We start from the raw sequence: 141,250 nt of genomic DNA, 5'->3' as shown, positions 1-141,250 counted from the left end.
TCAAGTCTCACCAGAGCACCAAAATTGTTGTGATGCATTAATGTTAAGGATTACGATGATGTGTAACAATTATCCAAAGTGGATAAATTACAATGACACCTTTTTTTAACACCCTTACATCGGACCACATGGTAAGTAATTAATATGAATCTTTCCTATTTCTGTTACCCTGGCCTTTTTCTAGGATCAGCTCTCTATGTGCGTGTTTGAATTGTAGTTTTGTAGGAAATTTTCTGTTGGAACTATTAGTTTTTTCAAGGATTGATTTTAGCTCGTGTGGAAATGATCAACCTATGCAAAGAGTTCGGAGTAATTCCCACGAATTTAGGAAATTTTTGTAGGTGGTGCTTGACTCTTTGTAACCAGTTCACTTACTTCACTATATATAAGTGGTCCTTACACTGGATTACTGGAAAGAAACGGCCATATCCAGATACAAACTTGTAAGTATGAAATTGACACAGTAATTATTGTGAATGAACATAGTTTCTGTTTCTCCATCAAAATAAAACAATCTATTCACCCAAAAGAAAACGACTAATAATGTAAAACATTAAATTTTCAAAATGTCAATTAGGAGGATGGGATGAAAATGACTTAGTTGTAACTTGTAACTATAATGTTAAGACCTCAGCCTCCCTATTATCGATCAGAAAACAAAAGTAATTTAACTTAATCTTAAACTCCCTATGTGGCGATGCTGGACTTGCAATCTTAACATATCTTAATTCAAACTAAACTTGAGATACGAAGCACGCACAATAATCGACTCAAGGATTTAAATTTCATCATGCGAATTTAGTCAGGCACAATGAACAGTTGAAGTTTACAAGGAACTTCATATAAAAGGGAAGTTTACTAGGAACAAAACAAAACTACAATGCTGTCAAGGAAAATCCCGTTTTTTATGAAAATTTGGCATTTTCCTTTGGATGAGAACCTAATAACAGAAGTAATTTTGTGAGGGCTTCTATTTTTTTGGATCCTTCGCTTCATCATCATCTGAGTCATAATGAGTATTATGAACCATGTAGCGCTTCCAGTACCAATGTTTCTTCCAGACTCTTTCAACCATTGCGTCGATTGGTACACCTTTTGTCTCGGGTATTAAGAAGAAAGCAAATAATCCCATGACCAAGATCCATGCAGCGAAGAAGAAAAATATACCAGCGCGCAATTTACACAACATGGACAAGAAGATTTGTGCAATGAGGAAGGTGCAAAACATGTTCATACTGACTGCCAAAGAAAAACCAGCTGCTCTGGTCTCTATTGGAAAGGTTTCGCTTGGAATCAACCAACCAAGTGGTCCCCATGACCAAGCAAATCCCATTATGAACACACACACAAGTACCACAACTATGATCGCTAGACTAGGTGGTAGAGTGCTCGTCGGTGTCAATTTTGCCATCAGAATAGCACCAATAATGCCCTGCATCATATTAAAGTTAGTACTTAACCAATGCCAATGGCACAAAACTCATGCGTCGAAATGAAGAACTACGATTAGAACAATTGCTATACTAGCTAGTATTTGATCATGTTCACTCCATGTGCCTGGACTTGGATCCCACACATCACAGGACTGCCTATCCTGCCTGAGGTGCACCTAGCCATTCAATTTCCTTTTCTCACATGAAGTAAACATGAAGTTAGTGTAAGCTCACCTGGGTGATGAACATTTGGAAGCACGCTTCAAGAAGCAAAACCCTCCTTCCAGCTCTATCAACTACATAAACTGAAACTAGTGTGCTCAAAACATTGACAAGCCCAACAATAACTGCTGACAGTAGTGAAGAGTCATTTTTGAAACCGGCTGTCTGAAAGAGGACTGGGGAATAGAAAATTATAGCATTGATTCCTGTAAATTGCTGAAACACTTGCAGTAGGACGCCAATAACTAGTGGAGGCCGGCTTACTGGCTTCATGAGCTTTCTAAATGGATGCTTGACTTGTTGCGCAATTTTGCTTGCATGGACAATCGAATCAAACTCGGCATCCACATTGTCAGTACCTCTGATCTTTTTTAGTGTTTGTTTTCCTAGTTCGAGCTTCTCTCGCTCGATGAGACTTGCAGGGGTCTCAACGATGAACAAGGAGCCAAAGAATAGAATAACGGCTGGTATACCCGCTATGCCTAAGGCTACTCTCCAACCGTATGGATGTATCTTTGAGCAGAAGTAATTGACTAAGCTTGCAGCAAGAATACCAATCGTTACAAAGAGTTGGAACATAATATTGAGTGATCCTCTGATTTTTGAATGAGCTATTTCAGAGAGGAATAGAGGTACTGCCTGCAAATTGTTTCACCTATAGATCAGAATATGTTGTATTGTTTCAAATGCAAACCACTGATAGATAGACTGCCAATACAGTAATACCTCTTGGGCTCTTGCACATTTTCATGTTAAAATTAATTTGTCAATTAAGTATGTCAAAATTTAATTCCATAAGAGGTCGAAGGTGTCATAAATTAAACCATTTACCTGATTAGCAAATCCGACCCCAAAGCCAAGAAGAATCCTCCCACAGATTAAAAGGGGCATGTTGACTGCACCAGCAGTCAAGCCGACTCCTATCAGGGCCATAATAGATGCTATTTGCATGGTTGGCTTCCGACCAAATTTAGAGCACACTTTTGATGCTACAAGGCTTGCTACAAGTGCAGCAAGGTACAGTGAAGACGTAAACAGTTGAAGATTTCGGTCATCATACTTGCAATAGTTGTCTTCATGAGCGCGTTTCTTCCTTTCATATACAATAGGGAAAAATTTCATTAAAAAATCGTCCATCGCCGTTACACCACCTGATATTCATCCAAAGTCACGCAAACAAAAACGAAATTCATATTAAGACACTAATGAACATCCAGTGCACTTCTTTTAAAAACATGAAGTAACAGTAATGATTACGATCAGATTTTGAATATAGACCTGAAATTCCATTGTCAAAACCAAAAATGAAACCTCCAAAGGCAGCAATAATTCCACACAATATAACATAAACTGTTGTCCTTCCTTCAAATTCTGGCGCATTGGATGCAACTACCACAGCAGGCATGTTTTTTTTTCCTAAACAAAAAAAGAGAAAAACTAAAACAAAAAGAGTTCGAACAATTCTACTAAGAAAATCCGAGTTTATTAAAATAACAGAAAAGAAGATGAAAAAACTATATCCCAAGTATGCCAGACTACAATGGGGTTTTAAGAGATGCAATAAAACTCATTGCTGATCCGTAGGAAACTCTTTGTCCAAGATTGTACAATATAAGCGTTTGACTAGGACAATTTCATTTTCATTTTTTTTAAGTGGACAAGCAATTATCAATTCTAATGGATATTATCTGCATCACTAAATCACTTATTGGATTGACTAAATAAAGAGTGGATGTGGTTTTTCTGTTTTGATATGCATTTGAGCTTTAGGTTTGTCACTTTGTCATTGGCATATATTAGATTTGTTGTGTACATAGAATCTAATAAAAGCATTTGATTCTTAGATTGAATTCTGATCGAAGGATGGTGGTTCGTAAATAGTCAGATTACGTTGCCATCTACATTTATCTAATTCTGTGTTAATATGATTCATAAAAAATAACATATAACATTAAACATATCGTGTTAATTCTGTGTTATATAAAACTCATTCGGTTGAAAAAACTTGGATATATCACATCATAACAAATCTAACGAAAGCCTTTTAACAGCAACTAAAACACGAGTTGTCATAATAATTTGATCTCGTCCACAAACCCACACTCGTGCGTTATAAGTTACTAGTACGTGGCACGTGCTCTCTACATCTCAGAGCATTTTTAGGAGTGATACCAACCTAGCATCAAACACCAAATTTCCAACAATTTGGTATTTTTTCAGTTTTAGGAGAGTCACATATTGATGAAAACACCAAACCAAACACTAAATCGGCCAATATTTGGTTCTAGCTTTAGTGCTATATCAAATCACTCACGCGGTTTTGCCAACACCACTGTTGGGGATTACACCAATACCAATCGGTTCCCCCACTACACAGATAACTTGTATGAACACACTTCAACTCCGGACAAAATCTAAATATCAACTACAACCTATACTAACATGCCCAACTCACTAAACAACTATTAACAACATATAATAATGTAAAGCAGTTAAACAACAAACCACAACACAATGATTTACCGTGGTTCGGCCAATGATGCCTACTTCCACAAGAGCCAGTTCTTAATAAAATGGGAAGGAAGATTACAATCTCTCCTTTCAGTCTCTCACCTTACTAGATCACTCTTATCTCTTTCTGAGGGTTGTATCTCGTAAAGGTTCTCTTTGTTTTTGTGCGGATTCCAATCCTTCTCGACTTGTTTGGTTACTTAGGTTAGGTTTTCCAAAACCTTGATTTTGGTTTTATCTCCAAAACCAAATTCGCGGTATCTTGAAGCAAAGCCCACGAAAATAGACTGGCGCTCTTCTGGCCGCGAGTCGCTACAAGACTGAACCGAAGCGGCGGCTGGCCACTTCGCTGGTGGTTAAATACTCTATGTTATGGAGCTCACGGCGCGAGTCGCTATCGGCAGCGCCGGCTTCGACTTCGGATGTCGAGTTTGCCCGTTTACGTCGACTCGGTTTCTCTCCTCATGTGAGGGATAACTCGACAATCTCCCCTCGAGCGGTGGGGGGCTACCTCCATGCAATTGCCAAATCAATCGGGAGGAGTGTGTCGCCATTCCCGTGATAGCACAACAAACATCAAACTTACCTTTCGGTAAGACTTTGGTCATCATATCCGACCCGTTCTTGTCGGTTGTGGATCTTCTCGATACCACAAATGCTTGTCTTCGAGTACTTCTCTAATCGATGATAACGCAGCGTGTATGTGCTTGGATCTAGAATGAAAACTTCGGTTCTTGCTCAAGTGGATGGCGCCGGTATCACATAGAACTACAAACTGTTTTGCGCTTTTTAGCCCTAGTTAGGTCGAAGAACCTCTTCATCCATAGCAACTCTTTGCAACACTTTCGATGGGCTGCAATATACTTTCGAACTAAGTGGAGAGGGCAACACACTTTTGCAACTTAGATTGCCAAGAAACCGCTCCCCGCAAAAGTAACGGATATACCGGAGGTGGACTTCATCGAGTCAACATCACCCGCCTGCGCATCGATGTAGCGCTTCAAGTAAGGGCTTACTTCCACCAAAGCACAAACATGATTTGGAAGTGCCTTTGAGATATCTCAATATCCACTTAACACCTTCCCAATGTTCTTTACCCGGTTTGGCGAATCGCTTACCACCCCAACGGCGAAAGCAATATCCGGTCTAGTACACACCATGGCATACATCAAACCGCCCATCATGGATGCATAAGGAATCTTTTCCATCCGACTCTGCTCATGCTCACCCTTAGGACACATCTCTTTGGTCATGCGGGCCGCCACCAAGCGACAACCGGCGGCCCGGCGATCCATGTTGAATCTCTTCAACACCTTCTCGATGTAGCTTTCTTGAAAGCCACAACTTTCCACTCTTTACATCACGGTGATCCGCATCCCAAGTATCTGTTTTGCTTGACCCAAATCTTTCATCTCAAAGGACTTACTCAAGTCTTTCTTCGACTTGGATATCTTGTTGATGTTTGGGCCAACTATCAACATATCATCCACATCTGGCAATAACCTGATGAAATCTCCATCCGAAATCTCTGAACAAACGCCTGATGATGGGATCTAAGCGGACTTCTTGTATCCTTGCTTCACCATAAAGGAGTCAAACTTTATGTACCAGCATCTCGGTGCTTGCTTCAACCCATACAAAGCTCTTTATCGGCTTGCATACTAGGTGCTCCTTGCCTTTGACCTCAAACCCTCGGTCGGTCCATGTAGACATCTTCTTCAAGGTCTCCATGAAGAAAAGTCGTCTTAACATCTAGGCTGCTCAACCTCTAGGTTCATACTTTGCGGCCATACCCAATACCACCCGGATAGAAGTCATCTTCACTTCTGGAGAAAAATCTCATCAAAGTCAATCCCTTTTCTTTGACCGAATCCGCTTCCTGACAAAGGCGAGCTTTGTGCCTTGGGTGAGGATTGTTCTCCTCATGCTTGACTTTGTATATCCACTTATTCTTGAGAACTTTTCTCCTGTGGGTTTCTCAACTAACTTCATAAGTGTGATTCTTATGCAAAGAATCCATCTCGTCATCATGGCCTTGAACCACTTTTCTTTGTGCGTACGCTTCAAGTGCCTCTTGATAGTACATAGGTTCTCCACCATCCGATAGTAGACGCGACGCATGTGTGGTGGATACCGGTTGAAGCTATTCTCCTCTCGGACCTCCTTGCCCCATCTGGCCGGTGCCTCGGGAGGATACACTTCTCGCTTGCTCGGTGGTGGTTCATGCATCTCATCCGCATCTTCTATACCAATAGGTTCTATCCCATCATGAGCAATAGGATTCTCATCATGAGCTTCAAACTCATGGTTCTCTGCATTCTCAATGCCTTACGCGCGTTCCACGGTAGGAACTTCGGTTCAAATCAACAAGATCATTGGTGAAAGCTTGTAGCTTCTCACCTCCTCAAAGTCTGCTATGGTTTGGTCTTCTAAGAACCACAACATCTCGACCGGATTACCTTCTTGTTAATCGGATCATAGAGTTTGTAACCAAACTTTTCATCTCCATAACCCGGAAAATGCACCGCTTGGCTTTGTCATCAAGCTTGAATCTCTCATCCTTCGGAATATGCACAAATGCCCCGCACCCAAATACCTCCAGTATCCATAATCAACATCTCTCGCGACCATACTCTCTGCGGATAATCACTATTCGGAGGCTTTGTTCTTTGACGGGTTGATCACATGCACTACCATGCGCGTTGCTTCTACCCAAGTAGCTTCTAGATAGCTTAGAGTGAGATAGCATGCATCTTATCCTCTCTACAATGGTGCGGTTCATTCTCTCTCTGCTATTCCATTACGTTTGCGGTGTCTTGGGACGGTGCTGCTCATGGCCGAATCCCATGACTCGGCAATACTCTTCAAATGGCCCAATGTACTCACCCCATTATCCGGCGAATACACTTCAACAACTTCCCGGTCTCTCTTTCCACCATCTTTGTGGAATTTCTCAAACACGCCAAGTACTTCATCCTTGGTCTTCGGACTATAGGCCCATATCTTTCTTGGCGATCATCAATGAATGTCAAAAAGTCGAAACTCCCCTCGGTGGGACTTCACTCTCATAGGACCACATAAGTCCAGTATTGCACTAGTTCAGGGCGATGTCCTTTCGTGAGAGCGGGGATCTTTGGAAAGACACCACGTGTTGCTTTCTACCAAACAATGAGTACATGTACTTAAATGTGTACCTTTAATGTTTGGCATGGCCTTTTGCTTAGCAAGAACTTCCATCCCTTTTATGCCCATGTGACCACGGTCTCTTGTGCCCACGATTCGGATGAAGCTTCTTCTTCTTACGCGCGTTAAACTACGCTTTACACAAACTAGCGTGTTTTTTGTAAAGAGCAAGTTTTTCTTTCCTCACGCTGCTACAATGGAACCTCTCCTTTCGGTTTCCATACCCGTTACCAAACGAGTTTACAAAGCCATCATCATCTAATTTCGGCCCGAAATTAGGCTTAACCGTATGTCGGGGACATGTCTTACATCCTTGAGTGTCAAGGTGTGTAGACGATGGTTGTTTTGTACATGAACATCTCCAATGCCTATAATCTTGAGGGCGCCATCGTTACCCATCCTCACTTCACCATATTCACCACAACTGTAGGTAGTGAAGAATCCCCTGTGCGGTGTGACGTGATAGGATGCTCCTGTATCTATCACCCACTCTGTATCCTGACATGAGGTACTTTCGGGCGACACACCACACCGACACCTGAATTCCCACTGGGTCATCGACTAGTGCGGTAGTATCTCTGCCTGTGTTTCCGTTCCTCTGCACCATGTCTTCATGTACACAGTTATTCTTCTCATCCCTCTTCAGTGTTCTGCACTCATATCTGAAGTGGCCTTTGGTGGCACAATAGTAACATTGCCTCTCTGCCTTAGGAGTTCTAGCTTCACCCCTAGATTTATACGTCATCACCTCTAGAACGAGATGGTTTTACGCCCGACCTCTCCCCGTTTCTGTGAAAAGGACCTCTGCGAGTTAGAAGAGCCGCTTCTTGCACTCCTTCTAGTCTCCTCATTCAACAAAGACGTGGTAGCCATCTCCATGGTAACAATTCCATCCTTGGGCGCTCCATGTAGAGAAACTAATGTCTCCCAACTTTCGGTAGAGCCCTAATAGAAACAAAGCCTCAACTTCGTCTCCCAAATTGATCTTCATCAAATGCATCGATTGATGATATTACGTACTTCATTAAGATGCTCGGACATTGAAGAACCTTCTTGGTACCGTGTGCGCAAACTTCTTAACGACTAGCACTTTGTTTCCACCCGACTTCCTCTCATAAAGGTCTTGAGTTTCTTCCATAGGCCGAAGTCAGTAGTCTCTTGGGCCACATGGTGAAAGACAACATGCGTCAATCCACTGTCGAATGTATCCATCGGCTTTTACGTCAAGCTTTTTCCACTCGGCCTCATCATCGGTCTTTTTTACGGTTTTACTCCTCATTCTCAATGGGAAGTGCCAAGTCCTTGCGGTATAGCAAGTCTTCCATCTTGGCTTTCCGGATGGTGTAGTTCTTCCTATTCGGACTCATCATACGAGTGTTCGCGGAATGGTCCATCTCTACAAGTTATTTAACCTCAAATCTTCTCTCGAGAATTTACAAACACCTTCCGACAAAGATTCGGATAACACCACAGGCTATTCTAACCAAGGCTCGATACCACTTGTTGGGGATTACACCAATACCAATCGGTTCCCCACTACCTGGATAACTTGTATGAACACACTTCAACTCCCGGACAAAATCTAAATATCAACTACAACCTATACTAACATGCCCAACTCACTAAACAACTATCAACAACATATAATAATGTAAAGCGGTTAAACAACAAACCCGCAACACAATGATTTACCGTGGTTGCCAATGATGATGCCTACTTCCACAAGAGCCGGTTCTTAATAAAATGGGAAGGAAGATTACAATCTCTCCTTTCGGTCTCTCTCCTTACTAGATCACTCTTATCTCTTTCTGGGGTTGTATCTCGTAAAGGTTCTCTCTTTGTTTTAGTCCGGATTCCAATCCTTCCGACTTGTTTGGTTCTCATTTAGGTTAGGTTTTCCAAAACCTTGATTTTGGTTTTATCTCCAAAACCAAATTCGCGGATCGAAGAAAGCCCACGAAAAATAGACTGGCCGGCTGCTTCACTCTGGCGAAGTCGCTACAAGACTGACACCGAAGCGGCGCTTCGCTTTACTTTGAATCGCCTCTATGTTCTTGAGACTCGAAGTCGAAGTCGCCTTCTATCTCCGAGCCAAGGCGCTCGACTCTGGATGTCGAGTTTGCCCGTTTACGTCGACTCCGGTTTCTCTCCTCATGTGAGGGATAACTCCAACAAACCAAAAGCGCGAGCGCTCACTCTGGCGCCGAAGTCAGGCTACTGAAGACTGACACTGGCTGGCGCTGGCACTACTTTGAAGGTGGCCTATTCCCCCTATTCTATCGAGCTCACGGCGAAGTCGCGCCTATCTGGCCTTGGTGGCGCTTCGACTTCGGATGTCGAGTTTGCCCGCGTCGGCTCGGTTTCTCTCCTCATGTGAGGGATAACTAAAACACGAGTTGTCATAATAATTTGATCTCGTCCACAAACCCACACTCGTGCGTTATAAGTTACTAGTATGTGGCACGTGCTCTCTACATCTCAGAACATTTTTAGGAGTGATACCAACCTAGCATCAAACACCAAATTTCCAACAATTTGGTATTTTTTCAATTTTAGGAGAGTCACATATTGATGAAAACACCAAACCAAACACTAAATCGGCCAATATTTGGTTCTAGCTTTAGTGCTATATCAAATCACTCACGCGGTTTTGCCAACACCACGTGGGCTTGGGCTAGATTGTGGGCTTCAATCACGTGGTTTTGCCAAAACCGCGCGAGAGATTGAGAAAGAAAAAAAATAAAAAAATTGATCGCGCGGTTTTTGAAAAACCGCGTAGGCTTGGGCTTTTAAGATGGGCTTCACTGGCGCGGTGTTGGAAAAACCACGTGGGCTATATGATGCGGTTTATCCAAAACCGTGTTATTTGATGTCGAAAATTTGATGTTGCTCCTAAAGATGGTTAATGTTTTTTTGGTTTGGTTTAAAATTTTAGTGTTTTTTTGGTTGCTCTCCTAAAAATACTCTAACGACTTCTAGAAAGAAAAGAAATGGTGGGGCAGTGAAACCGTCCATTATTTTTAGTTTTAATATAGAATATTTTATAATTACAGTTTTATTCTCAAAAATTTAGATATTTACTCATCCATGAACTAATGTACTGGTTGGAATTTAATTTTTTTAATAAGGGTAAAATAATCTTGAGAAAAAAGTGACCAAAAGATTTAGAAATATATAAAAAAATAATTTTTTATTATTATGAGACTGTAAATGAGGGTCACGATTATTAAAATAGTAGAGATACTGACTTATGAATTGAATTTGGTACTTAAAGTCTCAAGCACTAGTCTAATTGAAAACGCTTGTGACTGGTCAGTTCCAAAGAAAATTTTGTCCAAAACCAAGTTGCGCAAAAGATCGAAATAAGAAAGGAAAAGTCTCTCGGCAGAAAGTGAGTTTTGCGTCTCTTACACTCTTTTTCTTAGCACTTCTACATCCGATGCCTCCACAGACTAACAGTTCACACCCATGTTACTGTTAGAACAAGTCAAATGGGAGGTTATATGGACTCTTAAAGGCAAATATAAGCACTCCGACCACAAAAATATCATTTCAATGGGGGCTGCTAAAATGGTCTTAAATTTGGAAGAAGTAAAAAATCCAGCCAAAATTAAAATCTTCGCTAACAGCTGCTATAATAAGTTTGGGAGACGGACGGCAGAAACTAGGGGTGGGCAATGGGCGAATTCAACCAAACATTTAAAATGTCCCATTTCAAAGTCTAAATTTCAAACCCTGACTTTATCCTAAGCCCTCTTTAACAGTTTAGGCCTATATATTTTCTTTTTTTTATTAAATCGGGTCATTTATATTACAAAAAAAATTTAAAGATTTGCAAACTCAAAGTCAAAAAATTTGAATAACAATAAATCAAATAATTAACGATAAGTCCAACAAATCCACCTAATAAACTAAAATACATAACAGACTCATATTTATATTTCAAAATTACAGTTAAAATGCACAAGACACATTTTGAAATAAGCTTTTGACATAAATCCGTTATTTCTTGTCTTTCGAAAAATCTCACCAAAATTACATTTAACATTGAAGACACAAAGACAAATAAGAGTATGGAATGAGTTTTTCTTGAACCTATTTTTCATTAAATTTTAGTGCCCGGTGCTTTCATTATTGTTCTTGGCACTAGGTTAGATGGGGAGTTATGAGGTAAAAATTTATAAAACAATTAGGTTTACAAGTTTTTATGATATAAGACAAATTATTAGAAATACTCCATTATAAATTCTGAAAGACAATGTTATTTTAATTGAAAATATGTAACGAATAATGGATAGTTTTAGTTGTGTATTTTATAGTGAAATTATAACTTGGTTAATACGGACCTATGTTTCAAAACCTTAGTTGCTTATATTAATTTGGCCGCAAACTTAAGGGCTTTAGTTGTGAGGGCTTTATAGGACTTAGGGTCCTGGTCGGTCGAAAAGAAAGATAGGGCCAAATTCCCACCCCTAATTTTTGTCGTTTTTCAACTTAAATTACAAAATAATAGACAAATGGCAGAAACTATGCCGTCTATATCATTTAACACTTCAAAACAGAAAACGCGATTGGATTGGTTTTTGATTTTGAGGTGCCATATTTGGCTGGGCAAACTAAAAAGCCTATGTGGCACCTTTTAGCAGCTCTCCATTAGACTTGCTCTTATCCTAACCGGCTAACCCCGGTATCAACCACCTTTTGCCCAATACACAAACTTGATCCCCTTTCCACATGATCTCAAACCTTACCTAAATCGTTTGTCACCATAGATCTCAAGTCCAATGTCCCCGAAAAAAAACATAAAAAATTATAAACTTGTTTTGCAAACTTTGGTGCTCGTAAGTAGTCATTTGAAGGCATAAACTTTGTTGAAAATAAACTAGCAAACTACAAGTTTAAGCATGATTTGTCCACTACTGTTGCAACAGTAAAACTCCCGTTGTACAATAGAATTCTAGATGTTACTAAATATCCACGGTGCCTCAGTTTTGAACCATTATCATCATATATATTCATGTTAAGACTAGCTAGCCTTTGAGGCCTGTGCAGTAGGAGCAAAATATGTTCAACTTCAAAACTTTTCCTTGAGAAAATGAGAACTCTTAGGTCTGTTGTCTGTACATCTCCGCAGTACAAATATAACTTTTCGTTGAAACTCTCAATTAAAATTAGAAGATAACTCCAGAAAGCTCGTCATACTCCTAATGCACGATATTCGATTTTAATGAAAAGTTCCCAACAGGAAGCACAAAAAACCCGGAGGTAAAAATAAAACATTAAAGGGTTAACTAGTATTATCCCCCTACTAGATGAGCCAATTAGGATTGCCCCAAACTAGACGGGGAAATTAGGGTGACCCCCCTGAGTACACACAAAAAAAAACACGGTCAACCCAAATTGACTTTTTTTTTTGTGTGTACTCAGGGGGGAGACCCTAATTGGCTCATCTAGTAGGGGGGTAATACTAATTAACCCAAAATTAAATACAAAAATGACATGATACATTTTAAAGAATATGTGTATGTATTTGTATTACTTGGGAACGGGCATTGTATGTATCTACATCAAAAAAGAGAATAATCAACCAAAACAAGAAAATCCGTTCTACTTGCCTCAATTGTAGTACGCAACCCTACCTAAAGAAAGTAACTTCATTTCAAATTGACCCCTTCTATATTACCCAAGTCCCTAACCCTAAAGCCTTTTTTACTTCTGTATCCATTCTATTTCTAAAGAATGATGTTGCAAGAATTAGCTGAACGTACAAACTGACTACATATAATGAGGAGCAACTTATGAGATACAAGAACTGCCGAACCTCGTTAGCTATAGAACAGATAGGCATTGTCGGAGCAGCAAAATGCATCAGATATCGGCATATACCAAAATTCAACAAAATATTTGTTTAATCTTGCACCAAAAGCCCATTTAGAAGTGGCTGCTCCACATCCGGATTCCTTATGGCTTCTCTTCTATCAGACTGGTGAACCCTGCCCAACAGAATAAAGAGAATCAGCAAAAGAAGTGAAAAAAGGAAAATAAATATACCAGATTATCTGTTAGCTTTCCTCCATTATATTTTCTTTTTACAAAGACCAATAACAAAGAGTGTCCAGAAGACAAATAAATAAATAAATATGATACCCATCCACGAGGCAATTCTGGTAGCATAAAATGAAAAATAACCAAAGTTCATAAGAAGCTTTCCTTACAATAACCATGCAGAGATGAACCGTTAATCGTACTATAAAGCATCAGTTGGAAGAATTGAATTTATTCCCAAAGTGTATCTTTGTTGAGATATAAATTATTTTATACGTTCTTTGACATTTTAGAAGTATTACCATCTCTTTGATGCTATTGATGACTATAGCAACTCAGGTCTTGAGCATATAGATGAATGTATGGTATCTCTATTTTAATGACAACACAAACATACAAAAATTATATAAAAAGGGTACGGCTGCACCAAGACCTTACACTAGTTGATTGTAGCTCCACTGTAGCTGAATCCTCATTTTCCTACAAATGGCAATTGATTGCGTTTAAAACAATTTTTCCAATAACCAACTGAAGTAGAACATAAAATACCTTAATCAGCTTAGTACCTCAAGCAACAAATCCTTCCTTGTGATCAAACCAATGACACGAGGAGCACGGGGTACAACAAATACATGCCTTAGTCCTAGCTGACGAAAAAGGTTGTAAACCTGTACATACAAGTAAAGAATTACCCGATTACAGAAAGAAATGAATGACACGAAAGTATACTTCCAGATAAAAAAAATATAAATACATATATAAATACATACTTCTGTAGTGATAAATGAAATTTTTACCTTTGTCAAAGACATATCCTCTGGAACAATGTAAGGAGAGGGGTTCAGAAAAGGGGCTAGATCTATGTACATATCCAAGTCATCTCGACTTAAGTAAATGTCGTCTATGGACAACCCCTTACTAGAGGCCGGTTTGACAAACTCGCCAAAGTTGTGCCTGGATTTGAGACGATCCATCAGTATTTCCCAACGAATGAAAAGCAATAAGTAAAGAGAAAAGAGAGTCCAAACTATCAATTACCTTATTGGTACTGATCCTGCTCCAAGATCACAGGCCGAAGGACTATGCTGAAAGTCTATCTTAGATTGAAGAAGTACCAACAAGTGACTGCATTATGAACCAGTTATTTGAATAATTTTTAAAATGTAAGTAATCAAACAATATATTATACTTCATGCATTTTTTTGGTTAAAAAGCAAATTGAATGTGGAACAAGGAAACGTAATTAAAGATGTTCTACCTCCGAAGAATGAGTCCAATTACGAGTGCCTCTCCGTTTCGTCCATGATCTACCACCTGGAAGCAAGCAAACATGAAACATGCGTTACAGAAAAGCACGAAGGAAGTCTTTTTGTGATGTGAAACAAGGGAGGATGCGAAACTCACCGGGAAACCATTGTGCTTGTTGCCCCGCAAAATAGAAACTAAATCCGCAACTTTAACAACACGAGGAAAAGAGACTACCTTTTCAACATGGAAAATATATCCAAAGTAAGATATATAAGTACATTCAACAAAGTAAGAAAGACATAATAGATGCAGTCTGAAATGAGAGTGGATCAACCTTTTGTCTCTTGCATGCTTCCCTGGCTGTCATTTTTCGCATGTGGTATTTAGGTCGAGACTCGAGCAATGGTATGCCCCTCAAGTGGGCCTGTTCTTCATATAAACCTTCGTTAAAAGCATCACCAACGGCCTGTTGCAGTAAAAGATATAGGCACATTTTATATGGCATTTGCTAGTAATGACTAATAAGTAACAATGGAAGATTATGTACATTAGACAGTATGTACCTTCGATATAAGAAGAACAAGCATGATAAGCGGAAGCAGTTTCAAGTTATTTGTGATTTCAACCATAATGACACAAAGTGACACTGTCATCCTCATTGAACCCCCAAGAAAAGAAGCAGCACCAAGTAAAGCATACCTGTGTTTGAACAGTTTTAGCCATATGTAAAAATACTTCGGATGAAAGAAAACCGATATATAATATCTGCACTTAACTTTAACATTTCGAAATGATATAAGGGATTATCACCCAGTGAAGTTAAAAATAAAGGAAATAAAAAGTAACTTACTAGCTACCACATTATAACCTAAAGATTAGAGAATCAGACATAGGCAACAAAACTTGCAAGATGACAAAGTAGAAGCAAAGACTGACATAAACACCAATGTTTAGCAGAAAAAAGAAAGCAAACGAATCAGCCATAGGCAACAAAACTTGCAAGATGACAAAGTAGAAGCAAAGATTGACATAAAACACCAATGTTTAGCAGAAAAAAGAAAGCAAGATGCTGACATTTTAACTACAATGTAAGAAAGATGCATTCACGGAGGAAGCAAGTCAGAAACCATTACCGGCAAAGTTGAAAGCCTAAACCTAACCAAGAAAGCTCCAAGGATCTGACAGTTTCTGTGTGTAAGTTGGATGTCTGACTTTCAGTTATTGTTGATGAAGGGATACAAACCTAGGTAAAGTGTGGCTCAACTAAACCCCAATCAACAGATGGACAAACCAGATACCAGACTAAACCAGCAGACCAAACCAGATTATACCCTGCGGGGGAAATAGATCCACCCATATTTTGGTTGCAGATTGATCATAGCATACAATGTAAATGTTGAGACACAAGCACAACGATAACGTCATGCTGGCCTGAATGGGACAAAGATCTAAGTTCCATAAAAGAAATTGAACATGTTAATGAGTGCATATCTCAATTGAGTGCACAATGATATTTATAGGTCCCTTTCACCTTTAATTCTATAGCCCTCTCTATCCTATCGTAAAAATAACCAACAAATTGAGTTTTGAATTAATGATTCCATAACTCTATTGCTATTCACACTAACATACTTCCAGAGTGTAAGAAACTAATATATCAATCCCATTCTAACAATTCTAAAGAATGACAACTCACGTTCCCTCTTCAATGTTGAGCTTCTTGTAAAAGTTAACCACGAACATGCCAACAAGGCGTCCATACGTTGACCCTATCATTATTCCGGGAACAAACTGACCAGCTGGAACAGCTGTACCAAATGTTACTACTGCCAAAGTATAAAACATAACCTGGAAACAAGCCATCAGTCAACAAAATCAATCAACTCATGCACAGGAAATATGCCTCATATCAAGTAATTAGACTGACAGAAGGGTAAACAGATGCATACCAAAAATGTTAGTAGGCTTTGGGCACTGTACTCGTGAAATGTTTTTGCACTAAATAGATTACGTATCGCATCATCCTGCAACAATGGCATATATTCCCTCAGAAATATAGTATGAGAGAGGCAAACAGCCAAAGGCCATTAATGAAAAACTGGCAAGCAAAACGTAGTCTATAACTCTATATAAAGAATATGTGAATGAAGGTTGTTAGAAACTTATGAAGACCTGAGTATTGAAAAAGATAGTTGCCAGATCATTGTACTCCCCATCCTTAGAACAGTAAAACTGCATATAGCATAACAAAATCAAAATCAAAATCAAAATCAAAATCAAATTCTCATACATTTTACAAAAAATTGAAGATTATCAATTTATCATAATGGACATGATGTACATCTTCTATTTGCTGAAATGTGATCTGAGTATCTGACTTTTTGTGATTTCAGAAGTTTCAAGTTTCAAATATGCATACACAGAGATCTAAGCATATATCGACCAAATCCCACAAGATTTTTTCTTTTTTTTTTTCTTTTCTTTGTTCTTAGAAAAAAAAACCGGAAAATTACCTATGGATGGAACTTTCAAATTTCTATGACCAAAAACTAGGTGGTTTAACTTTTAGGGCCAGTCAAATGGTAATCTATTATTTTTGTTACCAAAAACCAAACTAACTAGGGGAAGCCGGGTAAGACTAACTCAAGGAGCGTAAATTAATTCTTTTTTCCAGAAATATCCTTCTCCAAATCTTTTTTTCAATCTTCTTTTATTTATTTTTCGGTAACAACTAACAACCTTACCCTTTTTCAAATCTAAAAATCCGGAAAGTGATTCACTCAAATATTCTCACTTCTACGTCCATTCTCTTCTCTCTCTTAGTCAATCCTCTTCTTCACTTCACCATTCTCCTTTTCTCATCTTCATCTTATCAAACCAATAAACACTCTAATTAAAGGTATTTCCTCCAATTAAAATGTTACTTTAAAATTTATACACAAACTCCAAATTTTCTTTTTTGATTTTGAAGTTGTTGAACATGTTGTTTACTTATATCAATTATTGATGTAAAAATAAAGAGGAAGTGAATGGGGTATTCTAACTTCTTATTGAAAAATGAAGAGGCTTAATGGCAGCAAAGACAAAAAAGAGAAGAGAGAGAATCATGCACCATTTTAAATTTTAGAAAAAATTGTATTTTTGAGAAAAAAAATGTAATAAAACACTGCATTGCGTTAATATAACTGGACCCCTTAATAATTGGTTAGCCTGGTTTTCGGTAACAAAAATTGTTGATTACCATTTGACTGGTCCTAAAAGTTAGACCTTGTTTTTTCGTCATTAAAATTCGAAAGTTCAGCTCATAGGAATGGAATAATTTAATGGGGACAGAAGTCGAGGATCAAATGGATAAAGGAGGGAGATCAAGATGTTGAGTTGCTGACCATTTTCATCAAGATTTCAAATGCTAGGACTAGTTCTTTGCAAAAGAACGTATCAACAATAAGATTATCAGTCTGATCTTGGATGGGTTGCTGGGTTGGATTGGCTAGGACCTACAATCACGTCCACTTGAGCTTATTTTAAAAAAGGTTTCTTGGGGCGATGGAAATCAATTTAATTAATATCAAGGCTGCCACCATGGCACCACCAAACAAAGCACACAAATAATTAACAGGAGACTAAGCGTATCAATTGAATAGTTAGAAATGTTTGCAATGACATTACCAGATACAACGAAAGATTAAAAAAAAACTTGGACACGGAATTTTGAACAAAAGACCGAATCTTACATTGACATAATTCCCATACATTCCTGGAGGACGCGGGCACCCTATATCAGAATTAGCGTCTGCTTCCGGGCAAGGACTGCATTTCCTTAGAAGTGGCAACCCAAAGGAAATAACCGAGGTAATCACGGAAATAAGGCATATCTCAATTATCTGACAGTAAAGAGATTAACCAGATAAGACAAACACATATACGCAACCATAAATATAAGGAAGTTTGGCATAAGGCCGATTAGAAAATTTCTAAAAGTATAAGTTCGTTACTAACCTTAACTCTATTTCCTCTTTTATGTAAATATTTTCGACGCCAATAAGTTATATATCGGGTAAGCTGGTTAAATAGTGCACCTAAAAAGAATCACCCAAGAATCAATTAAGAAATAAAAAGGACAATCAACAAAGGTCATGTGTGTAATATAGAAGTCATAGTACAATACTCCGCAAAACTCTTACCAAGAAGTCCTCCAATTATTCCAATGATTGCCATTGGAAATAACTCCTCAAAAGAATAATCCTCTTGACCACTAAGACAACAAAGGTAGAAATTAGAATGAATGCAATACATAGCAAACAGGACACCCACTACGAACTTTACGAGCTCAATTTCTAACCCTGAAATATCCCATATTATGAATCCTCCAGAGCCAAAATGTCCACATTTTCCACTCTTGCACCAACCCATTGCAGTACGCACCACGACAGCCACAATAGCAGATGTAAAAAAAACACGCCACATAAGTTGGCTCCTCCACCTTCATATAAAACAAACGCCAGATATAAAAATTGACATACAAAATTTCCAACAAGCATCATATTTCAAAAAAAGAAAAAAAAAAAAAAAAAAAGGTGATCCTGAATAAACTGAAAACTCAAATGGTCTCCTTACCAAGATGTGACCTCTTCAAGAGCAAATAACACACCACCAACTGGAGCTCTAAAAGCTGCAGCAACTCCAGCTGCACATCCACAGGTCACCTTTCTCAAAAAATTAAGTACCAAACAAAATGAGCCTAACTAGATCCAGTAAATATGACGCTTCAACATATTAAAAAATGAGAAGCAATACTTGACGCACTTAAATTTGATCCCTTTTAATATTGAAACAGATCAATCAATCAGTTTTGTATCCATATTGGAAGATTAAACATGTACAATAGTAATAAAGTATGTCTGAGAGGGATAGGGAAAAAAGGGCTAGCCCTCCGTGCACGAGGTCCCCGTCGGTGCTGTTTTTTTTTTAGGTGGGGGTTAGGAAGCTTTCCCCCACATGTGGAAATGTATGTCCCAGAGAAGCAGATTTGAATACAAAGGTAGAATTGGGCAAAGATGTAAATCATCCTCCCCGGAGACATTCATGAGTTCTCCAGCAACATATTTTTATCTTTATCAGATGGCTATTGAACGAGCTATCGACTTCTAGATCAGCAACAAACAAAAATGATATGTGAAACAGACCAGTCAAGATGGAATTCTGAACATGTGAACAAACCAAAGGCCAGTAATTGCAGATATCTGATATCTCGCATAAAAACAACAAGCTTGAGCAAAATAATTTACTCACAAGGTCACGGCGATCTCGATCACTCTTGAATACTTGTAGCCACCTTAAGCTTAGATGATATTTTGTCGATCCTCCCTATGTATACACCATCAATAGATGTAAGTGTTGGATGACCCGACACCAGATAGAGAAAATTAACAGAATTGGGTCCACAGCAACAAGGCAAGTCAGGATATCAGATACTACAATAATGTCATATAGACTATAAATCTGTAGTACAAGTACCAAGCTTGCTTTCAAAGAAGATAGCGTATATGACGGATTGTACTGTAGTTAGAGTTATACATGGATCTTTCTTTAAATGATAATTGATCATCCTATATTAGACTTGCACATGTAACTGCTGAGGAGAAATAACACTACTAAAAAGAACAACCATACATATGCAAACTTTTATATGTACTCTAATCACTTTAGCAAGAATTAAAAAGGGTGTGTATCAGTTATTACAGATCGACAGTTATCCTTTAACCCGTTAAGTGGTTGCTATTTGTTGTTGTCAGAAGAATTCTTGAATTAGGATGTCACCGCGATACACACACACACATCGATGGGCACATGCAGAGGCCCATATCTATATAATAAGATACGCTTTTTTCTGGCACTAAAAACAAAAGTTTAGGCAAAGACAGAACGGTCCAGATTGAGTTATACCACATCAAACGGCTGCCGTGCGTTTAATTTTCTTGAGATGTGTGTTTCAAGTTGTTATTTCAATATTGCCCATTAAATTCCATGAAATGAGACAAACTTAACCGGTAGCAGTGTCTGTTCCGTCAATTTGGTTAACAATTTGAATCCTAGCATGGACAGTCTTTACTTGTTTTTTTAAATCTTTTTACTTGCAACAGTTGGGAATTGCAGCTAAAAACAGAGAAAAGCGAAAAATTGACTTCAAGTGGGCTGGAACGCAGGACCAAGGTTTCAAAGACCGCATAGGCTTACCAGTGTGTCAAATATATTCCAACGTTATTAGTCATACATTTGAATAAGTTTATTGGTTGAGTGGAGTTAGGTTACTTCAGTCTTTATGAAAGCAAGAGTGGGCATTTCTATAGGGATGGCCAGAGCATGTTGAAGGCGCACCGATGAGTGCCTTTAAGGCACGGGGCATGGGCATTTTCTAGTAGGACAATAATACATTACATCTACATCTACGTATTGGAGTACCACTGTTTTAAAGCATGCAGCTGAGGAGTACTGTATTACTATCTTTGCAAAAAAATGATGTTTAATGGAATAATGGTAGAGGTGACAAATAATTTGTGCTGGTGTGTCAAAGAACACAAGCAATTCTTGAATGCAAACTGCTTACCTGACCAAGCAGAGAAGCAATACAAGCCCCAGTGTGGACAAGAGGGCCTTCCTTTCCTAGGGCAAGGCCACCTCCTACAGAACCTATACTCCCAAAAATCTGTCATGCAAAAAGAGAAAAGAAAAGGTGATCAGAGATGGCAATGAAAAATAATAATGAAGCACGCTGAGTTGCAAAAAGCAACCGCACCTTTCCAATCAATGTTCTGAAGAGAAGGATTCCGTGCGTATCAACTCCTGCAAATATATGTGATTATCAGAAATCACCTAAAGTAAATGAAAATCTATTAAAAGTGATCATTAAAGCTTACCGTTCAAATAACCCTTAATTTCAGGTATTCCAGAACCTGCCGCTGCTGGTGCAAATTGTGTTACAATAAATACAGATGAAAAGACCAAAGCCAAGTTTATCAATATATACACAATGAAACCCGCCAAGTAAGACTTTTGTATTATTGAAAATGTTGCTGCAAACTTCCAACCAGCGAAATTCTCAACGGCAATATTTATGAAAACAGCTGCTAACCCAGTACCTGCATAATTAAAAGTACAAAGGAACTCAACTTCAAACTAAAAAATAATAAGTGAAGCAAAAAACAGTAAACAAAAATGAGAATCAATAAAATAAAGTGCAAGTGTGTCACCATACAGGTAACAACGGATACCTTTGATATGCTAATAGAAAAAACACGAACATTTGGGATGAAAAGAGACTCAATCAAAGGTACAAATACTTAAGAGGAACGACGCGGAAGAGTTTTGCAAGCTTGCAGAGAAACAATTGACTACTGTTTCAACTGGCAAACAACCCAACAGCTACAATAATAAATGTGTATCTATACATAACTAGCAAACATTCCAAGATGAATACTTACCAATACCAATGAGTAGAGCAAAGAACCATTTCACTCCAACATAATATCCAACATATAACTTCCCTCTTTGTGCCTATCAATTTCATATTATTAAAAAATAGCCAAAACTAATAAAACAAATATAAAAAAAATAATAATAATTGAATAATAATAAACCTGTTCTTCTCTATAAGCATAATTCTCAATAACTTCATAATCAAGACTCTCTACACTAGTCCCATCACTTCTTTTAGATGAATTAACTTCTTCTGATTCAGTTTCTTCTGATGTTGGTAATCTTGCCCATACTAACTTGGCTGTTTCAATCCCGTTATTTAAATGATTCGATAACATCCTTTCCTTCAATTCTCACAAGAAACAAACATTACTGGAATTTGGTTCCGTGAATATCGGTAGATAAATTTTTCTTTGGTTTTTTTTTAAGTGTTTGAAGAAATGTTTGTGAGAGAGAGCTGAAAATGCGAGATCGAGGAGGGAGAAACAAATTTGCTTTTGTTTTTTTCTTTAATACGCCAAAGTTGACCTGTTTTATTTGCTCACGACTTTATATAACGAAATTTAGTGCGGGAACACGTGTGCTGCACTCGTTCGAGTGGAAACATCGGGCCCATGGGCCAATATATTAAAATATATATACATGGAATTTACAGAAAGGATTTGTTATGTCAATATATAGTGAGATGTCACATTCGAAAAAGGTTGAAGAGGTCCAAAGCAAGGTAAATGTTCGAAATGACGAAATTGTAGATCCCAGATCATCTTCTTTCCTGCAAAATGTATTATATGAAATTGGTAAGACGGTGTAGTAGTACGGAATTCTAATTACATGTCATACATGCACCCAAAAAAATAAACACGTCATGACATCTGCATTCTTCACTATATAAAGGGTCAGTATCAACTATCAACCACGTTTTTAAGTCTTTCTCCTAAGAAAACATTAAAATTTTAAAGGACTCTTCCCCAGGGAAGTTACAAGATCAAGACCATAATTGATAATTCCCGTGTTCCCAAGAGCCAATATCCACTATATTCTGGCAAGACGAGTTTTTTAGCACATCTCCAATCATGTGTGGGTAACCTCACGCCCTAGGACACCTATGACAAAAAAATGATAGCAACTAACAAACGAACTACAGTTATTAGTTCTTATACGAGGACTTTGCTACTCCCGGGACCAATCATAAGAGAATGACACCTCAACTAAAGAACTGTTCTACAGCAATCATAACTGGGCAAGTGATTAGTCAACAATCTGTTCTACAGCATGCGTATGCTATATGTCAGAACTGGAATCTTGCTTTCTCTATTACTGGAACTTAAGTCTCTGAAATTGATGCAGAGGAAAACTATTCCCAACCTACAGAACAAAGTTGGATGGAGCCACCACCTGGGCTGGTGCAAAGTTAACTTTGATGCAAGTTATTACAGTGATTGCTCTCATGCAAATGTAGCTGTTGTTGGCAGGAACAGTGATGGTGAGTATCTTGGTGGGAAGGTTGGCAGGGTCAGAGCTTCTACCCCTGGTTAAGCGGAAGCCTTAGCAGCAGAACTAGCAGTAGATTTTGCTGCTCAGAAGCAATGGAAGGAGGTCATTTTGGAAGGAGATGCAAAAATGGTGATACAAGCATGTCGCAACTTGGATGCAGCATCCTCTTGGACATGGCGACCAGCTTTACAGCATATTATTAGTCTTTCTAGTAGTTTTAATTCACTGTTATTTAGATTTGCCTCGAGAGTCTGTAATGGGTCAGCTCATATTTTTGGCAAAATGGGCTGGAAGTAAGACACAGCTAGCTGAACAGGAAGTATGTAATTGGTTTTTAAACCAACTTTTAAATAATGAATGAATTAAGTACCCATGAATTACTCACGGCCGGGTTCCCACTATCAAAAAAAAAAAAAACTACTATTGTTGTTTCTTATATTATTTTCAAAAGGTTAATCTCCCATAGAATCTCTCATATGAAATATTATCATTCATGGGTTGGTTTCCCATAGCACTGCTTGTGCAAATATAAAGAACGGAAATTCTACCAAAGTAGATGCATGTTTCTGTTAACCACCTAACGAACTCAAACAGAAAAACAAGAATATGACAGGCAAGTATATGGGCCAAGATACATTTTGAACGTAAACCATATTTTCAATCTCTTTTTAAAACTAATGAAACCCATCATACCAATAGTTGTTGGGAGAAAAAAAAAGTTCCTGAAAATCTGCAGGCTGACGTGATTAACCAACCTTTTCTCATTCCCAAGTTAGTCTAATTATGAACTGAGACAAGTCAGCTGAAATAAATTTATAAATTTTCCAACCTATTTAAATCTATTCCTTATCCGAATCAAACTTTATTATCTCTATCAAAAGAATACACACACGTACAGCATGCATAACTAACATCAAAAATTAGAAACTACTAGCTTTAGTTAGAAGTTAGAACAATAATTTATAGACATGTAAGACTTCAACATGCATATTAAGAGGAAATTGAGAGATGGTGGATTTTAACAAACAAGGTCTAGCAGATTTGGGGATTCATGGTCACACACTCTTACTCTTATTCTCTTAAGTAGTGGTTGCTTCAAGTTTCCTCAGAACCCATTGAAAGAAAACAGTATAAAAGAAACGCAGTTACTACTGCCAAAAGAATATGAAATATTACACAAATTAAGTACGGAGACACTTCATAAGGTTTTACCTGGATGGATGGGGTGGTATCATGACCATGATGTGATGCTGCTTGGTCAGCAACCTTGGCTAACCCCTGTGATAACAATTGAAACTCTGTTAAGCAATCTAGCACGAAGGTCATGACAAACATGTCGAGCTTGGACTATATCAACGAAAAATTAAAAATAACAACTTAATAAGTAATAGAAAACACAAACCTCATTGTAAACATTTGGGTAAAGAGGAGGAACTAATGGCCCATTGACAAGTCCAGTTGGTTGGAGAGGCGTCCCCTGAAAGGTAGAAGCCCCTGAAACCCCAACAACATTCATGGGAACAAACTTGCCATGCCAAGATGGTGCCCTCCATCCACCACATATCAATCCATGAGCCATACTAGTGCCAGAGTTTGAGAAAATCGCCTGCTTACTTGGCCGTTTGATCCGAAAAATGATTATTCGGCTTGATTCAGCAACTCCAAAGTCAAGATACAATAATAAAGAAGAAATCATTATGATGTTTGTGGTGCGTATTGAGATAACCTACCTGAGCATAGTGGGGGAAGAGTCCAGGTCTGACTGGATAAACAGGATGATTTGGCATGACAAGGGGTGATGCCAAGGATGAACTAGAAACAGTCCCAACCACTCCAACTGATACCTGACTACCTGAAAGATCAATTCACACCATAAACTTCATAATTGTGCACAATGTAATAGAATCATTGATCTGTTTACATACCTGTTAGCCTTGGTTGAATCTTTTCTGTACTACCATTTTGTTTACCCATGCCAACATTAGCACCCAAATGGTCTGCAACACAGTCATTCCCCAAGTTGACGTGGTTAGCACTTCTATCATTTTCAAGAGACACGCCCTGATCCAAGCCAAACTTTAGGAGATCATCTATCTCCCGTAGAACCCGAGTTAGTACTTCTTTCGCCAACACACTACATTTTTCGGAGGTAGACGCTTTTGCAGCTACAGTAAGGGCCATATGGACCAACTCACTATGTCGCATTGCCAAGGATGAGGGACCATTCACATGCATCGGTTGTCCACGGTTATCAACTACAACACCTACTGTTGCATCTTGGGTCCACCTATTCAAGTAATACGGTGATGGAATGTCATGCGATCGTCTATTATGCAATACTTTTAGCGCATGTGCACATAGAACACCCATGAATTCAAATCTTTTGCAGCTGCACTCTATTGTATTCTTTGAAGTGTCAAATGTAACAGTGAAAGGTCTGACACTTTGAAATGATGATACCTTATATGTGAACAACGAGCCATCCTCAGAAGCAATGTCTGCTAACAGATCCAACGTACCAACATATTCATCTTGGAACAACTTAAATATTTTTCTGGTGTAGCGCTCTGCTGCTTGGGCTTCGGCTGGCCACCTGGTACGCAAGTCAGGTTTTGTTTTCTTGGAAATAAGATCTTGATGTTTTTCCTTCTCACGCAGAGTGCTCAGTGCCTTCTCATATTGAATCACAAACTGTCGTAATGGCATGAACCTCTTTACATATTTTTTCAGAAACTTGCTCATACCTTCACTTCTTTCAAGAGTTGTCACACCTGCAGAGAAATATTCCCGACCATATGCTGGCACCCATTTTTTGCGCATTTGATACAAAGCAAGCAACCATTCATTCTCCAACAAATTGTATTTGTTTAATAAAGCATCCCAGCTAGATTGAAACCCTTCCTCTGTTTCACCATTATAAATGCAACCCTTGAACTCTTCCGTAAAAGACTTAGACTTTTCGGATACATGAGAGAGATGCTTCAATGAATCTTGATAAATGTGCCATAAGGATAAACGGTGGTGTGTACTTGAAAATACTCGCTCAATTGCATCCACAACATTCACTGCTTGCTCCGTAAACATAGTAGTTGGTTGTTTTCCACCCATTGCATCCAAAAATGTACGAAATAACCATGTAATAGAGTCTAGAGACTCATCTAACAACAGAGCACAACCAAAGAGGACGAACTGCCCATGATTGTTTAATCCAACAAATGGTGCATAAGGCTTTTCATAATCGTTTGTCTTATATGTTGTGTCAAAGCACACTACATCACCAAAAAAGCTATAGTCTATCCTCGACTTGGCATCACACCAAAAGCAACAGCCTAGTTGGTTATCATCACTCATTCGTATAAAATAAAGAAAATATGGGTTCTCCTTTTGCATGCGTTGCAAATAATCTAATAGAAACTGTGCATCTCCCTTCTCCAAAACCTCATTACCTCTCCTCTGCATTTGCTGACTGCCATCTAGTTGTGTAGAGTTGAGGGCGGGGAACACTCCAACTTCTTCACCCATAGGCAAGTAGCTAGTAGTTGATCTTGTCTCCGCATCGTGCATCTCCTCCACTACTTCAGCATGGGAAATTTCAGCCTTCCTCTTCAACTTCAAACTATGCTCTTTGGAAGAAGCTCCAAGCTCATGGTTATGTTCCTTTATGAACTCTACAACAGAATATTTACCATCACCTAGTAATTTTATTTGAAGCCGTGCTTTACAACCAACTCGTGTTGGTGCTCTTGCTTTCAACGAAGGTCCCCTTGTGTGTGTCCGACGGAAACCTTCTTTAGAACAACAAAAGAGCCTTCTTGAAATTGTTTTATCCATCCTATGAGTTGTTGAATTTTTCCTTACTCTAAACCCCACATTTTTGGCATAACGATCGTAATACTTGTAAGCTTTACTATCTGATTCAAAGATCATACCCAGCTTCGGTTTCGGCACGTCAACCATAATATAATCTTCTTTTTCCTGCATGCCCTCGTCAGATACTTGATCGTCATCACTATGTGAGACTAACTGCTCACAGTTTTCATTTAGTTCAAGTGGAAAATCTCTGCCTCGGCCATCCATCCTGTGAAAAAAAAAACTTGCCGTGTCATTCACAGTTTTCATTTAGTTGAATATTAGTATAGTGTATAGAGACGTATGAATGAGGGCATCAACACAATCGGCAGAATACTAGACACTCCTAGTTAAAAGAAAATCAATTTGTTCCAATATTCCTAACATTATTAAAAGAGAAACTCAAATTAAAAACTGTGATCGTTCCAGCAGTTCATTTGTTATATAAACTATGGTGGTGGTTGAAGTTTTCATAAATGGGCATGTATAAATTCCCAATTACATTAAAATGGTTCTAAAATTAAAAATTATAGTATGCAGAATGCAAAGAGGGAGCTTACAGAATGTATGTAGAATCGGTCTGGAGCTGCTCTACTCAGTTGAAGGGGAACGGCACTCTCTGATATTAATATTTCAACATTTTCGTCATATTTTCAACTATATTCATTTTGGTATTTATTTTTTTATTTTTACACTTCGTTTTTCTTATTGCTAGTTGTAAATTTAATATATTTAAAAAAATTATTAAAATAAAATTTTAATAGGGAGGATTTTAATATCTAGTGATGTTTAATATCCACCAAAATCGGAAATATGATTCTAATATCTCCAATAAATAGATTTATGGGGTTTTGGTTTTTTGTTTTTGGTTTTCCCAAGTGCTTATTCGAACTGTAAGTATTTTTATTTATTTTTTTTTTTTAAGCTACTATTAGAACCTCTAGTAAGTTTGTGTTTTCCTGTTTTAATTGGCTACACCGTAGTCTTAATGGGAAGGCTCATGACATTGCAAAATGGGCAGCAAGTAAAGCTGACATGTGTTCTCTGCCACAGTGTTGTTTAGAGGTTAACTGTATATAAATTTTATTATGATATATATAAAATATGGCTTAGCAAAAAATAAAAATAAAAATACCTTTTTTATGGTATATTTTTGTTACTTATAAGTGCCAAAAATGTAAGTAGCAAATCTTGACTTACATAAACTTAATTTTACAATGTTGTTAATTTCATAATATTCATTACTTTTCTCTGTGTATTTTAAATTTATTTTGTTAATTTGTTTCGAGAGATTCAATTTCTTCGTGTTGATGAATTATTTGGCCTATAGAAGCTTTTCACTCGTGTATATAGTTAAAACCTTATTGAGTTATGAGCTCATGATGATGATAGCATTTTGCGTTGTTAATTTAGCAGTTAAGCGAGCCAGCAAGGGGTGATGGGAGTATGGTACTTGATTGGTCCATTAAAACTAAATAATAAAAATAATAATAAACAAAAAATATATATAGTTGTTATGGATTTATGATGGTCTCAAAAAAATAACAAGTGTGCATTTATTTTTATTTTTTTGTCAAGATAAAATGATTGTAGACGAGATTTCATTGGAATTAACAAATTGTGAGATTGTTATTAGCAATAAATAGATTAGCAACATGAAAGTGTCCAAAGAAGCCTTATATGCTTATTAGCCAAAAAAATAGATTTGGCAAGGATCGTCTTGACACCATGGAGAGCATCACACACCGCATTAAAAACACACAACAACAATAACAAAAAACTAGTTTTGAAATTTTCCAACATCCCCAAAATAGATTGATGAATATGTATTTCTTATAAATTTGAATCAAAAAATTGTTTGACAACTGTTTTTGTGGCCGATTTGTAATATAACGATTAGAGAAGCAACTACAACTTAAACATTATGTTGTATGTTGAATTGTTTTTTAGGCCTTGCTTTGTGGTCATTCTCTTTTATTGTTTGTGACAAATTGAGAAACACACGCATGACATTACCATATTACAACAATTTAAATACTTATACCAAAGTCAAATGCAAATCAACACGATGGAAGTAAGAGTGTAGGACCAGCCAATCACTTAATTGTGAATTAAAATCTAATTAGGAACAAAAAATGATTAATGGTAATGCCCTAATAATTAACAATTCCCATTGTGGCATATTAAACCTCTTGATATTCTCATTTAAAAATGATCTTTAAAGACAATTAGTGGGTCCAATATATCTCCTAATAAAACCTAGTTTCTTTGCGTGTTTTGTGTTTTTTGTTTTTTGTTTTTTTAGAGAATCTTTTACTCGTGTATTTAGCAAAACTTATCAAGCTATAAGCTCATGGTGATAGCCTTTTGAGGTTGCTAAGTTGGTCGTTGAGCGAGCCAACATGCTCATGTGCAATTTGTAGGAGACGAGTCTTTAGAGTTTAGAGTGCTTAATTGTTTGTTTAATTAAGCTCAAAATAACAGTAAAACAAGGAATTGTTATGAACTTTGCATTGGGGGTGGTCTTTAAAAGAATATTTGTGTGTTATTTATATTTATATTTATCTTTTTCAGCAAAAAAGAAAAGCTCTTGTCATACTTTAACCATCTAAAAATGTGAAAGATCATAAAATAAAGAAATAATATGACACATCCAACTATGATAGGAAATCTTTGCTTTTCTACTTTCAATTGTAAATAAGTTACTATTTTGTTTGCATCAATAAGAGCATACGAACCTGCAAATCAAAGCATTTGCTATCAACACCTTTTGATATTTCAGATTCAGCCATGGAAATGGTCGGAGTGCTTCAAAGATGACAAAATAACAATTTAGTAACGAGTTTGACAAAAACAAGTAAAAAAATTTATTAAACGGTAAATGTAAAACATACCTTTTGTCTTTTAGTATTAGAATGAAATTTTCAATACCAATACCAAGAACGTAATAGTCCACATGGATTTTGCCAATACCCTGAACCCCCCATTCATCCCCATACGAATTTATGATTAGCCAATAGGGTGGTGCATCAACAGAGAGATTATACCCAACTATATTCACGTGGTGATTAAGATAATCCTCCTGTTGCATTTCCTTTTGGCCAAAGCGAAGATCAGTGAAAAGAGTTTCATTTTTAAGATCACAAAACTTCTCTGAAGCATGGAGGGATGTGATCACCGGCTGTGCTTGCAAAGCTGTTAGCAAAGAAAACTCCGTATATACCATGTCAAAGCTGTCAATTTTGATTCTCACTCTTGCTGATTCCTATAAATTATAAGACAAATGTTAAACAAAATAATAATAATAATAATAAAAAAAACAATCATTGCCCGCCCATTTTTAACAAGCATGAAAATGGTTAGAGTGCTTCAAAGATGACAAAATAACAAATTAGTAACTAGTTTGACAAAAAACAAAAAACAAAAAACAAAATATTAAACGATAAACCTCTTGATAATTATAAATAAATTGGTAAGGAGTGAGTCCAACAAGTTCGAACTAGAAAGAATAAAGTTCATTATAAATCCGTTGACCCATTGCGGCATATCAAACCTCTTGATATTTTCATTTAAAAATGTTTTTTAAAGACAATTAGTGGGGTCTAATAGATGTCATAATAAAACCTAAAACCTAGGAGTACTTCAAAGTTGACAAAATAACAAATTAGTAACTAGTTTGACAAAAACAAGTAAAAAATTTATTAAACGATAAACTTAAAACATATGAATGTAATTATCAAAACCTACACGAAGAACAACCTACACCAAGAACGTAATTGTCCATGTGGATTTTGGTCCCCATACGAATTTTTGAGCAACCAGTATGGTGGTGCATTAGGCGAGAGATTATACCCAACTGTATTCACATGGTGATCAATATATTCCTCCAATAGCATGCATTTCCTTATGAACGAAGCGGTTATCAGTGAAAAGAACTTCATCTTTGAGATCCTAAAACTTTTTTGAAGCATGGATGCCTGTGATACCAGGTTGTGCTTGCAAAGCACTTAGCAAATTAAACTCCAAAAGGGCAGTGTTAAATCTTTCATCAAATATAAATCCTCAAAAATTGAGCTATTCCAACCAACTTAGCAAGTTAAAAGCTCTTACATTTTAGCAAGTTAAAAACTGAGTTGTTTTTGTGTACATCATCTAATATAATAAGTTTTGTTTACATATTTATATATATGCAATTTAAACACGTTTAAAATGGATCATATCAAATTAATTTTGGAATGCATGCTTTTTGGGTGTATAGTGTCATAAGCTTCTTTTGCCTCCGCACGTGCACTTATGCTAGTGATGCATTAATGAACCTGGTCCTTTTGCTCTTCTGTGGGATTACAGTTGAAAACGAATTCGTCTTCTTTTTGAAGGAGAAGGAAGAGATTCATATGGTGTACATTATGTATTCAAAGGATTGCTTTTTTATGCATAAAAGTTGGAAGACTTAGACGCCATCACTTGAGGGATTTCTCACTTCATTTCTGCATGTCCTCTCATCCTCGTCTAGTGATCTTTCAATTACCTTAATAAAGTTGTTTTATCTCAAAGAAAAATGTATGTAGTTCAGGAAAAGAACAGTCAGTTTGTTGTTGGAGTTTGAATTTAAATTTTAGTGTTGACTCATTATGTCTACTCAATAGCAGAATCACAATTACTGTGGGTAATGCTTAATCTGCTAATAAAAGTAATTTGTGAAAACTAACATGATAGAATTAAGTCACATTAACAAAAGTACGCCGTGTTGGTGTTTGACATGGCGACCTATATCAAGTAGGACACAATGACACAGCTAATTTAAAAGAAAACTATTACTATTATTTAGTTACACAACCAATTCTTGGGCTCAAGACCTTAGAAAGCTCCTCCCTATATACAAATAATTATGACGTGTGACACATCATGGAGTTGTAACTATGTTAATAGATTATGTTCTTAGCCGTTTTAGGGTATAGAAGAAACCCTAGTTTGATATTGCATGAACAATGTATCCGTGTGTCCAACACGGATGTTTCTAAATGCAAGTAACTTTTGTGATGTTTCTAAATGCAAGTAACTTTTGTGAGATATTCATGTTTAGACATGTCAATACTTGCACATTTGGATTTGATGTATGAAGCAATAGGTTCTGTCTGCAGACACCAAAAACTTAAAAGCATATACATCATATTGTTCGCATCTCTCTTGCTTTCTATACAATAATACAAACCATGGCCAAACTGTCTATCAATGACTAGTCTTGAAATCGTGGAAAATGGAAAGGCTCACCGAGCATATTTGGAGTAAAAACAAAGCTAGAATGAGTGTTTAATATTTGGAGGGTAAAACAAAACCATTTAGAATGAGTAATCTATCAAATCATGTTACTGTCTCCAATGGGGTCCACATTTACAACTGATAAGAATAACGAAAGAACCATTTTAGGGCACTCGATAAGATTACCTCCACCTAAAGAATATTAGATTTTACAATTGTATACTATTATATAGCAAAATATCCACACTCTATACACATCAGAAAAAAAAAAGATTTTAAACTGGTACCTCTTTTTAATTTAAACTGGGACGTCACTTAACCCTCTCTATTAGCTAATACACTATTACCTACGGTATAACACCCCCATTGGAGAGATTTTTTTTATATTTTGGGTGTAAAATTTCCACTCTATACGGTTTACACCCCCCATTGGAGATGCCCTTACAAACAGCTACTTACAGAGAAAATAGTGCTGGTACTATTTTTACAATTGCACTGAAGTAACAAAACCTAAGTACTGTTGTATGCTTGCAAGGAGGTAACAAAATCGAGTACTGGTTTACCGTGTTAGGGTTCTTAAAAGAAACGAGGGATCAACAATTTACCATTGTCATTAATCATATATAATAGTTTGGGTAGTCAAAAGTTGAAGTACGAGGCATTGAAATTCAACCCTAAATCAGCATAATGAAATATTACTCCATAGTACAAACATATTGATATATGCACACACCTAACTAATAAGAACCTGTACATTTCATTGTTGGCATCTCTCTTGCTTTCAGAGATTCAGTACGCCTAAGGCCATGTTGTCTTCAATGACTAAGGGAACCTACCCTGTCCCCACCGAATGCGGATAAATTCAAGAACCCTGAAGCAACAACATATCTCTGGTGGCCTCTCACACAGCATAAATCCTTAGCACCTGCTTTACCTTGGCCCTACAGACTGGGCAAACCCCACTTTTTAGCTCTGATCTCATTCAAACAAGACATACACCTAGCCATATGACCACAAGGGACGCAAGCACCTTCTAAAGGAGCATCCAGACATTACACATGAGGAAGGTCCGCTCTGAGTAGCACTGTCACTGGGCCCAGCTTCACACACATCCCCTCCATTGTATGTGTCTTGAGCAGGTTGGTACGACAATCTACTGCTAGTACCAATTAAAGGAGCTGCAGCTCGTCTTAGCGGACCAGAATCACTCTGACTAGAGTTGGTGTCCAAAGAGTTGATGCAATCATTTGTGTGACTGATTACAGAGCTCATGTGTGCATTTGGATGTGGTGTTCTCTCCTCCATGGCGGAATGAATTGAGGCATTAATAGCCATGGCTAACTCTAAATCTTCAATGTTAGTTGTTGATGCAGTCTCTGGAATAAGTGAAGCATTGGTATTAAGTGGTAAGGTTCAATCCATCACCTGCAGTGGTGGAACAAGTCAAAATTTGAGTACACCAACATTTTCTTGCCAACAGAAAAACATTTATACAAGTTATTTCTAGCAGACTTATCACCAACTTCAACCCCCAAAAGCTTGTCACTGCCAATTGCATGTAGAGTAATGACACAAGAATCATGTGTGGCCATCTTAATTTTCCAAGATGATAGTAGTAAAATTCATCAAAACCCAATACAACTGAAACAATTTGCCTACTTAACTACCTTAACATTCTCGAAGATGGGTGCTGATGCACTGGCTAGGACAGTTTGGCTGTGATGATAACTAAGAAAGGGCCAAGATTAAAGTTCCTTCATAATAGTATAGGACTGGTCTTGATGATGTTACAGTCAAGTCTTATTGGTCATTACAACAGTTTCATGGTTTTATTTTTCTTTTTTTTTTTTCTTTTCCTCAATGCAATTTGTTTCATCATCTCTTTTTTGGGGTTTAACTTCTTGTTAATTTGTTTTAATGTTCAGAAATTCTAACCTGAAATTTTAGCAGCAGCATGTGCCCATGTATGCGAAACAAGAGGTAGATGCCTCGCGGGACCGACATGGATTCGGATGGGTTTCAGAGGCAGAAGCAAGTCCAAAAACGTCACCAAATATAAATAATCCCTAATTTAAGGGCAACGGGATAGACCCTAAAACAACACATCTTCATCCAAAACAAATAAATTTTTCTAAAAACAACAATTTGATTTGGCCACAGGCCTTATTTATACAAGAGATTCTTTGGAGAACATGAATTTCCAATTTGGAAACCAAAATAAATAACTACTAAACTTAGCATCAACAGAAAATAAGCTAGGACTCGAATTATGCATATTGTTTGAAAATATGGAGGGTCATTGTTACAAAAAATGAAACTCTTTCGGGATATATTCTGTGCATTTTTACCCATCCAACATTTGGCAAAAGTCCGCAATAATGGGAGAAAAGCAAGTCTTTACATAATTGATAAAATAAATTATTATAAATTCAAAACTACACAAATCAGACAAAATCCGTGTGGAAGTGTGGAACTAAGGACTAATACAGATTTTAATTAGAAAATAAAAAATAAAAAGGTAAAAGTGAATTTGGGACACACATATATGAAGTACACATGTAGACATACTGATGCATGAGCATGGAACAATATTAGATAGTTCTAATTATATTATTAGTAGTCTTATTAAGTTAGAAGAGTTTCCTATTTGTTTTAGATCTAGGTTATTTAGTAAGGTTTCTATTTTGGTTTCTAAATAGACTTAGGAACAAAGTTTATTATATAAAGGCATCTAGGCCTTCATTGTTGTTAGATGGTTGTTATTGAATATTTATTCTAAAAGAATTGTTCTTCATGATTGAAGGTTTAAACCCTAGATTTAGGTGTTTGATTTATTAAATCTTATTGATGTTTATCCATTGTTGAAGCTTCCGCCAACAAGATACATCACATACATATCAAATTACTGTTCAAACAAATTATTATGAACCTGATTGGATACAGAAGCCCATGATTGAGTACTATCACAGTGCTCCAACCCAAGATACTGCTCCCATGCTCCACACATCTCTCTTCTCTGTAGGCAACACCATAGGAAACAAGGCATTTATCAAGCAGAACTCACAGAAAATAAAAGAAATACATAAGCCAAGAAACAGGGGATGCATAATATAAAGTTCAGATAGACAGACCTGAAAATGAATAGACACAATATCTGTGTCCTCGAAGTACTCAGGGAGACCCAATGACAAAAAAGCGAACTTCCACTGGCCAAAATAATGAGTTCTAAATTTAGATTTTCATCGCATCAAACATTAGAAAAGTCAAATTTCACAGTAATTAAGCGAAGTTACCAAATAATGTGATATAGATGTATCTTTACTTCGTATTGAGCGACTCAAACTAAGATGAAATAAGATGGTCTCTAATCAACTGTGTGCAGGAGAAAAGTACCTGAGAGAACTCCTCATCTGGGACAAGCAATTTCTTATTTATGTGCACCTTAACTTCAGCTAAAGTCTCACCCTCATAAATGACAAGAAAGAATGGTTTGCCGAAATTCTGAACCAGCTGATTGAAATATGAAAAGATTCCAAACATTCAAGAGGTTGAACATTGCCATTCATCACTGCACAAGTACCAATTGGACTTGAGCTGTGCTTAATATCTAAACTTACCATCTGATTCTGAGAGATGTCTTTGCTGAAATGATAAATATGAATTAGGCGATCATGAGCACCAAGGTTCTTCTCTTCCTCTGGAATATTCCCCTTAACTTCAGCTAAAGTCTCACCCTCATAAATGACAAGAAAAAATGGTTTGCCGAAATTCTGAACCAGCTGATTGAAATATGAAAAGATTCCAAACATTCAAGAGGTTGAACATTGCCATTCATCACTGCACAAGTACCAATTGGACTTGAGCTGTGCTTAATATCTAAACTTACCATCTGATTCTGAGAGATGTCTTTGCTGAAATGATAAATATGAATTAGGCGATCATGAGCACCAAGGTTCTTCTCTTCCTCTGGAATCTGTGATAGAACATATAAGAAGGATCAAACAATCTAACTAGCAGAGAAATCTGTAACCCCACCTTCAATGTACTCAACTATCTCCAAAAATAAAGATTAGAGGACTCAAATTGCTTCACCAACAAATAATAGGGTCCAAGGGAAAAATGCACATAAAACTTCCCAATATATGGATTTGAGATCTCAAATCGCATAAGCAAATATTAGTGTCCAACGAAAAAAATGCAACTTGCCTCCTCTGCACGTAACGTCCAGTACTGGTCATTTATATTCTCAATCTTTTCAGTAGCAGGATAAATCTGCAAGAATTTAATTTCTCAATCTTTTGACATGGACGCCAAAACACTGACATTGTAACCAAAATAAAGGTTTCCCACCTTATAGATCTTATGATAGAAAATTTCAAGCAATCTAAGCTCCGCATTAGGAGGAGACAGCTCAACCTGTTACAGAATAAGAACCATCTTAACAGAATTATAATCTAAGCATCCCTGCTACCAACTAGCATAAGATGTGCATATCGTAGCAATAATCATTCTTGTCTTCAGTTCAATTGCCTCGCCCCAACTACCTACTAGGATGATAACATTGCATAAAATGTGCACATTGTAGCAATAAGTACCTTCCTTTTCAGGTCATTTAACAAGTCCCCCACAGTGCTTTCCTTTGGCAGTTTAATCCTGAGAATAACCTGAAAATGAGTCAGGTTTACGTATACTAGATAAACAACAAAGGTATAAAAGCTGAAGTGTATGTATTAGGCATACTTCATGTTTGTCGGATGATGAAAGGCAACCTTCAGCGTTTTAAACACTTGCAGTTCCGGTAAAGGAATGCCCAATACTTCATAATACAAGATATCAGAAGTCTGTATGGAAGAATTCCCCTCAAAATATTCAACCATTTGCTCAGCAAAAACAAAAATACAAAAAGCCTCAGTGATTCAGAATCAGAGATGGAACCACCTTCCTGTAATGGACCAGCATATCTGACAAATGATGCACAACCTGGTACCTAATAGGAGTTGGTTTAGGTTGTTGAGAGTAACAATTGTGAGCCGTAAGCCTGACTTTTGATGGATCATCAACTCCAAGTTCGCCCGCAACTCTTTACACAACCTCATCATAATTGAAAAGGTTCGATCTAATAATTTACGAGGAAAATGTGTTTGGACACCCAAATAAGATATCCAATTAGATCTTATAGAATTCAAATTATGATAATGACAACAACATAAATGTAAGTGCTTACAGCTCTAAACAAAAATCGTTTAGAACTTACTTACTCTTACTCTCGCTTGTTGGAACCCCATACCAAAAAAAACAAAGGTCGGAAACTCTTAACCCTATGAATTGTTGAACTAAATTATTGTAACTATAAAATTCCGCGTCTTAGAAACTTTGAGGGATAGCAAATGAATCCCTCAGCTCCATAGAACTTTTAAATTGTTAAAGTGCAATAGCGCGCGCATACGCATAGGAAAAGGTATGACATAAGTAATTTACAGATTGTATCTCCTCCTGGGCTGTTAATGAACAATAAGTATGATTTTGGTGCTTTGCCCACAGCCATAACCGCTGAAACTGAACTGGTATACCAAACTTCTTTTCAACTTCTTCCTGCAAACAATTTCAGAATTAAAAATTCGATCTATAATCATTTCCCATCAGTTCATTCTATAACCATAATAACTAACAAGGTTATATCTGATATTGAAAAATAAAATCAACAACAAACTGTATCTGATTTTTGTAGAAAAAGTGAAAAACATTAACAAATTTTACACCCAAACAATGGACTAATGGAGTAGCACGTGCCCAATCAAATAGATTTTCTTGGAGTTCCCCTACCAACTTACGCATAAATTGATAAAAAAAAGTAGTAACTTAGGGGCCATAAACCATTCTAAGTAGAACTAATTATGTTTATAAAATCAATTTTAGCGTAATTAATTTTGATATTAACCTTTATGGAAGAGATGATACCAAACACTACTTGAGTTAATTACTGACTGAGATAAAATTGTAAAGAGAAAACTTCACAAAATTAAAAAATGAATAAAATAAGGTAACTCATGTCAAGCGAAAGCTCCAGAATTTTTGTTTCTCATTCTTTAATGTATTGTTTTTTTACCAAACAAGTATTTTTGTGTGCAAAATCAATTATGCAATAATGGTTTCTAAGTTTTTTTTTTACCAAACAAGCATATACAATGGATTCTTAATAGTTGCCAAACCTTTAAAATATATATAATGATGCAATGATATCGACATACTAACTTCATTTCATCAAGTTATTAGAAAATAAATAAAGCTATCAAGAGTTTAAATCACTCCTAAAATTCACTTACTGTATTAAATATCTGGAAATCAAGACATTCTAAGCTTCAAACAACAAAACACTAGAATTGTTAAGCACTAAAATGAGGAAATGCCAAACTCTTAAAATAAATGGAATACCTTGAAAACAATGAAAGAGATGTGCTTCTGTACACAAAAAGAATGGACTTTGTCATGATCCACGAGATCAAAATAAAAATCTCTTCCAATCTGTTTGACAAGGTCCTCATTCCGTGCAACCTAAAATAAAAGATAAGCTTAGCAGTTTCCAAACTACTAAAAGAAGTAATTGGATAACTCATTGAATAAACACCAATTTTATCTAATTTTCAAAATACTACAGTCACTAGTAAAACAAGAGAAAGTATAAACCTTTATAATGGTACAAAGTTGAGCCTCCATTTTCTTGTGTTTCTTCTCTTCTTGTTTTTTCTTCAACCTCACCTACAAGATGGCAATGCACGTGCTCAGCTAAAGCAATTTACCAAATGAACATTCAAAAATGCCATTAACTGGTATGTACAATATGATCCTTACCCATAGGTGTTCTGTTTCTTCTTCTTCTTCTTCTTCCCTGACCCTCTTGAAAGGTCTTGACAGGTTCATATCATCCTGGCTTAATAGTGCAGCAGGAAAAGGCAAGCCTGGTCCTTTAGGAGTGAGTGATTGTCCAATGACATCTCCCGTGCAGTGTCCAAAACTTCATTAGAGTAAAAAGCTGGTGTATTAGGGGACTCAAACAAGTAGAAATTTTATTGTTTTGATAGGGACTGGGTAGTCAATTGGGAGCTTGTTTTTGGGTTGCTAGGGGGGTGTTTTTGTTTCAAAGGTGGTAATCTCTCGTTTTTAAGGATGACAAATATAAAAGTCTGTGGTGAGGTGTTCCTTCAAATATGAAAATAGAGGCCCATATGCCCTGAAGCTGTCCTTAGCTTTTAGAGTGCTACCAGCACCAAAGTTATTGATAAGGAACCTAGAACTGCTATTATATCTAGGACGAGATACGAAAGTTAGAAATGTTCATCCAATTAGGTAAATTGAAAATAATCACCATTGTAATGGAAAGGTGAACAAAAGTCCCTAAGAAAGCCATTCCTGTCCAGATTCCACACTAACAGAGTTCCAGTTTTAAATAGTTCATATTCGGAATGATTTCTGACAAGTAAAACCACAAAGATGTTAGATTTGAGACTCTGTACCGGCACTAGACAACTTGGTCAGTAAAGTTTCTATGTTGGGCGGGAAACTTCTCTCCTAAGCCTTGTGAGAAATCGCCATCCTATACACCTATCCAGCACACGAACTCTCTTAGAAATTTGAGAAATTTGGATAGTTTACTATTTATGTGGTACAAAAAATGATTTCAGAAACAGCGCTAAGTTCTATGTCTTGCTAGGTGAACAACAATTTTATTAATGAGATGAGTGACTGAGATGGTGTTTTCACTGTAGAAGACCCAAGTCTGTAAACTTGGAACTGAAAATATTTAAAGTAGGGGAAGAAATAGAAATAGAAATATGCCAACTTGGCCATGCTTTTGGATACGGTGGAGATAACTGACCAGGAAGACAGGTGTTTGTGGTGCTCAACGAAGGATGGTATCTTCTCGGTGAGCACTTTCTATGGTATTCTAACTGCTGAAGCCTGAAGGTAGAGACCAAGAGAGTACCAACCCCTCTCTTTTCCCACTAAACTGGTGTGGCAGGTTCCCATCTCTTTGAAGGTGAAAATTTTATTTTGGTAGGCCATTTCGGGTTGCATTAACACTGCTGATGTACTCAAACACAGGGGAACTATGGTGTCTCAAGTATGTACAATGTGTGACACATTTGATAAGAATATTTGTCATCTTTCCTTACACTGTTCTTTTTCTTTAGAGGTGTGGGCAGAGCTGACACAACCAAGGGTAATAGCTTTTCCACTACTTGCTCAAGCTGAATCTTTACAAAATTTTCTATCACTATGACAAAGGAGAAGATACAAACAAGATATGCCGTCTATTACCGTATGCAACTATTTGGATGCCGTGGAAAACAAGAAACAACCATATCTTCAGGGGCAAAGGGTTATCAATTCAGAAGGACTATTGTAGCATTGGATGTCCACTACATATCAAAGAAGGAATTATAGATTCAAAGACCTTGTTTTCGATTGGTCGAATGTCTTAGCAGGAGAGTGATGCCGGTGGTCTTTGTTGGGTAGTTTGTTTGTCTATTTTAGTTTTTTCTATGTAAACAAGTGAGGTCCTCACTCACTGTTTTACGCTTTAGTTTTTTTTACTGTAATTTTGTGATGTGCGCTACCCTCTTAATAAAAATCACTTATAAAAAAAATATGCATTTAAAAAGGTAAAACAACTGGAGCAGAAACACAGATAATAAGAAGGAACCAAATTTCACTTTTAGAAACGTAATATACAAATACAAACATATAGAAACTTCAAGTTCAATTATCTAAGAGAACTCGAAACTTGACTCGGGTTTTGATACCATGCCATCTTTCATAGCCTATTCCTATCTTACTATGCATTAATTTGATGGCCAAGTTAATATTACCTGATTTTCTCAAGGCATTGATGAAAACAGTACGAACTCTTCCAGGTATCTCACGCCCCCTATCGACAATTCCATCAGCCAACTTGCAAGCCTGCTCTATGCGACCTGCTTTGCACAAGACATGGATCATATCTTCATATGCCGCCTCCAGATGAACCCCCATGGGTGCTAACTCATCTAATATCTTACAAGCCCTTGCAACTTTGCCTGAAAGGCAAAGCCCAGTGGAAAGAGCTCTGAAAGAAGCAGGTGTAGGTGTGATACCTTTATCAATCATCATCTCCCAAAACTTCAATGCTTCTTCATTTCTGTGTTCTTTGAACAATCCACTAATGAGTATGGTGTACGTGTAAACAGTCTGATCACAACCCTCCTCCTCCATTCTCTTAAACAGCATTAATGCTTCATCCATCTTTCCACACTTAGCAAAAGTGTCGATAAGTGCATTGTAGCAATGAGAATCTCGTGTGCATCCTTTGTCAACCATCTCATCAAAAAGCTTCTCCGCTTCATCCACTCTCCCAGCTTTACCAAGACCATCAATTAAACTAGAATAAAACATGGTATTAATTGGCACACTGCTCTCTTTACAGAAATTGAAATACTCCACCGCATTGTCTAACTTCCCAGTCTTGCATAAACTGTTAACAATAACCCCATAAGTAACCTCGTCGGGTTCGAACCCTTCATCCTTCATTTTCTGGAAAAGCCTCATAGTTTCATCCCCATTACCATTCTTAGCATACGAATCCATCAAAGCGGTATAAATCGCTACATTTGGTTTCACTCCCTTCCTGACCATACCTTCAAAAACAGAAAACCCTTCAACTGATTTACCGGCTTTACACAATCCACTAATCACTAAACTATAAGCATGAGATGGAATCTCCAACTCTTTCTCTTCCATCTCATTAAAAAGACGCAAACAAGAATCCAAATTCTCCTCCGAATAACACGACTGAATCAAAGTCATATAAGTAATCTTATCCGGGAAAACCCTTTTCACTTCCATCTCCTTTAACTTCTCCAACCCTTTACGTGTTTTCCAACCTTACAATACCCTTTAATCAAAATATTATAACTCACAACATCAGGCAAAATTTTCCCACTTTCCATAGCATCAAAAACCTTCTCGGCACTCTCAACAAACATCGAATTCACAAACCCATCCATCAAAAAATTATACATAAACAAACTAGGCTCAATCCCACTTTCCTTCATTCGACGCCAAATCCATAACAATTCCTGAACCATACCCAAGACCCCAAAGCTTTTAATCAAAGCATTCGTCGAAATAACATTCATTAACAATCCCTTCCTCTTAATCTCCTCAACTAGTCCTCTAATCCTCTCTACATCCTTTTCCAACACTAATATCTCAATTAAAACAACATAAGTATCAAGTCTATGTAAATAATCTCTCTGTCTACCACACCAAGTAAAAAATGTATAAGCTAGTTCAGGCTTCTGCTTAATACTATCTAACTTGAGTACATAAGTAACAAAAGTAGGAGATAACTTAATAAAAAACTTACTACAATATTCATCGAGATTTGATTCAATGGTATTCGTTGTAGAGTTGAGTAGTATAGTGACTATACGTGTTACCCAAGGTGAAGGTTTAAGGTTTTTAGTGTTTATTATAAGGTCTGATATATCTGTTAGTGGTTCTATCCATTCTGGTGGTGGAAGTGGGGATGTAGAGATGGGTTTTGAGAAAAGGGGTGAAATGTGAAGAGAGAGGGTTTTGAGGATGCCCATTGGTGGAGAGTGAGTAGCGAAGGTTTTTCAGGAGGTATTTTGGTGCAGTTTTTCTCATTTTTTGTTGAGAGAGTGTTTTTGAGGTTTGGGCTATTTTTTTAAAATGAATGATGGTTACCGGTGGCGGCAAATAAGGAGGAGCTAAAACTCTATATCGATGGGTGTTCCAACGGAGAAGTCATGTCTTTATAAACATCCATGGAAATGAAGACATATATCAGGATGGATAAATTTGAGCCCATTTAGGGCCGCTTTGGAAACAGTTTTTCACTAAGTTCCGTTAAATTTGGAGATAGAGGCCCGTATCCAGGCCCATTGGTGATACCCTAAGCCCTTTTTGACTAATTGGCAGTAATAACTAAGCACTTTAGAGCATTTGCAATGCAGGTGATAGAGAGGGGGTAGTGATAATTATCACCTACTTGGGTCCAAAACTGCTGTGCAATGCAGGGTGATAATGAAGGTGATAATTATCCCCAGTTCAAAACGAGGTGAAACCAACCACCGAAGTTTTCATCGACTTGTTAACTCTATATCGGATGTTGGATTCCGTCTGGATTACAAAACTCACCAGACGGAATCCAACATCCCGTCCGGAGTCCTAACGGCTACCAACGGTCAAAAAGTCAGAACGGTCAAAAAACGGTCAAAATAAAAAACTTTGGTATATATACAACATTTGTTTCATTTCAACTCACACTTCCAACAATCATATATCATATTTCTTCTTCTTTAAAATCAGTTCTTAAAAAAACCAAATATCAAATGGCATCAACTCAAGCATCTCAAGCAAGTGGTAGCACTCAAGCAAAAGCGAGCTCACTTTAGCATGTCCGATGATCAAGCTCTATGTCTTGCTTGGATAAAAAATTAGTGTAAGACTTATTGTTGGTGCTTTCCAAAATGCAAAAGGATTTTGGAATCGTGTAACAAACGAGTTCAATCAAGCACGGGTCGGATAGGTCTCCGATTCAATTAGCGGAAGGTGGAAATATATTTCAAAAATGATGAACAAATTTGTTGCAATTGTGAATGCGTGGAGGCTCGACATGCAAGTGGTACAACAATACAAAGCCGGTAATTACAACGTTGTCAATTTGGAATTTATTGATTATCTTAGTCTTAGTCTAATTATTTCCGTCTTCGTCCTAATTATCTTAGTGTATTTATTATTTCCATTTTAGTCTTAGTCTAATTATTATCTTAGTCTAATTATTATTGCAGTTTAATTATCTTAGTCCTAGTGATTATTTTAGTCTAATTACCACCATTTTTTTTTAGTTGTCCGAGGCAAGGATGACGCATCAACCAACAAGAAAAAAAATCGGCTTTTTTTGATTGATCATTGTTACGTTATACTCAAGGATAATCCAAAGTGGAGTAAGCGTTTTTGAGGCAAGGTCAAGCCGCCCCAAAAGGAAAAAGGTCGCAAAATGATGGTGAAGATTCAACTTCTAATTCACCAAGTGTTGGTGGAGTTGAATTGGAGGGTTCTCAAGAAATAGAGCGCCCAAAAGAAATGGGAGCGCCCTCTTGGATCAAGAAAGCCAAGTCCAAAAGGAACCAAGAAAAAATCATTTGGTATGTTGGAGGGTTACTTTACACGTTTAGAGGATACATTTGCACAGATGCAAATGAAACACAAAAATGCTTAGAACTTAGGGAAAGGGAACTTGCATATGGTCAAAGAACTGTGATGGCAAGAGAAGAAAAAAATCGGATTCAAGCAGAAAAAAAATCAGGTTCAATTGGAAAAAATCGGGTTTCAAAAGATGCAATATGAAGCTAAGATTTTAGCGACCGATACAAGTGTCCTCCATCCCGATACCGCTTTTATAATCGAAAGCAACAACAAGCTGAAATACGTCTAGAGGTGGTTCTAGGCTCTAACTAAGCTTATGTATTTTAATTATCTAGTATTTTATTTTAATTAAAGCACTATGTATTTTAATTAATGCACTATGTATTTTAATTTCATCGTCTTTTAATTAATGCACTATGTATTTTAATTTCATTGTATTTTTAATTAATGAACTATGTATTTTTATCTAACTGTTTTTTTAATTAATGCACTATGTATGTTCTCGTCCAATATAATTATTTTCATAGAAATACAATTACCAATCAAATTAAAATACATTGTAATATAGTTCATTAAAATACAACCGATTAAATCGTTGGAACTACATAGGAAATACATTAGGAAATACATAGGAAATACGCTTGGAACTTAATAGTTCACGTTAGGAAATACATAGGAAATACATAGGAAATACGTTGGAACTTAATAGTTCACGTTAGGAAATACATAGGAAATACATTTTCATTTCCATTTTAATTTTAAGCCTCCTTCTCCCTCATCCGGATCCGACCAATTTGGATCATAAATTGGTACCGGATCTGCTTTGCTTTCTTCAATGCCAGTCCAATTAAAAACATGTTCAACTAAGTCCTTTTGAAGATTAGTATGTGTAACTTCATTTTACGATCTTATTTCTTGCTTCAATCATCCGATAGACAAAATGAAAACCATCATCTTCACGAAAGAGCTTGTATTGTTTCTTTCCTCGACCTTTCCAATTCCAAACTCCACTTTCACGCTCATTCTCAACAATCATATTATGCATTATAATGCATGCCTTCATTATATCTCCAAGAACAACAACACTATGACAACGCGGCGGAAGCCTTAACAATATGCCATCGTGTCGCAAAAACTCCAAACGCCCTTTCAACATCCTTTCTTGCGGCTTCTTGACGCGTTGAGTAAAGATCTTTTCATGCTTATTTCTTGGATAACGAATGGCTTGAACAAATGTGCCCCATTTTGGGTAAATACCATCAAAGAAGATAATATCCCATATCATAGTCATTACCATTCACATTAAATGCAATAGCAGGAGCCTCACCTTGCTCTAATGATTCAAAAACATGAGAACGATGAAGCACGTTAATGTCATTATCGCGAACTGGTAGGTCAAGAAGCAATGCCGGATCCAACAATGTTTGTCTATAACTTCAAGTATCAAAGTTGGTTCCTTCTTGTACCCTACATGTGTTCCAGCCCATCCACTTGGGCAATTCTTCCACACCCCGGATTGCATACAATCGATTGATCCAAGCATTCTGGAAAACCCCTTGCTGCATTTTCAGCTAATATCCTAGCGATTAATCCGCCTCACTTGGTCGTCTCAAGTACTCTTCCTCAAACGCCGTGATAATTGCCTTGCACCAACGCTTCATAGATACATTTGCTGTGGAATCTCCAATTTGTAAATACTCATCCGTTGAATCGGAAGAACAACCCGGTTGCTAATTGTGCAAATCGCAAACTAGTCCACTTTTGTAACCCAGAAATTGCTTGCCGCACCCAATCCATCCACCTTGTCTTTAAAGTAATCGTCGAATGATGCAACAAAGATGCAACATATACATAAAAAGCTCTCTTGTCATCCCGTACCTTCGCCTAAACTTATGAGGGAGGCCACCTACAAGGTGTTGTGAAGTAATCCCTCATTATCTTTTGTTTTTCCAAATCACCACCATCTCTAAACGTGTACTCTCGCCTCCGCATTGTATCCACATCTTCAATTTCAATGGCTGCTTGAGTCATTAATGCCCCAAAGAAAATAATAAACTGCAACCTCCTCCTCCTCCTTCCCTCATCATATCATTATGCTCATCTCTTACTCTTTTCCATGTAGTCATCTTCCATACGTAAGGCGACCCTAGTGAAACCTATATTACTACTAGATCCTCCCCATAACCTTTGGTTATATGTAATTCTTTCTTCTCTAGACATTTTTTCTATTTTTAGCTTGGTTGTGGGGAAGAAGATGGCTATGTTGTTTGTTTGATATAAAAGATAGAAGAGTAAAACGAAATATGAAAGGTAAGGTCACATATGATAAGGTCACATGTGATACTTTGATTTTGGTCCACTTACCAATTGACAACACATTTTATTAGATTTTTGTTCACTCTCCAAGTGACAACACATTGTATCCAAATGTCTATCCATGTACCCTCAATAATTCCAAATGGGCCACCATCCATAATTGCATTGTTTGGAATAGTAAAATGTGCGAGGAGGAGGGCTTAAAAACCGCCGGGATGTTACATTCCGCTCGGTCTAAAACCCGGGACGGGATGTTACATTCCGTCCTCGTATCCCCATACACTATTCTGTCGAACCCCGCCGAACCAAACCACCTGCAAAATGAGTGATATTCCAAACTAAAAATTTGTTGTTTCAACAATGACAGAAATGAGTGAAACAAATGTGAAACGAAGCGAAAACGAATGTTCCATTTTTTGGAAACATACTGAACTTATAAGTTTTAATTTTTTTTTTTTTTGCCATAACCTCATTTGTTTTATTGACATATTCATATAAAAACCTCGCTAATATACTTTGAAAATAATAAAGAAGACAAACAACAATCATGAACAACACCCAAGTCTAACACGTAAACTTCGGTAAAAAACTAACTTATAATTTCTTAAAAAATTGGACATAACCTCCTTTGTTTAATGACATATTCATATCCAAAACTCATCAAAGAAAAACACGCTAATCAAAAATTCATTACAAACAACAATCCCAAACGCCATAAGACAAGTAATGGCTACGGTTATTACAAACTACAAAAATATCTCTCGAGACCTCCTCCCCTACGAAAGGCCGGTCAAGAGCTCTCCCCCCTACGTCGTTGTCGCCTCTCTGGTTGAGCTTGAGCTTGAGGTACTCCACTTCCAGCATTCTCCAACTCTTGCACACGTCTCTGAAGCTCCAAAGTTCGATTACGTTCTTCTTGTAAGTACTCAAAACTGCGACGAGAGGACTCCATGAAGGACTCACGCATGGCATAAGTGAGAGAGCTGTAGTTAAGGAGCTCTGACCTTACTTCATCCTGTTTAACAAAACAAATGCAAGTTAGGGGTTATAGTGAATACTAATAATAACAAATCATAAATAAATTCAAATCATACTAACCTCGGCTAACTGCTCGAACTGTACTGACAAATCTGCTACCACTGCGGCATCTACTGGTGGAATAGGTATTCTCATATCTTGCCCCTGAGAAGTAATCATGCTCCAATGCCAAAGGTCATCATCATCAAATATCTGTGGAGTTCTTTGCGAAGATCCGAATATCATGAAACACCACGGTCGCGGATCGGTATGGCAACTCCACTCCTCCCGGGAAATGAATGTCGGCCTCATGCTCCGGAAGTAACCCTTCAAAATTGGTGCCCCGTATAACGGGGCAAGAGACCTCGACCAACCCTCTTCCAATATAAGTCATAATTAGTGTAAAACTAAAAAGTGAAGGCGTCGTCGGCCACTCATTTGGGTTTGCTCTATAGTGTGAAAGAACGGCGGGGAAGAATATCGAGGGTCATATCATATCCATAGGTGGTGGGTAAGGTATAACAATCTCTCGGATACTTGCGGCCAACATCATCCCCAGGGTACCATCGCGGTGACCACCCTATAAGTATCATTCGCGGTGAAAGAAACCTTGCTCTATGACACATATATGATAGTCTACGGTACTCATTCTCTGGAACATCCGGAATATCCGCATAAAGGGTCCGAAAGATGAAGGACTCGCCCGGGGTTGCCACTCATTCGACTAGCTCCTAAAAGCTCAATCTGGCGGCGAGTGTTATGAATATTATGTGATAGGTCCCCATACCCCTCTCCATTCGATGAAGCCCCCATGCTTGAATACGTGGAATCGGTCATGAGTCTCATCCTCTTCCAACCTCTTCAACACGGGATGCATCACACGAAAATGCTCGTACCACCAATATCAATCATCAATAGATAAAATACAATATCAATATATATATAAACATGTCAACATTAATAATTAGATAAATAAATGAAATGAAACAATAACTTAATAAATAAGACTTACGGTATAATCCAAACAAAGCCGCACAAATTGCCTTTAGCGGCTTTTTCGTCTCAACTATGGGTCTAGCCAACGTAGTAAAGGTATGCTAAGATGGATTGACCCCAATCATAATCCCACATCCTCTCTACGTCTGAGGCAAGCGCCATCCACCCGATCGTAAATAACTATCGGCATATCCAAATAATACCGCACCAACAAAGTAGAAGAGGAAGGCACGTACATACTTCGTGGATCGACTCCTCACCAATATGATAGTCTTTCGGCTTCTCCTTGAGTCTATTCAAATATCTCAAAAACCAACTCATATTTATAGCTCCTCCCTTAAACCTGCTTTCGGCCGATAATCTCAAAACTTCGTCTTGCTCATCATCTTCAACCAAATCAAAACATTCAAAGAAACTCATCGCCCGTAGTAAAACCTCTAAAGTTTCATCAAAAGGAACGGCATCTCCATAACCAATTGGGATACCCGCGTGAGCATTGTGAAATCAAGAGGGGTAATCCCAAGCTCACCCCATGGGAAATGAAATGTGTGGGTAGTTGGCCACCACCGCTCAACTATCCCAAACAACAACGCCTGATCATTTTGTCCCAAATTACAATTAAAAAAACTCCCAAATGGTGTGGCGGATATAATATCGGTAACTGTGACAAAATTAGGATCCGTTTTTGATTTCATACAACGCCACCACGACACAACATTTGAAAGTGCACAACGCACTTTCCATAAGTGTACTTCCTACATTCAACAAACACGCACAATACGATAAAATTCAAACTAAAATAAACTAATATAAACTAATACAAATTCAAACTAAAATAATAATACAAATTCAAACTAAAATAAACTAATATAAACTAATACAAATTCAAACTAAAATAATAATGACAAATTCAAACTAAAATAAACTAATATAAACTAATACAAATTCAAACTAAAATAATACGACAAATTCAAACTAAAATAAACTAATATAAACTAATACAAATTCAAACTAAAATAATACGACAAATTCAAACTAAAATAAACTAATATAAACTAATACAAATTCAAACTAAAATAATACGACAAATTCAAACTAAAATAAACTAATATAAACTAATACAAATTCAAACTAAAATAATACGACAAATTCAAACAACAACAAAAACTTGATATAAACTAACATAAATAATAATAATTAACTTAAAAAAAAAATCAAAAACTTACTTGAGATTCCGCCACTCGATTTGCTACGTGTCGGACCGATGTTGACGCTAATGGTGGGTGGTCCTCGATTTCACAACGCTGGAAAATTAAACCCAAGTTCAATTTAGTCCTCCTACGCCCACATTACTGGCGTTCTCGACGAACGATCCTTTTTGCCCCTTTTTTTGGAAATTTTGACATTTCCAAACCATCGGAATGCTCTTGATGTGGTGAGGTTGGTGGGGATGGGTTGGGGGATGGAGAAGTCATTATGAATGGAAATTTGTGTTCAAAGGTTGTGAATGGAGGCTACAAAATCGAATTTTGGTGGAAATGAAGTGAAAATGGAGCTGTTAAGTCTGTTGGTATTGAGCCATCGAGGCGGGATGTTACATCCCGCCTCTCGTTATAAAATATCGGGCGGGATGTTACATTCCGTCTCGTATAAAAACTCCAGACGGAATCTAACATCCCGTCCGAGATGTTTTTTATCACCTTTGCATTGCACAGCTTCACCTTGTTTATCACCGGGTTGGTGATAGAGGGGGTGAAAAGTGAGGAGGTGGCGGTGATAGAGGGGGTGAAAGTTATGACTTGCATTGCAAATGCTCTTATACGGGATTAATTGTGAAATGGTGATGACCTGATAAAGAAGCTAATTGAAAATCTACTGAATTTGTCTTCAACTATGAGAGCATGGAAAATTGATAACTAAATTTTCATTGCTATCAACCAAAAGTCTGTCTAGAGTTGCAGAAAACAAAACAAAACCCAAGTACAATTTTTAAAGTTTTGGAAGAGAACAAGTGAAATGAAAATGAGCATCACTTTATGAAGGACATATTTCTTTAGTTGCATAATCAAGTATTAACTAATTCAATCAGTATTTTTCATATATATGCTGAGAACTAAGAGCCTATACATCATATTGTTACATCTCTCATGCTTTCTATGATTCTATCTATCTATATATATATATATACAAGTATGCGTACCGTGTTACGCATAAACCTGTCGCTCTTAACATCTTTAAAAAATAATATAAAAACATTAGAAGGTGTTGATTATAATTTCAGTGATGTGAAGGAGGTTTTCTAAATTATTTTAAATAATATGAAAACTAATTCTAATTTTTTTAGTGAGGTGAGAGAGTTTTTTTTATAAATTACTTAAAACGGAGGGATCTTACTATAATAATTGAGGAATGTGTTTCTAAATTGTAAAACATGAGAGATTAGAAATAGCATATTCGGTTGAGAAATGTGGTTCCAACCGGCTATCATATATAATATATAGGGTAGAGATACACCGGTGTCTGTGATTGACTAAGGTGCGTCTACAATACTCAAGAACCTGCTTCAGCATATGGCATAGCTTAAAGGACCGCTTAAACAGTGTAGATCCTCACAACCTTCTGTATCTTGGCACGACAAATTGGGCAACCCCAGGAGTTAACTTAAATATTGCTCAAACAAGACATGCATCCAGGCATATGACCACAAGGGATGCAAGCCCCCTCTATTGGAGCATCCAAACATATCGCACATGATGAAAGTCTGCCCTGCTGAGTTGCACTGTTACTCGGCCCAGCTTCAGGTACACCCTCTTTATTCTGCTGAATGACCACAGTGCCTGCTTGAGCTTATCAACAATCAAAAAAATGACAGCAAATCAAAACCTTAAAGTAAAACTCGACCGATTCACAAATTCAACTCTTCGATGAGAATATATTCATCGTTTTTGGCTATAGGCAGACTGCCACAAGTATTAGTTAACAAAACAAATGTGCACTGTCTCTATCATATCATTATACACCATAGAGTGTATCTTGGGGTGTGGGGGGGGGGGTTATGAACCAGCTTCTCTTCAGTAGAGTTGTAAATTAAAGGGATGCAAAGTAGTCCGCAGCTTCATTTGTTATGACTCCAGAAACACTATATTTATTATTCCTTAATCACGTTTCAGATTAAAAGTTTGTATATGACTCAGAGAAATACTTACCTTCCACAACCTCACTAACGTCTACCTCCGCCCCAAAAATCAAAGTATCATCCACAAGAAACCCTCTACTAGGGTCACACAGATTATTGAGAGGCATGAATGATGTGAATCCCCAATCACTCTCTCGTAGATTAAATGTGTGTTGTGTGTCTGGATGAAGATTAAGGACTCAATTTGTTAAGGACAAGGTAATGTTACTGCAGATGAAAATAAGTTGTGTATTACGTGATTTCACAAAAAAAAAATGGAAATGTACCAAGGTTGGGAAACAATATGCATTAATTGCAGACTACAACTACTTCGCAGTCTATAATAGCTATTGAAAAAAACGGCGGCAGTACTAAATTAACAATTTATTCTAACAAATATTCATTCACCAATTACATAATTATAGAAGGGTACATATACCCGTACAGAGTTTTTCGGAAGAAAGAGATGCAGAGCAGGGGGGAAATTTCAAACCGTTTTGCACAGTGTATTTACTGTATACTTGATTAACCACTGACAAATTGAACTGGGCACTTCTACTCCAACCACAAGGCGAATCAGGTGCATGTGCTACTTCTAAGTACATTGACAAATAATCTACATTGTTCCCCTTAGGATAAATCAACAGTCGCCTATCAAAAACACACAATGGTCAGAGACTAAAAAGAGCTGATTATATCAAATAGCTCTAGGATTGCAAAAGAAATCAAACAAAGGAGAGCAGTTAGTATACCATTTATAACTGCCGACTTGAAAAGACTCAGAATAATGCTTCTTCATGTTCAACCTAGAGAAGTTTCTAATAGTCCAAGTGAATTTTGATGATGGAAGATCAACAGCAGGATGATTCTGCATAGTACCGGAGCACTCTTGACCTATCACAACAATCAACAATCAACAGGAAATCAAAACATTGAAAATGCATCTACCTTCATACAAACTGAACACAGTAGAACCTCCGAAAAAGAATAAGGATCAACAAACAAATCTTCATCAACTCACAAACCTACGTTCTTGAAACTGTTGGGAAAAGGGGAAGTAGTAGGAACTCAAGATTTGTAGACTACAAGGAGTTATTGATCAAGCAACTGACCAACACATCCCTGACAAAAAATCTTCTAGTAGCAAACTCTTCGGATGAAGTCAAGTTGAAACAATTTAAGACCCACTTGTCAATGTTCGTCTTGTTCGACTGACAAAGAGAAACCTTTGCTGGGTATTTTCTATACCCTTTTTAGCAATATGGGATTTGGCAAAATTCCACGACGGGAAAAAAAACTCTCGTCATATTTGGCAATTAAAAAAAATAAATCGTTTATATGATAAAAGGCACTAAATGGCAAATATCCGCATAATGGATCAAATTGGGTCTTAATCGTCACACAAGAATAATGCGCTATGTACAAAGTCACAAAGCAAGCTTCTCTGCTAAAACCTAATAGTTTAAAGTTTGAACCTGATTAGCTGCATGAAGCCCGTTTGGAGCAATATCAGAGTGCTCCAACCCAAGATACTGCTCCCATGGAGCAAAAAGTTCTCTTCTCTGTGGGTGAAACAATGCAAACAGAAGCATTTGTCATTACATACCAAAAAATGTCAATTTATATGGAAAGAAAAGTATATAAGTAAAAATATTAAGTTCAGGTAGAGAGACCTGAAAACGGGTAGACACAATGTCTGTGTCCTGGAGGTACTCGGCCCGACCCAATGAGATATATACAAACTTCCACTGACCAAAAGAATTTGCTTTAAATTCAGAATAAATTGCATATACTCGTACACTGTAGAAGTCCATACCAATACCAATGCCAATATAAAAAAAGGCCAATAGAAAGCTGTGAATGTGCACGCATGTATGTTTAGTTTGTATTCATCAGAGTAGAACTTAGACTGAATTAAGGTCTCTAACTGTTTATAAATAGTATGCAGGAGAAAAATACCTTGCACAAGTCTGGAACTGGGACTCGCAATTTCTTTTGAATACGCACTTTAACATCAGCTAAAGTCTCGCCATCATGAATGACCAACAAAAATGGTTTGCAAAAATTCTGAACCAGCTGGTTGACACATTACAAGATTTCAAAACAAGAGCATCCAAAAAGTAGAAATTTTAAGTGTACAAGTACCTATCCGAACTCAAGTTGTGCTTGATATTTAAACTTACCATCTGATTCTGAGAGGTGTCTTTGGTGAAATGGTAAACATGAATTATGTGATCATGAGTACCACAGTTTTTCTCTTCCTCTGGAATCTGTGGCATGACATAAACGGACAATCAAACAATTTCACTGGCAGAGCAATTTGTAAGCCCACTCCTTGTGGCATTAATCGTATATCTCAATATGGGTTTGAAGACTCATATTGACTGCTAACAAATTTTGGTGTTCGACGGAGAAAATATAACTTGCCTCCTCTGCACGTAATGTCCAGTTCTGGTCATTTATATTCTCAATCGTTTCACTAGTTTGAAAAATCTGCAAGATTTCATTCGCAAAATTGTGCTCTCAGATGACATGGGCAGTGTGCACATTACCAACAATAATTGAAATAAAAAGTTTCCAAACCTTATAGATTTTATGATAGAAAACTTCGAGCAATCGAAGCTCCACATTAGGATGAGACAACTCAACCTGTTACAAAATACCAACCAGGATACCTGACTTGCAATTCAATCAAGATGTTTCTAGGTAGCTCAGGAAATAAGGAGGGGAAATGATGAATAAACAGAAATTAAGCATAGTGTAAGCGAACCATAGAACTTTCAAGTAAGAATCTAGTAGGATGAGAAGATAGCATAAAACATGCATTCAGGAAATCTATCTCATCCCTACCACCTACAAGGACGAGAACATAGCATATATGATCCGACGTAGGGAATTTTAAGCTTCGCAGGAGAATACATATGAATATATGCTCCTCAGGCAGCTCCACTCATTGCCAATTGTTTTTGGGTTGGATGATCGAAAGTTAACAGTAGCAATAATTACCTTTCTTTTTAGGTCACTTATCAGGTCTGCCACAGTGCTATGTTCTGGAAGTGTAATACAGTGTTTCACAACCTGAAAATGTGCCAGGATCAGGCATACTAAATGAACAATAAACATAAACAAGCCAGGTTCTGCCAATTGTGCGTATACTTACTTCTTTTTTTGTCGCATGGTGAAAGGACACCTCCAGCGTTTTTAAGCATTCCAGTTCTGGTAGAGGAATGTCCAATACTTCGTAGTACAATAAATGAGCAGTCTGTGTGGATGGAGTGCATCAAGATTTGTTCAGTCGTGCACAACATAAGTTTTCAAACAAAACAGTTATCCAGACAGCCTCAGAAATCCAGACTAATAGATGTATCACCTGGTTGTTCTGGACCAGCATATCAGACAAATGATCCGCACCCCTGTACCTAATAGGAATTGGTTCAGGTTGCTGAGAGTAACAATTGTGAGGTGTAAGCCTGATTTTTGATGAAACATCAACAAGAAGTTGGCGAGCAACACTTTCCACCACCTCATCATAATTGAAAATATTTGATCTGGAAAAGGACAATGGGTTTGAACACATTGAATAAAATATGTAACCAAAAACATTACATTTTCAGACCATAATAATGACAACAGTAGGAATGTAAGTTGCTTACAGCTGTAAACAAAAAGCATCCTCCTTTGGTTTCGCAAGTGATTGGAAATGGACAACCTAGGAAAGAAACATCAAGTGTATTATGCTTAAAATATGTATGGACAGCCTAAGAACACTTCTTTGAAAATAAATGAATACAGAATCCATTCAATGTGTTATGCTTATAAGTGACATTAAGTGCTTAACCAACATTGTGGAAGCTCAGAATCAACTCGTCATTGTGCCACTAATTATCATTTATGTAGTACAAAACAATATCTCATCAACGCACTAATCCTCTGCTTAATCAAACTTTAGGTCAACAGAACAAATCCTGCACTCTGAATCCCCAGTTACCAATTTCTTCAAAATCTCCTCAACAAAGACTAGTAATCGACTACAGAGTTACTTAATGTAACTTCAATAATGAAACGTCAAGAGAATACTGAATGAAACTTCAATAACAAAATCACAGTTCAGAACTACTGAGGGAAATTCAGCAAGCCGTTTCTTTTTCAATGACGTGCCACTGTTGCCCATGCCTATATTTCACAACCCATATATGATATATTCTACGAAAAATGTGAATATCATGTTTTTAGTAGTTATGTAAATAACCAGAATCGAGCACTACATAAAACAAAATTCACGCGGGAAGCCATGCAAATTTAATAGCTAACACCTATACCTTATCAACTTAAAAACAAAGTGATGCACTTATGTGCAATAAAGATATGAACGTGATGCTGAAGAATCACGAACTAATTACTTGTGCGCCACTACGGTTGTTGTGCAGCGACAACCAGACTTGAAACCCACAAAATTGAGAAGGGAATCACAAAAGAAGCCCTGCAATTTATTAAACGAATACACACACACGAAGAGAGAAAACCTTTCTCACACAAACACAAAGTTTATTATCAATCAACCAAGTATGGCCAAAGGCATACAACTCAATATATATAGCTAAGGAACCAATGAATTTAGAAGCTAGGCTTCTAATTCAATTTTAGAAACTAAATATGTAATTTTCGGAACTAAAAATAAACCTAAAAATAACCTATGCTAAAAACATAAAAATAGAAATCAAGAAATATTTAGGAAATCTCTAGTAATACATAAACCAATTAGGACTCAAAAGAAGGGTTTGTAACAGTATTCACTAAAAACCATCACACAGTAAATTGCCTTAATGAGAGAAGAGCATGATGCACCATATTTATATACTAATCTTAAAAATGAAATCTCAAAACAAACTCAACCATACCAGGCGATTATGCACATATTCAAAAAATGAAGGGACATCTGGATAGCGGCACTGTTGCAGACACTGAACTGGAGGGGATTTCTGAAAACAGAAAATGTCCCCATCTCCAAGCTGTAAAAAACAACCAGAAAGTAAAGGATAGCAAAAAAATTAACAATGACGGCAGATACCACCTGACTTTTTATGCAGCTCATACTTTTCCAACAAAATGCACATGCATACTACATACCTGGTTAGCTCGAAAAGTTAGCTTATTGTGGATAGGTTCACACATGACACTTGGCTCAAACTTTAATTCCTAAAAAACATATAAAGAAAGTTGGTTCAGAGAATTTCACATCTACTAAAAAAAAGAAAACTTTTACAATAGCAATAAAATGCACATTAACGGATTAACCCAAGTACCAAGATAAAGTTCTATTTGTGGAAATAATGAAGAAACAAATTCTCACCTTATATGGGAATGCTCCTTCTCATTACAGATATGGAGCTGGCTCAGACAAAAGTTTAAGATGAGAGGAAATTTCAACAAGTTAAATGATGCCATCAAACTCTCTCAGTTCAGAAGTCCACTAATCAAACAACTATGGACCTTGGCAGTGGTGGGCACTATGACCATCATTTGGAAACATAGGAACATGGTTGTGTTTGAAGACAAGAAGCCAGACATCTTAAAATGCCTTAGACAAGTCAGAAGACAAATTCATTGTTCTTCTCACTTATCCAAGGCTGTCATGTACTCAGAAGACACTCAAATTCTCAGCGATTGGGGCATTCAAGGGAAACTAAGAACTGCTCCCCGAATAGAGAGTGTTAACTGGGTTGCACCAAATGCTCCAACCATCAAAGTCAACACTGATGGGGCATCTAGGGGTAATCCAGGACTTGCCGGGATTGGATCTACTTTCAGAGATCAGAACGGAGATTTTCTCTTAACTTACTGCAGGGCAGTGGGAGTGACTACGAGTTACTGGGCTGAGTGTTTGGCAATCATTGAAGCCCTTGAACTGGCAGCCACTAAGGGATGGTCTGACATTTGGGTTGAAACAGACTCTGAAGCAACAGTCCAGGCTTTTGGATCGTCACAGCTGCCATGGGCCTTGATGCACAGATGGAAACATGTCCAAAATATGCTACAAAAGTTTGTCATCACTTCAATTTGGAGAGAAGCAAACTTCTCTGCTGATGCTGCTGCCAGAAAGGGAGTCACACTTACAGACAACATGGGAAGAACATATCTTGGTAGACCTTCATGGATTACAAGATGGGAGCATCCTGCGAGTACCTACTATAGATTTAGATAGTGTTTTGCACTTTTTTGAATCTTTGTAAAGACCTAGTGCTGATTCTGAGTGAGATGTGAACTTGTCACAATCCACTCACACCATTCTTTTGTTCTTTTTTCATTTTAATACAATCTAACGAACCCAGCTATTTGTTGAGTAGACCCAGCCATTTTAAATTGTCAAATTTCAAACTACCAAACCTTCAAAAAAAGACAAATGGAAATCAATAGCCTTTTCTCTTTTTTTCTCCATCCAATCAGTAGACGAAAAAAGTCTAATCCGGACTACCACTAACATTTTGGGAGAAGGGGGCTTATGGGACAAAACCAACTTGGTTGGTTTAAATGAAATCCTCATCTTTTCCACTCCTCCTTCTCCATCTTCCTCTCCCATCCTCCATCTTCCTTCTGTCCTCATCTTTTCCATCCTTCTCCATCTTCCTCTCCCATAGGAAAACTGCTAGTCTAATAATATAACGTTGATACCGGGTGACAATGTGGAAAAGGGGTAAGTAAAAATAACTTACATCAGTTCTTCTTTTATAGGGTCATAAAGTTTAAAAAATATTAGAATATCTTCTTTGGTCGTTTCAGGGAGCTGAATAGGATGCAAATCCTGCAAGGTAATGAAGAAAATCAGTAAGGCAGGCAACACAGACGAGTTCCAGGGCATGTAAAACAAGTTTAAGATCCACATAGTCCTAGAAAATGCATGAAGGCGCAGACAATTAAATCCTTGATTACAACTTATAAACCCTGGGGCCACTCCACTCATAACCAACTGGCTTTGAGTTGGATACTCAAAAATTAAGAATCGACTCCGTAACTGGTAATAACCATTACCGGCCCAACTTCTACTTCTAGGAACAGCTTTAAGTCCCCATTGTGAGCCTTATTTGATACTTCCTTCAATTGTCCAACCTGCAATGCAAGAAAATAAAATTACAATACTTGAGCTATAAATGTCTTACCATATCTGAATCCAAGCATTAAAATGAAGGGAAGTTACAGATTGTGTCTCTTCCTCAGGCGTCAACTGCCGATGTGGACGATATGTAAGATTTTGGCGTTTTGTCCACAGCCAAAACCTCTTGAAACTTTACTGGTATACCAAATTCCTTCGCCACGTTTCCCTACAAACCACTAGAAAATTAGTTACTCAGTCTAATATTATTGTTCTTTTTCTTTCGTTTCAATATGTTGTTATTACAAGTAAATCTCTAATTAAAACCTAAAAGAAATAGATCCACAAAAGAAAAATCAGTGATTATATGGAGTGAACGGAACATCATCCTATGTGTATCGGTTCCCCCTCTCTAACTTGTGCTGTTCCAAAAAAAAAAAAAAGGAGCTTCCCAGTGTACCTAGTCTGGTGGATGCTTCGTGAATACCCACCAAACTACTCTATGTTACAAAAACTCTACTGTTCTTCATGTGTACTATTGCTGGACACAGTGATTCCCCTGCACTCCACATATCTCTTAAGTTGATTTAGTCCCAGTTTAATTACCCTAGTGGGGACATGCATATGCATATCAGGTTCTTAAGAAGGTTATGGACTCAAAGTTGCATGCTGTGAGAGTGGTTGAATGTGGCAATTGGCCATTGAAAAACTAAACTGGTAGAAAATGTGCGTTTTAACTAGGGAAATGTATGGTTTTATCAACACTGCACTATAATTGTTGTGAGCAACTATGAGACTTGATACTCACAATCTTGAAGAAGGGGATGACAAGGTCTTCTATGTAACTGGTAATCACACGGATAATAATCTACGCTCGGTTAATAATCTACGCTCACAATAGGAGAAACTCTTCCTTCTCACAAACACACAGTTTAATAAACCAACCAACAATTTGGCGAATGCCTACAAGTTTATTTATAGTCTTTAGTGGCCTGAAAAGCAAGGAAAACTTCAACTTCTTTTTAGAATCAAAACTTCTACTTGCAGTAAAGTCCTCCCTAGATTGCATCTCTGAAAAATAAAAATAAAAACAAAATAAAAAAAACTTACTACAAACTGTGAAATAGTGAAGCACTATAGATTAAAAAATGTCAAACTCTCGAAAACAGACGCAGTACTTTGAAATTACTGAAAGGTGTCTGGTTCGGCATATGGAAACAATGGACTTTATCATGATCCACGAGATCAAAATAAATATCTCTTCCGACCTGTTCGACAAAGTCCTCATTCCGTGCAACCTGCAATAAAGTATCACGCCTAGTAATTGTCAAAATATTAACAAGTAATTCATTTAATATACACAATTCTTTTTCTACAAACTACAATTACTCCTGAAACCAAGGCAAGTCTAAACCTTTATAATAGTATGCATCTGAGCCTCCTTTTTCTTGTATTCATTCTCTTCGTGTTCTTTCTTCAACCTTAACTGTAAGATGGCAATGCATGTGCTCAGTTCAGCCTTCTAAAAGAAAATATAAATTTGAGATTTCAGTCAATGGTATGCAATATGAATCTTACCCGCACGGGTTTAACAATGCCTTGTACATCTGCATTACAGATTACTTTTTCTACGTCACTTTTGCGTATATAGACAAGCATGTAAGCATTCGAGTATTTTGTAAGTTTAAATGGAGTGCTGTTGAACCCATTCGTCTGAGGTAGCTGTTGGACATAAAAAGAACATATTTAGCTAGGGAAGAATACAAAAAGTAATCGATGACCACAAGCATTAACAGTAGAAACCGATTAAAAAATATCAAATTTAATAGAAATACCTCCTCCTCCCCACCATATTGTTCCTCTAATGCTCTTATCATATCTTCTTTTGTTACCAATTCATCATCAACCTATTGTGAAAATACAAAAAAGAAACTGTACACATGCACTGGTATGTGATTGCATAAAAAGACAAGAAATCTATAAGATAAAAATAAAATGCAACAACATTTAAAAGTGAAGGAAAATTTTATTTAAACATGAACATAAATACACAACACAGAGAAGCAAAATGAGAATAATATTACTTATTATACCAAAAACATGAGCATTCTAAGCCGCTGCCTGTTTCATATAAGTAGTTGTACATCACCTCAAAGCTGGAAAGAATCTGCAAAGATGATTGAATAAAGTATCAAAAATATGCTACATACCACTGGTGAGAGAGATTTGGCCTGATAAAAGCACAATAGCGTCCACCATGCTCCCCGCCGTTGTGAACCAAAACACTGCGCCAACAAGAAGAAGAAAGTGCATAAAGAAAAATTGTGCACTCTACACAGAAGCGATATTAAGATATAGTTCGAGTCCCAACAGGAGAATCACCGCATATCTGTATCATTTAATATTACGAAAGCCATCTTAAAGGAATAACTACATTCTAAGGGTGTGTTTGTTATGATGGAAAGGAAAGGAAATACTATGGAAAGTGGTGTGGGTTTCTATGAGGAGTCAAACCGCTAGGTTGGATTGGGTGGCCGATTGGAATCTGGTGGTGGCCGGATTTGGGCTGCTGTTGGAGAAGAGAAGATGATGAACAGTAACTGAATTTCGGTTTGGGCCTTGGGCCGAAACCTTAAGTTTTGTTTTGGGCCGGTTTTGTTTTAGTTGGGCCGACCTTGTTTTGTTTTAGTGGCTAGGCCGAAATTTCAGGGGTGGTTGGCCGAAATTTCAGAATTTGTTTTATGTGGGCCGAAATCTAACTTAAGTGGTTGGGCCCTTTTCTATTTGTTTTGTAATCTTTGGACCAGTGTAATTAAGTTTAGTTTGGGCCCAGTTTAAGTAAGTTTTGGGACCAGTTCTAATATTAGTCTATGGGCCCGTTTAATATTCTTTGGGCGGTCCATATAATTTAATATAGATCCATCCTCGGGTCGAATAGAATAAATAAGTGGACTTTTTTAGACTTTCGGTTTAAGGTTTGGGAACCAGAATAGGTCCCAACCAATACCTTAGTCACGAGCAGACGAAACCATGCGCTTTGACCTTAGCCAACCGTAGGCATGATTTACTGAACCAATCCAAACACGGAAAACGCCAGTTTGACTTTGACTTTAGAACAGGTTTGACTTTGACCGCCACCGCCGACTTTGACCATGGGCGGTTGACTTTCACCTTTGACTTTGACTTGGGCCAGTTTGACTTTGACTAGGACAGGTTTGACTTTGACCATGACATGTTGAGTTTGACCTTGACCATGACATGTGAGTTTGACCTTGACCATGATGTGTTGACCTTTGACCGTTGACTGTTGACTTTGACTGTTGACCGTTGACTTTGACCGTTGACTTTTCCAGTTTTTCATATGTTTGTTTATATGGATATATATATAGTAATAAAATCTTCGGATATTGTATAACTTGGTTGGTAAATTATCTAATTTAGATTTTGGCGTGAGTAGTGTAAAAGCATATTGGGCTTTGATTGTGGACCGTGGATTGTTTAATTGTATGATTCGTTTTATGTGTATATTATATGGACACATATAGTAATAAAATGTTGTGGAAGCTTGTATAACTTTGGTTGTCATTTATCTAAGAAAAGATTTGACCTTGATGATTGGGTATTTTTGTTAAACAAGAGAAAGTAAGTTCTCGTCGTCGACTTTGCAACACAAAAAAAGCTTCGATCGTTTGGATACCGTGGAAAGAGTTGTTCCATTCGAAGATATCCCGTCGAAATCCAATTTGCTTTGAAATTAGGATTTTGACCGTTTTCAACCTAAATTTTCTTTTAGATGGGCTAAGGTTGGGACTTCGAAGTTCTACATGAAAAGTATATCTAAATACCTTAGTTTCTAAATAATTAAGTTACATGTCATTTGGATGAATGTAGGAAAAACCTTAGCATTTATTTTGTGGGTGATAAAACTACGAAGCTTGATTCCAATCTTGAAAGATTTGGATACGTGAAAGCACTTTGAAAGCAAAAGTCACCCACTACTTCACCATATCTATAATATATATATTAGTTGTGTGATAACTATGTGATTATGTTAGAAATTATCATTGTTTTGAGACTACATAAATATATATGTGGGAGATAGAAGTTGTATATGAATATAGACTTTAGTATATGTGGATATGTTTTAGACATTAGTGTGTGTGGACTTGAATTTGGGCTAATGAACTATTTGTTTACGATATTGTATATATGAGTATGGTTATATAAATTGTATTTGTTTGATTATAAGTCTGTTTACATTTAATGATATTTAAGTGCTTGATTTGCCTTGACGCGCGAAAGTGACTCTTTGCATGTGTGGTCTATTTTGACATGAGTAATGCTAGTATAATTATAAGTGATAATAATGTTTTAAAGTGTCGCCCACATCTTTAGAACTCTCCATGCCTCAGGATTTGGTAATGAGATATTATGACTTGTGATGTCATGTGATAGATGGGTATTCATTGAATGTGCCATGAATGACCCAATAGTTTGGACCCCTAGAGAGGAACTAAGGTATTCGCCTTTGGGGTTGGTCGTATTCCTTGAATGTACCTGGAATGTAGGTTTGGGTATTCCTTGAATGTGGCGGGAATGACTCGGGGCATTTATTGAATGTCTGTGAATGGCCCGTTAGTGTTATGATGGGTATTCCTTGAATGTGGCGGGAATGACCCAAGGTATTCATGGAATGTGCCATGAATGACCTAATATTTTGTTATGCTTAAAGAGGCTTTGTGATTATGTGTATGGAAAGCCCATATGATGGTCCGACTCAAATTTACGAGTTTACAAGATGAAAGTATGTTTCACGAGGCGATATCCCCGCTTGGGGCGTATGTCTTGTAGTGGTACTTTCGGTGTGAGTGAGGCGACGGATATGTGTGATTTGGCAAATGTGTGTGTAGTCTGCAAATCGTGGAGTAGGAACTAAAGGTTGAAAACCGCGGTCTTTGAATAAATGAGTCAACGAGATAAGTAATAAGCAAAAGTAAAATATTGATTTTTCGTGTGATGGAGTTATTGCATATGATGTATATAATTTCTTATGATAAATGTTTACGTGGTTTGTATGAGTTGATACTCACAAGGGATGAATGTACTCCTTTGGTTGTGACTTTTCCCTCGCTCATAAGTAGGCGAGTGATACTAAAGTAAAAGTATATGAATTGTGTGATGTTATGGATGTGGACGTGTGACTGTGAATAGTATTAGTAAATGGTTGTGATTTCTATGTGACTATGAATTGACTATAACTTGATATGTTATTACGAAAATATTAATGACTTGTGATAGTCCGAGATCTATGGTTATGTCTGTGAAAACTTTATGACGTAATGATGTCATATGAATGACTACCCTTGATGAAGGTATTATGATAAGTGGTATTCCCCAAATATCTTGGGACGAACCAAAATTATATCAATTAGACTTAAATGTCTTAAAGGAGGTGTGGTCATGAATGAAATTTTGACCGGTACCGAGATAAATCAATTTATTGTGATGTCTAACTCGCTTTTTCGGAGGAGGGTAGGATCTATTAATCTTTTCTGCGGGGGCGTAAATATCCTACCCTAAGACGACGTGTTGGCTTAAAGGTAAGGTATACCAAACTCATATTTAATTAGGTTATCATATGTGCAGTTAATAAATGAAATGTAAGTGGTATTGTATTGTGAGTTATTTTGGAAAGTGGGAATGACGAGTACTATTATATGAGATTCTTGGAATTTGTATGTTGGGGGTGAAATCTTACTTGGGAAGAAACTACACGCCGTTTTTGGAAAACGGAACTATATTGTCTTCCAAGTTGGAATTTGTGTTTGGTCGGTCCTTACAACATTCTAACAATTTAAACATTTTTAGACATTCTAACAATTTAAACATTTTAACAATTTAAACATTTTTAGGCATTCTAATAATTTTTAGACCTTTGGTTTGTGTTTGGTATGTCATTACAACATTTTAACAATTTAAACATTTTTAGACTCTTGGTTTGTGTTTGGTCGGTCTTTACAACATTCTAACAATTTAAACATTTTTAGACCTTTGGTTTGTGTTTGGTCTGTCCTTACAACATTTTAACAACATTTTAACAATGTAAACATTTTTTGACCCTTGGTTTGTGTTTGGTCTGTCTTTACAACATTCTAACAATTTATACACTTATACCAAAGTCAAGTGTAATGGTTAGGAACCAATTTCTCACGTGATAAAATTGGTTGTCATAATAGGTATGAGTGAGTCCAAGTAAGTTGGAACTACATGTGGGGTTCATTAGATCTCCTACTCCTATTTTGTAATAAAACTCCTAGGAAACCTGGGTTTTTGCCTCCGCCCTTACACACCTTGCCACTACTGTAATAATACTCATTCGAAAAAAAAAAAAAACCAAAAAATATATGAAGATTAAGCATGACCCTAGTGACGGCATCACGGCACAATCTCAACAAAAACTCCTCATTAGCTCAAGGCGATGTAAATCGTCTCCACTAACCCCAGTACCCCATCACTGACTTGTGAGTTTTCTTCATGTTTTTTTCGTTTGGAGTTTTCTACATGCATTCTGTTTGTAATAATGAAGTATAAATGGAGTTTTCATGCACCATTACACTAATAATTTTGTGGACTACTCAATCTATACTTTAAAGTTCGTTTAAGGTGATATTTTTATTAGAACCAGTTATCGTGGCAACGACAACAACCTGACAGGTTGCCTGTCAGCAACTTATGCTTGCTCATGTTTCTCATTACGTGGAATGCTGGATTTGTTTTATAATATAAGATTTAATTTCAGTTTTGGTTATAAGATTGCTTTGCAGATCTTTCATAATTTTGTAGTTTGTATTTTGTACTAATCAATTTGTGGTTATTGGTGTCTTATCACTCAAAAGGTTGCTTCTAAATGGATTGGTAGTTTAGGTACAAATGACTTTTTTGAAATCTTTATGTTTTTTGTTCTCAGGAAAGGGTTAGCTCATTTTAACACAAGCAAGGGTATGATTTTCTCTGTAATACGTATTCTAATTCAGTTACTTTGTCTTTCATTGTGCATAAGCACTTATCAAATGGAAAATCTCCTTTCAAATAGCCATCAACTTCAATTTCTTTTAAATTTGCTTACCCATTTTAATTACATACTCAATTCAAAAATTTGTTCGAACAACTTATTTTACTTGGTTCAGCAAATCTTAATTTTATTTTTCCTTTCATAATTTGAAAAGCCATATTATACTTTAATTGAATTTTTTTATTGCGATAGTCAGATGTAATTTCTCATAGGGTCAATCCCTTATTTAAACGGTCAATTGGTATTGTTTGTTTAATCTATCATTGCTAACGTTTGTAAGGTATCCTCAGTCCTTTAAACTAATGGCGAACAACCAATTGAGACTATTTTTTTCAAGCATCTAAGATATTGTTGTTATCTTACAGTCCATTATGAGAAAATACCCCAAACATTTTTATGTCTCGAAAGTAAGAAAATGAAGCAAAGTCCTTGGCTGATTGATATTAACTTAATTATTTATTTTTGGGTTTACTTTTTGCGTTCAAAAAGGGAGTTAAATCAGCGTGGTCAAGCTCTTGAAACACAAAGGGACATAGAGGGTTTGAATGGTGGATCATGGGAATGTACAAATGGTAGTACTTTGTTTTCCTTATTAGTGGTACTAAGCATAGACAAGTATTCGAAAAATTTACGCAACTTTAGATGTAAATTCTTTGATAGGTCGTTTAAAGGTATAATTTAACAAATGAACATGTGAACAATACACGGCGGTTTTCTAGCCACGTTTTCCAGAGAAGCTAACAAGGTGGTTGATACCTTAGCGCTTAGCATCTACTTGCTGGAGTTGGGACAAACCGATGGTGTTTGCATATCCTTTTCTCAAATAAAATTGCAACTCAATTTAGAAATGATACTCAAGACATGATATTTGATAAAACAAACTTATTTATTGTGTTTTCTTAGGGCATCTCCAATGGGGGGTGTAAAATTACACCTCCACCTAGGCTCCACGTAGGTGCCATTAGGATTTTATACCTCTAATTGTATACTATTGTATAGCTTATAAATATCCAAACTCTATACTCTCCAATGGAGAAGTGTAAAAAAATAGATTTTAAACTTCGGACGTCACTTTTAAGTGGCGTCCAGGTTTTAATGACGTCCCGAAAGTAAAAAATTACTTTAGAATTAGAAAGGGACGTTACTCCAAGTGACGTCCGAAAATTATTTCACTCAGACGTCAATAGCGAGAGGGGAAATTCCCCACCCTCTCTATTAGCTAATACACTATTACCTACGGTATAGCACCCCCATTGGAGAGAGTTTTTTTTATATTTGGGGTGTAAAATTTCCACTTTATACGGTTTACACCCCCCATTGGAGATGCCCTTATAGTAGGGATTTTCATTTCACCACAGCTTGAGTTTTGCCAAAAAGTAAAAGAAAAAAGAAAAAAGAAAAAGTATTGATTGTATGGCAAACATCAAGTGTTAAAGGTCTTTCTTCATTCCTTTTCCAGTGGTGTAAATTGATTGAATGGAATAAAATATATTTTCTTTAGCAGAAGAATATGTAAACCAAAGTTCTCAATTTGAAACTCTACCAGTGTTGAAGAATAGGTGGTATGAAAAAGTGTGTTCAAACTTAGTCACTGCCTATATATAGCTTCATGGGTGTTACAATTGAGGGGGAGGGAGATAGAAAGACATTGCAAGTAGGAATATTACACTTTTACATAGATACCATGAAGCATCTTTTGTTGTCTGCTTTTCGGAATGACAACTTATTGTTACAACCTTATGCTAAATTTGTATAAAAGTTATATACTCATAATGACTATGTACTCGCCTAATTGTTTTAAGGGAGTGGAATCTTGGATGTAGCCTCATTCTTACATCTTTGGAATAGATTTGTTACATTGATCAAGAATAACATGTTCTTTCTACTGATTTTAGTTTAATATAATTGATAATAACACTTTCTAATTGTGCGTGTAAATGTGTACAAATGCTTGGAATTGGTGGTATTAATATTATATTTCACAGTTTTTATTATAGAAACAAATTTGTCTACACCGGTTATTCTTTTTTAAGACTTTAGCCCCCAAACAAATTATAAAACAATATCTAAAAAGTATAGAAAGTATTTCAGCTGGGAGGTGATTCTAATATACGAATGAGGTATATATAGTGTAGAGAAAGTTGGTAATATCATCCGTGTCTTCGACACGGGCAATACCTAGTATATAAAATAAGAGCATGGCAATAAAGATTACAATGCTTTCACTCTCCCCACACTCTTTACAAAATTACCCCTCATCTCAATTGTTTATAATTATATTGACAACAAAACAAAGTAAAAACAAGGCCTTGTTTCAATTAAGATTAAAACATGCTATATTGACCACCACAACAAAGCCCAAAAAACTTAAATCCTCATCATCATCAGTAACTACGCCGTGCTTAATAAGATACGAATATATAGTATAACTGCCCCTCCAGTCCTTAGTCTTGGGGTACAAGTCATCTAGATAAAAATAAATTTGTCGGTTAACTAGTATTACCCCCTAATGATCCAATTAGGTTCACTTATAGGTGAGTTTGTGTGTTGACTAAAATTGAGAGAGATGGTGGAAGTAATAGGGAAGAGAAAGCTAGATTCAGGTTGGATAGCAGCGAGATCCACGGAAATTCACCTTACTGGAATCCAACTCACCACTACTCACCCTCCTCCTGGTCCCACATCCCCACCTTACTGGATTCAAGCCGTAGTTCCCGGAACGTTCGTAACTCACTCTTTAACTCACTTAAATCATTTCACTATTATTACACATAAATTAACTGTGTCGTGGATTTCAGTGTTTTAGGAACCTTGTTAAAGAACAACCTCGTACCTGATCCTTTTTATGGGTTGGAAAACGAGGCTATTATAGACATTGCTGATTCTGGGAGGGAGTACTACACATTCTGGTTTTTTACAACATTTCAATCTGCCCCGGTAAACATTTTTACTTTTTTTTTTTTTTTTTTTTGTGGTGACTAGTATATAATAATTGGTTATTGCAGTTAGCACATCAACACGTGGATATTAATTTCCGTGGAATTAACTACTCTGGGGAAGTGTATGTGAATGGGTACAAAAAGGATCTTCCTAAGGGAATGTTCCGAAGGCATTCCGTTGATGTTACAGATATTCTTCATCCTGATTCCAAAAATTTACTAGCTGTTCTTATTCATCCACCTGACAATCCTGGAAAAATTCCCAAGCAAGGCGGCCAGGGTGGTGATCATCAGGTATTCGATTTTCTTGCATCAGTTTATGGCTTCAATTGTACTGACATTTTCTTTTTATCTCCCTATGTTAGATTGGAAAAGATGTTGCTGCACAGTATGTTCAAGGTTGGGATTGGATGACCCCAATAAGGTAAGTGTTGTATCAGTTTTTTCTCTGAAATTTAACAAACCTATTGAGGGTGGGACTGGAAACACTATCAAGGGAACCATTATATCATAATTAGAGACTCCCAAGTCCCAAGTATGTTTGTTTTGTAGTTTGGTTCAGTTTGTGTCTAAAGTTTAGATCGGTTAGAATATGTGACAAAACCATTCACAATGATATGCCTATTATCATCTGAGCTCCATATTACCAATTACTGAAAATAATTTGTGTTTAGAAAGCATCACAGAGTACGATCCTTTTATCAGTGGGAACTACCGGTTAGAGGCATGGAAGTATTCGAGTGTCTTGTACATTCTAGATTATCTATTCTGATATTTCTAGATAGTGTGTGTTCCCTGTTCTCTATAAACTACGACTCTTCCTTTCCATCAAATAAGAGGAATAAAAGGTTTTAATTTTCGTACCATCACAGGGATAGGAACACTGGTATTTGGGATGAGGTATCAATTTCTGTTACTGGGGTAAGCTCTCTCTCTCTCTCTTTCCCTTGATTTCTTTTCATTTCTTCTTTTTTATTTTTTTGATTGGTCAACATAGCTATATATATTCTATATAGTCAAAGAGAGAAACAAAGAGAGCTGTGTAGGATCCTACACTACTAGTACAAGGAAGACAACAAATATACACAAATACTGGAGAGAAAAAAGGAAACAGCACAACTCCCTAGAGCTCATTAAGTCATGCACATCAAGAATCCCATCGAAGTGCAAAGCTCCACATTGGAGTATCTCTCCAGTCTCCACTCATTCAAAGTTTTCAGCCAGTGATATCAATATACTAGTCCTTTAATTAAAAGAAGATCTTTTCTTTTTTTGTTCTTATTAAGTTGTGGACTTGTGGCTATAGACAATTTTTTTTGTATCACAGGATTCATAAATTAATCTCAAATTACTGATGAAAAAGATATAAATATATAATGAAAAGGACAATTGACTAAATTTGTTCATATCCAAACTCATAATATATACTGATTTCCAGAATCTTTGATGTTGTCCTCTTTACAACAAATGTCTTCTAGGCTATCACTGTAACCCCTTTCTCTTATGTCTGTGCGGACCACTGCTAGACAATTAATTCACTTCGTAATTTTCTTTAGTACTCTGGTTTGGATTTGTTTTGAACGTAAAGAAACAGATCTTCTATGCACTATATGGCAGTTCGGTTTTTATTTATTAATTTATTTTATCTATTTTTAAAGTATTGTAGTACTTGTCATACCAAAGTTTATTTTATGAGATAATTTTATTGATGGATTCAATTTACACTTGCACGTGGATATAGGAGAATGACATTCCTTGCATTGGTGCATAACTGCATTTCGTAATTAATGCAGCCAGTGAAAATAGTGGACCCTCACCTGGTTTCAACGTTCTTTGATGATTATGAGAGGGCATATCTCCACACTACTACTGAGTTGGAAAATAGAAGTGCCTGGGTTGCTGAATGTTCATTGAATGTCCAAGTGACAGCTGAACTGGAGGGAAATATTTGTTTGGTTGAACATCTTCAGACTCAGCAATTGTCAATTTCTCCGGGTTCATGCATACAATAAACATTTCCACCGGTCAGTACTACAATCTCTATAGTGGTTCAACTGGAATACGTAGTTTAAATATGCATGTATAGTTATTCTTATTAACTGGAATAACTTTGGTCCATGTGCATGTATTTTACTCAAATAATTCACAAAAAACTACGACCATAGCAGCATCTTCAATATTTTTTTTGTTTTTCTTTTCTTAATTCGTTTACCATTGTTGGAGACTATGTACCCATAAGAGCGCGTCTAAATTACTAATATCAATACTTTTAGTGAAGTGATGGAATAATTTCATGTATGCTTTGCTGGTTGCCAGAGTTGCAACCGGAGGTAAACATCTGCCTTGTCATTGAACCAACAATTGTTTAATATTGTTGAGATGTTAGTATAGTCCCACATGGTATAATTGAAGCCTTGCACTCCTGTCCCTGGGGCTTCACTCATCTTAGTTTTGAGTTGGATGCTTCGAAAGTTTAAGATGGTAACAGAGCACGCTATGGTGTTTGGCCAAAGGGCCCGTTTACTCCATGCCATCCCAGTATGGTGTCCACGTATTAGGCTCAAGTAACGCCACACGTGAGGGTGTGTGTTGAGATGTTTGTATAGTCCCACATGGTAAAATTAAAGCTTAAAGTATATGTTCCTGGGGGCACACCACTTGCCACGAATTGGTTATGAGTTGGATGCTCTTAAAGTTTAAAATATATGTTTAGTTTTTTTTTCATACAACGATGTTGTTCTGGTGCTGATTGAAATGAGTTCATAGCTTTTTTTGTACAGGCCCAATTTGTGGTGGCCAAACGGCATGGGCAAACAGTTCCTGTATAATGTTGTGGTCTCCGTTGATGTTGAAGATTATGGAGAATCTGATTCTTGGAGCCATTTGTTTGGATTTCGGAAAATTGAGAGCGCCATAGATGATGCTACTGGTGGAAGGTACACTCTGAGAAAAGAAAAGAAAAGAGTATATTGCTTACATTAGTTAGCCTTCCTCAGTTAGGTATTTATCAATGTATCCTGATCTGCACGCTCACTTTTAAAGGCTGTTCAAGGTCAATGGACAACCTGTTTTCATCCGTGGTGGGAACTGGATGCCGTCAGATGGACTGTTACGTCTTTCAGAGAAAAGATACAGTACTGACATAAAGTTTCATGCGGATATGAACTTTAACATGATTCGCTGTTGGGGTGGTGGGCTGGCTGAGAGGCCAGAGTTCTATCACTACTGTGATATATATGGTTTGCTGGTAAGCTTGACGCACTGGTTCTGTATATTCGGAGCTCCATAAATTTAGTTCAATAGTCTGTTCTAGTTGTACATTGCAATTAATCTGATTTTCACAGGTGTGGGAAGAGTTCTGGATAACAGGTGATGTTGATGGACGGGGTGACCCTATTTCAAACCCAAATGGCCCTTTGGACCATGATCTGTTCTTGTTATGTGCCGCAGACACCATCAAGCTCCTAAGAAATCATCCCAGTCTCGCTCTTTGGGTTGGGGGAAATGAACAAACTCCACCAGACGATATAAACACAGCTCTGAAAAATAATTTGGAGCTCCACCCATATTTCAAAGGCTTGGATATAATATGCAGTTCATTTGAAGAGTTATATCTTGCATCAGATGATCCTAGTCAATACCTTGATGGTACTCGTGTTTACATCCAAGGATCAATGTGGGATGGCTTTGCAAATGGAAAAGGAGACTTCACTGATGGCCCTTATGGTATCCAGAATCCGGAAGATTTTTTCAAGGATAGTTTTTACCAATATGGGTTTAACCCAGAGGTGGGCTCTGTGGGAATGCCTGTTGCGGCTACCATTAGAGCAACAATGCCTCCAGAAGGTTGGAAAATACCAGTAACCAGTATGCAGCATGACGGTTACAAGAAAGAAATTGCAAACCCAATATGGGAATACCACAAGTACATTGAATATTCACAAGAAGGATTGGTTCCTTATCAAGTTGAGCTCTATGGGGAACCAAAGGACCTTGATGATTTCTGCGAGAAGGTAACCAAATATAACTTTGCCACTTTCTTCTGCTGTATTTAAGTCCTTGTTTCTTTCTGACTAGTGCCAAACTACCAATGCAGGCACAACTTGTTAACTACATTCAGTACAGAGCTCTGCTGGAAGGATGGACTTCTCGTATGTGGACCAAATACACTGGTGTTTTGATTTGGAAGACCCAGAATCCTTGGACAGGCCTTCGGGGTCAGTTCTATGATCATCTCCTTGACCAAACAGCGGGTTTTTATGGCTGCCGTTGTGCAGCAGAACCAATTCATGTCCAGCTCAATCTAGCAACATATTTTATAGAGGTAAACAGTGTCTTGATTATCTCTTGTTTACAAGCTAACTTACTTTAGGTTCCAAACACCCATTGAAGGAGGCTTTTCGTGCTTAAACAGGTAGTGAACACGACATCGGATGGCTTATCTAACATAGCATTAGAAGCGTCAGTCTGGGATTTGGATGGAACGCTCACATATTACAAAGTAACTGAAAGTCTCACTGTACCAGCCAAACGAACACAAATAATTGTGGAGATGACGTATCCGAAGTCAAAAAATCCACAGCCAGTCTACTTTCTTCTCCTCAAGCTACTTAATACATCAGACAACTCCATTATTTCCAGGAACTTCTATTGGTTGCATCTATCTGGTGGAGATTACAAACAATTGGAGAGTTACAGAACAAAAACAATACCACTCAAGATAACATCTAAAGCTTCCATCACAGGGTTCACTTACAAAGTTCAAATATCTGTAGAGAATACTTCCAAAAGCCCAAATTTGAAAAGACTGGACTCCAAGAATCATGTTACTAGACAACATGAAAATGATCACAATCCGGAATCTATGTTTGCTGTACAAGGTGAAGAGAAACATGAAGTTGGTATATTGCGATGTGTTTACAGACGTTTCTTAAGCAGTGATGATAGCCTGAAAGTTGTGGAAGTGGATAGCTCTGACTCTGGAGTCGCGTTCTTTCTTCATTTTTCTGTCCATGCTGCAAAAAAAGTCTTACAAGGAGAAGACACGAGAGTTCTCCCAGTGCATTATTCAGACAACTATTTCTCACTTGTACCAGGTGAAACAATGGTCATTGATATTGCTTTTGAGGTTCCTTCAGGTGTCAGTCCAGAGATTTGGCTTCATGGATGGAATCACCGTGATGGAATTTCTGTCTACTGAGGCAGGTAACCATGTTTCTATTAGTCAATGTATGTATGCATCTAATCTTAAAGAGATTTTGTTGTATCATATTGTTTCATAGGAGGTAAATCCTAGTTTTAGCTTCCGCTAATATTGTTTGGAATATGCAAAAGCTTATTTTGCCCAAGGGTTTTGTGTTAGATTTCTTTTTTGGCATTTGTCCAGAAAATGTGGAGGAATATGGGATCCAAACACCACCTTAGTTTATCATGGTAGATCAACTAATAGATCACCTACAGCATATATCGGTTTGGGAAGCCGACCAATAGGTGTACAATTTTTGTCTGATATATGCCAATGAGGAAGTCAGGATTCAGGAACCTGGCTGGATAGAGAAAAACAAAAAGATTAGGCCGGTATCCCTTGTGCTGCACGCCATCAGTTCTCAGTCTAATCACGCCTTTTGGCATATATCCGAGTGGATGTGTACCTCTCTTGGATGGCCCATGCATGAAGAAAATAGAGCTATATAATATAATAATATTGATATGCAGCAATTACTGGTAGCTGGGATATGTAGCAATTAGACTGTGTCCTGGGGAAAAAATCCTGAAATTTGTTGTTTTATTGCATATTTCAAGATATAAGCTTCTTGCAGTTCTGAAAATCAGGTTCATGTAATCCGCCCCTCTTTAATAATTGCTAGAAGACCCTCTAAACCATGATGTTAGTCACTTTTAGATTTCAAGATGAGCTTTTTTCGATGTACTTAAGGTTAATTACTTAATTATTAAACCGTCTTTTGGAAATGCCATAAACCTTTTGCCAGCTTCTTTCTTTTCTTCACGTGCTCACTGTCGGGATCCATTAAACGTTGCACCCCAAAAACCATTACATTATCTCCAATGCATCATTGGAATTTGTTGCGGAAACTCAAAACTAAATCTGTGAAGTGTGGTCCCTCCCTCAGCCATATCGCTACAGTCCAGCCTCAGTTTTCTTGGTCAGCACAATAAGCAAATTGAAAAGCTCTGATTAGCTGGTAGAGTGGTGGGTGGAAATTTACTTTCTTTTAAGTTTAAGAATGGAGATAGAACAGTTATCACTTCTTGTGACTCCAATCATCTTCATTTTGTTTGATTAATGACAGGACCAATGTGTCGGTCTAGCAACATGTGTTGTCTCCATGCATTGTTCAAATCATTGTTACAGGCACAGCGTTTATCCAAGAAAAAAAAAATTGTTACATACTTACATGTAGATTATAGTTTCTCCACATTACAAACAGGACCATACAGTTTTAGAAGAGAGTTATGCTTGAACCTTTATAGCTTGATAGTTGATACCATGCACTGTGTTGTGACTTCCAATAATGGAGGTTTTGGCATTAAGGGGTGTCTTCTTTTTCTGTTTTTCATTTCGTTTTTGAATATTGACATGGAAGTATGGAAGTTGAAGATCATGGAATTCCACTAGATTCTAACGAACATTTATATAAGATAATGCAATCACTTTTGCTCAACCACTGAACGGTGGAAGTATTGACAATTTGACATGAAGGGGTTTGATTGATTGCTAATTTGTTTGCTTCTTTTTTATAATATACATACATATGATTATAAGTTTGAATCTCAACCAAAAATTTGAAAATGTTACCCGAGTGGAAATTCTTGTTCTTTTCAGAAAAAAAAAACGAAATATGCTTCTCTAAGGGCTACGCACACCTACAGAAGAATAAAACAAAAATGAAGAAAGATAAACGACTAATCAAGCATAAATCGTTTTATCAAAATTCTATAATATCTTATGAATATGGTACAAAATTACAGATGTATAATATGACCTTGAGTCCTCCAAAGTCTAAGTTGTTTATCAACTAGATCTAATGATAATTGAAAATCAGAACTGGTTAATTTAGATTATATCAAATCAATTAAATAACCTGATGTCTCTATCTCCTGAACTCCTGACTTGACCTTATATTATCAAATTCCAAATCCAATCTTAATTTTAATCCATCATTAAAATACTCTATATCTAATCACCCTCTCCTCACTCGTCTCATTCACATGCATGACACGTGATTCCCTAACTAAATAAACACAACACATGACGCTAAATTATCACAGACCATTAACCAGTTACTTAAAAATAAAGTACATCAAAACCTTCTGATGTGATCACTCAAATCTCAATCAAAAACTCACAACCCAATGTCCCAGTGTCTCAAATCTCAAAACTCTCGTAACATATCCCACTGTTTCAAATACTAACATCAAAATATCGAGTGTAGACATTTTCCGAGATTTAAAAAATTGGCTACACAATTTAACCTGTCCTCATTCTTCTATTTACTCTTGATTCTCTACTCTTCTTTCAAACCCAACCTCAAAATGGGTAGAAGTAGAAGAGCAAGAGAAAGAGATGTAAACAAAGCTCAAACACTACCACCTTCACCATCACACTCATTCTCATCATCTTCATCATCAGATTTTGAGTTTACCATTACATCATCAGCTCAAAAAACATCAATACCAGCTGATGAACTTTTCTACAAAGGCCAACTTCTTCCACTTCATCTCTCCCCACGTTTATCACTGGTTAGAACACTTTTACTTTCTTCACCAAGTACTTCTTCATCTTCAGATACTACAACAACTGCTTCACGTGACTCAACTGGTAGTAATAGTTCTAACGACTCAAACTCATCATTTGCAAGTGACTTAGTGTTACTTAACAATGAGTTTGATAACAATGAAGACTCAGCTCGGCCTAGTTCAGTTACTGATCATGAAGATGAAGTGTTTAAACAAGTACAGGTTAAAAAACCATCTTCTTCAAAGTACTTATCTCTTTCTAGATTCTCTTCTGTGTTTAAAGGAAAGAATAAAGAACATGCAGAGAAGAATATTGCAGTGAAGAAAGTGAGTACAACAAAGGAAGTGATAAGAAAGTATTTGAAAAAGGTGAAGCCTTTATATGATAAGTTTTCACAGAAACAAAAACCAGAAGTTGGTTTTAAAGCAATGACCGAAAACTCTGTTACAATTACAAAGAAATCAAGTAATGGTGCTTTCTCTAATTCATTTTCTGGTAATTTGAAATACCCAAGAAGGAGAAGATGTGTTTCTAGTTGCCCATCTTCAATGCGTTCATCACCAAATCATTCTTATAATGCTCTTCCTTCAAATAGTCTTGTTAGTGCAAAAAATCTTGGGAGTACTACACAGTGTTCGGATTTTTCATCAATGGAAGAGTTGCAAAGTGCTATTCAAGGTGCTATTGCTCATTGCAAGAACTCTATGGTAAGTTAAGAGATCTAAGATTATCATAAATTTTACTAGATTTTTTAGTGCTAATATGGTTTTTTTTGGGGATTAAATTTGAAGAGAAATCGTTAATATTTGATGCCGTTTTTCTTGATTCTAACAAGATAGTTTGGAAATCTAAATTTATGTAACATTGGACTATGTGAAATTTTTGGATTTATTGAGAATTGAGAAAAGCTGTACGTTTCTGTTGGAGTATGTTATTAAATTTGGGCACTTTTCAATTTTCTTTAATGTGCTTCAGCATCTTTCCCGTTTTTTATTCCAAGATGGATCAGATCACTTTCATCTTTTCATTTTAATTGCGGTCAACTAGAAGTCAGAAGAAGCCTATTGGGTTGCATTGGATTCAGGAAGCATTATTGGCTTAAACCTTTGAGGCATTGGCATAAGACTTTAGTGCAACCATATGTTTAGTGAATTGAGAAAATTGAGATTAAGAAAGTTTGATCTAAAGATGCATGGAGAGGGAGTGCAGCAATATAATTTGTTGTCCCACACTCCCCACTCATAGTTGAAAATTGTGAAATCCTTGGAATTTCAAAGGGGGTAAAAGTTTAGAAATTAGGAAGTTAGTGAAATTCTTGAAGCAATGGCAAAGTTACATATTTACAGCTATCACTTGTTTTGTGATGATTTTGTTCTGGAATTTGAGGATTAGACAAAATTTTCTCATGTGCTCGATCTAGTACCAATTTTACACAACATGCCAATCTTACTAGAGAAAGGCCTCTAGCACATAACGTATTTGGCAGTGTATGTATAAAGCGGTTACATCATGGAAGCTAACATGACGAGTCCAACAACCTAGCTAGCATGAAGCTTTTGGTTAGCAAGTCGTTGCTCTATGGATTCCGGGGCTTTAAGGTGTAAGCTACTCCCGTCAGTCCCGTGTCATCTTGGTCGTTGGCAGTTGGCACGCAAGCATCCCCAAACTATAAACATAATTTTTGTTGGAAAGATGAAAACAATTGGTATCAAAATTTATGAAAATGTTGGCAAAAACTCCAAAACTGTTGAATGTGGGTGAAAGTGGCTTTCAATGTCAGAAATCTGTGAATTGTGGAATTCTTGCCTTGTACAACAGCCAGTCATGACTCATGATCCGTCATTGGCTATTAGCAAAAAGATATAACGAAAGACAGTTAATCCACAATGGGGTAATTAAGGCAAGGAATTACACAAGTAAAAGTGTAACATTCTCTTGCCAAATACATAGTACTGAATGTCTGAATACAGTTCCATATAGGCCACATAGGGAAGTAAGGGTGGAATTTGAGCCGAGCGGTTTGGGTTTGGCTCGTTTAGTTCGGTTTGAACTCGGTTTGAATTTGTTCATTTAATAAATGAGCCAAATTTAAGCCTATAGTATAGCTGATCTAACAAACGAGTTTGATGAAGTTCGGCTCGATAAGTTTAAATAGCATCATCATAGTATAAAATAACCAAATTATTTAGGTTCGGCTCGCTTAAATCTCAGCTCGGACTCATTCATATATTATATAAACTAAATTTGGGTATTTTTTCAAAGCTCTTTTATCGGCTTGAGCATAGTGAAATTCGGCTTGATTAGCTCAAATTCCACCTTAGATACTGTTACCGTTGTATGCTGCAGGTTATAACCTTTGTCTGAATTAATTTTGTTGGCCAGCTATGTGTCTGTCGTGTACTCAGATATTAGTTTGCAGGCTTGGCAGAACGTTCGACTTGCAAGTCATGGACAGAAATGATTTAGTTTTGAAAAGTTGAGGATCCTAGCGCACGCAGGTGTGACCGAATGTGGACCAGGACCATTAACTGAATCTAACGCACTTGATCAAATAAAAAATACTTGTAGATTTACAGCTTTTCTTTATCAATACAAAAGGATAAGAATTAAGAAGAAATATTAACTTTGAAACTCCAGCTAACTGAATGTTCAACCTAATTTAAAGATTAATATCACTCATCTTCAAGTATAAAGACCTTTCACTGTGTACACTATTTTTTCATATCAAGTTTTATTATTATATATAACAGTTTTTTTATGTTCTCAATGAAAATGAGAGAGAGCTTGATTTGCTTTCTTTGAGAATATATGTTGAATTTGCCAGAATAATCTATTGTTTGTCGGTTGATTGTGGTTGACTGTAGTTCATTTTGGTTTCTTCATTTCAAAAATTTATTATTATATATAAAAGTTTTTTTTGTTCTATTACAAAATCTATAAAACTGTTTAGAGATGCATGTTTCCATATTGTTGGAAAATTTGTTAGTATATAATCCATTGTTTGTTGGTTGATTGTAGAGTTTAAAATTCATCTCCAAAAAACTTTTTCAACAAAATTTCATTGTAATACGTGTGAAAAATTTCGTAATATGAGACTATCTATAAAACTGCTTAGATGCATGTTACATTGTGGAAAATTTGTTAGTATATGAAACCATCTAAGAAGTGTTGGTAGCATTAGAGTTTAAAATTTAGTAAAAAAAAACGACAACAACAAACTCTTTATATTATGTAACCCTTTATATTCACTGTCTAAAGTGTAAATTGACACTAAAAATGTGATTGTTAGCAACTTAGCTGGCAGCCTTCTCGTCAAACTCTTCTCAGCTGCCGAATCATTTTGAAAAACTATCAATTTCATTTCATAAAAAATATTCTTAAACAGTTGGGTTATGGCTATTGGCTATGGGTATATGATATCCATACTAGTTAAATACTCGAAACTTAATCAAGTTTTGCAGTCTATACATACGTTCATCAATATACTCGAATCAAAATTCTAAGAAAATTGCCAATATATAAATGTATGCATCTCAAATGACATTCTTACGATATTAAACCGTTAACCCTTATTCTCCAACGGTATTAACTGCTTTTTTCATGGATGAAAGCAAGATGGGCAATAAAAACCCACCATCCTTCATCTCAAATTTCATCATTCCTAACAAAAAAATTTCAGCATTCCCCAAACCCACATATTTCCGATATTACCCTCAGCCATGTAGGCTTGAGTACCCTTCTTTCCATCTGTGGAAGAGAAGGGCATTTTCGTCTCGGCCTTTCACTCCATGCTTCCATTATTAAGAACTATGAGTATTTCCACCCAATGCTTCAATCCAATACTCGAAATGTCGTTGCTGTTTGGAACTCTCTGGTATCTATGTACTCAAAGTTTGGACTGTTGGTCAGTGCGGCTAAAGTGTTTGATGAAATGCCAATGAAAGATACTGTTTCATGGAATTCTATGATATCTGGTTTTTTGAGACTTGGGGAGTTTAGAAGGGGGTTTCTGCTTTTTAAACAAATGCGAAGGTTGGGTGTTTTTCGAGTTGATCAGGCGAGTTTGACTTGTGTTTTATCTGCTTGTGATAACCCGGATATGCTTTATGTGTGTATGATGATGCATTGTTTAGTTTTAAGAAATGGGTACGAGCAGGAAGTTTCGGTAGGGAATGCATTGATAACTAACTATTCTAAGTGTGGGTGTTGCGAATCGGGTAGGAGGGTGTTTTGTGAGATGTTTGTGACTAATGTAATAACGTGGACGGCGGTTATATCTGGTCTTGCCCAAAGCGAATTTTGTGAGGAGAGTCTGAGGTTGTTTTGGGAGATGCGTCGTGAATTTGTTGAACCTAATTCTTTGACGTACTCGAGCTCACTCCTTGCTTGTTCTGGTCTTCGGGCGTTAAGTGAAGGGCGTCAAATTCATGGTCTTGTCTTGAAATCGGGATATCAGTCGGACTTGTGCCTTGAGAGTGCTTTAATGGACATGTATTCTAAATGCAGTTGCGTGGAAGATGCCTGTCGTATATTTGATTCTGCTGAGGAAGTTGACGAGATATCCATGACTGTGATTCTTGTAGGTTTTGCTCAAAATGGATTCGAACAAGAAGCTATCAATATTTTTGTGAAGATGTTGAAGGCGGGGATCAGGATAGATTCAAATCTTGTTTCGGCAGTCCTTGGTGCTGACGTGCATTTGTCTTTAGGCAAGCAAATTCACTCGCTGGCTGTGAAGAAAAGCTTTCTTTCTAATCCTTACGTGAGCAATGGCCTTATCAACATGTACTCCAAATGTGGTGACTTGGGAGAGTCTAGTAAGGTGTTCAGTCGGATGGTTCAAAAGAATTCAGTTTCCTGGAACTCTATGATCGCTGCTTTTGCACGCCATGGCCGGGGATTTGAAGCACTTCAATTGTATGAAGATATGAAATTAGAAAGCGTTGAACCAACTGATGTTACTTTTTTATCGTTGATTCATGCTTGTAGTCATATTGGAACAGTTGAAAAGGGCATGGAGTTCTTGGAGTCCATGTCTAAGGTTCATGGGATTAGTCCAAGAATGGAGCATTATGCTTGTGTGGTCGACATGTTAGGACGAGCAGGACATTTGAATGAAGCGAAGATTTTCATTGAGAGCTTGCCAGTACAGCCTGGAGTTGTAGTCTGGCAAGCTTTGCTAGGTGCTTGTAGTATTCATGGGGATTCTTTAATGGGAAGATACGCTGCGGATAACTTTCATTTTTTGCAACCAGAAAGCCCTATACCATATATTTTAATGGCCAATATATATTCTTCTGAGGGACGATGGGCAGAGAGAGCTAGGATTATAAAGAAAATGAAGGAGAAGGGTGTGAAGAAGGAGGCAGGGATGAGTTGGATTGATATTGAGAAGGAGGTACACACCTTCGTTGTCGATGACAGAGCTCATCCACAAGCTGAGATGCTTTATGAGGTTTTGGAGGACCTGATTATACCGATGACGGACGAAGGATATGTACCAAAACAAAGCCTTTTGTACTCTATGGCGTAGATCTGATAGCAAGGAGGTTTTTTATGTAAAGCATGAGAAATTACTTGTGTCACCAACTAGAAAAATCAGAAAAAGTTTACGAAATTTTATATGTTATCTTAGGATATTGACAAGAAGTGTATTCTGGTATGAAATACCATACAATAACGAATGAGTCATGTAAGTAGGTACTCATCATTAACAATACAATGTTGAAGACATGGATTGTTTGGTTTTGGACAGTAAGGCTTCACTTTACAGAAAAACCAAATTGTTTCTTGGACATTCAAAACAAGGTAGTTTCAAAGCAATCTTACTTGAGAAGTTGAGATATGTTTTCGAGTGACAACAGCTCTTGAATGATAATTTTAGAGAGAAGTTATATGTAACTGTAATTATTGAAATTTCACCTCATATTATTGAGATTTCAGATCATATTGTAGACAAGAGGCTTCATAAGCCCTCACAAACTAATTCTAGCTTACAGGGATTCAGGAAATGCGATAATCTAATCTATACATCTGATATATATATTATTGTACACATTTAACTGGTACCTTGCATCTAATGTCTGCTAATAACATGCTAGAGCGTAGTCCATGCCCTCTCTTCGTTCCCCTTCCATGTTTTAGTAATGCGAGATAAGAACAAGAAGTTGCTTCCAAAAAGAAGTAGCAGAATCTGTAACATCTATGTGGATTTAGTCAGTTTGGATGACTTGCTTGCATTAGTTTCGCCTTCGTACTTTGCCTAATATGAACAACTAAGCTCGAATGTCTCATTCCCAGCCATTGCAACCTCCCAGGGATATCATTATTCTTGTATATCCTCAAGAGAAGTGCTAAAGGGACAGCTATTGTCATGTAGAAACATTACAGCCCACTCCCCAAAATAAACCTGTCCCTCTAATGCTCCAAAATCTCAATAGTGTCTGACAATCCGTCAAAACGGTGATAGTTTAGAACTCCAGTCCATTCTGTATCTTGTTGGATCGAGCTAAAATCACCGATCAAAGCAAAAACAGAGCCACAATCAGCAAATGGTCTGCACAAATTCTGACCATGGATCAACTTACATGCTGGTCCCACCATGGATCAAATTCTGACCAGCAATATAGTGATCATCAATAGTAGTAGCAGGACATCATGGCTCCACTCCACAGTCCACCACACAACAACGTGTCGACCAGGGATCCAATGGATCCAAGTACACAGTTGCAAGTTGAGCTAATGATTAGCAGAAACAACTGTTTCATTCACTACCAGACAAAATAGTTCAACAAAAGAACAAAAGTTCCACTTGAAGTCAAATTTTGACCCCAGCTAATCAGCATATATAAAATCAATGGTTCACGTTACCAGCTAGATGTTGCACAAAACCTGGCTTTGTTTCACATGATTGAGCACGTGATTTACAGGCCATTTCCTTAAACAAGAATAATGGTCCCCTTGAATCTTACTGCGTTTTAAGCTTATGCCTTTGCTTTGGTATGTTTTTCCGGGTCACTGGGCTGGGCCAATTAAAGTGAGCACAGTGCATAGTACGTACTTGTGAGTTGTGATTGGGAAACTTCGTGGTCCCAAACTACTAATTTTCAATCTTTTGATGTCAATTGAGTCAAAACGAACCATAACTTTTACAAAATTAAGTGTTGGGACTGAAAGGATTTGAGGATCTATAGAAAGAAAAACAGAGAAGAAAAGAACAATTTCAAAGATCTTGGCCATCATCTCATCATCTACTATACTTCTTATAGGATCAGACTTTGCCTTAACTCATTGAGAAAATCGTGGTGCAATTGTGGAGACTGCAAATGGCTTCTTCAATGATCTCAAGTACCATGGTGGAAAAACATACTAAGTAAAAGAAAATCAAGATCTAACCTGTGTTCGATCAATCAGCTAATAAAGACACAATCATGTTAAACACACAATCAAGATATTGACGACTTACATCCCCAAAAATAAGATACATACATATGGCGCTAATATAACAGTGGAACATCTGCCTGAACAGGAAAGAAATCTATGGAGAACAACAACACAACATTACTTATCTCTACACTATATAAATACACTATATAATAGCCAGGTTTTCAGGAACCCTCTATCCGTGTAGGCATTTTGTAATCTTACTATTTGCTCAATTTAGAAACAAGAAACACTTCCTTCACAAAAATTAGAACAAATCCCTCCCTATTAATAATTTAGAAGAACCTCTCTAATGTCACTTAAAAAGTTAAAATATATAATTATTCTCAATTTCTCTCACTGAAATTAAAATAAGTCCTCTTTTATTGATAATTTAAAAAATCCTCTCAAATATCACTTAAATTCCAGTGAGATTTAAGTCGTTCTGTCGTGTTGAAAGGTTTTTATTCTCAATGTCAACACGAAAGAAAAGCTATTATCATCGTGTTGAAAGCTATTCTCAATATATTTCAGATATCACTTAAATTCTAGTAGCTTATTATTCTCAATGTCAACACGACATAAACCCAACAAAACACTCCCATACCTTATAACTAACATAAATATTTGTCATACCCCAATAACTGCCTAAATCCAATAATATCTCCCATATATTTTTGGGGTATTTTCCATAAGGGCAAAGAGATTAAAAAAAAGAAAAACAAAATTACTCCACATGTTTTAAAACATTGTAACCCTCCACCAACAACATGTTTTATAATAGAAGGTAAACAAGGATTCACAGTTGCTGTCTCAGTTTTTTTTTGGGTCAAATAGCTGCCCATCTCCTCTCCTACTTCAAAAGGAGGGCAAACTCCGGAAGAGAACAAAATGAAAGATAAATAAAGCAATTGAGAAACCAGTCATCTTGAATTAAAAGCCTCTGGTTTGACGAATATTATAGGAATTGCAACTCATGCATTTCTGAGCCACCACATGAAACTGAACTTCTGAGGATGCTCCACAGTCGTTGCACAAAATCCAAACCTTTTTATCGTGATATGATTCAGGCATTGGTGTCATGGCAATTTCCATGCCAAGCTTCTCCCACACCTTGGACATATCACAGATAGATTTGGAGCAAAGGGGGCAGGCATACTGCAAGTGTTGCCGCATCTCCTTCAAGCAGTTCATGTGAATGGTATGTCCACAAGGCATGACAGTTATATCATTTCTCGACTCGAATAGATACTCAAAGCAAACTGGGGCAATCATGATGCATTGCCCCTTCCACACAATGATAGCTATTCTTTAGATGCACCGAGTAACAACAACCACACTTGTAACAATGGAAAAAATTCTCACGCCCTCCAATTCTGCAAATCCCACAGCCGTTACAGTGGTACTTGTTGGAATATCTAAAGAGTATTTCAAAATACTTGTGTGTTGTTTAGTCCCACATTGGTGAACCACCACTAGCAAGTGAGGTATATGAGGTGATCCTCTAGCATAAGGGCGTGCCCTTAGGGTACAAAGGCTTTTGTGTTAGGAGGGAGGACTCACCCATAGCCACACACCTACAAGCCACGCCACCCGAACGAACCGAAGTCAGTGGGCTCGGTCAGTGGGTAGTTTGTCTAGTGGGTAGTGGATTACCAATTGCCTATCGGCGACTTGGAGAGGTGTCCTTCTCCATCTATGATAACCAATCATACTCTATGTAAACACTGCTGTGTTCATAGAGAGAGATCATCACAGAACAGAGAGAGAGAACTCGTGTATATACCAGAAGTCGTCTTTGCTGCGCCTCTATATCGAGAGAGGTCGAAGTCGTCTTATCGCCTCTATACACCAAATCCAATTCAAGAGAAAACCATAAATCGTGAATACTCTATCGGTCTTCATCCCACTTTTCGAAAACGAGATTCACACCTATTCTTCTTCTTCTTCTTCAGCCCGCCAGAGAGAGTTATATTCTTTGTTCTAGAGGGTAGTCCGTTTCTAGTGCAAAGTCAGGCTGCTGTTAACCATTGAATCCTGTGAGAAAGATGCCACTGTTGCCTTTCTGCACCATTAGAAAGGGCAAAATCTTTCCTTAAGGACAGCCTAATCCGCGCCTTGGTTATTACCTGTTATTATGTCCTTGTCTTCTATTGTTTTCTTTTATCTGCATACAACAGTACTGACTTCTTGATGTATCGTCATCATAGAATTTGCAAGTTTTGCAAAAGTATTTACCCATACAAACACCGCAGTTGACGCAAACTTGTTCAGTGCCACAAAGTGAACAAATGACCTGTTGAACTTCATGGCGTGGAAGGTCATGTCTAAGCTTTCCTTCAACATTTATATTGTTCTTTGCCTCATTATGACAATGACGACAGTCAAAAATCTCATTGCAGCACAGTGCTCTAATTTGGCACCTTCATCGGTAATGTGAACATCCATACTGCATGAATCCTTGATTTAGCCTTTCTATCGTGTTAACATTATCATCCCTAGTTTCTACTAATAAGCTACTTATATTGGACTGCTAGGAACATGATGATGCGATTGCACTTTCTTTATGATTTCCCTTTATCTCTTCAGGTTCATCAGCCCCAAGAGACATGAAATTATTGACCAAACTTTCTCCCATCAAAAACATGATGAACTTTGGTGCCTATCGGAATGCTAGCACAAAACTTAAACACCTGGAAAAGTTGCATGTTAGCACAACTAGTCTAAAACTCATAAGAGCACACTCAGTTGCCTATCAAAGCAGGCAAACATTGCATCACATTGTTGCTTTTTCTTCTCTGATCTTTGAAGACGAATTGAAATCAGCAAGAACATAATCCTAGAGATGTTGAACAGCTCCAATTAGCATAACTCTAATAGAAGATTCATCAGAACAAGCAGAGCTATAAGAACTCCATTATAAAAATATAATGCAGCAATTGAAGACTCTGATTCTCCATCTGGGAATAGTAAGCAATAGTTGTGCATGATCACTTGAATTCTTGAAGAAGTCGCGTAACTGGATGGTACTAAAGTGTACTTCATTCATATACTTCACTTAATATTTTACTGAAAAACAGAGAGTATGTCTAGAAACGCAAGTCGAAGTGGCATACTCATTATTCGAAATTCATATGCTCCGTTAAATCTTAACGTTAAATTAGCTTCAAAGGTTTCATTATTTTCAGGTGTGGCGTGGCAAATGTTTGGCTCATTGGCAGGAGTGTATAAAAAACCTTTGACCCATCACTCGGTCTTCACCCGCAATCCAAATAGTCTTCTTCGTTTTCCCATTCGTCAAAATTTGATTTTGAATTTTTTTTCTTCATCCTCATTTGATTGGTATTCATCTTTATTACTTTGGTATGATTGATCCAAATCAAAAGTGGGTGTTTTTATGTTTATTGATAAGACAAAAGAATAAGAGGTTATTGGAAAAAAAAAAAAAAAAAAAAAAAAAACGTCTTTTTCTTCTAAATCACATAGAGTAAATGACTTGTTTTAGTCAATAAATATCTTGGATACGTTTAATAGAAAAGAAGTGTAATTTAGAAAGCTAAATATGTCTAAAATCATTTTATTTATTTATTTTAAAGTTGGGGGACGGAAGTGTTTTGTTGGGTATGTCAAAAATCACCCCTTAAATAACATAATTATCTTTTATTTTATTTAAAAAAAAAGATAATCCTCTCCTATATAATTACAATAATTAGAATCCGAAAAAACCATAACGGGTTTTAAGAAAAAAAAATAAACGATGTATAGCCGTTCGCATACTTGTATGAGATGATAGATGGCTGCAATAACCGAAAACTACGTATACATGAACAAATTTGCATGGCAATCTTTTTCTTCAGGAGAGGCTTTATATTTTAAGAGCTCGCTATGGCCCACAAAAAAAACAGTCTACCCTGCTCCAATCCAGTTGAGCTGCATGCCTGCATCTGGTAAGATATGGATCTATTCTGACATGTACAGCTAATGGTTTAGAGATATATTTACATACTAATTTGCATCTTTTTGTACACATTTTTTAATTCATGATTAAGCCACTTTAGGACAAAATGCTATCCGTGGTGAGAATTGGAAGGGTAAGATCTTCGATGCATCTTGGTCTCTTCATGGTTTGGGTCCATCAATATTGCATGTGTGCTTAACTGCTTACACACGATTAAGTTGGAATTAATTCGAGCTAAACGACTATGTTCAAGCTCGGCTCGTTTATTACACGAGTTTTAAATTGATATGGAGCTCGGCTCATATACTTAAAACGAGCGAACTGGAATAACTCGGTTATTTTACACTACAAAAATGTTATTTGAGCTAAACAAGCAAACTAGAGTAGCTCGGCTATTTTACACTACAAAAATATTATTTGAGCTAAACGAGTGAGTTGGAATACCTAATCGGTTATCTACTATCTATATACTAAAGCAGAGACCTCTAATTGAGTATTTTCTCTTTCCTATGTGGCACTCTAATATGAGAGAGTTAGTTTTTCTCTCTCATGTGGCACTCTAATATGAAAAGATAGTCTTTTTCAATAGCCTACAATCTCACATACATAGAACCTCTTAGGAGAGTTTGAGTGTATTTCTAATTATTATATTTGGAGAGTTTGAGTGTATTTCCAATTCTACATATTTGATCAAATAAAAAAAAATTGCTAAAAAATAAATAGGTGATTTGTAAAAGTAATTTCTATTATGAATCAAACACTTTTAGTGTTCCAATTCTTATATATTTGATCAAATAAAAAAAAAATATGTAATTTGTAGAATTCCTTATTACAAATCATACAATTTTAGTGTCTATGATAAAACACCGACTTATTTCTATATTCTTAACACCTCAAAACATAGTTAAAAACAATTATACAAAAAATAACATCACAAAATATATAATAGAAAATGAAAAAAAAAAAAATAACGGCAAAACAATAATGACAAATATTTTTAAAATTGCTAAAATATAGGTGATTTGTATAAAGTAATTTTCTATTATTCTGAATCAAACACTTTTAGTGTTCCAATTCTTATATATTTGATCAAATAAAAAAATTGCTAAAAAATATGTAATTTGTATAAACTAATTCCTTACTACAAATCATACAATTTTAGTGTCTATGATAAAACACCGACTTATTTCAATATATCCTTAACATGGCCTCAAAACATAGTTAAAACAATTATACAAAAATAACATCACAAAATATATAATAGAAAATTAAAAAAAAAAAAAAAAAAAAGCAATAATGACAAATATTTTAAAATATATATAATATTGAATGAAACTAACGTAAAAAACAATTAATGGGGAACCAAAACTGGATGCAAATGTATCGAACTAACCTCAAATAATATTTAACGGAAAATCGAACCTGGATGCAAATGCAAACATTAAACTAATCTTAAAAAGTAATTAATAGAAAATTAGAATATATATGGATACAATCCTATTAAACTAACCTCAAAGAATAATTAACGGAAAATCAAAACTTGGATGCAAATACATCAAACTAACATAAAAAAATAATTGTCGCATCGAAATCGGATGCAAATGCATTGAGCTAACCCTCAAAGATTAAATTAATAGAAAATCGAAACTGGATGCAATTGCATTGAATTAACGTCAAAGAAAAATTAATTATTAATTGGAAACATGATGCAAATCGTGGAACTAATATTAAAAAATAATTAATGGGAAATCGGAAACCGGATGGAACTACCCAACTAATCTCAAAAATAAACCGGATGCAAATGCATTGAACTAACCTCAAAATAATTAATGGTAAATAGGAAACTGTATGCAAATTCATTGAACTAATCTCAAACAATAATTAATGAGAAATCGGAAACTAGATGCAAATGTAACTTTATCAAATAATAAACGATAAATCAGAAACTGGATGCAAATGCATTAAACTAATCTCACGAATAATTAATGGGAAATCGAACCTGGATGCAAATGTATTGAATCCGACCTCAAAGAATAATTAATGCTCAAATTAGATGCAAATGTATTGAACTAATTAAAAAGAATAATTAACGAGAAATCAGAAACTGGATGCAACTGCATTGAATTGATCTCAAAAAATAAATAACAGGAATTGAAAATTGGATGCAACTGTATTGAACTAACCTCAAAATATAAATAACGGAAAATCATAAACCGGATGCAAATACATTAAACTAACCTCAAAACATAGTTGGGTTATATGTTGTGGGAATGTCTCGGTAAGTATAGTTTTGCATTTAAAATGATGTTTATCTTATCTCTTTCCGTATGATTGGGAACTCTTTGCTATTCAAGTAGCTACAATATATATGAACTTCACCTTATTAGGCAATCTCACAAAACTTCAATCAAACTTCTATTATTAAACAACAAAATGAAGTTGAAGGATTTTATTAAAGGTACATGAGTTATTTTTTTTTAATGGAGAATAAGGTTTTCACGTTATAAGAAATTTGGTTGAGTGATTAATATAATATTAATATATAAAAGTTTTGCATATTTACAAATATTTTTCAAAATAATTAATATAACAACACCCGTTCGTAGATAATCTTTGAAGATTCTACATAGTAAGTCATGCATAATTTAAAATAATAATTAATGGGAAATCGAACTGATAATCTTCAATGATCCCACATAATAAATCAAACATAATTTACTTTTTATGTCATGTTTGCAAGAACACTACAGATGGATCAGTAGAAGTTGGTATTATACACCACATTGGATAATTAAAAGGAAATTAGAAATTGGATTCAAATGCATAACTGAGCTCAAAGAATAATTAAAAAATTGGAAACTTTATGCAAATGCAATAAACTAAACTAAAAAAGTAATTAACTAGAAATTGAAAACTGAGTGCAATTGCATTAAACTAATGTCGATAATAACTAAAGGGAAATTAGAAATTGTATACAAATCCTTGAAAAATATTTAATGGGAAATCGAAACGGTATGCAAATACATCAAACAAACCTCGATAATAATTAATAGGCCGAGAAATCGAAACCTTGCAAATACATTGAACTAAACTCAAAAAATAATTAACATAAAATAAAAAACCGAATACAACCGCATTAAACTAACCTCATAGAATAATTGGTGGGAAATCGAAACTAAATGCAAATGCATTGAAATAATCTCAAAAATAATAATTAACGGAAATCAGAAACCAGATATAATTGCATCGAACTAACCTTAAAGCATAAATAATCAGAGACTAGATGCAGATGTATTGAACTAACCTTAAAGAGTTATTAACGGGAAATTGAAAACTAGATCCAAATGCAATGAACTAATCTCAAAGACTAATTAATGAAACATTGAAAAATGGATGAAACTACACTGAACTAACCTAAATGAATAATTATCGGGAAATTATAAATGTGATGTAACTGCATTGAACTAACCTCAAAAAATAATTAACGGGAAATCGAAAACTTGAGGCAAATACATTGAACTAACCTCAAAGAACAATTAACATAAATTCGAAATTGGATGCAAACTGCATTGAACTAACCTCAAAAAATAATTAACAAAAATCCAAAAACTAGATGCAACCGCATTAAACTAAAATAAGATATTAACTAACAGAAATCAGAAATTGGATGCAAATGCATTGAAATATCCTCAAAAATAGTTAACTCGAAAATCGAAAGTCGAATGTAAGCGCATCGCATCGACCTCAAAGCATAAATGTCGGTTTTTAGCCTTCTCACATGAGTAATTCTGAGTAATTAGGAACCCAAAATGAAAGTGAGTTTAAAAACAGACTCTTACATATATGCAAACTGTATAGAAATTGTAAACTATCGAACTAACCTAGAAAAACAATTAACAGAAATCGAAATTGGATGCATGTATTGAACTAACCTCAAAGAGTAATTAACGAGAGATTAGAACACGGATGCAAATTCAATAAACTAATCTCAAATAATAATTAACGAAACATAAAAAACTGGATGCAACATCTTGAATTAACCTTAATGAATAAGTAGCGGGATATCATAAAATGGATGCAATTGAACTAACCTTAAATAATAATTGATGGGAAATCGGAAACTTGATGCAACTATTGAACTAATCTCAAAGAATAATTAATGAGAATTTGGAAACCGGATGCAACGTGCTACATTAAACTAACCTCAAAAGAATAATTAATGAAAAATTATAAACTTGATGCAAATGTATTCAACTAATAACCCTAAAATATATTTGTATTATATGTAGGGGAATAAATGTCTCGACAAATATAGTTTTGCATTTTAAGTAATGTTTATCATACTTCTTTTTATTGTGATTGGGAATGCCTTGCTATTCAAGTAGCTTCAATATTATCTTCACCAAATTGGACATTCTCAAAAAACTTCAATCAAACTTCTATTGTTAAAACTAACAATGAAAAGAAGTCGATGAGTTTTATCAAAGTTTGATGCTTCCTTTTTATAGAGAGTGGTGCAAGAAATTTAATTGAGTAATTAATATAATTTTCATATCTCATAGCTATGCATAGTTGCTAATATTTTTTAGAATAATTTAATATAACGGTACCCGTTCGTAGGACACGTTCATGTGATAAATCTTTTCAAGTGGGAGTAGTATATTCTTTGAGGATATGGAAACAATCAATCTATTTTAGTGATTTGTACACATTAGTACGTAAGCTGAGCGGTGATGATTTACCGTTAAATCACCATAAATCTAATAAAACTATTATATATACAAGCTAGATCGAGTTTAAGATAATTCTATTTGAAAATTACGGATTAATATCCTAAACCACAAAGTGAAGAGGCTATCTCAATTTGATCCCTTAGTTTCCAAGTACTTATACACCATAATCGTTGCTCGGCTATCTCAATTTGATCCCTTAGTTTCCAAGTACTTATGCACCATAATCATCATTAACATATTTCGGTTTATTTTCAATAAAAATATTTTTTTGATTCGAAAATTTGTCGCTAAATCACCATAAATCTAAAAACTATTATACAAGCTAGATCGTTTAAGATAATTTTATTTGAAAATTATGGATTAATATCCTAAACCATAAAGTGAAGATACTATCTCAATTTGATCTCTTAATTTCTAAGTACTTATGCACCATAATCGATTAACATATTTGATTTATTTTCAATAAAAATATATTCGATTCGAAAATTTGTGTGAGACATTTTATAAAGCCTTTTCAGCACACAAAATATTTAATAGATCCCGGGCGTATGCCCGGGTCCAAAATCTAGTTTTATACTACAAAGATGTTATTTGAGATAAACAAGCCGAGCTTCATCAAATTCATTTGTTACACGAGTTTTAATTATATTTAAACTCGAGCTCGGCTAATATAATTAAATGAGCGAACTTGAACCGAGCCCAAGCCAGATGCTCAAATTCCACCCTTACACACGATCGCTCCTCGCCTCAACTCTTGTACTACCATTTTGTTTATTAGCTGCCTGCAGGCTATATGAGATTAGGGTAACATGGTATCTTTAACTGAAACATTTAAAAAAGACGAACATTATGTATATGTGAAAGACTTGAATTGAATACCCTTGACCAATTCAATGATGAGAAAGTTGAAAGTTTACCATCAAAGAATGGTTCAAACGGGTTATTTAGTTAATTAAGTAGGTATCTTAGATATGGTTTATGACCTAGTTAAGACTTAAGAGTAGAAGTAACATGAAGAGAAAGCTTCTCTCATGTTACCACATGCTAGGGACCATTGCAAAGTTTTATCCTGTAAGCAATGAGTCAAGCTCTCAATGCTTATCTCTTTTGACCAACTACTTTAAATACTCTTTTTGGCCCTTTCCAAGAAAAATTATTGTACCATTAAGCCATTAACTATATATCTCTTTTTCACCTGGACCTGGTTTAAAAATTAAATCAGCTTTTCTGTTCTTTGTTTGCTGGTGTTCTAACTAAGGAAGTGTTTGTATCATCAGTTCATCACTTAAATAAAATTAGATAGCTCTTATTTGGCTAGCATGTTCTGTTCAGGGACTAAAAGAACACAAAAGTTAGTTGAAGGTAAAAATGTTACCAGATTTTGTGTTTTGAAGTAATTAAACCAGCTACAGAAACTAAAAAACTGTTTGATCTATTGCCATGTGTGCAAGATTCCTTTACTGCACGTACCTGTCTTTTGAGTTTTGAATGTTGCTACTGCAACATTATGTTGGAGTAACCGAACAGAAGCTTACTGTTAAGAACCCAAAAAAAAAGCGAAAAAAATGTGACAAACATGCAAAATCCAAGCCAAACTATGTATATAGTCTGTCTTTTACTTCCAATGGGCTCCATTTGCTGTCACCCTACATCTAAACACAATCTTAACTCACTTGTTTCAGCTTCACCAGACCATTTAGTTAAATAATCTCACCGTCCAAACATTTACTGACCAAAAGAAAAACAAAAAAGGAGCAAAAGAAGCACCAAGCTCCATTTATAAAACAGAACCTCGTGCATGCCTTAAGACACACCCAAGTAACCAACTTCATACATGACTCACCCTCCTCTCTTCTCCTCTCCCAAAGCAGACACAACCACCATGGTTTCCCTAGAAAGTATTCAGGCAACTTCTAGATCCATTGACACAACTTGTAGCCCAAGAATCTCATTCTCAGTCGACTTTCTCGACGACGACAACTTCCTTTCCTTAACTCCAAACTCTGAGACCAAAAAAGCCGATGCAGAGAAAGACAAAGCGCGTAATATGGACTTTGAGTTTCTCTCTGGTAATTCTGCTACTACAAATACCATGATAACAGCCGACGAGCTTTTCTTTGAGGGAAGGTTACTCCCCTTTTGGCAAATGCAACAATCGAATAAGCTCAACAAAATCACTCTCAAGGCAAAAGAGGAAGTAGAGAAGGAAGCAGGTAAGGAAGAGAATAGAGTAAGTTGGTTCTTAGACGAAGATCCATCTCCTCGTCCACCTAAGTGCACTTTATTATGGAAAGAACTCTTAAGGTTGAAGAAACAGCGTGCCTCAACATTGTCACCATCATCATCTACATCTTCTTCTTCATCGTCCATGGATTCCAGTGTCCATACAGGTTCAGTAGATGCTGGAAAAACAGGCAAGGAAAGTTTATGGAATAGGGAGAAGCATGTGAAGAGAATAAAACAAGGATTAGAGAGAACAAGATCAGCTAGCATTAGAATAAGACCTGTGATTAATGTACCCTCATCCATCCAAGGGAAGACTAGTGTAATGCCTCCTCTGTTTCACTTAAGGAAGGGAATGTAGAAAGGTTAGGTTGGTGAATAGAGTAGGCTCTCTTTCTAGGATTTCACCATCATCTAGCTCCTCTTTCTTTCTTTTTTCTTCCCATTTTATTTTCAGAGTTCTTTTTGTTGCTGTGGATCTGTTTCATTAATGTAAAGGTAACCTTCTCTGTTCTCATGTAGGTGACATCTAAATGTTACATGTATCTTGCTATTTCACATTATTTTTCTTTCTATTTTTTCATTGGTAGAACTTTCTATTTTTCTTTCATTGGTAGAACTTTACATAATTTTAAGCCCTAAACCCTTAAACCACTCCCCAGGGGCTTATGGGAATTGATCCAAGCTCAACCTTTTACTGTTTCAAGATGCTTGAATCTACTGTTGCTGAACACATATTACACATGCAGTCACAACGAACTCGGAAGTTTGAATAATTTCGAAGTAGCTGCGTTTCATGAACAACATAGATTCATAGGTATTGAATTGATGAGTACAAGCAGACCATAATTGGATTGTCTAGACCATTCCTGCTTTTTAATTTGTCCTTATTCACTATTATTTTACTTACAATCCCCCATTATATAATTCTTAGTTCATTACTTAAAATATTAGGAATAGCAGGTTAGCAACAAGTCATGTTCCCTGGAGTTCAACTAATGTATTAATATCATTTTTATTAACCCCCATGGTATTTCCGACAAAAAATTGGCTTTTAAAGATGTCAAACACTTCAGAGATAGTACTACTGCATTCAAGAATTTCCTAAGCTGGAGCCATGAACACTCTTATTGAGACTAGCTAGTTTAAGACCCTCATCAAATAATCCTCAAGATCCCAACTTCAGCTGTTGTGCAGCAAGTGGATTTGACCTCAACTGTATGGCTGGGAATAAGATGGGGTCTCAAGGAAATGGCTCCATTTCATGGATGGATTGTTGGGAATGGTGCATCTATAAATCTATGGAGGGACAATTGGTTATGTCAGAAACCTATTTGTGACTACTTTCAGGAGGAAAGAAAACACATAATGAAGCTTCGGGCAACACTCACAAACTGCATTCATGGAGATGAATGGGACTTCTCTAATAGTATGATTCAAGTGATGAATCATATTGGTACTGATATCAATTCACTGCAGCAACCTCACAGCTCCAGAGAGGACGAAAGGATCTGGTTATCCACTAAGAATGGTCAATTTACGGTTTCTGCTGCACATGACGACATTAGAACCAAAGCCAACAAACCGAGAAGGAGTAAGTTCATATGGAGTGCTAAAGTCTTACCAAGGACACAAGGAATAGCATGGAAATTGGCACATGGAGCCACTAGAACTGACGATCAGATGAAAAGGAGGAAATCCCAACTGGCTTCGAGGTGTTGCATATGCAAGACACATGAAGAAACTCTCGATCACCTGTTATATGAATGTGAACTGGCAAAAAAAATCTGGAAATATGTTAGTGAAGTATTTGACATGCGGCTGCAGATTGAATCCTTCAATGACATTCTACAACAAGGAAAACACTATAGCTCCCTCATTCTGGACATGTGGAAGGCTTGTTCGATAACAAGCCTAGTGAGCCTATGGAAAAACAGGAACATAGTGCTCTATGACAATAAAGCATCCAGTTTCAGCAAGATTTGTTTCTTGATTCGACGAGCAACAATCAGAGCATATCATAAGTCCTCGGGTCATATGAACAATTCAGTGCAAGACTTGAAGATTCTACACTTCTTCAACCTACAACATAAACTTCGAAAGTCTCCAAAGATATTTGAACGTTATTAGAACCTTCCTCCTTTGGGTATACTTAAGATGAATGTTGATGGTAGTTCAAGGGGGAATCCAGGCAACTCTGGTTGGGGAGTAGTTTACAGAAATCATAAAGGTGACTTTCTTGGAGCAGCAGCTGGTGGACTAGGAAATACAACTAACTACATGGCTGAAACATATGCCATTGTCGAGGGAGTCAAGAAAGCACTAGAGCTCGGGTGGAAACACATTTGGATAGAATCAGATTCTTCCTCGGTGGTTAAAGCATTCCAGACGGGTAAAATGCATTGGAGAGTCAAGGCAACTTGGCAAGTATTACAGGAACAAGCTACATGGCTAAACGTCACTGCTACTTGGCGGGAAACTAACTCTGGAGCTGATAGTTGTGCCAGACATGGAGCAGCACTACTCATGGGACAAAAGGTATGGTGGGATGTTCGACCTCCATTCATGAGAAATCTGGAGAATCATTCTACTACCTACTTTAGGTTCATCAACTAAGATTTAATGTATTGAGCAGGGTACACAGATAAGGATACCCTACTTGAATTCTTCATATCTTTCTTATTTTTTCATCTTGTAATCTTTATTCTTTTAATTAATCAATCACCCTTCTAGCAAAAAAAAGCAAGTGGATTTGTATAAGGTGGGAACGAATTATCTACCTTAAGGCATTTTAATCGAAAGTCGAAACACTCAGCATGGTTTCTGAGGCTCATGCCCTGAAGCTTTCTGTGACAACAGTCTTTGGTAAACAAATCACTAAAACGACATGGTTTAGAAACATTTTCATAGTGATAAAGCACGTGGGAGAAAACAGAAGCTTGACAATGAAAGGAAAAAAAATGAAAAGAATAGTTTTCCCATGCGGTACTTGATCCAAAGTCCAAACTACTTCCTACTGAGGTAGTGGGATTGCATTGATGCTTACATATCGAGGCATTTCCGGAGAAGCATATACCCTTTTTAGTACATAGAAAAGACTAATGTCTGTGAAGGGTCATTGTATGGGTGTACTGTCATCACAAAAATTTCTGAGCTTCAAGGACTAACCATTTTCTCTAATAAATATTGAGATGTTTCCTCAAATTGCTTGATAAGCCCAGCGATGAACTATGTTCCTGTTAAAATACCTCAGCATCCAGCTCTGCGGTGCAAAACTTCTACTGCTTCTTAAAGGGATGAAATCAACAGCAATTTCACCCAGTAATCTCCTAATGCACAGTATCTGTACTGATTACTCAGAATGTGAATAAACCCCTTACAGCAAGCTCTCCATCTAGTACTGCTATCTCATTCAATTATTGATTTGGCCTAACCAGCCAAACAGTCATACCTTCGTCAGAGTACAAGTTGGACGGTGATTAGCACGGTTAAGTTGGGATCAGACATCATAGACACCCTTCAGAGTGGTAATAAGCATGTCAAGGAAGTAAGTAAAAGAAATGCTCAAGGAAACTTCTTGTTGATTTTCCAGTCTCTATAGATTATACCCTGATGTTAGCAAATCCAAACTAACAGAGGAGGCTAAACATTGTTAACAGTGAATGGGCTGTTATAAGTAGCTCTTGCCGCCTTTAAACAAGTCTCATGGATCAAAGAAGTGAGAATTAAATCTTTTACGCCATTTTAAAACAAGATGATATACCCTAGATGGTGCCTACATTGAACCGCTAATGTTTGTCTAAGAGATTTAGTCCAACACATTTGTCTAAGAGATCTAGTTCAATCTGTGAAGCATGTTTTGGCGGTATGGTGTGGACTCGAGGAAGAGTTACACCTTAACCTCTATAATATTAGAGATTGCCTCTTTCATTTTACTAAAAGAGGCAAATTGAAGAGAAGAAAGTGGTTTTAAGAAAATACTTGAGCAATGCATGTCCTATCCAATATCCAAATGCTTGATATATGACTGACAGGCACAGAGAGAATAAAAGTGGACATCCACAAGACTTCTGGCTATATGCAAGGTAGAAGTTCTGAAATCCTTATACGATCTGTGAGAATTCCACAGGCTTGAACATAACTAACAAAATTCAATATACTTATATACCCATTCTGATGTTAAAGAATATTACAAAAATAATCATGATACATTTACGATGAAGCAAATATGTAACATTACAGCAGATGACGCTATTTTACAATCATCAAAGCCTGACGTTATGTGTTCACATCTCAAATTCAACAAATAAAGAATCATCCTATGCACAACACTTTGATCTATACACAGTTTCTTACGCACTCCAGTTTGCTGAACAACCCTTATTTCGTTTACCGACAAGCCAAGATGAGCATTCAGTTTTGGGATTACGAGTATAAACTCTTTCAGGCATCCACTACATGAAATAGTGGAGACTGGATTCTCAAATGATATATATATTGATATTGAAACTTTTGTAAATCAATGTACATTTACCTTGAAAGTAGAAACTACTTTGCTGATGCAGGTGGTGGAAATGAAAAGTGGTTTCCAGGAGTGAACCTAAGAACAAAAAATACAAAAATAAGGTAAATTGATTGCATAAATTGGGAACTGAAAAGCGTGATGGTTTGAGAACTTTCATACTTGAGGTTCAATCCGGGCTTTGTTATAAGGCTATTCGGGACTTGACCAGTCATGTTGTTATTCTGTACGTAGCTGAAATACAGAAACATGTACAATCATGAAGGAGAATGCTACTCCCATACTTGCTAGAAGAAACTAAAGTTGCACGCCAAACAAAACTACACAAAGGAGTGAGCCTAGAAGAACATAATCCACACTAGTGCAGAAGACGCATAACTTCCACAATTACCTAAGATACCCCAAAACTTCCAGGTGTTGGCTTAGATGGAGGTGGTGACTTAGGAGCACGTGTTGGCTTAGATACAGGTGGTGGCTTAGATGTGCTCCTAGAACTCTACCAATAACGACTAGATCCATTTTCCATGGATGATAAGGCAAAAACATTCCAACTTGTCTTTGACAAGAACCATCCAATGGAAAGTTAGGGAGGATGTTCCTAGGTAGTTTAACTCTCCCACCTCTTCCTTTCCCTCCCCTTTCCCCTTCCCCCTCTCTCTCTAATACACACTAACATACTCTTACAGAATAACTGAAACATTTCTGGAAGAAATAGTGGATTCAAAATCTTTAAAAATGAAAGGGAAAAAAGTTCGAAAAGAAATTCCACCATAATGCCATCTAATGTTCAGGAACCATGGTATACCAGAATCTATTGAACAAACAGTGGTCGCAGTTTTATTATGTCAGTATGGTAACAAGTGTTATGTAAAAGATTAAACTTCTGAAAATTCTCCTCTCGTATTGCTTTCTTACCAACAAACACTACAAAATACAGTGACTAATAAGAACCAATTTTGCAAAATGCTGTGGCAATGATAACCAAACTCGTAACCATAAAGCTACAAAAATAACACCAGCAATGACAGCAACAAAAAATAATAAGAAGAGTAACATGTCAACAAGAAGAACATGAGAAACCTAATTGCACTGCATGTTTGTGTCAAGAAAGTCAAACTTACAGTTCACGCAGGCTGCCAATGTTTCCTAGCGACTGAGGAATCTCTCCACTAAGCTGATTGTTCTCCAGATGCCTTCAGAACACATAGCAAAACCAAGGGCAAACTAAATAAGAAATGTGGTACATCAGGCTTAAATAATGCAGATCATGAATAAGACAGCCAAAACAGTGTCAAAGCAACCAAATTGAGTGTTGATTTCACCACTTTAGCTTGATAAATGCATATCTTAAGTGTTCAATGTAATGTGAAGGCTGGCTCATGGAGAGCGCTTTCTAGCTATATAAATGGGTAAACGGAGTAAAACCCACACAGAGAAGCAAAACTTACAATGACTTCAGCCTCCTTAAAGGGCTGAGATCAGGAATGGATCCTGACAAATTGTTGTTCCCTAGCCAGCTGTCATTTACAAAATAAGATCACTAGTCAGCAAAATATCCTCTTCTCCGGTCAACAACCTAATGTTCTGTATATAGGAGAACCTACATGTCAGTTAATGCAGTCAAATTGGCAACACTATCTGATAAAGATCCTGAAAGACTCATGCTTGACATGTTTCTGCATAAAACACCAAAAAGTAAGTTTCTCTAAGAACAGTAACAGATTAACATCTATAATGTGCAAAACTAATTCAAATTGCAAGTCCAACTCACAGAGTGATCACGCGTATCCGAGGTCCTTCAGAGCAGGTGACTCCAGTCCATGAGTACCCACTAGGTAAACAAGGATCACCATTCCAATCTAGTGGGGGATTTTGTAAACTATTCCTTACTCTCCCCAAAGCAATCACTGCAGTAAGAAACAGGCTCTCATCTTAGGGAATAAGAGCAATATCTAAAGCTAAGTTGAAATAAAATTTAAACCTGACATCATCTTTCTCCATATATTGCTCAACAATCTTTAGGGAAGTGCACATAAACATATGGCATGTTCTCATATTTTCTTTTCTTGGTGTGCCTCTGATAGCCTGATAGGTATGTGCTTATACATCATGGACGACCGTTGTCAACCCTATCCCATCTTAAGTGATGTAATTTGAACAATCAAGAGGTCAAACTACATCACTGTGTATAATATACTCATCCATACGTATAGATCTACTCTTTAAACTCCATTGTACTAATTTTTCAAAGCTTGGTCAGTAAGGATGTGAGGTGTGGCCCTCACCGTAAGTGGCTTAATAATACCCTTTTAGATTGTTGAGGCTGCTTGTTATGGCACAAAGATGTTATGGTCACTTCTACTACTAAAGGTGTGGATAAACTTACCATCTCGAGTGGCAGTTCTTCCTCCAAGCAGCAGCACATCGAAAATTTCTCCAGCATTGATAGATGGACCAACATCTGATCCAGAAGCCGGGGTCAAAGTAATATTTGTAATACCAGAGAGCGGCCAACGGGTTGCAAAGACAGCAACACCACTTGGAGACACCTTCAGATTGTGGTAATATTGTACTCCATTCAATGTGACATTGAATACTCTTGAACTCCCCAACGAAGAATCACGGTTATCAGCGAAGTACAAAGAAATGTAGTAGTTGGAGTTTGGAAGAAACAGCAGCGGCCATTGCAATTCCAAGGGTTCAACCTTGTCAGCTACCAATTCAGTATCAAATACCTTTGCCGGCGGAAGATTCCAGAAACCAGAAACAGTTATATTTCTGGTGCTTTGTATGATAGTATTGTTGTCCCCAAATGGCTCCCAGAATCTATTAAATGGGTCATCTGGATATCTGGTGTTTTACATAAACAAATAAAAATTTTCAGACAATTTAAAATAAAAACAGGGACATAGGATTCAAGATTCGTTTGAAGTATTGAATATATCTTCACCAATCAAACCTTTCAGCCTAAATAAATCAAACAGTACAAACAAAGTGCACTAAATTAATATTAACTAAACAGTGACAGCAATTAGAACAGTAAATCCCCTAATCAAATCAATCTCACTGATTCAAGTCAACACCAAAGTTGATCATGTACACAAACAATAAAAAATCAGTATCAGCTCAATAAGAAGAAAGGCCTAAAACACAATTAACTCAACAACTTACTTGATAATAGATCCCTCATATCCAAAACTGTTCCTTGAAACAAGGCTAAGTCCATACTTGCCAAAATCCGTCGAATTATAAACAGAATCCCCTAAAATGACAAACTCCAGAGCAGAAATAAACGGATCCGAATCGGTATAACTATTCGTGGCAATACAAACACTCATACTCTTCCCTTTAGCAAGAAAAACCCCTTCATAATAAGAAGAATACCCTCTAATATAATCATCAGTAGTATTCACAACACTCCATGTTGTCCCATCAACAATTTGATCAAAAACAGGTGGCAACTCATTCCCATTAACTCCTCCATAGTAATAAGTAGTCCTAACCAAGTACTTCCCATTGCGAAAAACAGGAACAACATAACAAAACTTATGTGGTTTATCACTTAAAGGGAAAGATCGAACCGTGGACAGAGTAGGAATAAGGTCTGGCATATTTATAGCTTTAGGTGTGCCAGCAATGACGTAATCTGCATCGGGTACCCATTGGAATCCTTCAAACGTTGACGAAACTGTCGCACCGCAATCGATCGAAAGGCCTGTTATACATAAAGAAACAGATAAGTAGATGGACAGTCATTAAAGTTGTAAAGGTAAGTTATTTAGTACCTCTAGGTGGTGTAGGTTGAGAGTATACAGTGATGATCATAGACAAGTATAGGGAGAAAAGAAGACAAAGAAACTCCATGGTTGAAGAAGACAGAGAGAGAGAGAGAGGGGGTGGTTTTGAGGAAGGGGAAAAGAAATGAATCAGAGAGATGGAGTTGAGAACAAGGAAGGAATGAGTAAACGCGGGAAAAAATAACTGCTAACCAACCAGAAGAAAGGTAGTTAGTTTTGAGTGTATTAGGTGGAAGTTAGGTAATTTTTAAAAATGGAGCTGTTACTTTCATCATTACATTTGTGGGCTGGATTATTGTGTAAGATTGTTTGTTGACCTATCATACCATGGAATATAATGTTTATATTGTCTACTTTTTGTGCATACAGAAACCGAAAAAACTTGGATGAAATGTTGTGTGGTAGGCTCCTATTTATATTTCGATTTGCAAACACATCTAACAATGGAATATTCAAAAGATAGTCAATCATTAGGCACGACGGCAAGAACTAATGCTAGACTTGTCGTGGTCACAATGAACTACTGCTATAATTTGCTCCACTTGAAGATCAATTAATATTGTTTTATTGCACATGAGTCACAGCCTTTGTTGACACTTCCTCTATGAATGGATGTCTCTATAAATTCTGCATGAGCAGCAGAGTGTTGTCCTCAGTGTGACTTCTTACCCCATCCAATATTTCCCTTATTTAACCACTTATTGGGCATGACCGCTTGAGCACCAACTTTTTAAAATATTATAGGCACACCCCCTGCCCCCTCCACAGTCCACACAACAATTTTCATGTCAGTGGGTTTGACAACTTTGAGCATTGGGGATGAATAAAGTAGTTCGCATCCATCAAAGCAAAGCCTTGTACACTAACCTTAGCCAAGTCTTGTACGCCCTACTCTTTTCCAATTGCGGCAAAGTACCAACCCTTGATTTAGCAAGCGTCCAAAACACACAACTACGATAATGAGTCTCAAATAGGTAACGTTATAGTTTCAAAAATTATAAATATTATTAATTGGAAAGTAGGTCGTGCATAGCATTGTTTTTTTTTTTTTTTTTTCAACAATTATAACTATATATATATAAATTTTCTAACAAATTGTGATTATTATTTTTTTCACACTAACCCATTTTGATATTGTTTTAATCAAGCCTTAAAATCCCATTTTAATTAGAAGTGTTAGATTTTTCTTTTTTAATAAAAAATGAATTCCCATTATAATAGGAAAATTACTTTAATTAGAAGTGTTAGAATTTATTTTTTCAATAAAGATAAAAATTTCCATTTTAATAGAAATTGATAATGTAAAATTTTAATAGAACTAGAAAAAATATCATTTATGAGAGTTTTAATAATAAGATATTGATTAGGTTTTGGAATTAGTAGTATTTTATATTGTAAATTTAATTATAATTAGAAGTCAAGAGTTTTTGGTTACTAAATTTGGCTAATTTCTTCACCGAAAAAAGTTTGGCTAATTTATATAAAGAGAACAATGTCGGTGACCTAGTTCTTTTATAAAATTCAATTAATCAATATCAATTTAATTATCATATTATCTTCAACATATCATACTTTTCATTTATTTGATCGTTCTTCATTTTCTTCTTGATTGTCAAATTCTTGAATCTCATTATTTTCTTATTCTCTTATTGTGATCGTTATTTGGATGCTAGAACAAGCTAGAACATTTAGAATAATACGTATAGAAGTTTATTTAGGAATATTTTTTAGTAAAATATTTCAAGTGGTTGAAATATCGTATACTAAAATTTAGCATAATCTAAAACTCATAAATGCACTAACGATCATGAGTTTGTATACATATTTTTGTTATTTATGTGTACTCCAAAGTTCAAACTAGGGTTGGAAATGGTACGGGTTTCAATCCGAGTCCGACCATATCCGAATCTATTTTATCGGATATGGTTTCAATACTTGTGACTATAATCTGATCCGAATATATATCGAATATTTTTTCCGATCCAAACCCGTACCATTTCCAGTCCCTAGTCCTCATGTTCGTTTGCAATTAGGCAGGCACTCTATTTTCGTAACCGAAATGCTAACCCCACTCTTCCTCAATCACCACTAAACTAACCTAATTCAGAAACACAATCCCATTCCGTGAGTCGTGACTGACATACACAACTTCCCGTGCCCCTATATTTGAGCTTGACACGATTATAATTAAGTAGTGCTAAGTCAAAATAACTCGGTCAAACATTAATTAATTCTGTCTTCAATATTTGTTGGCGCGAGAATTAACGTGTTCAAGTTTTAACGGATTAAAGGCGCGAAATAAAATTTTTAACATCTATAAATAAATCAAATAAAAAAAGAAGAAAAAAGAAAAAAGAAAAAAACTTTAGTCCCGAAACTACCCTTCTCCCTCAACACTCCCATCAAAAACAAATCCCTTCCTAATTTCACTTTAAAAAAATGGAAGAAGAACAAATAATAAGAGCGGAGAGAAAAGGGCAAAAACGTAAATTAGAATTAACTGAATTAGAATTAGAAGAAGAAGAAGAAGATGAAGAAGAAGAAGAAGAAGATAGAGAAAAAAATTCCCTTTCCTCACCTGATGCAAAGAAAGCTTTATTAAATGAAGTTAATTTACAAGTCGGGATTCTTAATACTTGTTTTTCATGGAAAGAAGCAGATCGATCTTCTTCTAAACGTGCTACTCACGTGCTTGCTGAACTGGCTAAAAACGGTATTGTTTATATATTTTTTTTTAAAATTTGATTTGATTTTATTAAACTGATGTGAAATTTTGTTTCTTGTGTGTAGAGGATGTGGTGAATGTGATTGTGGATGGTGGGGCGGTACCGGCTTTGGTGAAACATTTACAAGCGCCACCGGGTTTGAGTAACTGTTGGTGATGGGGATTTCAAAGCTTTTGAACATGAGGTTGAGAAAGGGAGTGCTTTTGCACTTGGGCTACTTGCTGTTAAGGTATTATTAACTTTTTTGTTTGGTGCAATTTTTAATTTATATGTTAAACAAAATGCAATCATCCTCACGAGTGGATCTGATATATTTTTGGATATGGTTTGATTGTTTTTCTAGTATTATTAGAAAGCTGAATCTTTCAAAGGATGATAGAAATGAATGACACACCATAATACACAATTTATGTTACTTGCGTCTACTGTTCTAATTGAGGTATATTTATTGTCTTTTACGTGAACAGCCAGAGCATCAACAACTCATTGTTGATGCGGGAGCATTGCCTTATCTAGTGGACCTGTTAAATAGGCACAAAGAAGGATCTATTTCTCGAGCAGTGAATAGTGTTATTCGCCGAGCGGCGGATGCAATCACTAACCTTGCACATGAGAATAGCAGTATTAAAACACGTGTCAGGTTTGCTAGCTTGCATATCTCTTTAGTAGTTACATATCTAGCACCATTTCTTCTTGTTGTAATTTGGCTGGTTTCTCAGGGTTGAAGGGGGAATACCTCCCCTTGTTGAATTGCTTGAGTTTGCTGATACAAAGGTTCAGAGAGCAGCTGCTGGGGCTCTGAGAACCTTGGCCTTTAAAAATGATGAAAACAAAAATCAGGTTGGTGTCTATCCTTTGCTTGAAAGTCCTATAGTTGAACCTCCCTTTTTTGAGTGTTGACATAAATATATAATAATTGTGCAGATTGTGGAATGCAATGCTCTTCCTACACTAATTTTAATGCTTCGATCCGAGGATGCTGCTATACATTATGAGGCGGTAAGTTTGTCAGACTGGGATTTATAAAGTTCAAAAGCATGGTTTTTGATTATTAATTTCTGTATATTTGTGGAATGAGAATTTGTAATTTTATAGTGTATCATGAGAAGGCTTTTGTGCATGTCAGGTTGGTGTGATTGGGAATTTGGTCCACTCTTCCCCAAACATAAAGAAGGATGTTCTAGTAGCTGGAGCTTTACAACCTGTAATTGGATTACTAAGGTACTACTTGATTGCAGGCCTTGCCATCCTTATTATATATGTTCTTATATTAGTTTAGGAGAACGCAAAGTTTTCATTGGATGTGTTTTGTTACAGTTCCTGCTGTTCGGAGAGCCAAAGGGAGGCAGCTTTGTTACTTGGGCAGTTTGCTGCTACAGATTCAGATTGCAAGGTTATTCTGCATACTTTAAGAACAATAGCAGTTATTTTTAATTTTACTAGTATTATTGTGAGTAGAAGTGTGGGTTTTGGCTTTTGTGCCCCAATAAGAATAAACATCCAGCTCCACTACCACTGTTCTCTTTATTTTGTCGGGAAAAACCTGCTAGTGGGGGATGAGATAGGACAGGAGCATAGGGCTGTAGAGAAGTTTCTCGATGCATATTTTTTTTTTTTTAATAACTTGATTGGTACAGGTGCACATTGTCCAGAGAGGAGCTGTCCGCCCTCTTATTGAGATGCTTCAATCTCCAGATACGCAACTTAGGGAAATGTCAGCCTTTGCATTGGGGAGATTGGCACAGGTACTTATTAGGCTAACCTTGTTGTTATTTAACCAAGTTGTATCTGTTCCCTGGAATGTTGCTACTTGCAACCATAATAGCCAATGTCTTGTAATGATTGGTGGGTTTTTGTCTTCCAAAATTTTGCGTTTTGTTTGTTTCTTTTGTATCAATTACTATGGTTTTATTTGGAATTTGTGTGTTCTATGATGTAGTCTCTTGACGCTATGAAATGCATGTTATTTATTAGGTAGTAGTTAATCCTGTTGCCCGATGTCATTCATTTGTTAAATTATTCTTCTTCCTTTCTTTTGTGGTTTTTCTTGCAAGGAGTGTGGTGCCTTCTGGCAGGTCATGATACTCTAGGTTCTGTGCATGTAGCAGATGTTGTTTACTCTGGGTCTTGTGCATAATCTCCCAAACAAATGCAAATGGACTATGAATTAGGCTTGTTGCTCACTTTTCCTCGAATTTCATGGTTCTTTTCCCCCCCTTGGGGCTAGTTGATATATGCGTAGCTTTTTATCTTTTTTATTTTCTATGCATCTCTATGTTCCTGTTGATAGTATAAGAAAGGTTTTTTTTTTAAAAAAAAAAAAAGCAGGATAAGTAAGTAGTGTAAACTTGCTGCACTCCTCTTTGTTGCATCCAATACATCAGGTGTGCTATTGTGTGAAATAACTCTGCTTTCTTTGTTATTTACCATTAGTAGCACATCTGGCATTCTAGCCGCATCTGGAATGTTTATCGTGGGATATTGCTTATCCGTTTGAAAGTAAATGACAGCAGCAGTTGATATATTAATTTGGTTTAACATATTCCCTGTTCTACTCCAGGATACGCACAACCAAGCTGGCATCGTTCACATTGGAGGTTTAGCACCATTGCTGAAACTTCTCGACTCAAAAAATGGGTCTCTACAGCATAATGCGGCATTTGCTCTTTTTGGTCTTGCAGACAATGAGGTATGGTTAAGTATCAGTTTGTCAATGATTTGAGTCATTTTGTAACACCTAATTATGAAGAATATGATTTGTTTACCTCCCTCCTCGCTCGACAGGACAATGTTTCCGACTTTATTAAGGTGGGAGGTGTTCAGAAGCTGCAAGATGGAGAATTTATTGTTCAAGTATGCTTATTTGTATATTTTATTCAACTTCAGCCGTTTTATGAGTGTAAGGTTTATGAAGTGTTGTTATCAAAATGGTTACAGGCAACAAAAGAATGTGTGGCGAAGACATTGAAGAGACTAGAGGAGAAGATTCACGGAAGAGTGAGTTTTATCTTCTTTGTTGTGCTTTTTAATTTGAGATGAGTTTATTTGCTAAACATCATTGTCATAATTTTTTATTCTCATTCATCATTGCAATCACACTGTGTTGCATGGGTACGGCTAAATGGTCAGCGTGTCCTGTGTCGTGTCGACACGGAGTCGGACACTGGTACGACACAGATTCGGGATCGGAGTGATTAAACTAAAAAAAAAGATTTTCAGAGAAAGAAAGCTAAAGAAACAGAGAGAGAGAGGGGGGTGGGAGAATGTTTTGATTTCAGTAGTTTTTACTCGAAGCTGGTTAAATTTTTTAAGAGAGAGAAAAAAAAGGGGGGGGAGATGAACCAGATATATAGGGTTATAAGGAAGGAGACAGTCGGGGAGAGAGAGAGAGAGAGTGGGCATGGACCTATTGGACGTGTTTAATCAGGGTTTCTTTGGGCTGGAAGGTCCACCAAGCTCTAAGGCCCTTTCCATTTACTTTCTGTTATTTTTAGTTTCATTGGGCTTATGGATCAAAGCCCAAATGTGTTGTAAGTAACTTTCCAAATCCCTACCAGGCCTATTAAGACCCAAAAAACGATAGAATCTTATATTGGAAATAAGTAATTCAAACTTAATAATTTAATATGGAATAAATAGCAGCCATGTCCCCGTTTGGATTTTCAAACTTGCCGAGTCCAAATTGCCGTACTAGTGTCCAAATCCGACACTCGTACCCGTACCCATGCAACACAGCAATCACATTTCCCTTCCATAATTTTCGTTTCATGTCGTGAATGTTTTGCAAAACTAAGTTATTGTTTCTATGCTTTGCCCTGGTAGGTACTGAATCATCTGTTATATTTGATGCGTGTCGCGGAAAAGATTGCTCAACGGCGAGTTGCATTAGCTCTTGCTCATCTTTGTTCCCCTGATGACCAAAGAACAATATTTATTGATAACAATGGTAATTCTCTTTTAAGTCACCCTGTACATTATTTCGTAGTTGTAACTTTTTAGCTCTTCGTATGAATGTGTTTTTAAACTTTCTACACATCTCCAATCATGTTATGTCCGTGCAGGATTAGAGTTGCTTTTGGGTCTTCTTGGCTCTGCAAGCGCAAAGCAGCAACAAGATGGTTCAGTGGCCTTGTACAAGCTGGCTAATAAAGCTTCCACACTCTCACCTATGGATGCAGCTCCTCCTTCTCCAACACCACAGGTATGCTGCCCTCAAACTTGTTTTAATTTTGGTTGCCTCATCAATGCTTCAGCTCAGCTTTACTAAGCAAGTCCAGTTGCTTCAGCAAGGGTATTATTGATTTTGATCTTTAATATAATTGCTAATTCTGGACTTCTTTCGGTTACACCTATGGATCACATTATTCTGTGCTCGATTGTACTTCATTTCTTGGTATTAATAAATTTTGTAACTCATTATATGCAAAAAAAAAACTACATAAAAAAGTTTGCAAATTGCAACTTTGATGAGAGTACATATGCAGAAGAGATGTTCTTTTTTGGGGGTGGGGGATTAAAAACTTATTTTCTAGCTGCATTATTGCCTTTGGCTTGATAATTTGGTGCCTCTTTGTTGCAGGTTTATTTGGGCGAGCAATATGTAAATAATGCTACACTTTCTGATGTGACGTTTCTTGTTGAAGGTAGAAAAGTTGATCTGGGTGCATAACATTGCAGTCTTCTGTGTATTTTCACTATTTTGTGGTCCATGTCAAAGTAATTTTTTCTTTTGATGTTTTCTGTTTTTTCAGGTAGACGGTTTTATGCCCACAGGATTGCCCTCCTAGCTTCTTCTGATACATTCAGGGCAATGTTTGATGGAGGATACAGGGTTAGTAAGTTATACATTGGCTATCTGATGTTTTCTTTAATTTTTTGGATGCACACACCTACATCTGCATTCCTGCTTGTCTTACATAAGGCATTATACATCTTTACTTTATGGCATGCGTGTCTTTAGTTAGCGAATGTGTATGCTGTAAATTTGTGTACATATGCATCTATTGCTTCACATAAGTGCATGAAACATTTAAACAAATATAATTTCCTCAGAAATGGTTCTACTAGCGTCACAGCTTACCTATACAAGTGTAGGTATTGTAAATGTGACATTGATATATATAAATTAACATGATTTTGCAGGAAAAGGATGCAAGGGACATAGAAATTCCAAATATAAGATGGGAGGTGTTCGAGTTGATGATGAGGTTTGGGATCTCTTTATTTTGTGTCTTGATAATTTCAGTCAGTAAGGATTATAAATTCTTTTTGGTTACTTATCTTTCTGTTATTTTTTATACAGATTCATATACACAGGATCTGTGAATGTCACATTAGACATTGCACAGGATCTTCTCAGGGCTGCAGATCAGTATCTTTTGGAGGGACTCAAGCGTCTATGTGAGTATGCCATTGCACAGGTGAGCAAATAAATTCAGCTTGATACATATTTCTCTCTAATGTCAAAGATGGGTATAGCATTCTTATGACAATTATGCTGTCCAGGATATATCATTGGACAATGTTTCCAGCATGTATGAACTCTCGGAGGCCTTCCATGCGATGTCATTAAGGCATACCTGCATACTCTTTATTTTGGAGCAGTTCGATAAACTCAGTGATAGGCCAGGGTATGTTCATTTCTCCTATTTGAGGTCTATTTAGGAACTTTAGCAGGATTTAAGGATAAAAGGGTAGTATGCTGACTGAGATTAATACTCTTATGCATGCTTACTTTTTTTTTGATATTTAATTATATCAATCAACTATCCATTTCGACTCAAAGAAAGCAGCTTTTTTATGCATTGCTTCTCAGTTTGTTTGACGACCCACCGTCCACTGGATATAAGTTTATATTATATGAATATATATGTGACATTCTCCCCCCCCCCCCTCCTTCCCAACAAAACGAAACATATAGAAAAATGTGGAAGACTTTGCTGAATGTACAATAATGAGAACAAATATTACTGATAGATGAGAATTGTACTATCATTTGTAAAATCATAAGCAGCAGTACCACAACTGATTCGGTCGTGTAAAAAGTTTGTTACAACATCAATCTTGAGGATATACATGGTTTCATTGGACAAGATCTTCAAATTTTCCGGGTGCGTTTACGTATAGATTTCAGAGCAGCAGTAAGAGACAAGTCTTTTTGATTCGTGTAATATTTGGGAAAGAAGTATGGTTTAAATTTCCAATGTTGTCAGTTATCATTTGTTAAATTGTCTTCTGCTTAATTTTTGCAGATTCTCTCAGTTAATTCAGCGCATGATACCAGAGATTTGCAATTATTTTTCCAGGGCACTAACCAAGCCTAATCAGCGCACTTTTCGATTATAGATATCTGCCATTGACCTGTGATTGCTAACTAAACTGGTGGACGATGAAGATTGTACAGTGAGGAATATCTTTCAACGGTTTCTTTGTCATTGCCATCACTGTTGTACTAAACTAGTAGTTTTATATCATTCCTGTTCACGTGCTTTGTGGTTTCATGTAATGCGGATGTATCACTGCAAAACAGTGACCCAGCAGCGGTTGTTGATGCAACAGTGGTTTGTGCTGAGTTTGGTTTTTGAGATCCTTGGACTCGCATCCCCTGTATATTGTTTAGAATATCCTATTTCTTTATTATACTAGCTAAATTGCTTTCCATCGTTATGACATCTTAGTATCTTACTTCTTTTTGTATTAGCAACTCATTTCAAATGAAGCTAAACGTGTTGACTAACTTGGTCTGTCTCTGGTGGTGTTGATATAATTCAGTTAATTTAGTTCGAACAACAGTTGTTACCTAGTAATCTGGGTGAAGAAGATCATCTTTGGAGCCTCACCTATGAAAGAACCCGCGGAAGAGTAATAAGTTTCAAAAGTACTCGGGTAAGAAACATTCCAGGAATAATTTTCTAGTATGATTACTTTGTTGATCATGCTTTTCGTTTTGTCAGGAACAATTTACCCAAGTCCCCATCACAGCCAAAATAGACAGCATCAAACTTATTTTATTGTACATTATGAAATACGACTAGTCAAAATAAGGCAACCTGTAGCCTAATCTTTTCGAGAAATGCTACATTTCTACGATATTATCCGCTTGAAACACAGCAACAAATAAAACCTGGAAATAGTCTCCAGTTTAGAAAGCTCCAATGACTTCCTTCTCCTCTTCCATGGATTCACAAAGCCATGAGATCGCTTTTGAGCTTCTGCCCATTATTCCTACCTACAAAGATGGTCGAGTAGAACGTCTAATAAAACCAGAAATAGTCCCTCTATCTCTTGAATATCCAAAAACTGGTGTTTCATCTGAAGATATAACCATCTCATCAACCTCTGGTCTAACTGCAAATTTACAAACTTGTTAAATGATCAAAAGCTACCGATACTTGTTTATTTTCATGGCGGGGGATTTTGTATTGAGTCAGCTTTCTCATTAACTCATCAAAGATAGTTGGTTGAAAATGCTAAGGTTGTTGCTGTGTCAGTTGAGTACAGAAAAGCTCCTGAGTTCCCTCTTCCAACTGCTTATGATGATTGTTGGGATGCTCTGCAATGGGTTGCGTCTCACTCCAGTAGAGGGTCTGGGTTTGACGAGCCATGGTTGACTAAGTATGGTGACTTTGATCGACTCTTCTCGGGTGGTGATAGTGCAGGTAATGTGCAATTGCATTCCTACTTGCGTTATCACGTATTCAGGTGACAGTAAACCTTTTTGGCATTTTGAAATGAGTTTACGTTCTTGATTTGCAATTTTCTAGGAAATTTAAAACAAATAAATCACCACACCTTATTATGTCATGATATAAACACACACCATGACACCAGCCACCAAGTGGAACAACATTAGTATAACCTTGTAAACTACATGTACAAGACTAGAACTCACATTTCAGCTTCATTGATCAAGTACAGCTTACTTGTATTATGCTTCAATATGTATTTTCCAGCTACTCCCAGTCCAGATAAGCTTGGTGCCTTTGGCTATGGTATTCATTATTGCATAACTGTAGATAATCCAGAGAATACAACACACTGGTAGATGGTAAGAAAGTAAAGCAACTTCAAAAGCAGTCCAACTTCTTTAATCTTTTGTCAATCTCTAAACAAACATTGTCCCCATTATCCACCCCACTAATAAAGCTTTCTTTTCTCTTTACTCTTTTCGTTGGTAGTTCAAAACTCAAAAGCATCCATTTCATTCACAACTCTCCCACATTACTTACTTAATTCCAAAGGTTTCTTGACAAACTTCTCCTAAGATGTTGACGCTTCCCCCTCCACCCCAAAGGCAAAACATAGTCTCTCCATCTAGCCAAACGATCATATCAAAACATGCGACAAATCAACAGTTTCCTGCACCAAATCTTACTCCTAGAAAACTACGGAAGCCAACGCTACTCCCTCCACCTAAGCAGACTAATCCAATCATATGGTGCGGTGCATTCTGTTGTGTAATCTTTAGTGTTCTTCTCATCCTTGCTGGTATTACAATACTCATCATCTTCTTAGTCGTTAAACCAAAATACCCGTTATTCATATTAACTTCCGCAAGTCTCAACAGCATCTACCTAGACTCGGCGGAATATATGAATGGGGACTTCACTTTTATTGCGAACTTTTCAAACCCAAACCGCAAGATGGACGTAAGATTTGACTACTTGGACATAGAGCTCTATTTCCTTGATAGGCTTATTGCCACTCAAGCTCTTCAATCCTTCGCCCTGAGGCGTGGAGAAGCGAGGTTGGGCTCGGTTCATATGATAACAAGTGAGGTTTATCTACCTTTCAATCACTCTATGGAACTGAGAAAGCAAGTACAGAGCAACAGAGTCAGGTATAACATTAAAGGGACATTTAGAGTGAGAGCCACGGTTGGTGTGACACATTTTTCGTATTGGTTAAATGGGCGATGTCAACTTGTCATGAATGGTCCTCCATATGGTGTTCTAGTTGCCCGCAGCTGCCGAATGAAGAGGCGAAAGTAGATGTAGTTTACAAGATGTTAGTAAAGTTGTTTCCGCATAGCTAATGTTTGAACTTTAAGAAAATATACTAAATGAGTACCAGTTTGTTGTTTTTTACTCTTTTAGGTTCACCAATCTTGCATGAGTTTTAGCAGACTTTTTGATCCTTTGAGTAATGTTGCAGGTGCCAACATAGTTCATAATATTGCTATGCCTGCGGGTGAATATGGACTAATCCATGGTTCAATAATTTTTTGTGCATTCTTGGGCCATCCTTACTTCTGGGGATCCTGTAGAATAGGGTCAGAGGATTCTAAACCTGATCTTGATCAGAAAGATTTTTTGGATAGGAATGGGTTGTTTGTATCCCCTTATGGTATTGATGATCCGAAAAATAACCCAATGGGGCCAAATGCGCCGAGCTTAGCTGGACTCGGGTGCACCAGGGTGCTAGTTTCGGTTGCTGCAAATGATATATTGAGGGATAGAGGTAGGCTATACTGTGATGAATTGAGGAAGAGTGGGTGGAAAGGGGAGGTGGAGTTGTTTGAAGTGGATGGAGAGAACCATGCATTTCATATCTTTGATCCTGATTGTGAAAATGCAGTAGTGTTTAAACACTTGGCTTCTTTTCTCAATCATCCTTGACAATTATTGTCTGCTAGTGCTAGAGTACTTGATGTATCAGTTTTGGTGGAATGAAAAGTGTCTTTTGGAAAAGAATGGTGTCATAAGACTGTCCAAATATATGCAATTGTTTCACTAATTCTAATCATCGTAGGAAGAAAACAAAACAAATGATTGAAACAATCTGAAATCGCAAAATTATTTTCCGAACTTACCATACAACTAGTCCAAAGACCCCATGTGTTGAGAATGACATGAACTACAGAGTGTTCCAAACTTACCATACAATTGTTCCTCATCTGTTTTCTTGTGTTGTGGTCATGTTTTAATACAATTATACAAATGAACGCAGTATAAATTTATAGTCATGAGTTCCTTGTTCCTCTCCAATGCAACAACATGTGTCACTCCCTTCTCAAAAACTGTTTTTAATTATAACAGCTCTTCTTTTCCCTCCAACTGCCCATTTCCAAGGCTTCTAAACAGAACCTGTAATCCCATTTGCGTTCCTTCTGACCTTCTCCCTCGTCAACTTCATTCAGGGTGAATTGCAGGAAGAGTAATCAAAAAGATGACATGCTTTCAGTGTCTCAAGCTTATGATGTTCTTGGTGTCACTAGGAACTGCTCCTTCACTGAGCTTAAAGCCGCTTTTCGATCAAGAGTACTGCAAACCCTTTTTTGTTCTGATATTTTGTTAGAAAGTTTAATACATGCATATATTAAACTTTCTATATGGTTTAATATATGCATATATTGAATCCTGATGTTCGAAAAGATGCTGGTGATTCAGATGTTATGATTCGTCGAGTGATTAAGGCATATGAGGTAATTCTCTGTACTAGGGGAAAAAAACATGATCTAATGTATGGCTCCTTTTTACCATATCGACATACTGGTGAAAATCGACATTATACTAGGCAGTCACTGTGACAATGCAATTTCTAACAGAACAAGTGCCAATTTTCAGCTTAAAATGCATATTGAAATACCGAATCATTGTTTGTTCATTATGCATATAGATGTTGTCCATGAACAGCCAATTCCAAACTTCTGAGAGGTAATTCATCTACTCTATTAAGTGTTTGATGATTTATTGTGTCATATTTGCCTTCTTGGTGTAGGCCTAACTACTCAGCTCCTAGTTAGCTGACCATGTATCAAATTTCTGTAACTTCAGTCATTTTCATTATGATGTAATTGTAATTCACCTATATTGAAGGAGGCATTTTCAGGGAATGTTTCGATCCTTTTGATGAACCTGAATGTGAAGCGGTTGATCTCTTTGTTAATGAGACTCTTTGCATTGGAAAAGGTACTATTTATTGTAGCATCACGAGATAATGATGTTGCTATTAGATATGTTAGATAGAAGCAACGCATCCTTGGAAATTAAGATCCATTTACTTTATGAGGCATGGAAAGTGAGCTTGGACTTGCATCTGGCCAAATATGGATAGGCGTATGCCTTATTATTTACTTTCAAGAGATCGATTCCCATTGGAGTAACTGACCATTATAGAGTTTCTAATTGGCTATATGAAATGATTTTTTTCATGTCTAAAGCTTCTTAGGAGGCAACACCCCCTACCCCCCAAGTGAAAAGGACTAATGCCATATATGTTTCAGTCAAGAAGTGTCTATCCTTTCATCCAGATGTCCTCAACGATTACCTAGAATGCGCTTCTGGAGTTTGCTAATAATCAAAATACTGATAATTAATTATTTTAAATACTTTTGTAGGGTATCGTCCATATTCATGTGTACAAAGAGCACCTCATGCCTTCTCATTCTCATCAACTGGTACTACATGCGCAATTTCTCAAGGTGAGCTTATTATTTCTTTTACGTTTCTATGTATTTTATTGATAAGATAGTCTCAAATCTTTCGTGAGCAACAAGTGCTACCCGTCTCCCGCATTCGCCTTCTTAAAGCTGGCAGAGTTTGTGTCAATGGCATGATTTAACAAAGGAGAGTCAATTTATTCTTCCTGCCAGCCTTATTCTCCTGGAAATTTTCTGTAAATCACCATGTCCATATAACTCTTGTCAACTGTTTTAGAAATTTGTTCTCCTAAGATGAAATAATTTTTTGATAAGATAGTCTCAGATCTCCCATGAACTGTAACTGCTACCACATTTACTGTTTCTAATCAACTTAACTAATTTAATTAAAACTTTTAATGGCAATTGACATCTGAGGATGCCTTCCTAAAAGCTGACAGAATTTGTGCCAGTAACACCTTTACCAAAGGAGCTGAAGGTCACTTTATTCTTCTAGCCTATTCTCCTGGAGAGATGCTATAAATCATCATGTTCATAAATTCCTTGTTTTAGAATTGGTTCTCCTAGGATAAAATTTTAGTACCCTGTCTAAATTTACATTTCAAAATGAAAATGTATTCAAGGCTTCAAGCAGGACATGGCGATGACTACCAAGTTCAGCTTGCTGTTGGCCAGTGCCCAAGAAACTGTATTCATTATGTCACGCCTTCTCAACGAATTATATTGGACGAATTATATTGCTTTCTTTTGCAACACTTGAGATGGTTCATCTTACAATATCACCTATAACATTTGATTTCTTGCTTTGTGTAGTATTTTGAGCTTGCCTTACAGTAGTTCTGCCGAGGCTGACTACTTGTATTCTCTTATCACCAAAGCTAAATTCGAGAACAATCGATACCAAAAGCCTCGGAGGGAGCCTATGGTTACTATATACAATGTTGATATGTTTTAAAACTTAGATTGCTACACATCGACAGGAAATGACTAGACTGATCGAAGTTTGAAACCTGTTACCCTGGTCGACAGATGATGCACATTATACAATCAGGCCTCAACCGCAACTTATTTCAGGGCCCTCTGGGAAAAATGTTCTTTGCAAGTGAAATGAATACCATTTAAGCATTTGTGTGGCCAGGACAAACATCGCCTACTGACTCAATTGTAAGTGTTACAGATATTCTCTTTTCTGACTGAAATGGCGAGTTATGACATATATACCAGTGTAACAACTAACAAGTATGCAATCATAGTTAATTGAAATGAAAGTATACTAATATTGGTGTGATATACGTACATTCCACGGAAACTCTTTTTGATTGAGAGCTGAAGCATGGACACAATATCACCGAAAATGAAAATGCTACTACAACATATATGAAAGAACCACTCAACTTGTGGTCACTAGCAGAGAGTACGTGCAACCATCTTCTTTATTTTCTTTTGGAAACACCATAACGTACAATCTTTTTACCAAAAAAGAAATGGCTTACCTTTTAGGCGTAGCAAACATGTTTCTGGCACAGCCTTTTAACTAAGTTAAAAATAGATACGAAACTTACATTGGCTAATTGGCACAATAACTGAGGGGTTCTATCATATTTATTCCCCACAATGTCCTCCTGCCCCTCCAAAGAAGAAACTATATCCATTTTCTTCTGTGATATAATTACTGTTAACGTCGTAGCATTCTGAGTTATCAGCAAGCTTTACTGTGAAAGAAATGTCAGCATCATGTGGAGTCCCTTCTTCATCGAAAACTTGACATTCTTTAAAGTAACATGTATGCCCAAAGTTACCATCAAAGTGCCCACTCCCCATAGGTGGGTTCGTTTTATTTTCTCCGGCCTTTACTAGTCCTCCCCAGGCAACCTGAACAGCTCCTCCTTCTAGACTAGGGAACAAAGCCTTTGGCCAATAACCATAATGTATGTTTAGCCCTGTGTTTAATAGCCACCAATCTTTGGTATCCGGATCTTGATAGATAGCAAGTTTTAATTCTTGTTGATCTCCACCGTATTTGGAGATCGGTTCTATAACTTGCCCAATGGGGTGGGCTTTGTCAATTTGGACAAATCCTGGGCATAGATGGTGGTAACATCCTTTGTTGTTTGGTCCATTCCCCTCCCAATATGTAAACAATCGTGTGCGAGAATCATTATATAACTCATAAGATACCTGCCAACCCGCATGTATAGCATTCAGGTCTGGCTCGGGACTACTTTCAACCCATATTAACGCCGCACTGTATTGCTCAGGACCTACTGGTGGATTTTGTACATTGATATGCCCTCCCGCTCCAAAGTGTTTTATTGCCATCTCTGTCCTACCTAATCGAAGAAGAGCGCGAAATTGACCTGGAATATGTGGTTCATAAGCAGCACGGTGCGACCTTAAGAAAGATTTAGCTCTGACGAGATCTTCTCTTCGAGTCCTTCGGATGGGTACTGTTCCCTGGGGACATGCTCCTATACCTTTTAACATGGTCCTTGACTGCCCATGTGCTGATGTGGTTCCATGAATCATTACTTTTGGAGAAGAAGTGGGTCTCATCCGAATCTTGTGATTATTAAGTAGAGGATTATCAAATGCAGGCTGCCTTTCAATGTCCACGCAGTCAAATATATCACCATATTTAGTCTCAATGGTTTTCCTGGGTGGTTTGTTGAGAATCTTTAGTTGCTCTTCTAATTCTAGATCATCTTCTTCTGCTAGCATCCTGCCTCCTACTCCATAGTAGCTCAAACAAAGAAATAATACTACCAACAAGGCGATGGAAGCCATCGAATAATACAGCTACTGGTACTTTTCTTTTTCACCATATGTTAGTAAAATGTACAACCTTTTATAGGGCATTATTAGCGATAGGTGGAAGATTTTTCTTTGTCAAGTTTAGAAACCTAGCTAGGACCAATAAAATGCATATATAAACGGAAAAAACATTCCAAATAAAACTCATCTTTCTTGGAAATGTGAACTACATATAATACTAATATGGACGAGCAACAGTGAAAGATTAATAATCCCTCACTAAGCAAGCTGTACCCAGCCTGTACACAACCAAAACTGAAAATCTGCTCTCCTATGATCTAGTGATGAGCTGTTATGGTTCTTCCAAGTTGCAAGTTGCAACCACACCAAACCACTGCATATGTAACCGACTTCCAAAGGTCTACAGTCTACACTACGTCACGACGACTACACCCCCGCCCATTCCCTCACAACTTCAGTTATGTGCCGAAATCATTCAAATCTCAAACACTTAAAATTGCATTTGAGATACTTGTAGGCATAGTACAAAATATCAGAATATGGGTATTTATCGATATTTAATTTATAGATATGTATCGTGGATATATTCTTCTTTTGAGATATTTGACATTGTTTCACATGCAAATATCGTAGATATATCCAAAATATCAATAAATATCATGGATATTGTATATATTTCTTGGTATATCATGATACATTATTTATATTTATTTGAAATATAATGGTAAATATTAAATAAAATTGTTATATACACAAAATATCACCAAATATCTCCAAATATCATTGAAATATCACCGATATTTGCAGTCGTATATATCTCTAAATATATCGTGATATTTATATATCTTTCTCTGAAATCTGGATAGATATCCCCAAATATCGGGATATATCTGGATTTTATACTATGCTTGTAGGGACTAAATGCAAATACTTGCCGAAATCATTCAAATCTTCTACAGTTTGGTGACACAAAATGTAGATACTTGTAGGGACTAAATTGGAAAATGAATTTCTATGAGACAATGGGAAAAAAAACCAAAAAAAAAAAAAACAAAGAGTAACTCTCAAGGGCAAAACAGACTAAAAACTCACTCTCAAAACTATTTTTTTTTAATCACTCACAAGGAGTACTGGGTAGATTTTAGGATAAGTATACCCTGTAAAATAAAAAATGCCCTCGGGTGGTAAAGAGTTAAGTTTACTCCTGAGTCAAAATAAAAAAAATGCCCTCGGGTGGTAAAGAGTTAAGTTTACTCCTGAGTCAAAATAAAAAAAATGCCCTCGGGTGGTAAAGAGTCAAGTTTACTCCTGAGTCAAAAAAAAAAAAATGGCACAGCCCAACCAAAACGACCCGGCGTATGTAATATGAATAATTATTGTTCATATATCTCAACACAAGCTATGAACAATCCTTGTTTATACGACCTCAACATAATATATGATTAGTGAGAACACCTATTGGAGTATTTGTTCATACCTATTTGGGGTTTGAACAATCACTATTCACACCTCAACATAAACTATGAACAATCATTTTTATTGGGTATGAACAATCACTGTTATACATCGACATGAGTTATGAACAATTATTATTATTGTTCATACCTTAACATAATGTATGATCAGTGAGAACACATATTAGAGTATGAACAATCATTAATCATTGTTCATACCTATTTGGAGTACGATCAATCACTGTTCATACATCAATACGAGCTATAAACAATCACTGTTTATACCTATTTGGGATATGAACAATCATTGTTCATACCTCAACATAATGTATAATCAGTAAGAACACCCAATAGGGGTAAGAACAATCATTGTTCATATCATTGATTGTTCATACCTATTTGGGGTATGAACAATCACTGTTTATACTTCAACATAGTGTATGAGGTATGTTCACCTATTTTGGGTATGAATAATCATTGTTCATACATTAATATGAAGTATGAACGATCATTATTCATACCAAAACGATATAAAAGGGTAAAGTCGGAAAACATTTATTCCAAATTTGGGCTACTTGTCCTTTCGGGTTATTTTCACTCAAAAATTGGGTTTTCGGGTTATTTTCGCCCGAAAATTGTCTTTGTGAGATTTTTTACAATTGCGTTTTTTTTTTTCAAGTGCTCTCGAAAATAGCTTTACAGGTGCGTTTTTTTTACAAGTGCGCCCGAAAATAGCTTTACAAGTGATTCTTTTTACAAGTGCTCTCAAAAAATGCCCAATCAATAAAAAGTGTGTTTTTACCATAGCTCTTGCTGATAAAAAGTTGACAGGTGTTGTTTCTTAGTTACTTGTAAAAAAAGTGAGATTTTTTGCTCCCAGCGATATTCCCTCTTAAAGCTCTTGGAAGGAATATTGTTAGGATTTTTAGCTCAGCTCCTAACGATATTTCCTCCAAGAGCTCCAAGCCCAATCAATCAAAAGAAACAACACCTGTCAACTATATTGGAGATCATGTGCTAGCAACATATTTATTTAGATTTGTACTTCCGATGCTACCTTTAGAATATTGGTCAACAATTCCTTCTTTAGTTTTTTTATTTACTAAAAAAATTCAATAATTATCATTTGAGCCCTAATAAACAAAAAAGATTTATGGGAAATCACTCTATTAATAAGTCAACATAGAAGATAAACACATTTGAAATATCATTTTGGCTCTGTTTGGTTGCAACTTAATTTGTACTACTTAAAGCTATTTAGGTGACACAAATCTGTAGATGAATTACTTTGATTGAAAGGTGTTGTCTGTCACAAACTTAGCTTGTCCAATGTTTGGTTCGCACTTTGATTGGTTAATCCATGCCTATTATTTTGTTTAAAGAAAAAAAAAAGGGGGATAAAAACAAAATAAATAACAAAACTCTGAAAAATTGAACTTGATGGTAAAATTACCTTTCTTAAGGCATAACGACTTCAAGTTAGGAAGACTAATTGAAAACACTCAAAACAAACGATTTTTAGCAACCAATGCCCTCCAACAGTCCCTATAAGCAAAAACAAATACTCCAAAATTCAAATAGATGTTTATTGTTTTTTATTCTTTGTAAAAATGGTGCTTGGGTCTAGTCGTTAATGGTGGTCGAAGATTTCAAATGTTATTTCATGTGGAATTTGTTAGAGAATGATGAAGAGGTTTTGGTTCCTCCATTAAAGAAAGAGAGAGAAGAACTGTGAAGGAAAATAGAAAAAGAAGTTAGAGAGAATGGAGGAAGAAGAAGACCAAACTTTTTTTCACGAGCAAAAACAAGTTCTTTTATTTCTCTATCTTGATTCCCAAGCGTGTTTTACCGTATCTCTCCTTTTCATTTGGATTTCTATATCACCGTTTTTATGTTCACGCTATTCATTGGGTTGCATATGGTTTTAACTTTTTTGTTGGACCAAACAGCAGTACAACTTATACATTGTTGCCACGTCACTTATTCTTGGATAGGGTGTCCTTATACAGGCTGCCAAACAAGGCCTTCCTGTTTTTTTCAACAAATATTTTAGATTTTCTCTTTAAATTTTGATGAGAGCAGATTGGTAAGTCTAAGAAAAAAGCAGTTATTGGTAGTTGGATTTCAAAATATTATAGACATGTGTTGCTTCTTATCTGGGAGCAAAAAATCAGTGCCAATCTAATATAACAAGGGAGGGAAGTTTTATGACCTACGGCTGGGATTCAATATGAGCGGGTATAAATCGAGGGCCACCGTTCCGCCACGTGTTGGAGTTTGATGGTAATTAAGACTTCCCATTAATTTACCAAATCAAATAATAGTAATTAAGACTTCTATTTATTAAATCAATAAATAATGATAGTTAAAATTTGTTATTAATTAAGCAAATCAATAAATAATGGTTTAATTGGTAATTAAAACTTTTCATTAATTTATTAAATCAATAAATAATGATAGTTAATTTTTTTTTATTAATTTTGCAAATCAATAAATAATGGTTTAATTAGGTAATTAAAAAATAATTTTCCAATAATATCAAATTAATTAATGCTTTTAGCAATATTTCAAAAATTAAAATAAAGAACTTCAGTTCAATCAAAATTTTCAATTTTTTTTTTTATCAAAGTTGATATTTAAGGAATCAAAAATCCTACACATCGATTGTTCCCACATAGTCACCACAGTGTGAGGTTTTTTGACACCGACAACAAGTTTTCAGGAGGCCACCCATCCTATGACTACTCCTACATGAGCAAACTTCACTAAGTTTCCAGGAATCCATAAATCCGGAAAAAAAAAAAAAAATCTCTATGTTGGGATTTGGCAGATGAATTACTTATGTCTCAGATCTCAAACAACTTCATAGATGCTAGAATTCATACATGAGGCGACCCTTGCCCCACGGGCTAGGCACCTTTCCAAGTACCTGTTTCAACCTCGCTTCACGGGCTAGGCGATGCAGTATATTCCCACACGGGCCGGGGTATTACACTATATGCCAAAGATTTTAGACTATCTAAAATACTAAAATAAAATTAGCAAATTATTTAAGGTTTCTACCATTTTTCCAAAAGCAATTTATTAAAAGACAAGTCTAAGAAAAAATCAAAATAAAAATTAACAAGTTTATTGAGAAGTTCTTATAGAGATGATCAATAGTTCAATGAGGCTTTTTCATGGGTATTTTAATTTCTTAATTGATAGCTTACAAGAATTTAAAAACGGATTGGAAAGTTATAACAAGTATGAATTGGATATTACTACAGAGTTAACTGGTTAAAATATAGGATGAGACATACTCTAAAATAGTTGGATTTCAACCTGAGTCAATAACATGCGAGACGTTAAAATATGAGGACGACAAAACCATTATGCAACACTTTAAAATGGATAGTTGGTTTACATCGCCCTCGATGAACAAATTGGAATTATAGAAAAACTATGAGTTAACGAAAATGAAATAAACAAAAACAATTCAAAACCATAAAATGAAATCAAATTATGAAATTTAGGAAAAGTATCGCATTACCTCCGATGCATGTTGTCACCGTTTATATATATATATATATATATATATATATATATATATATATATATATATATATATATATATATATATATATATATATCTCTGAATTAAGTTTCTTTTGAACTACAAAATTTCATGTTCAAATCCGTTGAAGTATGTTCAAAATAATTTTTGTAGAGTGAATTTGACACAAATCTTTTTCTATTTTTTATTTCATGTCTTATACTTTACCGGTTACGTTGAAGTAAGAGATGAGTCAGGTGTGCCGTCATGAGTCGAACAAGAACAAATTAACATTTGTTGATATACCTTACAATGTGCAAAGGATTGCTCAAAGTGTAGTTAACTGTTGCAGTGAATATTCTCAATTGTATAGTATGATTCAATTACCTGCCCGGTAACTTTGGTATATTTGCAATTTGCATAGGTTTTTTGTTTACATTTTCAATGTCAACAGTGGTTGTGTTGCTTCAATATCCCAAAGTAACAAACACAAATAAGGTTTTGCCAAAAAAAATTGCGACATGGTGTTCATAGACGTGTAGAGATAGCACCAAAGATAAAAGACGACAACATAATTTGTGCCTTCATGTCTAGCTGGAGCGTATATCATATTCATATTTTGTATATATATATATATATATATATATATATATATATATATATATATATATATATATTTTGTAGTTTATTTATTTTTTTATAATATCGGAAACTAAATCATTAGGAGGGTGTATATACATGCTAGGGATACATATTGCCAAAACATGTGTGATGTATAAAGTTTGTGGACAAGCACGTTTAATGTATCATATTAGTCAAAATTGTTTCGGTTGGATGAATTTTTCACAAGTACTTTTTGTTTTTGTTTTATTTCTTAAAATTGTGAAAAATACATAAATTAAAATATATATGTTCAAGACAAAAAACTGTACCAAAATCATAAAATAATGAATCAATAATTATTATTTAAATAAGAGACGAACATATAAATGATGTTTGTTAAAATTGTGGCTAGGAGAAAATATTAGTGAATCTAAACAAGAAAAAATAATAATAATAAATAAATAATATTAGAAAAATCAATGCAAATCAAGAAATTCAAAAACAATCCGTGCCAAAGGCACGGGAATTACCTATCTAATATAACAAGGGAGGCAAGTTTTATGACCTACGGCTGGGATTCAATATGAGCGGGTATAAATCGAGGGCCACCGTTCCGCCACGTGTTGGAGTTTGATGGCAATTAAGACTTCCCATTAATTTACCAAATCAAATAATAGTAATTAAGAGTTCTATTTATTAAATCAATAAATAATGATAGTTAAAATTTGTTATTAATTAAGCAAATCAATAAATAATGGTTTAATTGGTAATTAAAACTTTTCATTAATTTATTAAATCAATAAATAATGATAGTTAAATTTTTTTTTATTAATTTTGCAAATCAATAAATAATGGTTTAATTAGGTAATTAAAAAATAATTTTCCAATAATATCAAATTAATTAATGCTTTTGCAATATTTCAAAAATTAAAATAAAGAACTCAGTTCAATCAAAATTTTCAATTTTTTTTTTTATTATCAAAGTTGATATTTAAGGAATCAAAAATCCTACACATCGATTGTTCCCACATAGTCACCACAATGTAAGGTTTTTTGACACCGACAACAAGTTTTCAGGAGGCCACCCATCCTATGACTACTTCTACATGAGCAAACTTCACTACATAGTTTCCATGAATCCATAAATCCGGAAAAAAAAATCTCTATGTTGGGATTTGGCGAATGAATTACTTATGTCTCATATCTCAAACAACTTCATAGATGCTAGAATTCATACATGAGGCGACCCTTGCCCCACGGGCTAGGCACCTTTCCAAGTACCTGTTTCAACCTCGCTTCACGGGCTAGGCGATGCAGTATATTCCCACACGGGCCGGGGTATTACACTATATGCCAAAGATTTAGACTATCTAAAATACTAAAATAAAATTAGCAAATTATTTAAGGTTTCTACCATTTTTCCAAAAGCAATTTATTAAAAGACAAGTCTACGAAAAAATCAAAATAAAAAATAACAAGTTTATTAAGAAGTTCTTATAGAGATGATCAACAGTTCAATGAGGTTTTTTCATGGGTATTTTAATTTCTTAATTGATAGCTTACAAGAATTTAAAAACGGATCGGAAAGTTATGACAAGTATGAATTGGATATTACTACAGAGTTAATTGGTTAAAATATAGGATGAGACATACTCTAAAATAGTTGGATTTCAATCTGAGTCAATAACATGCGAGACGTTAAAATATGAGGACGACAAAACCATTATGCAACACTTTAAAATGGATAGTTGGTTTACATCGTCTCGATGAACAGTTGGAATTATAGAAAAACTATGAGTTAACGAAAATGAAATAAACAAAAAACAATTCAAAACCATAAAATGAAATCAAATTATGAAATTTAGGAAAAGTACGTTACCTCCAAAGGCATGTAGTCACCGCTTATATATATATATATATATATATATATATATATATATATATATATATATATATCTGAATTAAGTTTCTTTTGAACTACAAAATTTCATGTTCAAATTTGAAGTATGTTCAAAATAATTTTTGTAGAGTGAATTTGACACAAATCTTTTTCTATTTTTTATTTCATGTCTTATACTTTACCGGTTACACTGAAGTAAGAGATGAGTCAGGTGTGCCGTCATGAGTCGAACAAGAGCAAATTAACATTTGTTGATATACCTTACAATGTGCAAAGGATTGCTCAAAGTGTAGTTAACTGTTGCAGTGAATATTCTCAATTGTATAGTATGGTTCAATTACCTGCCCAATAACTTTGGTATATTTGCAATTTGCATAGGTTTTCTGTTTACATTTTCAATGTCAACAGTGGTTGTATTGCTTCAATATCCCAAAATAACAAACACAAAGAAGGTTTTGTCAAAATTCTTTGCGACATGGTGTTCATAGACGTGTAGAGATAGCACCAAAGATAAAAGATGACAACATAATTTGTGCCTTCATGGCTAGCTGGAGCGTATATCATATTCATATTTTGTAATTATATATATATATATATATATATATATATTTTATTTTTTTTATATTATTATTATTTATTATTATTATTATTATTTTTGTAGTTTATTTTATTTTTTAATATCGGAAACTAAATCATTAGGAGGGTGTATATACATGCTAGGGATACATATTGCCAAAACATGTGTGATGTATAAAGTTTGTGGACAAGCACATTTAATGTATCATATTAGTCAAAATTGTTTCGGTTGGATAAATTTTTCACAAGTACTTTTTGTTTTTGTTTTATTTCTTGAAATTGTGAAAAATACATGAATTAAAATATATATGTTCAAGACAAAAAACTGTACCAAAATCATAAAATAATGAATCAATAATTATTATTTAAATAAGAGACGAACATAGAGATGATGTTTATTAAAACTGTGGCTATGAGAAATATTAGTGAATCTAAACAAGAAAAAATAATAAAAAAAAAAAAAATAATATTAAAAAAATCAATGCAAATCAAGAAATTCAAAAACAATCCGTGCCAAAGGCACGGGCATTACCTAGTCTAATATAACAAGGGAGGGAAGTTTTATGACCTACGGCTGGGATTCAATATGAGCGGGTATAAATCGAGGGCCACCGTTCCGCCACGTGTTGGAGTTTGATGGTAATTAAGACTTTCCATTAATTTACCAAATCAAATAATAGTAATTAAGACTTCTATTTATTAAATCAATAAATAATGATAGTTAAAATTTGTTATTAATTAAGCAAATCAATAAATAATGGTGTAATTGGTAATTAAAACTTTTCATTAATTTATTAAATCAATAAATAATGATAGTTAAATTTTTTTTATTAATTTTGCAAATCAATAAATAATGGTTTAATTAGGTAATTATAAAATAATTTTCCAATAATATCAAATTAATTAATGCTTTTGCAATATTTCAAAAATTAAAATAAAGAACTCAGTTCAATCAAAATTTTCAATTTTTTTTTTATTATCAAAGTTGATATTTAAGGAATAAAAAATCCTACACATCGATTGTTCCCAAATAGTCACCACAGTGTGAGGTTTTTTGACACCGACAACAAGTTTTCAGGAGGCCACCCATCCTATGACTACTCCTACATGAGCAAACTTCACTACATAGTTTCCATGAATCCATAAATCCGGAAAAAAAAAAAATCTCTATGTTGGGATTTGGCGGATGAATTACTTATGTCTCAGATCTCAAACAACTTCATAGATGCTAGAATTCATACATGAGGCGACCCTTGCCCCACAGGCTAGGCACCTTTCCAAGTACCTGTTTCAACCTCGCTTCACGGGCTAGGCGATGCAGTATATTCCCACACGGGCCGGGGTATTACACTATATGCCAAAGATTTAGACTATCTAAAATACTAAAATAAAATTATAAAATTATTTAAGGTTTCTACCATTTTTCCAAAAGCAATTTATTAAAAGACAAGTCTAAGAAAAAATCAAAATAAAAAATAACAAGTTTATTGAGAAGTTCTTATAAAGATGATCAATAGTTCAATGAGGCTTTTTCATGGGTATTTTAATTTCTTAATTGATAGCTTACAAGAATTTAAAAACGGATTGGAAAGTTATGACAAGTATGAATTGGATATTACTACAGAGTTAACTGGTTAAAATATAGGATGAGACATACTCTAAAATAGTTGGATTTCAATCTGAGTCAATAACATGCGAGACGTTAAAATATGAGGACGACAAAACCATTATGCAACACTTTAAAATGGATAGTTGGTTTACATCGTCTCGATGAACAGTTGGAATTATAGAAAAACTATGAGTTAACGAAAATGAAATAAACAAAAAACAATTCAAAACCATAAAATGAAATCAAATTATGAAATTTAGGAAAAGTACGTACCTCCAGTGCATGTAGTCACCGTTTATATATATATATATATATATATAGGAAATCAAATTATGAAATTTAGGAAAAGTACGTACCTCCAGTGCATGTTGTCACCGTTTATATATATATATATATATATATATCTGAATTAAGTTTCTTTTGAACTACAAAATTTCATGTTCAGTCCGTTGAAGTATGTTCAAAATAATTTTTGTAGAGTGAATTTGACACAAATCTTTTTCTATTTTTTATTTCATGTCTTATACTTTACCGGTTACGTTGAAGTAAGAGATGAGTCAGGTGTGCCGTCATGAGTTGAACAAGAACAAATTAACATTTGTTGATATACCTTACAATGTGCAAAGGATTGCTCAAAGTATAGTTAACTGTTGCAGTGAATATTCTCAATTGTATAGTATGGTTCAATTACCTGCCCGGTAACTTTGGTATATTTGCAATTTGCATAGGTTTCTTGTTTACATTTTCAATGTCAACAGTGGTTGTGTTGCTTCAATATCCCAAAGTAACAAACACAAAGAAGGTTTTGCCAAATTTTTTTTCGACATGGTGTTCATAGACGTGTAGAGATAGCACCAAAGATAAAAGACGACAACATAATTTGTGCCTTCATGGCTAGCTTTGGAGGCGTCATATTCATAATATATACATATATATATATATATATATATATATATATATATATATATATATATATATATATATATATATATATATATATATATTTTTAGTTTATTTTTTTTTTTATTTTATAATATCGAAACTAAATCATTAGGAGGGTGTATATACATGCTAGGGATACATATTGCCAAAACATGTGTGATGTATAAAGTTTGTGGACAAGCACGTTTAATGTATCATATTAGTCAAAATTGTTTCGGTTGGATGAATTTTTCACAAGTACTTTTTGTTTTTGTTTTATTTCTTGAAATTGTGAAAAATACATAAATTAAAATATATATGTTCAAGACAAAAAACTGTACCAAAATCATAAAATAATGAATCAATAATTATTATTTAAAAAGAGACGAACATAGAAATGATGTTTGTTAAAATTGTGGCTAGGAGAAAATATTAGTGAATCTAAACATGAAAAAATAATAATAAATAAATAAATAATATTAAAAAAATCAATGCAAATCAAGAAATTCAAAAACAATCCATGCCAAAGGCACGAGCATTACCTATCTAATATAACAAGGGAGGGAAGTTTTATGACCTACGGCTGGGATTCAATATGAGCGGGTATAAATCGAGGGCCACCGTTCCGCCACGTGTTGGAGTTTGATGGCAATTAAGACTTTCCATTAATTTACCAAATCAAATAATAGTAATTAAGACTTCTATTTATTAAATCAATAAATAATGATAGTTAAAATTTGTTATTAATTAAGCAAATCAATAAATAATGGTTTAATTAGTAATTAAAACTTTTCATTAATTTATTAAATCAATAAATAATGATAGTTAATTTTTTTTATTAATTTTGCAAATCAATAAATAATGGTTTAATTAGGTAATTAAAAAATAATTTTCCAATAATATCAAATTAATTAATGCTTTTGCTATATTTCAAAAATTAAAATAAAGAACTCAGTTCAATCAAAATTTTCAATTTTTTTTTTATTACCAAAGTTGATATTTAAGGAATCAAAAATCCTACACATCGATTGTTCCCACATAGTCACCACAGTGTAAGGTTTTTTGACACCGACAACAAGTTTTCAGGAGGCCACCCATCCTATGACTACTCCTACATGAGCAAACTTCACTACATAGTTTCCATGAATCCATAAATCCGGAAAAAATAAATCTCTATGTTGGGATTTGGCGAATGAATTACTTATGTCTCATATCTCAAACAACTTCATAGATGCTAGAATTCATACATGAGGCTTACCCTTGCCCCACAGGCTAGGCACCTTTCCAAGTACCTGTTTCAACCTCGCTTCACGGGCTAGGCGATGCAGTATATTCCCACACGAGCCGGGGTATTACACTATATGCCAAAGATTTAGACTATCTAAACTACTAAAATAAAATTAGCAAATTATTTAAGGTTTCTACCATTTTTCCAAAAGCAATTTATTAAAAGACAAGTCTAAGAAAAAATCAAAATAAAAAATAACAAGTTTATTGAGAAGTTCTTATAGAGATGATCAACAGTTCAATGAGGTTTTTTCATGGGTATTTTAATTTCTTAATTGATAGCTTACAAGAATTTAAAAACGGATCGGAAAGTTATGTCAAGTATGAATTGGATATTACTACAGAATTAATTGGTTAAAATATAGGATGAGACATACTCTAAAATAGTTGGATTTCAATATGAGTCAATAACATGCGAGACGTTAAAATATGAGGACGACAAAACCATTATGCAACACTTTAAAATGGATAGTTGGTTTATATCGTCTCGATGAACAGTTGGAATTATAGAAAAACTATGAGTTAACGAAAATGAAATAAACAAAAAACAATTCAAAACCATAAAATGAAATCAAATTATGAAATTTAGGAAAAGTAATTACCTCCGGCATGTAGTCACCGTTTATATATATATATATATATATATATATATATATATATATATATATATATCTGAATTAAGTTTATTTTGAACTACAAAATTTCATGTTCAGTCCGTTGAAGTATGTTCAAAATAATTTTTGTAGAGTGAATTTGACACAAATCTTTTTCTATTTTTTTATTTCATGTCTTATACTTTTTTACCGGGTTTCTGTTGAAGTAAGAGATGAGTCAGTGTGCCGTCATGAGTCGAACAAGAGCAAATTAACATTTGTTGATATACCTTACAATGTGCAAAGGATTGCTCAAAGTGTAGTTAACTCATTGCAGTGAATATTCTCAATTGTATAGTATGGTTCAATTACACCGCCCAATAACTTTGGTATATTTGCAATTTGCATAGGTTTTCTGTTACATTTTCAATGTCAACAGAGGTTGTATTGTTTCAATATCCCAAAATAACAAACACAAAGAAGGTTTTGCCAAAATTCTTTGCGACATGGTGTTCATAGGCGTGTAGAGAGATAGCACCAAAGATAAAAAAGACGACAACATAATTTGTGCCTTTTATGGCTGGCTAGGCTTTGGAGCGTATATATCATATTCATATTTTGTAATTATATATATATATATATATATATATATATATATATATATATATATATATATATTTTATTTTTTTTTTATATTATTATTATTATTTTTTGTAGTTTTATTTTTTTTTAATATCGAAACTAAATCATTAGGAGGGTGTATATATATGCTAGGGATACATATTGCCAAAACATGTGTGATGTATAAAGTTTGTGGACAAGCACATTTAATGTATCATATTTGTCAAAATTGTTTCGGTTGGATAAATTTTTCACAAGTACTTTTTGTTTTTGTTTTATTTCTTGAAATTGTGAAAAATACATGAATTAAAATATATATGTTCAAGACAAAAAACTGTACCAAAATCATAAAATAATGAATCAATAATTATTATTTAAATAAGAGACGAACATAGAGATGATGTTTGTTAAAACTGTGGCTAGGAGAAATATTAGTGAATCTAAACAAGAAAAAATAATAATAAATAAATAAATAATATTAAAAAAATCAATGCAAATCAAGAAATTCAAAAACAATCCGTGCAAAAGGCACGGGCATTACCTCGTTACCATACAAGTAATGGCAAAGGCCAAACAATCCGTTGTGCCACGTGTTGGTGATTAAACAAGAATGACAGGAACTACACCAGTCCACACAATACTTCCTCATCTATTTTCTCGTGTTGTGGTCATCGAACCACACAATTATACAAATGAACGTAAAATAGATTAAGAGATATGGGATCCTTGTTCCTCTCCAATGCAACAACATATGTCACTCCCTTCTCAAAAACTGTTATTAGCTATAACGGCTCTTCTTTTCCCTCCAGCTTCCCACTTCCAAGGCTTCTAAACAGAATCTATAATCCCATTTGCGTTCCTTCTCCCTCGTCAACTTCATTCAGGGTGAATTGCAGGAAGAGTAATCAAGAAGATGACATGCTTTCAGTGTCTCAAGCTTATGATGTTCTTGGTGTCACTAGGAACTGCTCCTTCACTGAGCTTAAAACCGCTTTTCGATCAAGAGTACTGCAAACCCTTTTTTGTTCTGATATGTTGTTAGAAAGTTTAGTACATGCATGGTATATGGTTGACCTGATAATTGAATCTATATGGCAGGTAAAGCAATTCCACCCTGATATTCGAAAAGATGCTGGTGATTCAGATGTTATGATTCGTCGAGTGATTAAGGCATACGAGGTAATTCTCTGTACTAGGAAAAAAAAAAACATGACCTAATGTATGGCTCCTTTTTACCATACCGACATACTGGTGAAAATCGACATTATACTAGACAGTCACTGTGACAATGCAATTTCAAGAGAACAACTGAACAAGTGTCAATTTTCATCTTAAAAAACATATTGAAATACTGATTGAGTGTTTGTTCAATATGCATATAGATATTGTCCAAGAACAGCCAATTCCGAACTTCTGAGAGGTAATTCATCATCTACTCTATTAAGTGTTTAATGATTTATTGTGTCATATTTGCCTTCTTGGTGTAGGCCTAACTACTCAGCTCCTAGCTAGCTGACCAGGTATCAAATTTCTGTAGCTTCAGTCATTTTCATTATGATATAATTGTAATTCACCTATATTGAAGGAGGCATTTTCAGGGAATGTTTAGATCCTTTTGATGAACCTGAATGTGAAGCCGTTGATCTCTTTGTTAATGAGACTCTTTGCATTGGAAAAGGTACTATTTATGCCCAAGTTCTGCTATTGCTTTTATTGTTTGTAGCATCATGAGATAATGATGTTGCAATTAGATATGTTAGATAGAAGCAATGCATCCTTGGGAATTAAGATCCATTTACTTTATGAGGCATGGAAAATGAGCTTGGACTTGCATCTGGCCAAATATGGGCAGGGCAGGCCTTACTATTTACTTTCGAGATCAATTCCCAGTGGAGTAACTTGATCATTAGCTTGACCGTTACAGATTTCTAATTATTGGCTATATGAAATGATTTACACACACACACACACACAATTGAAATCACTAATCCCATATATGTTTCACTCAAGAAATGTCTATCCTTTCATCCAGATGTCCTCAAAGATTACCTAGAATACGCTTCTGGAGTTTGCTAATAATCAAAATACTGATAATTCATTATTTTGAGTACTTTTCAAGGGTGTCCATATTCATGTGTACAAAGAGCACCTCATGCCTTCTCATTCTCATCAAATGGTACTGCACACGCAATTTCTCAAGGTGAGCTTATTATTTATTTTATGTTTCTAATTTTATTGATAAAATAGTCTCAAATTTTTCCTGAGCAACAAGTGCTACCAGTCTATTGCATTCTCTGTTTCTTTGAGGATGCCTTCTTAAAGCTGGCAGAGTTTGTGTCAATGGCATGATTTAACAAAGGAGAGTCAATTTATTCTTCCTACCAGCCTTATTCTCCTGGAAATTTTCTGTAAATCACCATGTCCTTATAACTCTTGTTAACTTGTCAAGTAACTGTTTTGAAAATTTGTTCTCCGGAGGGTCATTTTATTCTTCTAGCCTATTCTCCTGGAAAGATGCTTTATATATATAAATCATCATGTTCATATAATCCTTGTTTTAGAATTGTTTCTCCTAAGATAAAATTTTATTACCCTGTCTAAATTTACATTTCAAAATGAAAATGTATTCATGCAGGACATGACGATGACTACCAAGTTCAGCTTGCTGTTGGGCAGTGCCCACGAAACTGTATTCACTATGTCACGCCTTCTCAACGAATTATACTGGACGAATTACTTGATAGGTAGTAATCTGTAATCCTATTCCTTTCTTTTGCAACATTTGAGATGGTTCATCTTACAATATCACCCATAACATTTGATTTCTTACTTTGTGTAGTATTTTGAGCTTGCCTTACAATAGTTCTACCGAGGCTGACTACATGTATTCTCTTATCACCAAAGCAAAGTTCGAGAACAATCGATACCAAAAGCCTCGGAGGGAGCCTATGGTTACCATATACAATGTTGACATGTTTTAAAACTTAGATTGCTACACCAATGACAACATATTACTTGACAGATCGAAGTTTGGAACCTGTTACCCTGGTCAATGCCCTAAAACAGATGATGGACATTATACAATCAGGCCTCAACTGCAACTTATTTCAGGGCCCTCTGGGAAAAATGTTCTTTGCAAGTGAAGTGAATACCATTTAAGCATTTGTGTAGCCAGGATAAACATCGCCTAATGACTCAATTGTAACTGTTACAGATATTCTCTTTTTGACTGAAATGGGGAGTTATGACATACTAGTTTAACAACTAACAAGTATGCAACCATGGTTAATTGAAATGTGAGTATACTAATATTGATGTGATATACGTACATTCCACGGAAACTCTTTTTGATTGAGAGCTGAAGCATGGACACAATATCACCGAAAATGAAAATGCTACTGGCAACATATATGAAAGAACCACTCAACTTGGGGGCACTAGCAGACAGCACGTGCAACCCCAAAAAAATAAAAAAATAAAAAAATAAAATAATAATAATAATAATAATAAATATATATATATATATATATATATATTACAAATTTACCATATTACAAGTTTGCCATCAAAGCCCAAGCCCAAACCCAACAACCAATCCAATCGATCTCGCAATAACGAATCCCTCGGGTTGTTTGAGTGTACACTCAAACGATCTCACCATATAGTTTGAGTGTACACTCAAGTAGTGTGTGCATGTTGTTTGAGACAAAACCCTTGGTTTTTTGCTAGACGATATGGCGGGGTCGTTTGGGCAGTCTCCATGACAACATGGCGGGGTCGTTTGGAGACTCTCTTGGGCGACATGGCTGGGTCGTTTGGATTTAAAAAATTTGGTTTGTTCGTCATGATGTTCATTTTAAAAATCAACTTCCACTTAATTAATCAACCCAAACTCAACTCAAACTCGAAAACGACTTCATCAAACTTGGTCAAACTCGAACTCAAGTTTAATCAACCCAATAGTCCACCCAAATTCCAAAAAAACATCAAGTTTGAAATCATCAAGTTTAATCAACCCAATCTTCCACCCAATCAAATTTAATAAACATAATCAAGTTTAATCAACCCAACCAAGTTTGAGTATATACTCAAACGGGACACGATTCGAATTGGGTGAAGTCGCCAACTTCAATTTCCATTGTTGATTCACAACTCAACACTCGAAGTATGAATACGATAGAAAACTCGAAGTTTTTTTTTTTTTGGGTTCACTCTCGCGAGAGAGATGATACCGGCTAAAAAAGTTTGAAAAAAATGGTAGATGGTATGCGATGAGGTGGGGGGTGTATTGGGCTATTGTTGTTGGACTTAGTTGTCGGGCTTGAGTCGGAGGCTACCCAATGCAATTTGATGAGTGCCCGATTAAATCACCAAAAAGAAATGGCTTACCTTTTAGGCGTAGCAAACATGTTTCTGGCACAACCTTTTAAGTTTTAACTAATTATTAAGGACTAGTACACTAGCACGTGGCAGTCGCCACGTGTGCGGTCAGCTTTTGGTTCGGGCAGCACAAAGTTTAAAATTCAGTGATCAATATCGAAAATGACTGAAAAAATGAGGGTAATGTCTTACGCCACGTGTGCGGTAAGTTGAGTTGGGCCGGGTAGCACAAAAATACAAAATTCGATCAGTGGTAATTTTGTAATTTTTAACAAAATTAATGGCAGTGTGCTAAAATGAGAGAGACGCGTCTGAATTTCACTATAGAAACGGACGATTTTACCCCTCCATCAATTGCGTTACTACAAAAATCATTACTATACATATCCGTAATTATCGAAGCCGGATAGGAGTAAAATCGGAAAATGCTACTGTTCACGAGACAATTCTCTTTAGAGTAGTATATATAAGTATAAGATTTAAGGTTATTCTTTTCCATGCATGTTTTTGTTCTTTAATCTATTAATAGTCTCTTTCATCATTAATAGGAAAACTATGTATGAGATAATAAAAAGGGCTCGACTATCCCTCATGACCCAGCACAATCCTTATTGGTTGAGAGTGTTGACATGTCAATAAAAAGTAGAGTGAATAACTCACTAGAAAATATTCAAAATCAAAAGAAGAAATTGATAAAGTCCTCTTTCTCTCTCACCTAGTTCCTCACTTCCTCTGTTTCAACTCTCAAGTCTCAACCGAGATATATATTTTTCTTGTATTAGTAATTTCGTCCCTTCTCTTCTTATATCTATATTTTTGTTGCTAATGAGAGGACTGAAAAATTAATCAACTGAATAGCTACAATAGGTATTAGGATCATCTTGGTTTACCGTCATTAGATTCCAACTTTAAATTATGAGGTCTACAAACCAAATTAAAATGAACAAATTTATGGATGTTTGATGGTTTGGGGCATGAAAATCTCAGTTATCTTAAAAGGGAAGAGCTAATAGAAAAAATCATAACTCGCACAAGTTTGTGGGTGCTAAATGTTGGAAATATTCTAAACACAAGAATTTCCTATTAACGGCAACCCTAGATATGGTCCATAGAGTATATAGGGTATATTGGTTTACTTAGAAATTGCTAATTATAGTGGTTTACTAAACGTAAGTCTTTCCTTAATTACAATATTCCTACCATGATGGATAGTGGAAATCTTATGTATTAGGAAATTAAGGTTCTCTCTCCACCTATAAATATGTATTGATTTTCATCAATCAATTCAATTCATCAAAAACACAATTACGATTTATAGGCTAAGAGAGAGAAACCTAGTTCTCCCCTATTAAAGATTCTCGCAAGCAAGCATGATTTCGGATAAATGTATGTTTATTTATGAGTATTGTTATGTGATTAGTATGTGATTGAAAATCTTGGTTTATGATCTTAAGAATGATTTTATACTAAAAAGTTGAGACACCAAAATTGATCGAAATGGTTCATCTCCCTTGTACTCAATCATCTAGTTGGAGCTTGTGTTTTGTTTTTTCTTCCCTTCTGATTTTTTTTTATGGAGAAGTGAAGAACAGTGGATGTGTAGAAGGTTGGAGAGAGAGAGGAACTCCAATATTTTCTTCGCCTTTGCCTTCGAAATATGAGAATCTTGTTTTTTTCTCTTGATTTTAATGATTTTCTCATGAGTTATTCAATTTACTTTTTGTTGACCACGTCAGCACCCTCAACCAATAAGGATTGATTTTTTTAAATTTGTTTGTGCTGGGTCATGTGGGATAGTCGTGCCCTAATAAAAAATGGTTCAACCATTTTCATCATTAATAATGCAAATGGGTCCACAACGAGTTATGTTGTTCCATTTTGGGCGTTTGCATTGTGTTCACTCTTGTTAATACTGTCAACCAATGTTGGTAAGTTTTTTTTCTTTTGTTTATTAGATCTATTTATAGGGGAGGGATAGAGCCACTCCCGAACCACTCCATCGACTTACACATTGAATTAAGATCCCATTTTTTGTGGATATGATATTCTCACAATGGATAGCATGTCCTCAAAATTTAATCCTATTTGGATATGTCCAACCTTGCGAAAATTAGTGTTCAATTTTGAACATTTATCTAACGGTCCAGAATTTTTCGATTTCATAATAACATTTGATTATATTATACATATTTGAATGAGCCGAAATTTGGTGGGCATGTTATTCATGATGGGGAAATCATATCTACAAAATATTAGCTCTTAATTCAACTTGTAGGATGATATATGACTTTGTACGTTTTGGGAGTAGCTCAGGAGTGGCTCTATCCCTCCCCCCTATTTATATATTTAAGATGTTTATTGAGTTTGTTGATGTATAAGTGGTTTGCTATGATTTTCAGGTATGCAATGCCATTTATAACACCAAAATCAAAGAGCTCAGATCCTCTCCGCCCGGGTGTAAAACTCGACCTCTTACACCTCACAAAATAATTGTGACACATGGCACGTACTTAACTCCCAACTAAAATCAAAGGTAACGGAGTTAGCAAAAACTCCTAAAAAAACACAACAAAAAAGGAAGTTTTGTAATCCATCTTTATCTCCACAATCCAATTTCTCTCTCCAGAATCCCTTCCTTTTTGTTCTTGTTCGTCTTCAAATGGTGCATGTCTCGACTAACAAAGTTTGTTGCAGTTCATAAGTTGCATAGTACGGAGAAACATATCTTTGTCCCAAACTCCCAATGTCATTTTTGGCTTTAGTTAGACATCCAATCAAAATCTTTATCCTACAATATGGAGTTTCTAGAGTCTTTTAGAGGGAGATAATTTCCTTCTCCTTAGGGAATAACACGAATACATAAGTTACAATTGTTTAACACACTTACAATAGAAAATCCGAAAAATAAATGTTGTTCTTAATGATTGTAGAAGATCATAGATCGCAA

The 141,250-nt window shown here is 35.9% G+C and overlaps 16 protein-coding genes and 4 pseudogenes across 40 annotated transcripts in view; 7 read left to right on the top strand and 13 right to left on the bottom strand.

The window, feature by feature from the left end:
- The window catches only part of LOC147499640 (sugar transport protein 8-like), a 3,645-nt gene extending 3,628 nt beyond the window's left edge, over positions 1-17 (bottom strand). The window contains exon 1 of the mRNA XM_086561436.1: positions 1-17. This exon is cut by the window's left edge and continues 405 nt beyond it. The gene's annotated coding sequence lies outside the window, so the exon portion shown is untranslated.
- Positions 18-765: 748 nt separating this feature from the next.
- On the bottom strand, positions 766-3,423 carry LOC147499639 (sugar transport protein 6-like). Its single transcript, XM_086561433.1, has 4 exons — positions 2,934-3,423; positions 2,487-2,806; positions 1,668-2,294; positions 766-1,432 (listed from the first exon to the last, which is right to left on the bottom strand). Exons 1-4 carry the CDS (start codon positions 3,058-3,060, stop codon positions 971-973), a joined length of 1,536 nt encoding a protein of 511 aa, XP_086417559.1. The 5' UTR covers positions 3,061-3,423; the 3' UTR covers positions 766-970.
- Positions 3,424-12,856: 9,433 nt separating this feature from the next.
- On the bottom strand, positions 12,857-22,643 carry CLC-D (chloride channel D). 2 transcript variants are annotated; one of them, XM_086561431.1, is made up of 23 exons: positions 22,280-22,643; positions 22,124-22,196; positions 21,560-21,781; positions 21,439-21,485; positions 21,250-21,348; positions 19,935-20,009; positions 19,260-19,348; positions 18,985-19,125; positions 18,827-18,897; positions 18,642-18,721; positions 18,377-18,526; positions 16,815-16,874; positions 16,592-16,666; positions 16,339-16,490; positions 15,206-15,341; positions 14,977-15,108; positions 14,799-14,876; positions 14,653-14,708; positions 14,433-14,519; positions 14,192-14,348; positions 13,961-14,062; positions 13,828-13,874; positions 12,857-13,342 (listed from the first exon to the last, which is right to left on the bottom strand). In XM_086561431.1, the coding sequence occupies exons 1-23, from the start codon at positions 22,454-22,456 to the stop codon at positions 13,258-13,260; spliced, it is 2,391 nt and encodes a 796-aa protein (XP_086417557.1). In that variant the 5' UTR covers positions 22,457-22,643; the 3' UTR covers positions 12,857-13,257. The 2 variants fall into 2 exon arrangements, with proteins under 2 accessions (XP_086417557.1, XP_086417558.1); XM_086561432.1 differs by having other exon boundaries at positions 13,833-13,874.
- Positions 22,644-22,716: 73 nt separating this feature from the next.
- On the bottom strand, positions 22,717-28,157 carry LOC147499637 (protein FAR1-RELATED SEQUENCE 5-like). Of its 8 annotated transcripts, none has more exons than XR_015195982.1 (6): positions 28,022-28,157; positions 25,538-27,690; positions 25,343-25,464; positions 25,015-25,258; positions 24,825-24,890; positions 22,717-22,890 (listed from the first exon to the last, which is right to left on the bottom strand). XR_015195982.1 is itself a non-coding variant. In XM_086561428.1 (6 exons), the coding sequence occupies exons 2-6, from the start codon at positions 27,687-27,689 to the stop codon at positions 22,879-22,881; spliced, it is 2,559 nt and encodes an 852-aa protein (XP_086417554.1). In that variant the 5' UTR covers position 27,690; positions 28,022-28,157; the 3' UTR covers positions 22,717-22,878. The 8 variants fall into 8 exon arrangements, 3 of the variants coding, with proteins under 3 accessions (XP_086417554.1, XP_086417555.1, XP_086417556.1); XM_086561428.1 differs by having other exon boundaries at positions 25,015-25,221; XM_086561429.1 differs by having other exon boundaries at positions 25,015-25,218.
- A 5,154-nt stretch (positions 28,158-33,311) lies between these two features.
- LOC147499636 (ubiquitin C-terminal hydrolase 12-like) lies at positions 33,312-41,727 on the bottom strand. 2 transcript variants are annotated; one of them, XM_086561424.1, is made up of 15 exons: positions 41,588-41,727; positions 39,570-39,732; positions 39,405-39,476; positions 39,153-39,272; positions 37,659-38,312; positions 37,461-37,561; positions 37,316-37,373; positions 37,071-37,136; positions 36,927-36,992; positions 36,607-36,693; positions 36,338-36,499; positions 36,114-36,230; positions 35,852-35,926; positions 35,650-35,736; positions 33,312-34,145 (listed from the first exon to the last, which is right to left on the bottom strand). In XM_086561424.1, the coding sequence occupies exons 5-15, from the start codon at positions 37,677-37,679 to the stop codon at positions 34,134-34,136; spliced, it is 852 nt and encodes a 283-aa protein (XP_086417550.1). In that variant the 5' UTR covers positions 37,680-38,312; positions 39,153-39,272; positions 39,405-39,476; positions 39,570-39,732; positions 41,588-41,727; the 3' UTR covers positions 33,312-34,133. The 2 variants fall into 2 exon arrangements, with proteins under 2 accessions (XP_086417550.1, XP_086417549.1); XM_086561423.1 differs by having other exon boundaries at positions 37,461-38,312.
- LOC147499635 (uncharacterized) lies at positions 41,408-43,271 on the bottom strand (annotated as a pseudogene). Its single transcript, XR_015195981.1, has 2 exons — positions 43,123-43,271; positions 41,408-42,964 (listed from the first exon to the last, which is right to left on the bottom strand). The product of XR_015195981.1 is annotated as an uncharacterized LOC147499635 (transcript).
- A 4,765-nt stretch (positions 43,272-48,036) lies between these two features.
- Positions 48,037-48,509, bottom strand: LOC147499634 (uncharacterized). The gene is made up of 2 exons (XM_086563509.1): positions 48,345-48,509; positions 48,037-48,261 (listed from the first exon to the last, which is right to left on the bottom strand). The coding sequence occupies exons 1-2, from the start codon at positions 48,507-48,509 to the stop codon at positions 48,037-48,039; spliced, it is 390 nt and encodes a 129-aa protein (XP_086419635.1).
- Positions 48,510-51,696: 3,187 nt separating this feature from the next.
- LOC147499633 (ubiquitin C-terminal hydrolase 12-like) lies at positions 51,697-53,048 on the bottom strand. Of its 3 annotated transcripts, none has more exons than XM_086561427.1 (3): positions 52,928-53,048; positions 52,466-52,615; positions 51,697-52,105 (listed from the first exon to the last, which is right to left on the bottom strand). In XM_086561427.1, the coding sequence occupies exons 1-3, from the start codon at positions 53,037-53,039 to the stop codon at positions 51,921-51,923; spliced, it is 447 nt and encodes a 148-aa protein (XP_086417553.1). In that variant the 5' UTR covers positions 53,040-53,048; the 3' UTR covers positions 51,697-51,920. The 3 variants fall into 3 exon arrangements, with proteins under 3 accessions (XP_086417553.1, XP_086417551.1, XP_086417552.1); XM_086561425.1 differs by having other exon boundaries at positions 52,874-53,039; XM_086561426.1 differs by having other exon boundaries at positions 51,697-52,096; positions 52,874-53,039.
- On the bottom strand, positions 51,697-61,890 carry LOC147499632 (ubiquitin C-terminal hydrolase 12-like; the record flags this gene model as incomplete). The annotated part of the gene is given in 24 exon segments (XM_086563508.1): positions 51,697-53,085; positions 53,187-53,328; positions 53,910-53,996; positions 54,108-54,182; positions 54,394-54,510; positions 54,618-54,704; positions 54,862-54,927; positions 55,018-55,083; positions 55,441-55,512; positions 55,595-55,696; positions 55,805-55,982; positions 56,088-56,143; positions 57,333-57,476; positions 57,562-57,630; positions 57,789-57,822; positions 59,145-59,233; positions 59,461-59,538; positions 59,627-59,707; positions 59,709-59,750; positions 60,700-60,819; positions 60,936-61,007; positions 61,100-61,243; positions 61,357-61,428; positions 61,732-61,890. Coding segments are annotated over 23 exon segments (2,103 nt in total), but the record flags the coding sequence as incomplete, so codon positions are not given.
- Positions 61,891-69,014: 7,124 nt separating this feature from the next.
- On the top strand, positions 69,015-74,880 carry LOC147499631 (mannosylglycoprotein endo-beta-mannosidase-like). Its single transcript, XM_086561422.1, is given in 11 exon segments — positions 69,015-69,314; positions 69,392-69,530; positions 69,599-69,826; positions 69,898-69,956; positions 70,405-70,453; positions 71,326-71,556; positions 72,299-72,468; positions 72,575-72,779; positions 72,877-73,545; positions 73,629-73,856; positions 73,947-74,880. Coding segments are annotated over 11 exon segments (2,919 nt in total). The 5' UTR covers positions 69,015-69,159; the 3' UTR covers positions 74,733-74,880.
- A 2,078-nt stretch (positions 74,881-76,958) lies between these two features.
- LOC147499630 (putative membrane-associated kinase regulator 1 pseudogene) lies at positions 76,959-78,276 on the top strand (annotated as a pseudogene). Its single transcript, XR_015195980.1, has one exon. The product of XR_015195980.1 is annotated as a putative membrane-associated kinase regulator 1 pseudogene (transcript).
- A 2,204-nt stretch (positions 78,277-80,480) lies between these two features.
- LOC147499629 (Tetratricopeptide repeat (TPR)-like superfamily protein) lies at positions 80,481-83,132 on the top strand. The gene has a single exon (XM_086561412.1). It carries the CDS (start codon positions 80,896-80,898, stop codon positions 82,822-82,824), a length of 1,929 nt encoding a protein of 642 aa, XP_086417538.1. The 5' UTR covers positions 80,481-80,895; the 3' UTR covers positions 82,825-83,132.
- Positions 83,133-85,645: 2,513 nt separating this feature from the next.
- On the bottom strand, positions 85,646-87,495 carry LOC147499628 (putative E3 ubiquitin-protein ligase RZFP34; annotated as a pseudogene).
- Positions 87,496-93,995: 6,500 nt separating this feature from the next.
- Positions 93,996-104,193, bottom strand: LOC147499626 (Leucine-rich repeat (LRR) family protein). Of its 10 annotated transcripts, none has more exons than XR_015195976.1 (11): positions 103,935-104,193; positions 103,321-103,864; positions 102,536-102,999; positions 101,921-102,056; positions 101,754-101,825; positions 101,598-101,666; positions 101,271-101,342; positions 100,312-100,383; positions 100,162-100,227; positions 97,252-97,414; positions 95,215-97,176 (listed from the first exon to the last, which is right to left on the bottom strand). XR_015195976.1 is itself a non-coding variant. In XM_086561416.1 (10 exons), exons 1-9 carry the CDS (start codon positions 104,011-104,013, stop codon positions 100,176-100,178), a joined length of 1,560 nt encoding a protein of 519 aa, XP_086417542.1. In that variant the 5' UTR covers positions 104,014-104,192; the 3' UTR covers positions 93,996-94,186; positions 100,162-100,175. The 10 variants fall into 10 exon arrangements, 5 of the variants coding, with proteins under 5 accessions (XP_086417542.1, XP_086417543.1, XP_086417541.1 ...); XR_015195974.1 differs by having other exon boundaries at positions 95,215-97,173; XR_015195975.1 differs by having other exon boundaries at positions 97,252-97,400.
- Positions 95,215-96,048, bottom strand: LOC147499627 (uncharacterized). Its single transcript, XM_086561421.1, has 2 exons — positions 95,909-96,048; positions 95,215-95,806 (listed from the first exon to the last, which is right to left on the bottom strand). Exons 1-2 carry the CDS (start codon positions 95,931-95,933, stop codon positions 95,307-95,309), a joined length of 525 nt encoding a protein of 174 aa, XP_086417547.1. The 5' UTR covers positions 95,934-96,048; the 3' UTR covers positions 95,215-95,306.
- A 2,073-nt stretch (positions 104,194-106,266) lies between the features above and the next one.
- Positions 106,267-113,338, top strand: ARIA (ARM repeat protein interacting with ABF2). 2 transcript variants are annotated; one of them, XM_086561410.1, is made up of 19 exons: positions 106,267-106,659; positions 106,737-106,901; positions 107,140-107,312; positions 107,392-107,512; positions 107,597-107,671; positions 107,799-107,893; positions 107,990-108,065; positions 108,310-108,417; positions 109,233-109,361; positions 109,457-109,525; positions 109,610-109,669; positions 110,495-110,618; positions 110,734-110,873; positions 111,252-111,315; positions 111,424-111,503; positions 111,815-111,879; positions 111,975-112,092; positions 112,178-112,302; positions 112,924-113,338. In XM_086561410.1, the coding sequence occupies exons 5-19, from the start codon at positions 107,633-107,635 to the stop codon at positions 113,015-113,017; spliced, it is 1,386 nt and encodes a 461-aa protein (XP_086417536.1). In that variant the 5' UTR covers positions 106,267-106,659; positions 106,737-106,901; positions 107,140-107,312; positions 107,392-107,512; positions 107,597-107,632; the 3' UTR covers positions 113,018-113,338. The 2 variants fall into 2 exon arrangements, with proteins under 2 accessions (XP_086417536.1, XP_086417535.1); XM_086561409.1 differs by lacking the exons at positions 106,267-106,659; positions 106,737-106,901; positions 107,140-107,312; positions 107,392-107,512 and having other exon boundaries at positions 107,581-107,671.
- A 229-nt stretch (positions 113,339-113,567) lies between these two features.
- Positions 113,568-119,342, top strand: LOC147499623 (2-hydroxyisoflavanone dehydratase-like; annotated as a pseudogene). Its single transcript, XR_015195978.1, has 4 exons — positions 113,568-114,330; positions 115,826-117,582; positions 118,011-118,094; positions 118,866-119,342. The product of XR_015195978.1 is annotated as a 2-hydroxyisoflavanone dehydratase-like (transcript).
- On the top strand, positions 114,319-115,758 carry LOC147499624 (uncharacterized protein At1g08160-like). Its single transcript, XM_086561420.1, has one exon. It carries the CDS (start codon positions 114,937-114,939, stop codon positions 115,660-115,662), a length of 726 nt encoding a protein of 241 aa, XP_086417546.1. The 5' UTR covers positions 114,319-114,936; the 3' UTR covers positions 115,663-115,758.
- LOC147499622 (protein neprosin-like) lies at positions 118,680-121,019 on the bottom strand. The gene has a single exon (XM_086561418.1). The coding sequence runs from the start codon at positions 120,834-120,836 to the stop codon at positions 119,655-119,657; it is 1,182 nt and encodes a 393-aa protein (XP_086417544.1). The 5' UTR covers positions 120,837-121,019; the 3' UTR covers positions 118,680-119,654.
- Positions 121,020-134,590: 13,571 nt separating this feature from the next.
- Positions 134,591-137,218, top strand: LOC147499621 (Chaperone DnaJ-domain superfamily protein). The gene is made up of 7 exons (XM_086561419.1): positions 134,591-134,928; positions 135,022-135,102; positions 135,306-135,343; positions 135,522-135,601; positions 136,043-136,123; positions 136,559-136,667; positions 136,763-137,218. Exons 1-7 carry the CDS (start codon positions 134,641-134,643, stop codon positions 136,902-136,904), a joined length of 819 nt encoding a protein of 272 aa, XP_086417545.1. The 5' UTR covers positions 134,591-134,640; the 3' UTR covers positions 136,905-137,218.
- Positions 137,219-141,250: the final 4,032 nt, after the last annotated feature.

Source organism: Coptis chinensis, chromosome 5 (assembly GCF_015680905.1).
Source record: "Coptis chinensis isolate HL-2020 chromosome 5, ASM1568090v1, whole genome shotgun sequence".
In the NCBI taxonomy this organism is placed as follows: Eukaryota; Viridiplantae; Streptophyta; class Magnoliopsida; order Ranunculales; family Ranunculaceae; genus Coptis; species Coptis chinensis.
Note: the sequence above shows the minus strand (reverse complement) of the source record. Positions and strands in the feature narration are given on the sequence as shown.

What these genes read in the sequence shown, in the direction of transcription:
- LOC147499639 (XM_086561433.1), bottom strand. Translation starts at nt 3,060, where the DNA reads ATGCCTGCTGTGGTAGTTGCATCCAATGCGCCAGAATTTGAAGGAAGG. An exon ending in TTTTGACAATGGAATTTCAG is followed by an intron (nt 2,807 to 2,933) that starts GTCTATATTCAA and finishes GATGAATATCAG; the next exon opens with GTGGTGTAACGGCGATGGAC. An exon ending in GGGTCGGATTTGCTAATCAG is followed by an intron (nt 2,295 to 2,486) that starts GTAAATGGTTTA and finishes AACAATTTGCAG; the next exon opens with GCAGTACCTCTATTCCTCTC.
- CLC-D (XM_086561431.1), bottom strand. Translation starts at nt 22,456, where the DNA reads ATGTTATCGAATCATTTAAATAACGGGATTGAAACAGCCAAGTTAGTA. An exon ending in CTCAACATTGAAGAGGGAAC is followed by an intron (nt 15,342 to 16,338) that starts GTGAGTTGTCAT and finishes GTTCAAACACAG; the next exon opens with GTATGCTTTACTTGGTGCTG. An exon ending in AGGATATGTCTTTGACAAAG is followed by an intron (nt 14,063 to 14,191) that starts GTAAAAATTTCA and finishes TTGTATGTACAG; the next exon opens with GTTTACAACCTTTTTCGTCA.
- LOC147499637 (XM_086561428.1), bottom strand. Translation starts at nt 27,689, where the DNA reads ATGGATGGCCGAGGCAGAGATTTTCCACTTGAACTAAATGAAAACTGT. An exon ending in GATTCAACCAAGGCTAACAG is followed by an intron (nt 25,465 to 25,537) that starts GTATGTAAACAG and finishes TTGATCTTTCAG; the next exon opens with GTAGTCAGGTATCAGTTGGA. An exon ending in ACCCAAATGTTTACAATGAG is followed by an intron (nt 24,891 to 25,014) that starts GTTTGTGTTTTC and finishes TTGTTATCACAG; the next exon opens with GGGTTAGCCAAGGTTGCTGA.
- LOC147499636 (XM_086561423.1), bottom strand. Translation starts at nt 37,597, where the DNA reads ATGGTTGAATATTTTGAGGGGAATTCTTCCATACAGACTTCTGATATC. An exon ending in ACATCTCTCAGAATCAGATG is followed by an intron (nt 36,500 to 36,606) that starts GTAAGTTTAGAT and finishes TATTTCAATCAG; the next exon opens with CTGGTTCAGAATTTCGGCAA. An exon ending in ACATCTCTCAGAATCAGATG is followed by an intron (nt 36,231 to 36,337) that starts GTAAGTTTAGAT and finishes TATTTCAATCAG; the next exon opens with CTGGTTCAGAATTTCGGCAA.
- LOC147499634 (XM_086563509.1), bottom strand. Translation starts at nt 48,509, where the DNA reads ATGATATTCGGATCTTCGCAAAGAACTCCACAGATATTTGATGATGAT. An exon ending in AGTTCGAGCAGTTAGCCGAG is followed by an intron (nt 48,262 to 48,344) that starts GTTAGTATGATT and finishes TTTGTTAAACAG; the next exon opens with GATGAAGTAAGGTCAGAGCT.
- LOC147499633 (XM_086561425.1), bottom strand. Translation starts at nt 53,039, where the DNA reads ATGTACTTAGAAGTAGCACATGCACCTGATTCGCCTTGTGGTTGGAGT. An exon ending in TTCCGAAAAACTCTGTACGG is followed by an intron (nt 52,616 to 52,873) that starts GTATATGTACCC and finishes ATCTTCATCCAG; the next exon opens with ACACACAACACACATTTAAT. An exon ending in CGTTAGTGAGGTTGTGGAAG is followed by an intron (nt 52,106 to 52,465) that starts GTAAGTATTTCT and finishes ATTGTTGATAAG; the next exon opens with CTCAAGCAGGCACTGTGGTC.
- LOC147499629 (XM_086561412.1), top strand. Translation starts at nt 80,896, where the DNA reads ATGAAAGCAAGATGGGCAATAAAAACCCACCATCCTTCATCTCAAATT.
- LOC147499627 (XM_086561421.1), bottom strand. Translation starts at nt 95,933, where the DNA reads ATGGATGAGGGTACATTAATCACAG. An exon ending in TGAGGGTACATTAATCACAG is followed by an intron (nt 95,807 to 95,908) that starts GTCTTATTCTAA and finishes CTGTTTTTCCAG; the next exon opens with CATCTACTGAACCTGTATGG.
- LOC147499626 (XM_086561417.1), bottom strand. Translation starts at nt 104,013, where the DNA reads ATGGAGTTTCTTTGTCTTCTTTTCTCCCTATACTTGTCTATGATCATC. An exon ending in TATGAGGGATCTATTATCAA is followed by an intron (nt 103,000 to 103,320) that starts GTAAGTTGTTGA and finishes GTAAAACACCAG; the next exon opens with ATATCCAGATGACCCATTTA. An exon ending in ATTGGCAGCCTGCGTGAACT is followed by an intron (nt 100,384 to 101,270) that starts GTAAGTTTGACT and finishes TCTGTATTTCAG; the next exon opens with CTACGTACAGAATAACAACA.
- ARIA (XM_086561410.1), top strand. Translation starts at nt 107,633, where the DNA reads ATGCTTCGATCCGAGGATGCTGCTATACATTATGAGGCG. An exon ending in TGTGACGTTTCTTGTTGAAG is followed by an intron (nt 111,316 to 111,423) that starts GTAGAAAAGTTG and finishes CTGTTTTTTCAG; the next exon opens with GTAGACGGTTTTATGCCCAC. An exon ending in GTGAGTATGCCATTGCACAG is followed by an intron (nt 112,093 to 112,177) that starts GTGAGCAAATAA and finishes TATGCTGTCCAG; the next exon opens with GATATATCATTGGACAATGT.
- LOC147499624 (XM_086561420.1), top strand. Translation starts at nt 114,937, where the DNA reads ATGTTGACGCTTCCCCCTCCACCCCAAAGGCAAAACATAGTCTCTCCA.
- LOC147499622 (XM_086561418.1), bottom strand. Translation starts at nt 120,836, where the DNA reads ATGGCTTCCATCGCCTTGTTGGTAGTATTATTTCTTTGTTTGAGCTAC.
- LOC147499621 (XM_086561419.1), top strand. Translation starts at nt 134,641, where the DNA reads ATGGGATCCTTGTTCCTCTCCAATGCAACAACATATGTCACTCCCTTC. An exon ending in AAACCGCTTTTCGATCAAGA is followed by an intron (nt 134,929 to 135,021) that starts GTACTGCAAACC and finishes TCTATATGGCAG; the next exon opens with GTAAAGCAATTCCACCCTGA. An exon ending in GACTCTTTGCATTGGAAAAG is followed by an intron (nt 135,602 to 136,042) that starts GTACTATTTATG and finishes GTACTTTTCAAG; the next exon opens with GGTGTCCATATTCATGTGTA.